This window comes from Dromiciops gliroides, chromosome 4, assembly GCF_019393635.1.
Source record: "Dromiciops gliroides isolate mDroGli1 chromosome 4, mDroGli1.pri, whole genome shotgun sequence".
Taxonomy (NCBI): Eukaryota; Metazoa; Chordata; class Mammalia; order Microbiotheria; family Microbiotheriidae; genus Dromiciops; species Dromiciops gliroides.
Genome location: NC_057864.1, coordinates 438,556,879 through 438,701,057, shown reverse-complemented (window position 1 = coordinate 438,701,057; position 144,179 = coordinate 438,556,879). Strand labels below are relative to the sequence as shown.

Here is a 144,179-nt window from a genome sequence, read left to right as displayed (position 1 = left end):
ACTAATTCAGTCATATGATTCAGTTCAATAAGTATGCGAACAACACACTATGGGATCACATATGAGAAACTGTAAGTTTCATGAGGACAGGGATCATATAGTACACAGTGCCTAGCATTGTATTGGTTGTGTATTACATGCTCAAGATACACAGTGCCCCCAAAGCCTTAGCGCCATTAATACCCTAGACACTTATTTATTTATTTGTTTATTTATTCATTCATTCATTTGTTTATTCATTCATTCATTCATTTATTTTGGTGAGGCAATTGGGGTTAAGTGACTTGCCCAGGGTCACACAGCTAGTAAATTTCAAGTGTCTGATTCTGGAATTGAACTCAGGGTCCTCCTGGCTCAGGACCGGTGCTCTATCCACTGTGCCACCTAGCTGTCCCCTGAATACTTTTTTAATTGGCTTATTAGCAAGAATTAAGAAGATGCTGGAGCCATTGGAACTTGAAGTAGGAGAGCAGGAAAAGGAAATCTTCATGGAGTAGTTGAGCATTGAGTAGGCTTTTGAAGGAGGGGATAACTGAGGTTTGTTTGATGTAGACATGCAAAGGGGGCACTATATCGAGGGGAACACTGGTCTTTTAGTCAGAAGTGATGGGTTGTGTGTGTGTGGGGGGGGGAGTTTCCTTTCTCTCACACGTAAGTAGCCATGTGACCTTGGGCAAGTGGTAGAATCACAGAATCTAGAGTTCACAGGGTCCTCAGTAACCTTCTAGTCCAAGTCATAAAAAAAAGGAATCCCCCCTATAATATTCCTGACAAGTAGTTTTTTCATCAGCTGGTCTTCAAGAGACTTCCAATGAGCTCAGCTCTCCAGGCAGCTCATTCCACTTCTGGACAGCTCTAGTCATTACATTAGGAAGTCTTTCCTGAAACCAAGCCTAAATTTGAATCTGCCACTTCCCTCCATCCACTGCTCCTGGTGTTGTTTTCTGGAGCCAAATGGAACAAGTGTAATCCTTTCCCTATGAAGCTCTTCAATACTTTACTTTTCTGAAGCCCATTTTTCACAATCTGGAAAATGGGCATAATAATATTACAATACCTATTTAACTGAAGGAAATGGTTCTCAAAACCTTATAATGCAGTAGATATGTTGGAATCATTGTTTTTGTTATTGTTAAGGTGAGGGAGAGTGGCCTATGGAAGGCTCTGGGGGTAGAGTAATGAGATGAGTAGTGTGTATAAATCTGCAGCAGGGCTTGTGGGAAAGGAGCAGAAAGCTTGGTCCAGGACATGGGAGACAAAAGAGTTATCTGAAATGGGGTGGAAGGAGTTGGTGTTTGGACTGAAGGGGGAGGGGTGTGGAAATAACAGAGAACTGTGCTGTTAGGTGCTTTCGGCAGGAAACATAACCACTATCGGTAAGGCCTAGTGAGAAAAGCACTTCCTCTGGTTGGTGTTGTAGGTATAGTTTCATTCCTTTTTATACTAGCATAAGGTAGTAAACAACCCTTGCCCCATCTCCCATTTTCTCAAAGGCAATGTTGCTGGGGGCAAAATCAACCTTTCACTTCCTGATCTCAATAACCAGTGGTATCTCACATTTATAGATGGTAACAGATTTGTAATCAGTTCCATTCATGCAGAAGAAGAAGAAGAAAAAGAAAGTAGAGGAGGAGGAGGAAGAGGAGGAGGAAGAAGGGGTAGGAGGAAGAAGAAGAGGGGAAGAGGAGGAGGAGGAGAAGGAGAAGAAAATATGAAGATGGTGGTGATGCTGAATAACTAACTGCAAGGACTCAGTACCATTTGCCATTTACATTGGGCAGCCAGAATGAGTTTTCTCTTACACATCCATAGCTTCCTAATCTCTCTTGATTCTAGTGCCTTCTTTCTGTTAATTATCTTCAATTAATCTTATATGTAGCTTATAGATATAGATATAGATATAGTTTTTACATAGTTGTTTTCTTGTTATCTTCTCTATGCTGTCCCTTCCTGGAGGACAGGGACTGTATTTTGCTTTCTTTGTATCCCTGGTGTTTACTATAGTGCCCAGTACATGATAGTTGTTTAATAAATGCTTATTGACTGTGGATGAATTGATGGATGGATGGATGAAGATGGTGGATTGCTTGCGTTTGGAAATTCTGTGCTACAGTAGGGCTAAAACTAGTCCAGCTTTAAGACACATGGTAAGCCCCGATGAGGGGGGTGGGCATTAGGCTTCCTAAGAAGGAGTAAATCAGCTCAGCTTAGAGATAGAGCAGGTCAAAACTTCTGTATCCATAAATAGTGGGACTGGATCCAAGAGTGCTGTTCCTTCCAGAAGACACTTAATCTCCTGACTGAGCATGGTTTGTTCCCTTTGCTTTATACTAGTGAGAATTCTCAACTTCCTTATCTCCAACTACTGACTCCTCAGATTTGCTTCAAGTAATAGTTTAAAGTGCCACCTTCTATAAGAAAACTTTCCCAGTCTTCTATAATTTTCATACCTTCCCTCTGAGATTATTTCCAATTTATCCTGTATATGTCTTGTTTGTACAGGCATACCTCATTCTATTGTAGGTCATGGATACTGTACTTTTCACACATTGAAAGTTTGTGGCAATCCTGTGCTGAGCACATCTATTAGCACCATTTTCTCAGCAGCATATGCTCACATAGTGTCTCTGTGTCACATTTTGGTAATCCTCACAACATTTCAAACTTTTTCATTGTTATTATATCTGTTATGGTGATCTGTGATCAGTGATCTTTGATGCCACTACTGTAATTGCAATTATTATTGATCTTACTGTTGTTTTGAGGTGCCACGAACTGTATCCATATAAGATAGTGAACTTAATCAATAAATGTTGCGTGTGTTCTGACTGCTCTACTGACCAGCTATTCCCCCATCTCTCTCCTCCTCAGGCCTCCCTATTCCGTGAGACACAACAATATTACACAATGTTGCATAAGCTTAGTTGATAAAGCAGCAGGAGGTTTTGAGAGGATTGACTCCGGTTTTTTTGTTTTGTTTTGTTTTGTTTTGGAGGTTTTTTTGTGGGGCAATGAGGGTTAAGTGACTTGCCCAGGGTCACACAGTTAGTAAGTGTCAAGTGTCTGAGGTCGGATTTGAACTCAGGTCCTCCTGAATCCAGGACCGATGCTCTATCTACCGTGCCACCTAGCTGCCCCTTGACTCCAATTTTGAAAGAAATTTTACTGTGGATGAAATGCTATAAAACAGCATCACATGCTACAGAGAAATCTTTGTGAAATGAAGAGTCAATCGATGCAGTAAACTTCATTGTTGTCTTATTTTAAGAAATTGCCAACAGACACCCCAATGTTCAGCAACCACCATCCTGATAAGTAGACAGCCATCAACACTGAGTCAAGACCCTTCACCAGCAAAAAGATTACAACTCACTGAAGACTCAGATGATGGTCAACATTTTTAGTAACTAAGTATTTTTAATTAAGATATCTACATTGCTTTTATGCACTTTTTTAGTTTTAGTTTTTGCTTTTGTTTTTTGGGGGTATTTTTGGTGGAGCAATGAGGATTAAGTGACTTGCCCAGGGTCACACAGTTAGTAAGTGTCAAGTGTCTGAGGCCAATTTTTAACTCAGGTCCTCCTGAATCTGGGGCTGGTGCTTTATCCACTTAGCCATCTAGCTGCCCCCATACATTGTTTTTTAGACAGGATACTATTGCACATTTAATAGACTACAGTATGGTGTAAACATAACTTTTATACACACTGGGCAACCAAAAAATTCATGTGACTTGCTTTATTGTGATATTTGCTTTATTGAAGTGGTCTGGAATTGAGGCCACAATATCCCAGAGGCATGCCTATACATGATTGTTTGCCTATTGTCCCTTATTAGACTCTGGGCTCCTAGAGAAAAGAGGCTACTTTTTGCCTTTCTTTAAATTCCCAGCACTTAGCATGATGTTTGGCATATAGTTTGGTGCTTAATAAATGCTTGTTGACTTGATCTGATGAGTGGTTGGTGCACTTCCAGTCTGAGAGAGTTATAGAGACCTACTCCCAAACAAAACAAAACAAAAAACTAATGCATGATCTTTCTATTTTTTAATGAACATTTTATGTTAGGAAATACAAGAGGAGATGGGATGGGACTATAAACTGGAAGCTCATCAGGATTCAGTGGACATCAAAAAAGCAATGCCAAACCAGCAGGAATTGGGTTGAGGTACCTAAGAGATGAGCCTAAACAAGCATAGTAGAAAAACATGGGCTCCCTTCTGGGGAACTTGAGCATAAGGGAGTTGTGACCTCCCCCAGAAATTGTTTTGTTTGTTTGTTTGTTGTTGTTTTCGCAGGGTAATGAGGGTTAAGTGATTTGCCCAGGGTCACACAGCTTGTTAAGTGTCAAATGTCTGAGGCTGAATTTGAACTCAGGTCCTCCTGAATCCAAGGCCAGTGCTTTATCTACTGTGCCACCTAGCTGCCTCCTCTCCCTAGAAATTGGATTGAGCCTCTAAAGGACTATGCTACCAATATTGTAATGAGGGTGAACAAACATAGAGATAGGACATCCAGGACCGACATGTGAGTTTGAGGAGTGGTGACAGAGGAACAACACTTCTAAGCGCCATAGTAGTGGCAAAAAAAAGAGACCTCTTCCATTCTGATACGGCTTAACGAATATACTACTGACTTCACAAGTAGGAAATAAAGAAGACACCGATAACAGCTGAGAGGAGGACTTTAATAGACCTCAAAATCGATGGTGTGATATTGCAGCCAGAAATGCAATCTTGGGCTGTAACTGAGAGGCACAGTTTCTAGGAATAAGGAGATAATTATACTGTGTTCCACCCACTCTGCCCTGGTTAGATCATATCTGGATCATTGTGCTCAGTTCTGGTGCCATGTCTTAGAAAGGATGTTGACAAACTGGAGAAGATTCAGAGGAGAAGAATCAGAATGGTAGAAGGCTGCCAGTTTATCTTATAGGATGCTCAATTAAAGGAACGGAGGATGTTCACCCTGAAAAAGAGAAGGCCAATGAGGAACACAATTCCTGTCTTCAGGTATTGGAAAGACTAATTGCAGAAGAAGGATTTCTTTTATTCTACTTGTCCCCAGAAGTAGACTAGGAATAATGAAATAAGTGGATGTTGCAAAGAGGGAAATTTGGGTGTGATGTAAGAAAAGATTTCCTAATGATTAAAGTGGGCTGGGCTACTTCCTGAGGTGGTGTAGTCCTCATGACTAAAAGTTTTCAAGCAGAGGCTGGATGACCACTGGTTGGCATGGGGATTCTTTTTGCAGCTATGGGTTGACCAGATGGTCTTTACAACTGAAATTCTGTAGCTCTTTCATTCTCTCCAGAGAGAAAGTAAAACTGGAATTATAAGGGCTCAGAACACCCATTCCCTGTAACTTTTAGCTGGTCTTACAAAGTACTTGAATGAATCTAGGTTTCATTAATATTGCTCCATGAACTCAGAAGGCCTGGATGGAAGGAGAAGCTTCAGAAAGCAACATTGGAGAAGAGATGAAAAAAAAACCACATAAAATTTGTTTTTTTTAGGAGATTTTTGTGTGTGTGTCCCCGCCCCCACCTCTGCCCACGTGGACTGTGATATCATTGACTGAAATAGTGAAGGCAGAAGGAGGAGTATGTTCAAAGAAAAATGGTAGTAACTTGGGTTAGGGCATGTTGAGTCTGAGGTGCCAGTGGAGAAAAAGTCTGGGTGTAGTAGAAAGAACTGTGTGGTACAGAGGGAGAAAGGACCAGTTTTTAATTCTTGGCTCTTCTGTTTACTACTTGTATGATGTTGACCAAAATGGGAATGATAAAGGAAGGGGAGACAAGCTGCACTTTGTGCCAGGCACTGCCTTAAGCCCTTTGCAAACATGTCTCATTTGACCTTCACAACCACTTGCAAGATGGATGCCGTCATTATCTCCATTTTACAGTTGAGGAAACTGAGGCAAACGGAGGTTAAGTGATTTGTTCAGGTCATGAAGCTGGTGTCTATGGCCAGATTTGAACTCCAAGTCCTAGCCATTGTGCCACCTTGTTGCCTCTATTAAGTCACCTGATCTTTCTGCAACCCAGTGTCCTTGTCTGTAAGATGAAGGGATTGGACTAAGGGAATGCTAAGGTTCCTTAGAATTGAAATCAGCCACCCTATTGGCATCATATGATTTAGAGCTGAAGAGGTCTATAAGGATCATCTTCTAGCCCAATTCCATGACCTCAGAGGTGAGATGACTTATCTAAGGTTGTGTGGGTAGCATAGCCAATAGAAAATACAGGATCTGAACCTGGAAATCTTTCTTTTTTTGAGGCAGTGAGGGTTAAATGACTTGCCCAGAATCACACAGCTAGTAAGTGTCCAAGTGTCTGAGACTGGATTCGAACTCAGGTCCTCCTGAATCCAGGGCCGGTGCTTTATCCACTGAGCCACCCTGAACCTGAAAATCTTGATTGTAAATTTTTAAATTTTAAATTTACATTGTAAATCTACTGCTGTATTTACCACAACCAATTTAGAGCTTGAGGGAACTCAGGGCTGGAGATAGAGATTTGAGAGTCAACTGTATAAAAGTTAGTCTCCATCACACACTCTAAGTTCCAGCCACATTAGACTTTTCAATGCCGGCCCCCCCCCCCCCCAATTTAACATTCTGTCTCCCTTTTCCATGTATTTGTATTTTCCAAGTCCTCTTATGCTTTGAGTGCTCTCTTTTCTCATCTCTACTTTTCAGAAGCCTCATCTTGCTTCAAGGCTCTTCAGACAGGCAGGTGGATCAGTGGATAGAGCACTGGGCCTATAGTCAGGAAGACCTGAGGTCAAATCTGGACCCAGAGACTTAATAGGTGTTTGACTCTGGGAAAATTATTTAATCTTCAGCTGACTCAGTTTTCTCAACTATAAAATGGACATTTACCTTACAGGGCTGCTGTAAAGACCAAGTGAAATAATATTTGTAAAGTACTTGGTATATGGTAGGTGCTTAATAAATGTTTATTCCCCCTCCTTTCAAGCACTGTCTCAGTTCATTGATATGTTCTCTCTCTTTTGTGAAGACTTTGACCCCTTTTGTTGCTTTCTTCACTCTCTATCTGGTGTTATACTTATCTATGTACTTGATGAATCCCTCTTAGTAGCATTGGCAGTTCCTTGAGGGTAGAAACTACATATTTTCATATTCCAGAACTCAGGACAATATTTTATACATAGTAAGTATTTAACAAATACTATTGAAGAAATATTAATTGTGGAATAGAATAGTGCAGCCAGGAGCAAATAATATTATCAAGGAAGAAAGGATATAAAGAGGAGAGTGCTGAGGACAGATTCTTTGGAGAGCACTGATCTTAGGGTGATGAATTACAGGAAGGGAAGAATTTAGAAGCAGGAGTTGAAAAGGTGCGAGTGCCAGGAGTCTGATGTCTTTGAAGACAAAGAAGGAAACAGAAATAAAGACTGCCATTGGAGAGGCACAACCATTGGATTTGACAATGGGAGTATATGTCATTTGGGGGGAAACAATATCACTAGTGTGAGAAGAAAGAAAGCTGGATTGCAAGGTGAGGAAGTGGAAGCATTTAGTATAGCTTTTTTTTTTTAAGTTCTTTGAGGAGTACTTTATATATATATATATATATATATATATATATATATATATATATATATTATATATATATATATATATATATATATATTGCATGGGGCAATGAGGGTTAAATGGACTTGCCCAGGGTCACACAGCTAGTAAGTGTCAAGTGTCTGAGATCGGATTTGAACTCAGGTCCTTCTGAATCCAGGGCTGGTGCTTTATCCACTGGCCACCTAGCTGCCCCCTATAGATAGCTTTTTAAAAAGATGCTTGGCAGTGAAGAAGAGAAAGGAATGGGACAGTAGTTGGGTGGGGTTAGAAGGATCAAGGGAAGGCCTTTTTTAGGATTGAGGGAGGAATAAATAAATGAATGAATGAAAAGCATTTAGTAAGTCTTAATGTACTGTGCTAAGCACTAAAGATACAGATACAACAGGGTGTCACTGTCCTTACATAGACTATATTATAATGGGGGAGAAAACACATAGGGCTACAAAGCTGTGTTTTGGTTTGGACCATCATAGGGACTGGAGCCATGGCCAATTTGATTGTCATACCCTTTCCAGGTGGAATTGATTTGATTACACTTCTCAGAAGGTGTTGAAAGTATGTGTGTGGGAAAGGATGCTGATGGGAAGATTGCCAGGGATGTCACTTCTGGATTATGTCCCAAGGAGGTACAAAAAGAGGAAAGGGACCCAGAGAACTAGAAGCTAAGGGGGCTGCCCATCAACTGGGGAATGGCTGAACAAATTATAATGATTGAATGTAAAATTGATATTACTGTACCATAAGTAATGATGAAAAGGAGAGTTCAGATAAATCTGGGAAGATCTGTGTGAACTGATACAGATTAAAGTGAGAACCAGAACAATTTATACAATCACAACGATGCTATAAAAGGCAAAAATCTTTGAAAGACTTAAGAATTTTAATCAATGAAATGACCATTTGAGTTATGAGAGGACTGATGATGAAGCATGCTATCAACTCTCCACCTGACACCTACCCTCAGTAGAGTAGTGATAGAATCAAGATGCAGAACGAGGGAGAGATTTTAGACATGCCAGTGTAGTTTTGGTTGGGGTTTTTTTGCTTGACTATTAAATTTTGTTACAAGTTTTTTTCTTTTTCTTAAAAAGAACAAAAGGCAGGCCAAAACTGAAGCATAGTCAAACAAGACAGCTTTGAAAGTTATATGCTGAATTTATTATATGCTTCAAAAGAAAAGCAAGCTCTATAAAATAGAGGCTCACAATTCCATGTACAATCCTCTTCTGCTTTACAACGTAAATGGAAATGTTAATTTTATTTGGCACTTGTTTAGTTCAGATTTTAAAAATTAAAATAAACCCCCCAAAGGGAATGAAACGCCTTCTTGAGATTTAACTAGTCCAGGGAATACAGCTTCCTGGTCACCTAAAGTTTAAAAAAGAAAAAAAAAAGGCCAGCATTCTGACTAAACAACTGCCAAAATAAATTATATTTCCATTGAGCTTACACGGTCACCAAACAGGACAGCATGGGCCCTTAAAGTTCCAGAGCTAGTGGGTTAAATCCCCCATGTTGTGACTATAGATTTCTAGTGATACAGAAGAGGCTTTTGCTGATAAAACAGGACAAGAAGATAGCTATGGGGGATGGTTGAGGAAGAAAGAATATTAAAAAGGAACATGTAGTCAGCTGAGTCAAATGTTGTTAAGGATGATAAAAAATGGAAAAAGGTCTTTAGATTGGGTGATAAGGAACTTTTTAGCAATCTTTGAAAGAACACTTACTTTAGTATAGTGTAGGGAAGGAAGCCAGTTGCAATGGGTTGAGGAAAGAGTGGGTGGAGAGGAAATAGAAGAACTTAGTGTAGAAGACTTTTTTTCAAGAAGTTTGCAATGGAAGGGAAGCAAAGAAAGAGATGAGTCAATAAAGGAATATTCCAGAGGTTCACAGATACCAGTGGGTCCTTAAATAGATTTCAGGGAGGTTGTGAACTTGGAGTGTAAAAATACATCTTTTATTTCAAAATAATTGGTTTCTTTGTAATCCTATGTATTTTGTTTTATGCATTTAAAAACATTTATTCTGAAAAGGGGTCTAGAGGTTTTACCAGACCAACAAAGGAGTCCATGACACACACAAAAAGGATAATAATCCCTGGTATAGAAGAACTGGGGACAAGGCCTTTAAGTTGGAGAGACTTGAGTGTTTCTTTTTTCAGGCAGAAGGGGAAAAGTCAATGGAAGTAGAGATATTGAAGATTCATGATAGAGAGAAGGGATGAATACTGGAGTAAAAATCCTAGAAATGATGAGAGGACAGGAGGGGAGATCAGTGGTCAAGATAGAGGAAATAGACTTAGCAACGACTTGGCTTTTTGCCTCTGAGAATTTGAGTATTGGAGTAAAGAAATCTTTTCAGTGTAATAGAAAACTGAGCTAATTATTGTAATGTTGGGTGGAATTAAATTTCCTTAACGAGAAAGGAAAGGGTTTGGAATGATCGCTGTGGGGAATGAGGGTAGAGGAAATTGGGCAGAAGCACTGCTGAGGACCATATGTGCCCCACTGCAGGGAAGAGACCGCTGGTACTCAGAATGATAAAAATGTAAATTGGGTATCTTGCCTTCGTGAGATGACAATCTAGTGAGGGCAAGAAAGCATGGCCAGAAATCTATTTAATGTTTCATGTAAACAAACCAGAAAAGGCCTGATCTAAAACCCTTTCTCAGATATCTATATACTATGCATGTATGCATGTCTGTTACACTATGCATGTTACATATATGTATATTTGTATGTGTATAACATTTGTATATAAATATGATGTATGTATAATACACTATGTATATTATACTATGTGCACTATATATCTATACTGGGCATAACACTTCACTATTCCTCAGTTTCCCCATCTGTTTAAATGAAAGAGTTGTACTCACTAACCTCTAAGGTCCCTTTTAGTTTGAAATGTGTATTGCTATTATTTATTACATATTGAGGGTAGGCAGAGCATTTTGCTAAGCACTGGATGGAGCAGATAAAAACTTTAGGAAAGACATGGTCTATACCCTCGTAGAGCTTACTGTCTAGTACGAGAATAAGAAATGAGCACAACATCTCAAGGATTTGTGATTTTATAAGGGTCCACTACCAATGCAAATCACAACCCAACAAGTCTTAGTAGATGGTCTTGGGGGAGCTGTTGTAGTTGAATCATTCAATCATCCTTAGGACACGATGGTGACGTGCCTCTATTTGGATAGCTGTAGGATACAACGTTACACAAGAGCATTATAAAGGAATGTGGTGTGCTAAGATGGCATGAGGGGGAGAGCTTTATTATATGGTACCCACAGAAAGTAGGCTAGGTCCTTGGGGAACAAATCCAAGAATGGTAAATATTCCAGTTCTCAAGAGCTTGCATGTTTTTATAGAATAGAACAGATACACATGTAGTCAATGTTTTAAAAAAAAATGATGGTTAAAGGTCATTCACTGAAGTGTTACTCTAATATCTCAGGCTGTGTGGGGTGTCTGGGGACAAGTAGCACGTCTGGTGCGAGGCTGGCTGAGCCCTTTTCAAGGCTGCTGTAATGCTGAAAAAGTTCAAGAGACATAATTTCTTGGTGATGAACTATTTTATTAATAATGCTGGCATGTTACCAATTAAAATGGGCCAGTGGCACTCTTGAATCCAAAGCAGTGGGCTGACGGTTTATATACCCTTGGAAGAGTGGGTGGTCTTGAGGGTGGCAATCCACTCGGACTGGTTGACAATTAATGACAGAGAATGAGTATTATATTTAGAGGTGAACTATTCTAATGAACTTTGATTATGTCATGTAATTCTCAATTGCCGCATTCTTAGACAACTCTAATCAAATAACTTATCCATTCCTGTGTAGAGCATGATGGACTTCCCCACCTGAGATGATATTCCTTGTGGAGGATGGGTGGAGGTCTAAACAAGATCAAGAGAAAGTTAATTCAATCTCATTATCAGCAAATGTGCTTCAGAAACTGAACAACCTACAGGCTTCTGAAAAATCCTGGTACTAATTCAATAATTGGGCATTAATAATATTAATATAAAAGACAAATAATCATTTCTGTCAACATTCATCCACTTTTGGTGTCTGCCTGTCACCCAACACTCACCTCAGGCTCTAAGAAGCCATGCTGCATGTACAGTGGGCCACACAGTGGAAATGGGCTACCCAAGTCGAATGTAATCAATAGGCTTCAAACCTGCTGGTGAATTAGGGGGATGTTTACCCCGAGCAAGTGAAGACTTCCCCTGGCAGAATGGGGTGGATGAGAACAATTTGTTCCCATGGTCATGAAGGTGGCTGAAGTAGGCACTGTGGATGTGCTTAGAGCTTGGTCAGGATAAAAGGAGCCAAGGTCATTTGATGCATCCTGGGCTGTCACCAGTCATCCTGACTTTGTCCTGCCACTGGAAGAGAGAGTGAGGCTAGTTACCTTTGTGCAACTCTGCCTCACTTAAATCCAATTCACACAGAAGTCAACCCATGATGTCATTAGTCCTCTTTGAAAATGAAGGATGAAAACAATTACAAAACAACATTAACGTCTTTTCATTGTGGAGAGAGGACTCTTGAAAGCTATGCCAAGCAGAATATGAGGCTCTGGCAGCTTATATGCTGAAAAAGTTTTGAATACATGCTGTGGCTGTTTTCTGATGCACCATCTATTTAAGTCTCCAAAAGCTCCTCACCAGTTTGGTCAAAGGGTTGATGACATTTTTGGCCACAGCAATTCTCAAAGACTATTTATGAAGTCAACCAATGCACAGACATTTTTTATTAAGAACTATATATAGAGGGCATCTAGATGGCGCAGTGGTAAAGCGCCGGCCCTGGATTCAGGAGTACCTGATTCCAAATACGGCCTCAGATGCTTGACACTTGCTAGCTGTGTGACCCTGGGCAAGTCACTTGGCCCTCATTGCCCTGCAAAAACAAAACAGAACAGAACAAAAAACTATATATATACAGTGAGTCCTTATTTATACACACAACACATAACATATATATGTTCATGCCTGCTCTCTCTTGTATATACACATGCACATAAATCACACGTGCAGCATATATGTATGTATATGCACATATACGTACATGCATGCATGCATGTTGTGGAGTAATCTTTGTAGAAATTATAATGAAATTATGGTCACTGATGAGGTCCACTCAGAGAGTGTGGAGAGAGGAAGGTCCCAAATAGAACTTTAGTAAGAAGGTGGAATACTGATTATTGTTCTATCAGAGGAGATGAAGAAGGAATGGTTAATCAGGCTAGAAAATATTCAAGAAAGAAGAGGATCAAAAAAACCGAGACAGAAAGAATGGTTAGGAAGAGAAGGTGATCATTGGTATCAAATGCTGCAAAGAGCTCAAGATAAAAGGTCAGCAGATTTTAGGTTAAGAGATCATTGGTAGCACCCACCCTGGAGTCCAGGAGTACCTGAGTTCAAATCCGACCTCAGACACTTAACACTTACTAGCTGTGTGACCCTGGGCAAGTCACTTAACCCCAATTGCCTCACTAAAAAATAAAATAAAATAAAAAGAAAGATCATTGGTTAAATTTGAGTAAGAATTTGAGTTGAATGATGAAGTAATGGAGGGGTTATTTCTGCCTTCGATAGAAAGAGTACTTTTTTACCAATAAAAACAATGTATCCTTGGCATATTAAAATACAAATAGAGGTGGACTGATCAGTGAAGAGTAATTGAAGAAGAGTGATTGGAGAAAGGATCTTGAGTTGCGATTCAAAGGGAGAGGGATGTGACATGGGGGGTGGAAATTTGGGCAAAATTGAGTCTCCTCCTCACCTGCTCATTTTCTCTCACTCCTGTCCACACCCACTGGTGGGCAAGCCTTGCAATTCTAACTCAACAAAATTTCATTCATCTATTCCCTTTAAGATACTCATACAGCCATTTTCATTACATTTCATCTGGTCTATTGGAAAAGATAAGTATAATCAAGTAATCAATAATTTTTGACTATCTAGGATGTACCCTGAATTATATGAGGGGCACAAAAATGATATGGTAAAGTCCTTTCCCTTTAGAAGCTTATGAGTTAGTTGGGGGTGGGTGGATATGGAGGGAGACGTGCATGAACCAGAAAACAATACAAGACAGTATGTAATTAAACCTAATTGCATAGTACAGACTAAAAGGGCTGTCAGATTCTTTGAGCTGAGACCAGACTATTTAATGCTAGGGTTGGACTCCCTACCCCCAACCTCCCATCTCTCCACCCAAAGTTGGATTATCTGTACTCAAAATGTTGCTTGGATGAGGGGCGTCAGGGTAGGATAGAGGGGATTGCATTATGTTTGTCTTTTTTTTTTTTTTTTTGCAGGGCAATGAGGGTTAATTGACTTGCCCAGGGTCATATAGCTAGCGTCAAGTGTCTGAGGCTGGATTTGAACTCAAGTCCTCCTGAATCCAGAACTGGTGCTTTATCCACTGCACCACCTAGCTGCCCCCTGAGGGGATTGCATTATGAAGGCAATTTCTGTGGAGTCTGATCAATTCACTTGAGGGTCCTTCTTCCTGGTTAACCAAAATGGGAGTGGGTGTTATAACCTCCAGGTACTAGAAGATCTATGGGCAGAGGCAGGGCAGAGGAGCTATGAACAGAAGGCCCTGGAGTTTGGAGTGAACCATTCTAGGGCATGGAAGGTTGATTTGTCAAAAGGGTGGAATTCTGGGGGTGGCTAGGTGGCACAGTGGATAAAGCACCGGCCCTGGATTCAGGAGTACCTGAGTTCAATCTGACCTCAGATACCTGACACTTACTAGCTGTGTGACCCTGGGCAAGTCACTTAACCTCCATTGCCCTGCCAAAAAAAAAAAAAAAAAAGGGTGGAATTCTGGTAAATGTTTGACGTTTGTCTCGAGCAAGTGAGGTTGTAAGGGTCTGAGCATATCTGGAGGTGAGGGAAAGGAGTCCAGGGATGGAGTGAGCTGAAAAAGAGAGAACAGGGAGCCAGGGAAAGGGAAGAGTAAGGCTTTGTGGGAAGTGGGGCTGCCGAAAGGATTACATAGGTTACCCTGGATTCAGGAGGACCTGAGTTCAAATCCGACCTCAGGTACTTGACACTAGCTATGTGACCCTGGGCAAGTCACTTAACCCTCATTGCCCCGCCCCTCCCCCCAAAAAACAACAAACCCAAACCCACAAAAGGATTACTGAGATAGGTTCTGGAAAGGGGCCTCCATAGCCATTTTACCCAATGTCTTCATTTGCAGATGAGGTCCATGTAACTAAGGTGGTGGTCACTTGCCCAGGGCCACAATGTAGTAAATACCAGAGGGAGAAATTCAAGTCCTCTGATTGAGAGCCCTTTCTACTCTACCACGTGACCTCATTCCAGGAGTTCAAGTGGGAGCCAGGTGGAAAGAAGGGGAAAATGTTTTTTTAAAAAATGGGAGTAGGAATTGGGAAATGAACAAGAGCTAAGACAGTGTCAGGGAAAGAGGGGCATGATCCTTTGGTTCTGATCTAGACATCAATGACTTTGGCATACCACGGCAAACCTCTGGATCTCTGGAGGAGAGGGTGCTTGAAAGAATCACAAAGGGGCAGCTAGGTGGTGCAGCGGATAAGCACCAGCCCTGGATTCAGGAGGACCTCAGTTCAAATCCACTCTCAGACACTTGACACATTAGCTGTGTGACTCTGGGCAAGTCACTTAACCCTCATTGCCCTGCAAAAAAAAAAAAAAAGAATGAATAAAATGGATTAAGGAAAAAAAAAGAATCACAAAGTTGGAAGCGGTACCTAAAAAGTCATTCTCTCAAGATCCCTGCAAATCTTCATCCAGGCTGCCCTGGAGCTGGTCCACTGGTCTGAAAATCAAAGGACCTCAGCTTATTTTTTGGAGGCAATCAGGGTTAAGTGACTTGCCCAGGATCACACAGCTAGTAAGTATCTGAGGTCGGAGTTGAACTCGGATCTTCCGGACTCTAGGACCGGTGTTCTATCCACTGAGCCGCCTAGGCTCAGTTTAGCTCCTTCCTTTTTCATGTCTCTGTGATTTTGTGAAAGTCACTGAACTTTTGGGGGCCCTCGTTTCTTCATCTATAAAATGAGAGAATTAGACTAGCTGGCCTCTAAGGTGAGCCACTCCCGCTCTGAATCTGTGACCCCATGAACATCTCCAGTGAAGGGAAGATTGCTACCCCTAGAGACAGACATCTCACTTCTGAACAGCTGCAATTTCTAGGAAGTTTCCCCATCTAGGGGACCCATTGCTCTTAGTTTGGCTCTCTGATGCAAATCATAATTCCTTATTCGTAGACTCTATCAGTGCGTTCTTGTCTTCCATTCCCCACCCCCAGTCTTCTTTCTACACAGGCTAAACACCCTCACTTTCTCTGCCCTGTCTATGTATGGAGTGGTATCCAGTCTACCCAACGTGCCGGTCATTCTCCCTTGGACGCTCTCCAACTGGACAATGTTTTTCCCAAAGTGAGACTCCCAGAGCGCAGCGCAGTTGTCCAACAATGGTATGACCAAGGCAGGGTAATTAGAACACTAACTGTCTCGACCTCCTCTCCCGCCTCTTCTGAGGGGGCGGAGAGAGGAGGAGATCTGAAAGTCAATATCTCCTTCTGAGGGTCGGGAGAGCAGCCCAGCCTCTGGGAATCAGCACCCGCCCCATTCCCGGATAGCTGGGCGCGGACGCGCTCTGGCGCTGGAGCCCGAAGCTGGAACTGGAGCCAAGTCCTCCAGCAGGTGAGGAGAGGGCGGCTCCAGGGCCCGGAAGGTGAGCTGCCCCGCCCCGGGACCGCCCTCCTCTCTCCTTCCCTCGCGTGAAAGTGAAAGTGCTGTGGCAGCAGTGGGGGGGGTGGGGTAGAGTAGGGGGGCGGGGACGCTTGGGAACCCGCAGCCGAGGAGTCCCGCACCCTGCGGGGCCATGGACGGGCTCGGCCGCCGCCTCCGAGCCAGCCTGAGACTGAAGCGCCGGAGCTGGGGTCAGTGCGGGGCACTGGGGCAGGGGCCCAGCTGGGGACTGGGATAGGAGTTAGGGGAAGGTAGGGGGGAGGTCAGCGTGAAGGTCATCGGGGCACCAGAACCAGAGGCTGAGCAGGGTGCGGGACATCCAGGACCAGGGGCTGAACGGGGTAGGGGTTTCGTGGAGTGACGGGATCCAGTAAGTTTCGGATCCAGGAGGGAGTAGCGGGATGGGATAGGAGGGCAGAGAAAGGAGGAGTGGGGAAAGTCTGGTAGAAGCTAGAGTAAGGCGGGGCCATCGAACCTCGGGAATCGCCGTGGTTAGCCGGGGTGGGGGTGGGGTCATAACCGAGACTTAGATCGGGGAGAAGGTGGGTGGTGAAACCCACCATCCTGAGGAAGCTGTTGTGGGGCCCAGGGCCACGTGTGCCTATGGGCAGGAAGCTGGTGGTGCAACCACTGACAACACATGGCAGTATTGCCTACCCTCGGGAGACGGGTTTGCTCCTGATCTTGGCTCGACCCTTGGCCTTAGTCCTGAATCTCCGGTTCCTCTTTCAGTCCCTGATCACCCTTACCTTTGACAACTCAGCTACGACTCCGAATCCTTTTGTGAAGCAAATGCGTGAGCCATTCTCAGTCCTGGGTGGCACCTGACTCTGTGACCCAGAGCAAGTCCCTTTTCGTTCTCTGTACCAGTACCAGAACCTGTGAGTGGTTCTGAAGGACTTATTTCCAGATTTATCGTTCAATGGATTTAATTAATTTACCGGTAGCACTCTTCCCCCCCCCCCCCAGGGGACTTGAGGTATTTGCCCGGTTGAATTAGGCTATAGTTTTAGAGACGGGGGAAAGTATAGTCGTGACCTGAGTGAGACTGGGTGTAATGCATAGCAGCTGGCATTCTGGGATAGGAAGTGGTCTGGCACCCTGTAGGGTTCGGCAGTTGTAGTAGGGAGATAGCGCAGCAAGATACGCTTGGTTATTTCTTGGGGGCAGAGAAACAGCCTCACTTTTCTCTTGTACCTATGGCAAGTCAAGGGTCTGAATGAATCGACTTCTTCCCAATCTAATTTTCCCCTCCCCGTCCCCCACAACCCGCCCCGCCCCCAAGAAGGAAGGTTGGTGTCCATTCCTAACGATCTGTTTCAGAATTGTATTGATTTTGTCTTTGATTCTCTGTTTCCCGCTTCTGCCCTCCAATATACTTCTTTTTGTCTTCCTTCCCCGATGATTTGTTCTTTCCCTATACTTTGTAGAGTCTCCTAGGCTGTCTGTATGAGGGGAAAGAGAAGGGTATTCCTTGGTTGAGTGTTCTTTTACTGGATAATAAACCCTCTTTTAAGGAAAAGAAAGCCAGTGGGTTGGCTGGGGGTGCTCTAGACAGATCTGAGTCAGGACCCTTACAGATATTTCCTAATTTTATGGGAAACTGTGTGAATGAGTCTCCAATTTCCCAAACCTGCTTGCCGGGTTTAGAAGAGTTGCCTCTGTTAACAACGTCCTTCCTCCCCCATGCCATGCCATGTTTGGTAGTAGTTGTAAGGAAGTCTAAGGGTTTGTTCTGGAGAACTAAGACATTTCTGGTCCTCAGCAGCTATTCCTAGTAGCAGGGAAAGGGAGCACTCAAGTTGGAAGTGGCAGAGTTGTTCATCTTACCTGTACTGGGGTTTGGCATCCTACCCAGCCAAGAGGGTGTGCCTGCTCCTTCCCACCCCCTTTTTCCCCTTCTCTCCTCTTTAGGGAACTCCTGGACTTAGGCTTCTTCTTTGTGCCTCTTGGGTTTTGTTTCAGTTGGGGGGGGGGAAGGGTAGTGGTTTCTTATTTCAGGGGGAGGAGGCACCCTGATAGTCCTCCCTCGGATTGAGAGCAGCTGAACCAGAAGGGAGGAGAGAGAGGCTGGTTCTCTGACCTTTTATGTTTCTAATAGTCACTTAATCACTGGCTTTAATGCTGGAAATGAATTTTAGTAGCCATCCAGTTTGACCCTCTGATTTTACAGATGAGGAAACTGACTTGTCCAAGTTAAGTGAATCAAGTTGGGAAGTGGCAGAATTGGGATTTGAACTCTATTTTCTGATCTCAGATCAATCCTTTGCTGTCTCCCTGTGATTTCTGAGGTTTTCAGTAAGGCCACTGGGCAGAAGCTCTTTGAGGAATGGGAAAGCATGCAACCATTGTAGGGCTTAGCTGTTTGTTGGTTGAATGGGCTCATCTTGTAGCCTGGCTTCTATGGGAAGATTATTTTGTCTAGTCCATTCCAATCTAGAGTGGTATTAAAGTGATGCACCAGGCACTGTGGCTAGGTGCTGAGGATTGAAAGCCCCAAACCAAACTACTGTTCTCAAGGAGGGACAGAAAGAAGTGTTTAGGACCTACTGTGTGCCTGGAACTGCACTAAAGCATGTGATGATGATAACTTCACTAAGCGTATGATGATGATAACTAACATGTATATATGGATTCCTATGTGCCAGGCACTGCACCAAGTACTTTACAATCATTTGTATCATTTGATTCTCACAACAACCCTAGTAGATTGTTTATTCAGGTCATTTCAGTCCTGTTCCAATTCTTCATGACCCCTTTTGGGGTTTTCTTGGCAAAAATACTGGAGTAATTTGCATTTCCTTCTCCAATGAAGAAACTGAAGGCAAATAGGGTTGTGACTTGCCCAGGGTCACATAGCTAGTAAGTGTATGAGGCCAGATTTGAATTCTTCTTGACTCAGGCTCAGCAATCTATCCACTGTACCATCTAGCTGCCTACCCTAGTAGGTAAATGTTGTTATTATCCCTATTCTATAGATAAGGAAACTGAGGCAAACAGAGGTTAAATGACTAGCCCACGGCCATATAGCTAGGAAGTATCAGAGGCTGGATATGAATTCAGGTCTTCCTGATTGCCGACCCAGTGCTCTAGCCAATATATAACCTGACTGCTTCTGGGAGTTTACAGTCCCCTGTACGCCCACCTATGCCATTGACCCTCAGCTCTCATCTCCCTTTAGGTACGTAGCTCAGTAGCTATCCTGTATTCTTCCTTGGTTTCCCCTGAAATAAAAAGGAAAGAAAGTGCACTCCTTCTGGGCTCAATGAACAATAACTACAACCAACCCTCCACCCCCACACCCTGACACTTTTGCCATGAGACTAACTGCCTTTCTGACTCCAATGAGAATAAAATAAGAGGAAATGGGTTAGAAATGCACCATAAGGTATTTATTAATGAGAAGGATTTCCTGAGGGTTGTTGAACACTGAAGAATGTTATCTGAAGTGATTTTAAAATCTTTAAAAACAGGAGATATTCTGACGTGTTTAGCTAAATTGTATTTCGATGTGACGTGACAGCTAAATCATATTTCAACCCAGAGACCAAGGGGACCTGGATTGCTCATTCTTATTTTCTCACTGGTTCTTGCCTCAGTTTCCCCATTTGTAGTTGTTGAATCGTTTCAGTCATGTCCAACTCTTCTTGACCCCATTTGGGGTTTTCTTGGCAAAGATGCTGGAATGGTTTGCCATTTCCTTCTCCTGCTCATTTTACAGATGAGGAAATGAAGGCAAACAGTTACGTGACTTGCCCAGGGTCACACAGCTACTAGTGTCTGAGACCTGATTTGAACTCAAGAAGATGAGTCTTCCGACTCCAAGGCTCAGCATTCTATCAACTGCAACACCTAGCTACCCCATTTGTAGTTGGAAGATGATATTTCTTCAGACAAGGAAGTGGTTTTGAAATGAGATATTAGTCATGAAACCCTTGGAAGAAAGGTGTGGTGAATATCCTAGTTGTCACGGTTATTAACTGTCCCCCTAATTACCAGCATTAGCATGGGTTGTTTTTGCTTAGAATTTGGGCCATCCTCCAGATTGGGAAACTTCCCAGAAATCTTGAACCCTTGGAGAGAAGCTGGGTTCTCATTTGCCCTGACCATTTCTTCTGCCTTTTCCCCTGGAGGGGAGCAAGGACCTGGCAAGCAAAAGCATGGGCATGAACTTCCTTCTGAATTGTCTCTCCATCCTGGATTCAGATAGCTTTCTCAACCAGGCCCCTACAAGCCTTAGGCCTCATTCATCATGTTTAGCAGGGATGTATGTGTGGGGGAGGGGGTTTACTATAAAGGCACTAGATTTGGGAGAAGAGCTGGGTTCAAATTCTGACCTTGCTACCTAACTAGCTATGTGACCATAGGCAAGTCAATTAATTTCTTAGGATTTTTACTTTCTCCTTTATAAGATGAGGGGTTTGGACTAGAATAGTAGTTTGCAAGCTGGGGTCTATCAACTTTAACAAAAATTATTTTGATGACTCTATTTTTATATATAATTGGTTTTTTTATAATCCTGTTTTAATTTTATGCATTTTGAAACTTTTTTTTTCTGAGAAGGGGCCCATAAGCTTCACCAGACTGCCTGAGGGGGCTGACACAAAAATGGTTAAGAAAACTCTGAACTAGATCATGTCCATAGTCTTTCCAGTTTGACATTATTTATCTTTGAGATTCCATTTCCTGGAAAATTCCAGTTCTTAGAACATGACTTTGTAACAAGTCTGGGGCTTTTACTTTCCACTACCTTCTAAATGAGCCCTAGCTCCTCACACCTCTTAATTTCAGAGAAGCTCAGTCCTTTCTGTTAGATATTGCAGGGCCCAGTCCCAAATTATATCTTCCCTTTCTGTTGCTGCCATCCTTGCAACTGGAGAGAGAATTCTGTCTTGTTCTGGTTGGCCTCAGAGGAGAGGGCTAAGAGCAATTAGAAGAAGTTACAAAGAAACAGACATGGGTTTCTTGTAAGGAAACTATCTAATAGAGCTATCCAAAAATAGAATGGGAGGGGCAGCTAGGTGGTGCAGTGGATAGAGCACCGGCCCTGGAGTCAGGAGGACCTGAGTTCAAATTCGGCCTCAGACACATAACACTTACTAGCTGTGTGACCCTGAGCAAGTCATTTAACCCCAATTGCCTCACTTAAAAAAAAAAATAGAATGGGGTGTCTTTGGTGGCATAGGTCCCAGATGTAACCGGTCTAAACTGATTCCCAACAATCTATGGTTAAATTTTCAGAGTGAGCATTTACTCCTCTAAATTGGCAAATATTACCAATCAGAGCTTAATTTGTTGTTTTGTTTATTGTTTAGACTTAAGAAAGTGATAGAGAAAATGAGAATAATGTAGTTTATAATGAAAATGTTGAAAATGTCTTTTTTTTTGGAGTTGGCTGTAAAACATTTACCATTACAACCCCTGATCTTCCCTCTACCTCATGATCTCCTCTCCCATGCTAGGCTGGCCCATTTTCAGCATATAATAGAAGGGATTCCTATCTAGGTATGGGTTAGATTAGATGCACTCTCGAAGGTCCTTCCAACTCTGACTTTCTGTGATTCTAATTTTTGTGATTCCTTCCAACTGAGTCATCTTGTGTTTGAACAAAGTCTTTTATTTAGAAGGAGGAAAAAAGCCAATTTTGGGGTAATGCTTGTTGAAGTGTCTCCGGGCACTGGACTCGTTCAGTTCTTAGTGATGCCAGGCAGGGCTCACCCTAGGGACACAGCACTGGGGCTGTTGCCAGCCCTGCTTGAGCAGGAAAATTTGGTTTGTCTTTTCATCAAAGCCCCCAGAAGAACATCAGGAACTCCCATTGAGAGTATTCCACTGAGGCTGAGAACTCACAGTTTCCTTAGATAGGGTCATGTAGCCACCTATCAAGTCTTTATAGCCCCAGCACTTGTCACAGTACCTGACACGCTTAATAAATGTTTGTTAAATGAATGAATGAACGAATAAACCAACGAATGAACGGACGGACAAACGAACGAATGAATGAATGAATCATTGCTTCCTGAATTGAGCTGCTAGATAGTTCGATGAAGTCTTGGAGCAAAGTACCACTATTCTGGCTGGTAATCCCCCTGTGTCATATAGAAAGTACTGGGGTGGATGTGAGAGGACTGCAAACAATTGGCTACTTCTCCAGCCAGCGTGGCAGGGGCTCCTGATGTCATTTCCTTGTTGGAACAGCAGAAGACTGGCGGGAACAGGGCCCAGAGTTGGACTCTGATCTGTGTTTCATCATCACAAGAGGCACACTTAAGTCTCTCGTTGGTTGATGGTAATTGCCAAAGCTTCTCTTCCTGGTCAGAACCTTTAATTGATTTAGATAATTATTGGACTATAATTGTTCTATTAGCCACAATTGGGGGCAACAGCCATCCCAGCTGCAGTAAATACCTAGCTCCTGTGTTCTTGGTTTGAACTTGAAATCCCGGAAGACCCAGAGAGCAATGTACTTTTAGGGGGTTTTGTTTGTTTTTTGTTGAAATAAATAAAAGGTCAAGAATGAAGACGTCCAGACTTGAGATCCCTATCCCTGAGCTGAACAGGTTCTCCTGCATGAAATTAGATGGATATCAGTATTTCTCAGTCATTCATCAACCCCATTTCAGGGTTGTAAATAAGCTCATTGCACAATCTGCAAACTGCATGGAGGCACTTAGCCTGGGAGCAGCTGGGTCTTGGAGGTGTTTGCTCATAACCTTTTCTCTCACCACACCCGGAGGCTCTTGGGAGGAGCTGATGTTTGAACTGCTCTGCCAAGATGCTCTCTTTGTCAGGACTGGGGCTCTGCTGCCTTCCTGGGTCCTGCCACATCCTTCTCACACAGCTCGTGGGTACACGGGGAGGGAAACGGATCTCTTCTCTCAGGGACATGGTGCGTAGGATTTCAGGGGGAGATTTAAGCTGTGGCCTCTCCCAGAGAGGCCTTGATGGGTACATCCTGCATTTGGGGAATGTAGGACCTCGCTGTTGATGCCTCAGGCGCTGGGAAGATGGATAGACCTCGGGTTGGCAGAGTATTCAAACTCTTCAGTCCTTGGCAGCCCCGAAGATCAAGATGGACAGGTCTGCTCTCTGTTGACAGGATGATGCCAGACATCTTTCCCTCTTCACTTGGCCTACTTCTCTATTTTTGTCCCCACTTCTTGGTTTCTCTTACCTGCTCCCCTGTATCTGGACCTCCCCATCTCCTGCATGAATAAGCTTCCCTCTCTCCATCCCCACCTGCACCGATGGTGCGACTAACTGGTTATGTGACCTTAAAGAAGTCACTCCATCCTCTCTCAGCTTCAGTCAAATGAAGGGAGGAGAAAGAATATTGACTCTGGAGTCACAGGACCTGGGTTCAAATTTCCTTTCTAATGTTTACTACCTATGTGACTCGGGCAAGCCATTCTTCCTCCTGGGCCTCAGTTTCTTTATCTGTAATGAGGAAGATGAGCTGAGTAGCCTCTGAGGTCCCTTCCAGCACTACATCTAGGAACCCTGAGACCCCTTCTCAAATAGAATTCGAATCTAGACAGTTTAAGTGGGGATTGTCGCCCGGTAAAATTCTTGATTTTCTTAGACCTCTTGGGACTGTTTCACATCTGGAGTGGGCAGGGGGATGGGGTGGGCAAAGGAACCCATGGGATTTCTTTGTTACTGTCTACTTTTCTTTTTTTAATTTTTTTTTTTTACTGTGTACTTTTCAAGTGGTTTATTTTCACTTTTCAGTTCCTTATACTGCCTCCCTTAACTGGCTGACTATCCCCATCCCAGAGTCCTAATAATATGGCTAACAGGCAGCCTCCCACTCTGTCCATCTTTCTTGGGTTTGGTGAGATGTCTGAGGGTACAGAAGGGGTAGGGGTGTCCTGACTGCCTAGGCCCCTACTGTGTGTGCCTCAGGGACCCTGTGTGAGTGAGTTCTGGTGCCTCTGTTTCAGTTCCTGCTGAGGAAGCCCAAGGAGAAGGCAAAAAAGAAACAGAAGAGAACATCCGAGAGGCCTCCCTGTCTAACTACTCAGGGGGACCACACTTTTTTGAATATCTCTTTGTGGTTTCTCTCAAAAGAAACCATTCAGGGCATGATTATGAGCCCACTATAACCTACCAGTTCCCAAAGGTAAGGAGCATCTCAGTTTATTGGAGGATTCCTTGGGGAATGGGAGGAGGAGTGTGCGTGTGTGTGTGGGGGGGGTAGTTCTCTGCCTTTCCTTACTGACCTTGTTCACTTCCTAAACCCACACCTAATTTCTGCTATCATCAGCAACCCATGTGTGTGCACTCCCATTCACTATCTGAACCGAGGGGCCTTGGACTTTCCCTAGCAGACATCCCTAGGCCCTATGCCCCACTACTCTCCTCCCCTGGTACACTGAGTGTTCCCTAGACCCCACAGAATACCCTTCAGATAACCTCCAACCTAGCCATCCTTCTTGCCTGTTGCCATTGGGAGCTGATGCTTTCCTGTGCGTGTGTGTGTGTATGTATGTATATCATCTGTCTGCTAGAACTGCCCTTCCTGTTACCCCTTCTTCTTAAGAGGCACTCCTTGGGCTTCTTGTCTTTCTTTGCTGTGGTTGTCAACTGTGTGATGGGGGGAGTTCGAGAAACAGAGACAGAGATTATGTATGTATGTGTATTTTGGGGTTGAGAATGCAAACATTGGGGAAACACGAACTCCAGGGCATTCCTGAGGAAACTGGCCACCTTAAGAATGTTTTTCCCCTCTGTGGCACTCAAGATTCAGCAGAAAGACCTTGACTTTATAGTCAGAGGAAGTGGGTTCAAATCCCACCCCTGTGTGATTAGGGATTTAAGTCACTATATCTGACTGGGTCTCAGGTTCCTCACTTCTAAAAAGGGGGTTCAATATAAGACCTCTGGGGTTCCTTTTGGGTTTATATCTCTTTTTTTGGTGGGGCATTGAGGGTTAAGTGACTTGCCCAGGGTCACACAGCTAGTAAGTGTCAAGTATCTGAGGCCAGATTTGAACTCAGATCCTCCTGAATCCAGGATCAGTGCTTTATCCACTGCGCCACCTAGCTGCCCCCCATATCTATTATCTTTAAAGTCCCACCCTATGTAGATATTTCTGACACTCAGGGTGGCCCTGGTCTCCATCATCACTGTGTAGACAACAGGGACATCAGTGGAGTATCAGGGAAACTTTAACCCACACCCTCCTGCCCTGGGAAGACTAGGCCAGAGGGGGAGATCTATCTTGGAAAATCCATAGCTAGTGCAGGTGTTTATGAGCAAAGAAGGCTTTGGAACTGTGGGTCAGTAAGATCCCTGAAGCCGGCCAACTCACCAGCCTTCCTGACCATCCACTAGTGACCACCCTCTTTCCCTTACAGCGAGAGAACCTGCTCCGGGGCCAGCAGGAGGAAGAGGACCGACTGCATGGGGCCATTCCCTTGTTCTGTTTCCCTGATGGCAACGAGTGGGCGCCTCTCACTGAATATCCCAGGTATGGGGCCCGCCTGGGGGCAAGGGAAAAAGGGCAGGCTGAGAAAGGGTCCCAGGGTCTCAAGGAACTTAGGGGATCTGTAAGAAGTAACCTCCCTGGGGGCGGCTAGGTGGCACAGTGGATAGAGCACCAGCCCTGGATTCAGGAGGACACGAGTTCAAATCCGGCCTCAAACACTTGACACTTACTAGTTGAGTGACCCTGGGCAAATCACTTAACCCCCATTGCCTCACCAAAAAAAATTTAAAAAGAAGAAGTAGTAACCTTCCCTCTCAATTCCTTGTGGGAGGCTAATTGTGGGTGTTTTATATTTATTGTTAACTTAAAGCTGTTAAAGTTTAGAGTCACACTAAGACTTTTGGGACACACTGTATATGAATCAACAGATTATATATATATATATATATATACATATATATATATAAATACACATAAATACACATGAATACTTACACACATGTAAGCATTTATATACACATATAAACAGGTTTTACACCTATATATTATTCATATATAGTCATATTAAAAAACAACAACTGAATCTATGGTTTCATTGATATAGGGAGACCCTGATGAAGAATGTGCTCTTCCTTTTTTTTTTTTTTTAGTGAGGCAATTGGGGTTAAGTGACTTGCCCAGGGTCACACAGCTAGTAAGTGTTAAGTGTCTGAGGCCGGATTTGAACTCAGGTACTCCTGACTCCAGGGCCGGTGCTCTATCCACTGCGCCACCTAGCTGCCCCAGAATGTGCTCTTCCAACACAGAAGGCCACCTTCTCTGAACTCATAATCTCAGAGAGTTGCCTGGGGCCACGGAGAGGTTGGGTCTGCATTGGGTTCCACAGCTACTTTGCATCCAATGTAACAAGCTGCCTTGTCTTCTCTCTCTCGATCTCTCTCTTTCACTCTTCCTCCTTTTCTCTCTCTCTGTCTCCTCATGTCTCTCTCTTTCTCCTCATGTCTCTGTCTCTATATTCTCTCTCTCTCACACACATACATATACACACACATGTAATTACATATATGCATAAATTAATATACCTTTGACATATGTTCATGTGTATGTTTATGTGCCATGTAACATACACTATCATCATCTTCTTTTTGTAATTATTTACCCAGTACGGATGAGTTTGCCCTAAGCTATTCACAATTCTCTTACACGGGATCCCTACTGATGATGGCACACATTACTGAATCATCCAACCTCAGAGGTGGAAGGGAATTCACACGCCATTGAGTTAGAGTCCCACATCTAATGAAGCCAAGTTCACAGCCTCCCCCAAAGGGAAGAAACTAAAGTCTGCCAACTATAGTCCAACAAGTTTGACTTTGTTTCCTGACAAAATTCTAGAACATATTATTAGTGGGATTATTAGAGTGATTAGTGAACATCTAGAAAAGGAAGCAAGGATCACAAGGATCACAAGGAGCCGACATTACTTCATTGAGAACAGGCTGTGCTCTATGAAGTTCATTTTTATTGAAAGGGTTACTAGACCAGTATATCAGGCGAAAAGCTATGGTACATTTTACTTAGATTTTAAGAAAGCATTTGACAAAGTCTCTCATACTATAGAGATGTGGGGTAGATACCTGAATAAGGAACCCCTCTACCACACATCCAGTAAGTGAACAGCCTCTGCTAAGCTTGTTGTGAATGAGAAGCCACTAACTACCTCTTGGGATATCCCGTTCCACTTTTGGAGAACTCTGATTGTTAGACAGTTTCCCCTTACATCAAGATGAAATTTGCCTCTCCAACTTTTACTCTTTGTTCTTAGTTCTGCCCTCTGGGGATAATGCAGAACTATTTTCTATGACAAATATTTATACATGAAGATAGCTATCATGTTCTCACTGAGTTAAACATGTCCAGTGTCTTCAATGAACCCTCATATGGCATGTTCTCAAGGTCCTTACTAATCCTGGTCGGCCTCCTTTGGACCATCTCCAGCTTATCAATGTCCTTTCCAAAATGTGGCACCCAGAACTGAAAATAAAATGACAGATGTGGAATGCCCTGTAAGCTCTCTTCCTGCTTTGAGATTGGAATTCACTACCTCGATAGCCTTGGACACTAACCCTCTCTCTCTCTTTTTTTTTTTTTTTAGTGAGGCAATTGGGGTTAAGTGACTTGCCCAGGGTCACACAGCTAGTAAGTGTTAAGTGTCTGAGGCCGGATTTGAACTCAGGTCCTCCTGACTCCAGGGCCGGTGCTCTATCCACTGCGCCACCTAGCTGCCCCCGGACACTAACCCTCTCTTAATGGTGCGCAGGATGACAGCCATTTTATCTGCCATGTCTCCTTGTCGACATTTTAAATTTTGCAAGCCGTGAAAACCCATAGCTCTTGTTCAGCTGAACCATACCTTCCTGATTTTTTTTTTCTTGTAAAGATTTTTGGACCCAAATATTTATCCACATTAAATTTCATCTTTTTAGGTTTGGCCCAGCATCCTAGCCTGTCTAGCTTTTTTGTGATGCCAACTCTTTTAATTCTATTATCTGAAAAGTTGATCAACATGCTATCTGTGCTTTTTTGCTGAGTCACTTATAAAAAACGTTAAGCAGCACAAAGGGCAGCCCAAATCTCTGGGCATTCCATTGGAAACCTCTTTCCAAGTTGACATGGATCTATTAATGATTACTTTTGGGGCCTGGCTGTTCAAACAGTCCTGCCTCTACCTGAATGTACTGCCAGCTATTACACGAGAGACTTTGTCATTTGCTTTCTTAAAACCTAGGTAAATTATGCTTATAACATTGCTCCTGATGCACCAGTTTAGTAACATTTTTAATAAAGGAAATGAACTTCATATGGCATGACCTGTTCTTAATGAAATCACGTTGGCTCTTTATGATTCCTGTTTCTTTTTCTAGATGTTCACTAATCCTCTCTCTAATCATATGTTCTAGAATTCTGCCAGGAAAACAGAGTCAAGCTTTTTGGATTGTGGATGGCAGACTCTAGTCTCTTTCCTTTGGGGGAGCCTATGAACTTTTCTTCTATGGGGATGGAACTCTAAGCAGTTGAATTAGCCAGCTGCACCCAAGTGATAGAGAGGGTGTCCCATTCCCTTCCATAAACTACCCCACAAACCATAATCATTCCCTTATCTCATCCTGGAGTTTGCTGACTGTTAGCAACTGCCCCAGAATTTGCTTCTGGGTAAACTTTGGGACACTAGTCTAGGTTGGCAGGAAGCCTAGAAACTTGGCCATTAACTGTTCTCCCATTTTAGAATCTAGTCTGAAAATGTCACTCTCTTTTTCAACTTCAGGGAAACATTTTCTTTTGTTCTGACCAACATGGATGGGACCAGGAAGATTGGCTACTGCAGACGACTCTTGGTACTTACTGCTCAACCATTCTGCCCCCAGATTTCCCTAGGGTACCCCTCACAAATTCCCTTAAACCTAGACATTGGAAGGCAGGGTCTACCCCACCTGTGGCACCTTGACTGAGGTCTTCGGAGGAAGTTAGGGCTAGACATCCTTCCTCCCCCTCCCCCCACTATACCACATCCCTTGCTAGAACTGGAGCTGCTGATCCTGTTATGGGCAGTCTGGTTATCTTAGCTATAGGGAATCCCTTGCTGTTTTGATTTCCTCCTTTGGGGCGGCTAGGTGGCGCAGTGGATAAAGCACTGGCCCTGGATTCAGGAGGACCTGAGTTCAAATCTGACCTCAGACACTTGACACTCACTAGCTGTGTGACCCTGGGCAAGTCACTTAACCCCCATTGCCCCGCAAAAAAAAAAAAAAAAAAAAAAAGATTTCCTCCTTCTCAGTATGGCAACATCATCTATGTCATTCCATACACTGGAATTTGGTTCCTGGGTTCTAGAATTACCTTTAGTCCTTTCTTCCCACTTACCAAGCCAATCCTTTCCTCCTGTCCCCTTTCCCCATCAGTAAATAACCTTCCCTGTTTCTCTATCTTACTTCCATGAACAAGTCAATAACCACTGAGCCTTTGTCTGTTTTGTGAGCCAAGACCTCTGACTCCATTGCCCTCAGTTAGGAAGATTCATAGCAGAAGCTACCAAGCTGAAAAATAGCCTCCCTCTCTTTGTCTGCAGCCCGCTGGCGGTGGCCCCCGGCTCCCGAGAGTGTACTGCATCATCAGCTGCATCGGCTGCTTCAGCTTGTTCTCCAAGGTAGGGGTGGGGCCGGGATTCCCCACCTGCCCAGCACTGGCTCTGGGCCTGTTAGTCCTGTTTGACAGCTTCTCTCTGTTGTGCTGCTGTGCTCCCAGTCTGACCTCAAGCCCCTCAGAGCTGTCTCTCTGGAGTCTGAGGTCAGAAATGCAATGAAGGGGGGCAGCTAAGTGGCACAGTGGATAAAACACTGGCTCTGGATTCAGGAGGACCTGAGTTCAAATCCGCTTCACACACTTGACACTTACTAGCTGTGTGACCTTGGGCAAGTCACTTAACCCTCATTGCCCTGCCCAAAACCAAACCAAACCAAACCAAACCAAAAACAGAAATGCAATTAAGGTGCCAAGAGGAAATGGCTTTCACCTTGACCACTTGCAAATAAAATAGAAAAAGAAAAAAGAAACAGAGGGGGCGGGGTGGAAGTTAGTGAAGAAGAGAGGAGCAATGTGGTCAAAATAGCCAGACCTGGAAATAGAAAACATGGATTCTTGTCCTGGTTCTCCCAACTAATTGTCTGCCTTAGAGCAAGTCTCTTAATCTCCCCTTAAAATGTTATCAAATAAGAGGCACCAAGCAGACTCACTGGACTTGGAGTCAAAAAAACCCGCGTTCAAATCTAGCCTCAGACACTTACAAGCTGTGTGACCCTGGGTAAGTTATTTAACCTCTATCTGTCTCAGTTTCCTCATCTGTCAAATGGGGATGATAACAGCACCTACCTCATAGGGTTATTGTGAGGATCAAATGAGATCAAATTTGTCAGGTGTTTCAAAAATGTTTTTGTGCTATGTAAATGCTCACTATTATTATTGATGATGATGATTATAGCTAGAAAGAACCTCAGAGGTCATCTGGTCCAATGTACTCTTTGGATTCATCAGGTAGCAAGTACCATATCTCTATAGTGAATATCAGATCCAAGATTCAGACTTGAAATCCTCTATACCACACGATCTCATTCTTTATATCTTTATATTATATCATATTTCTATATTATTATCTCCGTTTATTATATTACATTACATTATAACATATCATATCATATTACTATATCTTATCCACACATCAAATAGATATCTCTATCTATAAACATATTTTTTGTACACAATACATATATAGCCATATCTATTAAATTCAAATTTTGTAGACAACTTTATAAATATTCTTCTTTGATTCCCATGACCCTGTGGGGTAGGTGCTGTTTATCATCCCCATTTTGCAGATGAAAAGGCTGAGGCACAGGGAGGGCTAAATGAATTTACCTACAGTGGCACAGCTAATACCCATCTGGGACTGGAGCCAAATTCCTATCAAACTCACTTCAAATTCAGTGCTCCATCTCTGACACTAGGCTTCATTTCTGTGCAAAAGAAATAATGATTCTGCCTGTCCTTTGTGTGTCATAGGGATAGCAAGAAGGTCCAACAAGACCATAGGAAAATAGATGTAGGGTTCAAAGGATCTTCTAGTCCAACCTCTTCCCTTTCTCCTTACAGAGGAGAAAAGTGAGGCCCAGAAAAGCTAAGTGACCTTGCCCCAGTCACATAGATTTTAAAGAGGAGACCCAGGATTTCAATCCAGGTACTCTAATTCCAAGCTCTTTCCTATGCTACAATGTATGTGAAAAAGGCTTTTCAAGGTATTGCTCGATAATTGTTTAAAGAATTGTTATTCTCAGCAGTGGAAATAGTTAAGGAAAGGGAATTTTTTTCCCTTGAGGAATATTCCACCCACTGAGTGTTACTGACCACTGATGGTACTGAGCCTTTGTCATGAAGAAGAAGGTTGACTTGACTCCCTGCAGAATAACTACATGGCAGGGAGGGGATTACTTTCTGGCATGAGAAAAAAAAAAGTGCATTTATAGAAAAAGCAATGTTCAAAAGGATATGAACCCAATCCTTTAGACTGCAAATCTTTATTATCTCACACAGAAATCCAATTAATTTAGCTCAAGGGTTCTTAACCATGAGAATAATATTTAAAATAATTGAAGGAAGCAGAGGGCGGAGCCAAGATGGCGGAGGAAAGGTTGTGACTGTCCAAGCTCCCAACAAATCCATCCACATACCTCCAAAAAATGCCATAAAATACTTGAAGGAAATACTCAATTTTAGTTAGAGGCTAGTGAAAAGAAAGATGTGATCCCCCCCCCCCCCAGTCCAGGTACACAGACCATTTGAAATCTATTCATGGATCCTTTGAGGGTGACCCATGGATCCCATGTTAAGAACCCTTGGTTTGGTTGGAGTAGAGAGCCGAGAGAGGGGAGTGAGGACCAGTGTGGGGGGCCTGAAGACATCAGAGCATTGGTTAAATCAGATAATGCCTGGGGGTGGAGACTTTGCCTTCTTTCTTTGGGTTTTCCAGTCATACCTGACTTGAATCTTCTTTACAGATCCTGGACGAGGTAGAAAAGCGGCATCAGATTTCTATGGCTGTGATCTATCCATTCATGCAGGGTCTTCGGGAGGCTGCCTTTCCTGCCCCTGGGAAGACAGTCACCCTCAAGAGCTTCATCCCTGAATCTGGGACAGAGGTAAGTGGTGTGTACTCTGTGGGACTCCACCCTGATTGAAGAAAGAGTTCCACATCCCTTGCTAGCATCACTTAGGCTGATGTGTCCCCCTTTATCCTGTCTCTGTTCATTCTTTCTCCAATCATTTACAGTTCTCTATTCAGTAGATGGGAAAATTGAGGAAGAGCCAGGAATTTCCTAGAGCCGGTAGCAGAAGTTTGTTGTTCAGTTGTGTCCAATTCTTCATGACTCCATTTGGGATTTTCTTGGCAAAGATACTGGAGTGGTTTGCTATTTCCTTCTGCAGCTCATTTTACAGATGAGGAAACTGAGGCAAACAGGGTGAAGTGACTTGGCCCAGGTCACACAGCTTGGTCAGATTTGAATTCAGCCCAAGAAGATGAGTCTTCCTGACTCCGGGCCAGGTATTCTATCTGCTGCACCACCAAACATGAAATAGAGTCGGGTATCTTGAACTCCAAGCCCACAAAGATTTCAGCTTTCAGAAGTATAACATGCAATATACTCCCTGACTAAAGTTAATTTTCTTTCTTTTTTTTTTTTTTGTGGGGCAAAGAGGGTGAAGTGACTTGCCCAAGGTCACACAGCTAGTAAGTGTCATGTGTTTGAGGCTGAATTTGAACTCCGGTCCTCCTGAATCCAGGGTTGGTGCTTTATCCACTGTGCTACCTAGCTGCCCTAAAGTTAATTTTCTTAGCATTGTATAGGCCACAAAATGAGATGTCACTTTTCCTCGTTGCTACTCCTGTCCTTCTGTCCCATGTCCTCCTCTCTGGTCTCCTGTCTTCCACATATCACACATTTTCCTTACCAGGCCTCCTGACTCTCTCTTCTAGTCTATATCCCATAAAGGTGCCATGACTAGGAGGGAGCTAACCGTCTTGTGTCCCTAAAGGCTAGCTCCATGGTGACCTATCATGCTCCGGTGTCCCTTTGCAGTTCATCTCCCTGACACGACCCCTGGACTCCCGCTTGGAACATGTGGATCTTCGCTCTCTGGTGAGATGCCTGAGTCATGAGCACATCCTACAAATCTTTGCCTCTGCAGTCCTGGAAAGAAGAATCATCTTCCTGGCAGAGGACCTCAGGTAGGCCCAGTTGTTTCTAGAGCTCATATGAGGTGACCATCTTCCTTGGGATTCAGGGGTTTTCCCAAAAGGAAACACAGAGAAACACCGTCTTCTAGGATCCTGCTCCCCAATTCTCCATTTCTCTAAGCTCTCACTTTAGTTCTGGGAAAGGAAAAAGTCATCCGACTCACATGTCCTAATCAGGCCTCCCATTTCTTTTAAAATTTTTTTTAAATTTAAATTTAAAATTTTTTATTTAAAAATTTTTTTAGGCTTTTTTTTTTTTTTTTGCAGGGCAATGAGGGTTAAGTGACTTACCCAGAGTCACACAACTAGTGTCAAGTGTCTGAGGCTGGATTTGAACTCAGATCCTCCTGAATCCAGGGCTGGTGCTTTATTCACTGCACCACCTAGCTTCCCCCCAGGCTTCCCATTTCTAAGCTTACAATCCACTGATCCTTGGTAAAAGGTTACCTACTTCCCTCCCACCCTGGTGTTGAGAAGGCATACATTCATTCTCTCTCTCTCTCTCTCTCTCTCTCTCTGGCAATGAGGGTTAAGTGACTTGCCCAGGGTCACACAGCTAGTAAGTGTCAAGTGTCTGAGGCTGGATTTGAACTTAGGTTCTCCTGAATCCAGGGCTAGTGCTTTACCCACTGTGCCACTTGGCTGCCCCAGAGAAGGCATCCAGTCTTAAGGAGGTATCATGAATCACTGTGGGGGCAGATGGATATAATTGTATTCTGGGGGCACTTGGAACTAAGCAGTTAAGAGAGGTCATGGCTAGGAAAGAAGACCATGGAGCCCTGAATTCCCTAGATGTCCCCATAGTGATACGGACTTTAAAAAACACAGATAAAGCCTCTGCCTTTTGGAGGGTGGCAAGCCAAGAGACCTTAAATTCATGTCAGAGAAAAGAGAAAAAAGGCCGGGGCACTGACAGACAGGTTAGGTCAAGAGCCCTGGTTCTAGTGTTGGGGAAAGTGGAGGGAAAGATTTGGGGACAAAATTAATTCAGTTAAACATTTTGCTAAGTGCCTATCACATAGAAAACAGTGTGCTAGGTGCAAACATAACCTCAAAGACACACACACACACACACACACACATACACGTCAGTATAAAAGCAGGTTAATTGAGGAGAGAGAGTACCACCAGCTGGAGGTACCAAAGAAAAGAGAATGGAGCAGGTCGGGGGGCTGGGAGCAGGAGAGCCATCTGAAGACCTATGGGTGATTGTCGGAAAAGGGGTGGAGCAATGCCTTGCTGATCCTTAAGGGACCCAGCAGCAGCGTCTTCTTTGGAAGAGACCTCTCCAGCCCCAATCCCCCATGTACCGGAACGGGTAGGGAGAATTCCTGGCAGTGTCTGGAGCCAGGACCTTCTGCCTTTTCCATGTTCAGGAAGTGAAAGTAACTGTAGGCACGTGTCCGGCAGCTCCTCTGTGTGGCCCCCACCTCTGCTCTTGGGATTCGAACAGAACGCAGAAGGTGGGGGGGGTGGTGGTGGCTAAGCAACATTTCCCCATATCCTGTGTTTCCTTTCTTCCCTCCCCCTCAGTCCCCCATTAGCTTCCTGGAAGCCTCCTCTTGGCTCTAAGATCTTCTGTGGAAAGAACCCACTATTTCCATCTTCCTTCCAATCCCAGGCTTCGGGATCTTCCGAGCTGAATCAGGGAGGGGACTTCCCAGACAGTCTGGGCTTTGGCCAGATGCTGAGTATTTCATCGCTTCTCTCTCAGGAAGGTTCAGGGCAGTGCCAAGAAATGAAACTCACTTTGTGACCTGCGTGTCTATTGGCTTTCACCTTGGGGGCACCTGGTGGTTGTGACCTGGAGATCAGTGAGGGCCAGTGAGGAGCAAGGATAGGGGGAGAGAGGGTGCTGTGGCTTTGGGAGTGGGTGAGGAGGCTTCAGTGGGAAGCGGGGAGGAGGCACCTCTGTGGGGCTTTCCATCTAGGAAGGGGGAGGTGGAGTATTCCTGGAGCCCAGGAGTTTCCCAAGGCCCTCTGGGTGCCAGCCTGAGCTTACTGAACCTAGGCCTGGGCTTAAGGAGCAGGAGCTCCGGCTGGTGGTTTCCACAGGTTATAGGACTGGGTGTAAAGAGAATGGGAAGGGGGGCAGCTAGGTGGCACAGTGGATAAAGCACCGTCCCTGGATTCAGGAGGATCTGAGTTCAAATCTGACCTCAGACACTTGACACTTACTAGCTGTGTGACCTTGGGCAAGTCACTTAACCCTCATTGCCCTGCCCCCCCCCCAAAAAAAAAGCGAGAAAGGGAATGGGTACATGTTGGGAGGGGGAGAGGGAGCAGAGAGAACTCAGGCAGAGAGCCAGGCTGCCCTGGTAAGGAGATGGAGTGAATGAACACACCTTCTTCTTCTTCTTCTTCTTCTTCTTCTTCTTCTTCTTCTTCTTCTTCTTCTTCTTCTTCTTCTTTTTTAATTTTTCTATTTTTTAAAAAACCAAGGTTAATTTAGCATAACCTCTTTTTAATAAATTGTTTTATATTTTTGTGGGGCAATGAGGGTTAAGTGACTTGCCCAAGGTCACACAGCTAGTAAGTGTCAAGTGTCTGAGGTTAGATTTAAACTCAGGTCCTCCTGAATTCAGGGCCAGTGCTTTATCCACTGCACCACCTAGCTTCCCCTGACACACCCTACTTCTGACTTTGGTTGATGATGCACTGGATGGGGGAAGGGAAGGTTAGGCAGAGGCCCTTCTATCCAGTCCTCCACCTAGCTCTGGTGAGCAGCTGCTCACACTTATGGCCATATAGAGGCATTCCATACATCTACCATCTTGCCTTCTCCCAACCCCACTCAACTTTGACACCTACCAGTCATGAAAGCAATGACATGGGGACTTGGGAACATGGGATTGAGAACTAGAAGGGACCTTAAGAGATTGCCTAGTTCAGGGTCCACAAACTTTTCTTTTCTTTTTTTTTGGTGAGGCGATTGGGGTTAAGTGACTTGCCCAGGGTCACACAGCTAGTGTCAAGTGTCTCTGATCAGATTTGAACTCAGGTCCTCCTGAATCCAGGGCCAGTGCTCTATCCACTGCGCCACCTAGCTGCTCCCACAAACTTTTCTTGTAGATACTTGGATACCTGTATTTCAATGCAATGGTTTCTTTTGTAATGCTATGGATTTGATTTTATGTGTTTAAGAACATTACTCTGATTAGGGGCCCATAGGCTTCACCAGACCAACTCCAGAGGGGTCTGTGACATAAGGAAAAGTTAAGAACTTTGATGTAGTCTAACTCTCTCACTTTACAGATAAGGAGACTGAGGTCAAACTAGATAGGTGAGACTTGCATAAGGTGACAGAGAGAGAGAGAGAGTAACTGAGCCAGGATCTGCAAAAGCAAGTCGTCTGGCCCAAAAGCCAATGCCCTTTCCACTCTATTAGGGAAGGCAAAGAAAGCGGCAGACTGAGGCTGCTTCTGACTGTGGTTGGGGAGGTTGCTTATATCCCCTGGCCAGCCAGGCTGGACTCTGGCTGGGGCAGACAGGGCCTACCCTAGACTGCAGCAATATCCCGTGTTATCTTCCTCAGCACGCTGTCCCAGTGTATCCATGCTGCTGCCGCACTGCTCTACCCCTTCAGCTGGGCTCACACCTACATCCCCGTGGTCCCTGAGAGCCTTCTGGCCACCGTCTGCTCCCCTACTCCCTTCATGGTTGGAGTCCAAAAGCGGTTTATTCAGGAAGTTCTGGACAGCCCCATGGAAGAGGTATGGTTTCTTACTTTCAGAACTTCCCTGCTTTATGTTGAAGGGACACCACCAAGCACATCCAGGGGCATCACACCTTTGCCCTGGGGAAAGGGTTTGTACTCACAGTTTATAGTCTCTCCCCTGAAACTGACTCCTGATCCCTAATGGGCAAGTCTACACAGTAGAAACACTATCAGAATTTTTTCAAGTACCTTAGAAGTGTGTCAACTGCCCTTATGGCCCACGTTAAAAATCTAGGGTTGGTTTCTAGCCTGAGAACTTGAGGGACTATCACCTTAGCCACTGGGTGGGCTAAGTGAATTAGTTTAGAATATAAGCTAATGAGGACATGACTTGGTGTCTCTCATGAGCTAGCTGGTTACACTCTTATTCATAGTTGCAAAGGGAAACCCCACAGTAGCCAAGCTGTCTTACAAATGCCCCTTCCTTAACCATCCCCACCGCTAGAAAAAAAGATTTTTACTACTGAGGGTGGGTCAGAATGCACCTCTACAGAGGACATTATTAGAACTTAAACCAGTGCTGTTCTTTGCTTGTGTGTACACTGGCTAACAATGGACACACGCTATGTAGACAGATGTTTAATAAAGGAACTCCAGTTTCCTACAAGTAAGTTATTGGGATAGGTATGGATCCAGCCCTGCAGAGGGGATCCCCCATTTTACAGATGAGGAAACTGAGACAGATTTCATAGCTAAAGAAATTTACTCAGCCAGTGGTTGAGCCAAAGGAAGCACCCAAGCCCCTCTGACACTTGGTTTACCCTTGGGTTATTTACTAGAGAGCATAAAACTGGAAAGCTGGTCTTATGCTCACTTATTTCTCTTCCTTCTCTCTCCCCATACAAATGTCTGTTCTGCTTATTTTGGAAGTCAGTGCTCTTATTTGGAGAACAGTCTCAACCTCGTGACCTGGGGGTGGGAGTGAGGGAGAATTCCTTATGTGTTGGGCAATGAGTTAAAATGTCTTAATTTCTGAGGTTTTGAAATTTCCTGCCTTCAACTCCAAGGTGTCCAGGAACTGTGGCTCTTCTGGATGCCAGAGAGGAAGCTACACCCCTCCCTCCCCTAATTCTCCTCTCCCTCTTCCCTCCTCACCCTCCCCACTCCTATACATACACTCAGATTCTCACCCGCCCTATCAAGAAGCTTGGCAGCTTTGCAGAACCTGTCGGTGAAGCAAGCCAAAGAAAGGGGAGGAATCCCTCCATCCTCATAGATTTTAATTTTCAGGGAGTCACAGGTAAAAAAGAACACATCAGAATATCAGAAAGTGAAGTCAACCAGCATCTACTAAATGCCTACTGTGGATTAGGCATTGTGCTAAGCTCTGGGGATGCAAAGAAAGACAAAAGACAGACAACATGCAGACAAAATTATGTACAAGTACAGTCCATAGCCTTGGGGGGTGGGGTGGGGTCACAAAAGACTTTCCCCACCCCCCCAAAACTAGGTCAACCTCCCCTGCAGAAAGACATTCAAGACCATTAAAATGTTTTTGAACCCCCAAACCTGGTCTAGTGGTTATTAAAAAAACAAAACACAAAACCTGTGATAATGGTTGGGTTAGGGAATACAACTGTGATTTCATTGATGTAGGGAACTCCTGGCCACTGCAGGCCCCTCCAACTAAGAGCTGCCTGGAGCAATGACTGGGCTGGGGTCATGGAGTCTGGACTAGGACCCATGTCTTCCTGGATGTTGGGCTTTATCCTCCTTGTCATTCTGCCTCTCTACAAAGCATTCTATCAAGAGTAATTGGTTTATTTTTGGTCTGGACATGATTTTATTGGTGTGCAGCACTACACCGATGCAGATGGCAACTCTAGCTTAAGAGTGTGGGATAGTTACCTGAGGCACTGAAAAGTTCAGGCACACAGCAGTATGTGTCAAGGGTGGATTTGAACTCCTGTCTTTCTCTAAGGCCAGACCTCCTCTATTTACCACATCACTTTGCCATTCATCAGGTATTGTCACTGTCACCCCAAGCCAGTCAACATTTGATTTTCTTTTCCTGGAACATGTCTCCTCCTTTCTCCCTGGCCCCCTCCCCAGCTTCTGTGTTGTGGGGTGGGTCAGGCTTCACAGAAGTTAATGAGGAAGCAGGACAGAACAGATTTCATCTATCTAGGCTTTTGTCTTCAAAAATTTAGGGGAGGGGCAGCTAGGTGGCTCAGTGGATAAAGCACTGGCCTTGGATTCAGTAGGACCTGAGTTCAAATCTAGCCTCAGACCCTTAACACTAGCTGTGTGACCTTGGGCAAGTCACTTAACCCTCATTGCTCCACAAAAAAAAAAATTTTAAATTAAAAAAAAAAAGTTTAGGGGAAGAGGGCAGCTAGGTGACATCGTGGATAAAGCACTGGCCCTGGATTCAGGAGTACCTGAGTTAAAATCTGGCCTCAGACACTTGACGCTTACTAGCTGTGTGACCCTGGGCAAGTCACTTAACCCTCATTGCCCCACAAAAAAAAAAGTTTAGGGGAAATCTGCTTCTTCTATGTCCATGGACACTGGGAGAGTACTGTGAAGCAGGACTGTTTCTAGGAGAGGGAATTAAGAAGTTTCTCCCAGGGCAAAAATTTACAGGCCTTTCAGTTATTCACTGGCACAGAATGAGATTAGCCTGGTTAGCAGGAGCAGGTAAACTAGGAAGCTACCAGATAGCAGCTTTCTGCTTCTCTGCCCATCCATCATCACCGGTGGGTATACCTCAGGTGATCTCTTTGTGCACCCATTCCTCCCTCTCCCTCTTCTATCTAAGTCTCCCACAACTGTATTTCTCATCGTGACTGATTCAGAATAAATGGATTGAGGAGGTGATGAATTGGCTCTGGTTTTGCAAGGGCCTTGAGGAATGCTCAATTACTCAATTAAACCAGCATTTGTTAAGCACCCATTGTATACAAAGCCCTGGAAATAGAGACAAAAGTGAAACTTCTCTATCTGTAAAGTGCTAAAATTCTAGCTTTTCTGCCTAAAATATCTAATGAGTGGTCGCCAATAAATTGTAAGCTTTAGCAAGAATTTAGACTTTTAAAGCATTTATTAAGGAGAATAAGAATTTGGTGAAGAGAGAGAAAGAGGCCTAGATTCAGCTGTCTATCTCAGGGAGCCAATGTCTCCAGCTCCTCTCCCCGCTGAGGTCCTCCTGACTCCAGGGCCCATGCTCTATCCACTGCGACACCTAGCTGCCCCTAGTCCTCTGCTCTCAAGTTTGCCCTAATTTGCTTGGTTTAAGCCAGGACTGCTGAGGTTTCTCTGGGGTTGGAGGTGTGGGCATAGCCATGGGGGTAAGAGGGGAAGGGGAAGGGGAGAAGCATTTCTATAGTGTCTGCTATGTGCCAGCAGCCTCAGTGCTAACTAAGCACTTAACAAATATGATCTCATGTGAGAATTTGAAAGTGGTTAAGTCCATTTGAGAACAATTCCCTGTTTCTTTCAGGTTCTGCTGGTGGATCTGTGTGAGGGCACCTTCTTAAAATCAGTAAGTCAGATACCCCTGGCCCCCTGGCCCTCCCTCTTTATGGCTCCTGTGCCCTTCATTTGACCACTCAACACACCTAGGTTGGGCCCTAACTGTACGTAAGGCGCTCTGCTAGATGCAGAGAACGGGAAGACGTCTTCAAGACACAATTCTTGCTCTCCAGGAACTATACAGCCTAGTTGGGCTATGAGATGTGTACCCAGATAACTTCTAAAACAATAAAGGCAATATAAAATAATTGCCATCTGAGTAGTATAAACAAAAGAATTATAGGAGGGAGAGAACTTTGTTGGTCTTTGGAACAAACTGGAGACTAAAGGAAAGCTGATGGGAACTTTCCCAGGTTGGGGTGATAGAGGGACGTCTGTATTCCCTTCTTCATCTTCCCCTTCCTCCCTTCTTCCCTCCCCCTCTCCTTCTCTCTTCCTTTCCTTCCTCCTTCCCTCCCTCTTGTTTCTTTTTTCCTTCCTCCCTCCCTCCCTCCCTCCTTTTGTTCCTTCGTTCGTTCGTTCGTTCGTTCGTTCGTTCGTTCGTTCGTTCCTTCCTTCCTTCCTTCCTTCCTTCCTTCCTTCCTTCCTTCCTTCCTTCCTTCCTTCCTTCCTTCCTTCCTTCCTTCCCTTCTTTCTTTTCCACTCTTTGGAGAGATTTCTTTTTTAGGGGGAGTGGCAATGGGTCTGGATTTGTGATTTCATCAGTGTGGGGAACTTTTCTGTATGGGATGGAGACTTTTTTCACTAATGCCTATTGGAAATTTATCTTTCACCTGTAGTTACAGAGTTGTCTGGGGCAAATAAGAGGTTGTGGTTTGCCAGTAGTCACAGAAGGAGTATGTTTTTAGAGGCTCAATTTGATCTCCCACTCTTGCCAATCTTCTCCCCGACCGCTTTCCCCCCACTTCCCTCCTCTCCACCCCCCATTTGACCTATGAGCTAATTCTTAATCCTCTCCTAGGTTGGAGATGAAGGGGATGTCTTACCCCAGAAGCTGCAGAATGACATTTTGTCTTCTCTTGCCCAGGGGAATAATGACTTGCAGAGTAAGTCCAGGAATCCCACCTCCCTCCAATTTACTTTTCTGCTTTCTCCATTCAGCACACTGAGACTGAGGGTATCCATGAGAACTTGGCTCCCAACTGTGAGGCAGGCTCTCCTAGGGGGAAATATCCTTCCATTTTACACAACTCTCATCAGGCACTGTGGGCCAGATGTCCTTGCTTCCCCATTGTCAAATGGCCAAAGAGGGAGCCCGTGACCAGGCTCCACCCCTCCCACTTAAATGTGCCATCCTGAGACACACAAGAACTTGATCTTCAGTGAAGGCCGCACTGGCCTTCCCTTCTGTACAGCCCAGCTTCTTCCTTCTGGGTAACAGGGATGGGAAACGACCCTATCTTGAAAGGGTCTCTGTGTCCTTACAGCTTTGGAGCAGGTCAACGAGCACGTCTCAGGCCCCTTCGTGCAGTTCTTCATCAGGACTGTGGGCCACTATTCCTCCCACATCAAGCGGGGACCAGATGGGCAAGGCAATTTCCAGGAGAGAGCTTTCTGTAAGGCCCTGAGCTCCAAAGCAAGCCGCCGGTTTTTGAAGAAATTTGTAAAGACGCAGCTGTTCTCCCTTTTCATCCAGGAAGCAGAGAAGAGCAGGACACCCCATGCAGGTGAGCACTTCCAGGTTCACACCAATGTAGGTTTAGAATGACCAAAGCCTAGGAGGCAACCTAAACTTTTCTTTTTTACATTCTTTTTTTTTTTTTTTTTGGTGAGGCAATTGGGTTTAAGTGACTTGCTTAGGGTCACACAGCTAACTCCAGGGCCAGTGCTCTATCCACTGCGCCACCTAGCTGCCCCAACCTAAACTTTTCTAAGAGAACAGAGTAAACATCTGGAAAGTGCTCTGTGGTCTGGCCTTGTGAACAGGTTCTACCATCCTGTCAGTAGGCAGAGGGTCTCCTTTCTCCCCACAATTTAGGGCTAGGGGATGGATCCTTATCTCTCCCATTGGTTGGCTCTTTCCATTTTGGATAGTGGCCCAGGTCAGCCACGGCTACATCGGCTCTGCTTCTAACTTCCAGGATTTCAACACCATGGCTCATCTTGGGTACCTTCTCTTCTTACTTTTCAGCTCTTTTTATAGGTTGACTTTTCCATTCGAATGTAAGCTCCTTGAGGGTGGGAACTGTCTTTCTTTTTTCTTGTGTTTGTATCCACAAGTGCCCAACACATAGTAAGCCCTTAATAAATGCTTGTTGATTAATTGGTCCTTGGGTAGACTCTTTAGGCTATAACAGGACTAAGGCTCAGAGCCACTATCTATATCACACACCCTGGAGATCTGAGTGTTCCATAGATCCAGCCTTTGGGCCTTGGGCAAAAAGACAAGTGAGGGAATGAAAAACACCTTGGGAAGGATTTAAGAGACACGTGCCCGGGGTGGGTGAATATTTTCTGCTTGTGTGGCTTAACTGCGCTATGTCTGGATTCACAGGGTACTTTCGACAGAAAATCACTGAATACGAGGAACAGAAGAAACAGAAGAAACCGAAGGAACCGAAGGAGCCGAAGGAAAAGACAGTGAAATAAGTCATGTGGGTGGCAAGGAGTGACTCAGCCTGCAGCCCAGCTCTGCCTGCAGTGGACTTGGACTCTGTCCTGAGCCAGAGTTGGTTTCGTCTCGGGACCCCAGGATGGTCAAGGACCTTTGGCAGCCAAACCCTGTTTCCAGCTGGTACTTGGAACTAGTGCCTCAGTCTTTTCCTGGGAGCTCTGACCCCTTGTTTTCTGCAAGGGGTGCCAAACTGGGCAGTGATTAGGCAATAGCCGCTGTGACCTCCCCCGCACTGGGTATTCTCTGTCCTAGAAATTCTGAACCTGGTGCTTTGCTCCTTGCTTAGGGATGACGATTCTCAGTGCTCAGTACTAGAAGCAGAGATCAGCTCTCACCCAGAGGTCCAAACCTTTAACAAAACCAAACCTGTGAGAATGTGAATAAAGGTAGAAAATGTTTGTGTTATTGAGCATGCCTCTTGAGTATTCCAGCATAGGGGGCAGAGTTGGTGAGTGTGGCCTTCCAGGATTATTTCTTCCAGAAAGAATTATCTGATGTTCAGCACTCTCCTTTACACTCACAGTTAGAGACTATTGGTTGTCTGGGTTGATGGACAATGTTGGTTCTGATGAATCCTCCATTATGCCCCCAGCATTGTTTGCCTTCTTTTCCACCCAGTTGCGTTATCTGAGTTATAGGATTAGAGAGTGGGACCCGGTGAACGCCTAAATGATGGCCGGCTCCTTCCTTGGGGGACGGCACTACCATGACTGTGATTTTGGCCAAATAGGATTAAGGGAACTCCAAGGGAGATTTTGTTCCTGGGCAAAGGTCTCAAATGGTTAGTGATGAAGGGAAAGGAGGCTTTGGAATCTGAGGACATAGCTTCAAACCTTTCCTCAGTTACTTTGTGTGACCCTGAGCAAGTCACAAGCAAGCTTTAAATCTATGATCCTATGAACAGAGCTGGTTCAAGTTTTCAGAACCCAGACTTTTAGGCTGGTGTTCCCCAACAATGGTGGGATTGGCTCCAGCATGGGCCCATGGGAGGGGTCTAGTTAGGGTACTCTCCCTGCCATTGAAGGTAGCCTAAAGTCCATGAGAATGCCAAATGCGGAACACTGCTTTGCCCCTGTGCTCACTTACCAGTTTAATGAGACAGGTGAATGAAGCTGGAGAAAGCTGAGGGTAAGTACCTTCAGGTATTACAGGAACGATTAACTTTCAGGGAAAACAAGAAAATGTAGGTAAGGGAGAAGAGATAAGGCTAAGAACACTCATTTTCACTTGTGTGTGTGTGTGTGTGTGTGTGTGTGTGTGTGAGAGAGATCGAGCATGCTAATATCTCATTGCCCCAACAATGCAGCTAGTCTCTATTTTTGGAGACTATCTTCTGATTGACCTGAAACAACCCCAGTTCAATTATTAAGTGTTTCCTGTGATGACTTTTCTTATCACTAAGAAAACAGGATCACAGAAAGTTAAGAGCTGTAAATGATTTTGGAGGACAGTCTGTGCAACTTCCCTCTGTAACAACCGACAGGACATTCATCCTCTGCCCTGATGCTTCCTGTGTATGGAGAACTGACTCTGCAGATTACCACCCCAGACTTTCATAATACATGTCACTGACATGAAGGCAGTGAGGAAGCAGTTTATGGGGCCTGGAAGATCTAAGTTAGACCTTTGTCTCAAACATTAGCTGTGTGACCCTGGGCAAGTCCCTTAACACCTGCCTCAATATCTTCATCTGTTAAAATGGGACAAATAACAGCACCTCCCTCCCAGGGTTGTTGTCCGGCTCAGATGAGCCAACACTTTGCATACTTTAAATGCACTACAAAAATGCTAACCATTAGCTAATCAGCAGTCCACAGTGCTCACGAATGCTTAATGAAGGACAAGAATATGGTGGGAACCTTAGCCCTTAAAACCTTAGCATCAGGGCAGCTAGGTAGCGCAGTGGATAGAGCACCGGCCCTGGAGTCAGGAGTACCTGAGTTCAAATCCGGCTTCAGACACTTAACACTTACTAGCTGTGTGACCCTGGGCAAGTCACTTAACCCCAACTGCCTCACTAAAAACCAAAACACAACAAAAAACCAAAAAAACCCCAAAAAAACCCCTTAGCATCAAACATGTTAGGCCTCTAAAGCCGAGGAAACACCTGCTGGTGTTCTAAAACTAGTGCTAAATTAACTTTCAAACCTAGTCTGCCCTTTGGAATACGTGACAGAACATGAAACACCACAGCTACTGAGCCACGTTAACCTAAAGACCCATGGAGGCAATGTTTCAAATGAGATCCTGTCTGAATGAGTCTGGGATGGAGAGACATCCTATATCAGATGACTGGTGACTTGCCAGTTCTCCCCAGGAATGCATATCATAGCTGGTCTTAAATCTCTCTCTGTTATGTCAGTCAGTAAATGAATACTTGTTAAGGGCCTACTGTATTATCAGGCACTGTACTAAGCACTAGGGATACAAAGAAAGGCAAAAGACAATTGCCTTTCTCAAGGAGCTCACAGTCTAATGGAGGAGACAACACACAACTAGGTAAATAAGCTTTATACAGGAGAAATTAGAGATCACAAACAGAGGGAAGGCACCAGAATGAAGGGGAACTGGGAAATGCTTCCTACGGAAGGTAGGATTTTAGGCAGGAATTAGAGAGGAAGGAGACGAGGACATGAGAAATGGGAGCTTCTTGTCTGAGGAACAGCGAGGAGGCCAGCGTCAAGAGATGGAAGAGTAAGGTATAAAAAGACCAGAAAGGTGAGAGTGGGAGAGGATTTTGTATTTGATCCCGGAGGTGTTAGGGAGTTTATTGAGTAGGGTGAGTGACATAAGTACACCTGCACTTTGGGATGATGAGCGGAGGATGCACCGGAATAAGGAGAAAATTGTGATAGGGAGACCAACCAGCCAACTATTGTTATCAGTTCAGGCACCAGGTTAGGAGGGCCTGCACTAGGGTGGTGGCAAGTGGCAGAGGGGTGAGCTACCTGTATATGAGATGTTATGGGGGGCAGCTAGGTGGCGCAGTGGATAATAAAAGCACTGATCCTGGATTCAGGAGGACCTAAGTTCAAATCCAGCCTCAGACACTTGACACTTACTAGCTATGTGACCCTGGGCAAGTCACAACCCTCATTGCCCTGAAAAAAAGAAAAAAAAAAAGAAAAGAGATGTTATGATGGGAAATTGATGGGCCTTGGCAACAGAACGGATGAGGGTTGTGAGCCTGGGAGACTGACAGGAAGGGGGTACCTTAACAGGAATAGGGAAATTAGGAACAGCAGAGTTTTTCTGGGGGAAAGATACTGGGATAAGTTGGTTGTTTTTAATTTTTGCAGGGCAATGAGGGTTAAGTGACTTGCCCAGGGTCACAGCTAGTAAGTGTCAAGTGTCTTGAGACTGGATTTGAACTCAAGTCCTCCTGAATCCAGGGCCAGAGCTTTATCTACTGCACCACCTAGCTGCCCCTGGGGTAAGTTTTGAATGTGTTGAGTTTAAGCTATCTATAGGATATTCAGTTCAAGATCTCTAATAAGCAGTTGAAATTGCAAAACTGGAAGTCAGCTGATTAAGATCACCAAGTGAAAGAGTATAGAGGGAGAAGAGGGCTGAGGACAAAATTCTTTGGGACACTGGGCATGACATGGATGAAGATCCAGCAAAGGACACAAAGGAGGAGCAGTCAGCTAGAACTGGAAGAGGGTAGTATTGCAAAAACCTACAGGGTGTCAAAGGCTGCAGAGATGTCAAAGACCAGGACTGCCACTGGATTTGGCAACTGAGAGATCATCAATAACTTGGCAACAGCAGTTTGGTTTGAATGACATCAGAAGCCACCCTGTAGAGTTAAGAGAGGAGAGGACATGGAGGCACCTACTATAGCAAGTTGTCTGTGTTGAGTTAACGGGGATGGATGGACCAAGTGAAAGGTGTGTGTGTGTGTGTGTGTGTGTGTGTGTGTGATCACTTGTGTATGTAGATGGGGTTGCCTTTGGCAAAGAGAAGGTCCGTTTCTTCATGTGAAACATGAGTGGAGGTGGCCACAGTGACAGAAGACACCTGGGAGAAGCGAGTTGAGAAGAGGAAGCTTTCAGTGAATGACCTCAATTTTGTCTGTGAAAGAAGCCAGGTTCTCAGCTGGGAGGGATGAAAAGATTTGGAAGAGCTGCTGCGGTGAGCGGATAGTGAGTCAAACTACGGAAGTGTAACTGAAGACTCTCCTGATGCGATGAGGTTCCAGTTGAGATCACATGACAAAATTGTTGTGAATCCAATTAGTGCAGTTTTGTGATTTTTTTCACTAGCTTTGTTTAGAAGCATGTGAGAAGCAAAGGTGGGAGTAGTGGGAGTAATCCAAGGCAGAGGCTTGGCGGGGCAAGATCAGCAACAGGATAAGGGAAAGGGATTCAGAAGAAGAAGAGGGAAGAGTTGGACTGGTTCACTAAGCGGAGAGTGGCTTGGAAAAGTTCTGATGGGTTTGATGGACTGGAGGAGGTTGTTAGGCAAAGGGAGAAGTGGAATGACAGTGGATTATGATTGGGTAAGAGGACTGGGGGGTTCATGAACATGGAAGTGGAGTGATGGCAAGATCCAGGGTATGACCATCTCGGTGTGCCTGGGGGGGGGGGCGGGAAGAGAAGGATCATGGGAAATGGGCAAGTTAAGGACTTAGGGGTAAAAGTGTTTCAGGAAGTATCACTGTGTTGAAGTGCCCTTGCCCTAGTAGGAGGGCAGCAGTTGGAGAGGAAAGACAGTTAGCCAGTCATTGACTATAGCCTCTCTCTGGGCTATTGGTATGAATGCTTGTTGTCTCAGAAAGATCCTGCACTAGGACTCGGGAAACCTGCTATCATTCTGGCTCTACAATTTAAATAGGTGCTGAACCTTGGGCTGTAACCTTTCTGATCCTGTTTTCTCACCTGTGAAAGATAAATATAATAGCACCTCACATTTATATACCATTTTATATATAATTACTAAAGCACCTTAAACTACTCTGAGTATTATCACCCCCATTTTACAGATGAACTAACTGCTTATCTTGCAGGGGCTTTGAAAAGCACATGCAGCTGTAGACAATCCAGGGTAATGGATAACAACTGAAATTCACAGATAAGGCAAAAATTGCAAACATTAGTCAATGGTTTAAACCTCTGTTAAGGGGCCCTGGACTAGTCTCTCATTCTGTCGGCCATCCCCCATCCCCCTCTTCCCTCCAAAGCAGTGAAAACTCTTCTTGTTAAACCACTGGAACAGGAGTACAAAAGGCATCACATTTCTAACTGTATCATAGGTATTCTAAGTAAACAGCAAAGAAAACAACCCCACTGATTACTTTATTTGTGGAGAACTTTGGTATCTCTACCTCACCAGTTCTTGAAAGGATAAGAAGGATGTTCTTAAAAACCCACACTAAAAGCTTCAATTTTTCCTCCCACAAGTCAGCAAAATGTTTACACAATGCAGAAGGGTCACAGTACAGATGAAGACAACACAACTCATAGAATTTCCTTATTTATTAAAGAGCAGAAATAAATTTTGCTTAAATTTCATACAAAAAAACAAACATTAAAACTTAGTTTTTAAAGTCGTTCCACTGGAATAAAATTGAGAAATAAGTTGGCTTTTAGATAATATATTTATTTAAAAAAATAAAAGTAATTGCCAAAAGATACCACATTATACTTCATGCTGAGAGGCTCTTCCCCAGGCCCAGAAGGCCACCATTCGTTCCTCAGTAACACTTGGCCTTCTCTACTAATGTAAACACAAGAACCCCTTCAGCCCAGTCTCATAGTCACCAGCACTAGTTCAGCCACAGGAGCTGGTGGGATGTCTCTGTGCCATGAGCTGAGCTTCTTAGTAAAGAAAATTTGAGTGAACACTAAACAAGTATTTCACTAAAAGAGGATGATTTATTAAAATGATAAAGTAGCAGTCTTATGGTCTGTAAATAGTTTACATTAGACATTTTCCATTGCTGCCGCTCTGCTCCCCAGGACAAGTTTATTCAGTATTCAAAGGTAATGACAAAGACAAGGCATTATTTCCTGCATGCTTTCTTGGGCCAAAACCAGTAGGACTACATGTATGTTTTACAGGATAGGACTTGGAATTCCCCCTTCTCACAGAGGCTAGTTAAGGAGTGTTACCAAGAACGAAGAATAGCAGTTATACAACATTGATTATTATAAATTAGATTTGTTCTTATCCACCCCCATTCTCCTCAATTTCCTGCAGAAAAATCTGCTTCCTATTTCTCATAATAACAATTAAGTCACTAATGATGATTAGAATGTGCTGTGGAGGCCTTGATTCTGAAGACATTTATACGCAGGTGGGAAGCGATCTGATTGCAGACACTGACACAGTAGCGAATTAAATCAAATAAGGAGAAGACCTGCAAGGAAAAGAGCTTTTTTTTAGTCTTGCCAAAAAAAAAAAAAATCAAGGCATCTGTCTCTTTTCCAGAACCATACTTAGTCTCTGAAAACCCAAATGAATACAATTTCTACATGTTCCATTCCTTTAGCTAACTAGGCATAGTTAGCATTTGCAAGCCATGTTACTAGTCATAGTTTGTAGCTACTAAACACAGGGATCAAATATGACTATTAGACACACATGACCATTAAACCCAGAAACAATATTTCACCAAGCCCTAGAGGCATTATCCTGTTCTGATGGTCCCCAATTAGTTAACATCACAAATTCAATCAACAACAAGCCTATGTGCATCATTATGAGATAAACCAAAGAAAACTTAGGTTTCAGATAGAAATTATGGACTGGCCCCTCAAGTTACTTTTACTTAATGATGTAAACAAAGCGTACCACTCACCAAAGCAATCCAAAGTACGATATATTCATCAATAAAGCTGTTAAAGTACTGGTCCAGAAACAAAAGGGCAGGACCTATGAAGGCTGTGTCGTGTAGACTCATTTCACTCTTGGTCATGTGCGCAACCTGTGAGTAAAAGAGAATTCAGCAGAGTACCTTCACACTGGCTAACAGTGTGGTGCTCAGATTTGGTTTCAGAGAATATTTGGCTGCACAAACAAAACCAAAAACTTATTACAGAGGAAATAAGTCCCACTATTTCAAAAATCTGTTATTTTCCACAACTCCTCTATGACCCAGTAAGTCTTTGAGATTTGCTGTGCACTCAAAACCTATGGCATGTGGGAACAGCCTCTCCAAGGCTAGGCTATTTCTCAGACCACAGACCCTCAGCAGGCCCAGCCGCAAAACCTTTCTAGTCTGGTAGAATCTCCCATAGCTTGGTCTTGGCTATCGTTTCTAAAAGTTGAGTCACATCCAAGTTGTGATGAGGCATCAGCAGGGCTTTGGGGGTAGAGAACCCCTAATAGTTAGAGCTGTGCAAGAGTAGGAATCGGCTAGCTCAGGAGATAATGGATTCCCCCTCCTGAGTCTTCAAACAAAGACCAGATAACCACTTAGGAGGCATTTTGTACAAAAGATTCTTCTTTCAGGCACTGGGTTGGATCAGGCCTCCAAGGTGCTTTCCAACTCTGAAGTGCTTTAATTATATGTAAAGGTCTAACCGTATCACTCTCTGTCAATGAATTCCTATGGCTCCCTGTTACTTATAGGATCAAATACAAAGTTGTCTGGTTGGCATTTAAAGCTCTTCAGAATCCTGCCCCTTTTAACCTTACCTCACCTCACTCTCCTCCACTAACTTCACAATCTAATGACCATCCTTGAAGATTACATACCAAGCCTTTTCCTCGCCTGGGTCCAAGCCTATGATGTGCTGTTCCCTCATGCTGGCCACTCCAATTTTCTCAGCTCCTTCCAAAGCTCAGCTGACCTCCCACTTTCTGCAGGAGGCCTTTCCTGCCCCTCAACAACCCTGAGGTAGGTAATCCAAGTATTACTGTCCCCATTAGACAGGGAAGTCAGCTGTTATTCACAGAGATGAAATGACTTGCCTGAAATCACAAATCAAATGGCTTAACTGAAAATAGAGGGAAGGTGCCTCAAGCTTACAACTGGAGAGAAAAAGCGGCCTCTGTACAAGTGAATCGTAGGGGTGGCTGCCCAGATGAGCAGAACCTCCCCTGCCACCAAATGAAGCTTTGATTGTGTGCCCCCTTTCCTTCCACCTTGGCCTGTGGCTCCTTAGCCTTGTGCTGCTCTGGACAGGGAGAGTCAAAGGCATGTCACGCAAAGACAAAGAATTAGAATGAAAGCCAGCATTGGGAACGGCAGGACAGAAACAATGGAACATGTAGGTCACTATGGTCAGAGAACACTTACCTGGCTTGGGAAAAAGAAGAAGCATGTGAAAAGGCAAAGGGGCAAGCGCAGGTCTCTTACTCTTTTGTATGGAAAATGTGGGACAGCCAGGTGGCACAGTGGATAGAGCACTGGCCCTGGATTCAGGAGGACCTGAGTTCAAATCCAGCCTCAGACACTTGACACTAGCTGTGTGACCCTGGGCAAGTCACTTAACCCTCATTGCCCCGCAAAAACAAAAAAAGGCATTTATGAAAATGTGGAAAGGGAAACAGGTTCTTTGCCCAAGAACTCAGCTGTCAGCAGATGGCACCAAGACAGAGAGGGATGGCAACTCTAACTCAGGCCCCAGGCCCAGTACAGCTCTGAGCCTGATTTAAGGGTGGTGCTTCCTCTTAGCAAAGAGGTATTATCTAAATCCATGTTCTTAAATGGAGTGACATTCCAGGAACTGCAATGTAGAGGTGTAGCTGCATGTATAATAGTAGAACATCACTGTTCTCCTCCTGGTCTCTCCTCATCAATCAGCATTTACTATATTCCAGTCATTACTCTAGGTGCTGGGGATACAAAGAATGGCAAAAGACAGTCCCTGCCCTCAAGGAGCTCACAGGCCAAAGGGTATGGACAAACCTTTAATACTGTTGTTGTAGTTGTTTGTCATCAGGAGGTGATATCATGACTTGCAGTGAATTGGATTTAGGTGAGGGAGGACTATGCAAAGTTACCAGCCTCAATCTCTCCTTTGGAGCTGTCTGGGTCCAGAGGCAAGATATACGTCAGGACAACTGGGCATGGCCCCAGATGTTCGAGGTAATTGGGGTTAAGTGATTTGCCCAGTGTCACAGAGTTAGTAAGTGTCAAGTGATTGAGGCTGGATTTGAACTCAGGTCCTCCTGACTCCAAGGCCAATGTTCTATCTACTTCACCACCTAGCTGTTCCACCTTTAAGATAAGCCTATCTTTAAAAGATATACTTTGAGAACTGAAAGGGGAAATGAACTTGAAGGTGTCTCCAGGGAACTGCAGGGTAAAAAAGCTCAAGAATGACTAAGTATACTGGCAAACTGAAACAAACAAAAACAAGGTGTCTTATTTTAATGCTTACCACAAGTTTGTTAGTGATTTTAGCAGCTACAAAACCAAATGTCAGTATATAAAGACAGGGATGTTTTTCAAAGAGTTGAACGGCTGACTTCTTGTAGATCATTGCAGCTAATGTAATCACTGATCCAATATGGAGAAAAGGAGAAAGGACACTTGTTCCCTATATAGAATCAAGAGAAGAAAAGAGTTAACACAGTGCACCCCAATGATTCCAAATGGTTTTGCTGAGAATTCTGAGCAGATTAGGTTCTCCTCAAATTCCAAATTTGTGTAATTTGCAGAAGCTGTGCCTGACAGCTGTTTCTTCAGCTGAACAAAGGAACAGCTGGCCAAAGCAGTGGCAGCAAAGATTAAATAAGAAAAAAACAAAAACAGAGGAATACTCCTGTGAGTTCAAATTTACTAAGCCACAAACTCCTAAAGTTATTGTTTTCTTGTTATTAAGGCTAAGGGGGAAGATGGTAAATTAATATAACTATGACTTTTTTTAAAGAAAAAGTTTCAAATGAAAAAAATCAAAGTGCAACTCTTCTAAATCTTAGCTCAAACTTGAAATAGAAATAGTAAGTGAAAGTACACTTACTGCTATGGTTGATCCATTTTTGCCAACACCACCTGTGAAGATTACACGGAAGTAATTTGTACAGGAGAATATGGTCCCTGCAACAGTACAAAGTGCTGGAAAAATTTTCATTTGAATATTCAGCACTGGAATCTTTAGTGGGAGAGAGAGAACAAAATTAAAACATGTATATAACATGAAATAAGCACATATATTTATTCAGAAAATTTTAATACTTTAAAACCATGTTGCTAAATTTAAAGGCATCATCATCTTCCATATCTCTATGGCCTCGTTTCAGGGAGAAGAGGTCTCATTTAAAACAACAATGACCAAGTATGTTTTCCTGTTCTTTCCTATCAGAGACAATGCTGCCACACTTCAGAGACTGAACAGCATTAAGTCTCCTTTGTCTTGACATCCTTTTTTGGCAAAATAAGACAATGGTACAAGCTCTTTCATGAGTAACACAACTAGGTTCCAGTGTAGGGTAAAACTAGCCTGGAGTGAATCACACAATGAACTCTCTTCAGGCCTTTATGATACATACCCTGTTCCTTTTGACCTCTATTCTCCAATCACTTATTGTTATTTAAGAGCAGTGGAAGAAAACATTTCAAACATGTGAGAACAAAATCTTGGGCTGGATTTAAAATAGTAAGGGCTCCCGGAGAAGATTCCTAACCCTACAGAACTGAAGTTGTTAGTGCAAGCCAAAGTCCACTGAGGAGGAAACGAAAGGAAAAACAGGCAAGAAGGCTCCCACCAAACTCATCCAAGTGTACCTCACTTTAATGTAAGCCTAAAAACAAAAATGCTAACATGATGTGCTTCAGGAAACAGGGGACTGGGGCAGCAGTGGGGTGCCACTTATTGGGATCGTTCATGACAGAATTCCTTTAACCAGCAAGTTATCTCCAATTACAATACAGTTGCTTATTGTTTTTTAATTCATTACTAACTACAGGAAAGATGCTGACAAACCTCTAGAGGAAGCCACCTAGGATGATTCACAGAACTGGGGATTATACCACACAAGGAGCAGTTGAAGAAGGGGGGGGGGCATTTAGCTTGGATAAGACTTAGGGGAGCACCTGTAGTAGTCTTAAAATAGGAAAGGCTGTTATGTGGAAGAGGGACCAGGCTTGTTCTCCTGGGCTTCAGAAGGCAGAACTAGAGGAAATGGAGAGAAGTTAAGGAGGCACACTTTAGTTAACTATAAAGGAATTCCTAATGAGGGCTAAATTAGGGTAGAATGGGCTGCCTTGGAAGGCATGACTTTAATCAGAAACTGGACAGATAACCATTTGTCACAGATGTTAGAGCAGAGTCTCCTGCTAAGGAGATGGGGATTGGACTAGACAAACTTTGAGGTCCCTTTCAACCCTGAGATTTTGTCAGACATGCAACTATCATATAAAGTGAGGTATACTTGCAGTGAGTTTTTTTTTAAAGTTTGTATTTCATTAAAAAGTCCTCTCCACAAATTTCTATCCCCTTGCCCCCAATATTTAGTTTTTTTTTTCTTGGTGTTATGACCAATTTTAAAACACGGTGGTGGTAAAATAGAAATAAAGACGTTCTAGTAGTTAATTGCATTCACAGAAGAATATAGATGCCAATTTAAAAGATCACCAGTGACAAACTACATTTTACCATTTTCTTACAATGGAAAGCAAGAGTGTGAGGGAGGATATGAAATGTAGCCCTTAAGAACCGATTTAATTATAAATCCCAATTCAAAAGGGAATAGAATGTAGACAAAAGCTAAATAAAGCCTAGGGTATTGTCCTTGTTTCACAAATGTCTCATGTTACTCCATTCCTTCAAAAATCAAAACACTGAAGAACTTAGTTTATTTACAGAACTCTATGACCTCTTGCAAAACTGTACTGCTAAGTTGTTTTTTCAAAGCATCTGTTGATGTTTCGTGTTGCATGGTGGAAGATTTTAATTTCATGAATCCCACATGCTGGTCCAGTTTAAAAAATGAGAAGATTTTCTCAAATTCTATCTGGCACATGCTAGAACATACTGAATTGCTCCCCTTACCTTTCCCTCTCCCAATTCAAAACGCATTTTCAATTTAGGAGGAACAGTATTGGTGCTTTGGGCTCCAAAAAGTAACTCTGTTCCACCTCAGAAAACCATAAGATCATCTCTAGTCAGCTAAACCTGGATGAAGTTCAATTCACCTCTCACCATTTCTTTATCACTGTGTTTTCTTACACAGAGACAAAGAACACATTTGGCAAAGATAAAAATGCCATCTTCCCCCATTTTGAAATGAGCACTAAATACAGGGAAACCCCTACACCACACTGGTGCTAACACCCATGGTATAGGCTAACCTTGATATAACAGGCTTTTACTGTACGTAGTTTTTATGTTTGGGGGGACACGATTTGACCCATGGTATACATCCAAATCTGTGTAATAAAGTTCTGTGCCATAACAGAGTTCTACTGTATTTAAAATTTGATGAAATCACTTTAGGGTCATGGAAGCTCATATTGGTGCCCTATGAAAGAAGAAAAAAGAATATAGAGCATTAGTACAGCCAGGCAAATTAGTACATGGCCTGGGCCACAAAGCAGAGAAAAGGGCATCAGGCCTAGAGGGAAAATCTAAGCTGTCCTCCTCCTTTCTCTTACCTTCTCTGTAGAAGAACCACTATACAGGAGCCCACGCACTTTCCCTTGCATGAGGGAGGCAAGAAGTCAGCTTCAGAGTTGCAGGGGAGGAAGGCCTAGGGTCAGGTGAACTTTCAGTCTCAGGCTATCACCCCTAGGGCCTACACTGGGATACAATACTTAGGCACCACTATTTAATCCACCTTCTCTTTTCCCCTTAAGACTGGGGGTGCTCCAGTGGGGGGCACAATGACAGTAGTAGCCACCGGCAACTTTCCTTTGCTCTTCATTTCTCTAGCAATGTCCTTTGGCAGTTCAAAAGCAGTAAGAGCCACTGGTTTGTCATTTCTGAAAAGTCGCTGATGGTGAGAGCTGCACTGACCACATATTACCTCTAGCCTAGATGACCTGAGTCTTTTTCATGTGGAAAGAGATGTCCTTTAAGGCAGTTTGGATAGCGCAGGTTAGGGCCCCTACATCAAAAGAGAATTCCTTTGGGCACAATGAAATTGTAATGTAGTTGAATTTATGCATCAAAACAATATCTACTGAATTTCTGTCAATGGAAATGGGTCTGGGTTGTGAAAAATCCTAAAATCTCACTGGCTTTTTGTAGATTCCAATAGGAAAACTGATTTACTAAATTTTACCAAAAGTGTACTGTAGTAGTACTTCTCGAGTAGATTCAAGCATAAATAGCTACATCATCATCATACTGGGCCCAGCCGCCCTCTACCAAAGAATTTTGAAATTACGTATTCTAAGGTAGTACCAGGCCTTGTTATAAGTTGACTGATAACCAGCATTATATTCAAATTGTTTAAATACTAAAGAGCATTTCCAAAACTAGTTTAATCTGTGCTCATTATTTCATCTATATAATCAATGGAATGGAAGCACACTAGGCTCTACAACTTGAGCCCAATCTTTACTGTTAATGGAATCTGACCCGTAGAAATATTCATTGGAACACCAGGATTTCTACGACAGGTTAAAGAACTGAAGAGTTTAATGTGCAGAAAGCACTTGGGAAACCTTAAAATGCTACATAAATATTATGATAAATTAAAGCAGCAATTGACTTAAAAAAGGGAAATGGATAGGAAATCTGACTGCCATTCTATATAGACTTATCCCAATGTTAGGAAAGCCCTGAATTTGTTTTTCATCTAACTAGAGTTTTTGAAGATAGTTCTGAGGAGTGCTAATTAAATGGTTTTTTTCAGTAAAAATAAACAAAAGTCTTTCTTCCATACTATAAGGATCACAATTTCCTCAGTTCTAGAGATTCCCTCCACCAAGGTATAGATATGGCAACTCCTTTACAACTCTTGTCAATGGTTTCCAAAAGTTGTGGTGACTGAAAAATTCACTGTCCCAGGCCAACCTGCAGAAGAACATCTCTACCAATGGCTAAGCGAATCCTCAGGTAAAACAGTAATAATCAATCCCCAGACCCATATTCAAATGCTTTCTAGCTTGGTTGGGCCTATTAGAGCTCCACTGGTATAGCCTTCAAGAATTCTCAGGATCACCAGCATGTCTTGAGGTGGCACTGGAGTAGAACTTTGGTGAAAGATAACAAAATACAAACCTTTTTTTTTTTTTTTGGGGGGGGGTGTCTTCTTTTGGTCTCTAACTTTGTAACCGATACAAACACATCCTTGAAAGAAAAATAATTTCTTACATTTGAAAAATGAAACTTCACAATATAAGGGCATTGTGGCCATCTTATTAATCTTGGTGAAAATCCATCTCTAACAACAACAACAGAAAAAAAGGGAGCCAGAAATTGAGTCTTCTCAAATTCAAAAGGGCAGATTTAATTTTTTTTGAAAAAACAAAACAAAACAAAAAACCCCAGCTAATCCTCTGAAAGCAGTTCATTATGCAATCACTACCTGTCTGGGCAAATATCTTAAATATAGATTTTCTGTGTTTAAAGTATTAGTCTCTGCTCTTTTTACTATAAATCTACTGTTTTCAATGCGACAGTAAAAGGAGCCATTTCAAATTAACTTAAATTTCACATAGATTTAGAAAATAGCACAAATTTTTGTACTCCCTAAGTATTCCTTTGATTCTGAAGTGGCAAAGCCATTTATCAGCTGTACTCAACTACCAAAACCTACCAATAAGAAAATTATTATATTTCTGAGTTCTACCGCATCATCCTCAACTTTCAGTATATATAAAATGTCTACATTGCCATCACATCTTTTTCCTTAATTAGCACAGTGTCAAGCTCTGAAGCAACAACTTTGCTATTATATAGTAATAAAATCACAGTCAAAAAAAGCTCCAAATGCGGCAGCTTTATGTTCATTACAGGATCCTGTGCTACACTGATCTACAGAGGTGTCACAGATGGCCACAATGGCCCGGGAACACTCCTAAGTCCCCCAGAAGCAGATTAAAATGTAACTGGGAAATATTTAATAACAACAAACACCCCTTATATAAATAATGTTACTACATGATTTTCTAAGTCAACACATTGCCAGCAGGGATCCTTATTAAAGTTTAGTGGCCCATTTCTATTGGAGTTTGCTGTCTCTGATCCATATCCTTCACGTATCTCACTTTAAAATCTCAGCTCAGAAATCCAGGCCAATATATTAATAGCATAAGGATACTGACTGCAATTATTTCCTGAAACTCAGTTTCCACTTTTAAATTAAAAACAAAGTGGCAGAACCTACTTGAAGGCTTCAAGTAATAAAAATCATGTTCTAACAGACATCGTTTGGGGCACCATGTACACCATGTGATGGAATAGCTTTAAATAAAATCTACTCAGATAATAGATTTTGTTGTAGTCTTATTAATTTTTCCCTACTTTTCCCTGGCCTTTAACTAATCCCTGGTAGTAAATGCTTAGGGCAATGTATTAAGGTCATACCTCTTCATTAAATGAACTGATTTTTTCCCTATATTTTGCTTTTTAATTAATCGGAATTTAAAAAAAAGATTATTTCTGGCTTAAGAACTTGCTCTTAAGATAACCATCAAATTATGTATAACTTTGTTAAGGGGGAGAAAAAAGCAACAATAGTTACAGATCTGGTGATCAGGAGGCAGAAATTACTTTGCCCAGACCTCTGTGGAATACAGTGCCAGCAATTTGCTGAGAAGAGGCATGTTATGCTAGAGGCTACCTAGATTTCAGGTAAGGTGGAAAAACCAAAGACCTAACAACTGCTTCAAAAAAAAAAAAAATATATATATATATCCTTTGGCCTTGCTTTCAAGGGAAATGTTAATTCTACTCTGGGAAAAAAGCATACTCTATCCACTATTGACTGTAGTTTTAGGTGATTAAAGGGAGAGTTGAATGGATTGCATTTGTTTGTAAAAAGAAAGAAAAATCTGACTCAAACCTCACTTTTGAGGCATCTTGATGTACCTCCTGCAGTCCACTTCCTCATTTGTAAAAAACGAGATAGCCACAAGTTCTGAGAAAGGTCAGAGATTCTCAAAGGCCTTCACGGGCGACATCTCTGCACTGAACCAAATGCTTTGATTGTCAAAAAGGTGACATTCACCATTTCCTAAAGAAAAATACCTGTGTCCTATTGTTACTGAGGTTTTTTGTAACAAAGAGGATGAAATAACGTTATATGTTACTGTTTAATTGGATTATACTGCATTTGAAAACACAAGCAGGATACATAACATGCATTACATGGGATATACAATGTGAACAAAATTACCATAGATTGCCAAAAAGGTGGTCCTCCAATCACTGCCAGCAAATGCATGATTATTATGAAGATTTGCACTTCAGTCACATCAATTCTAATTAGGTACAAAAAGCCAAAAAAGCAGAATTACTCAAAACAATTTCAAGTTAATCATCTGCAAGCTTAGCAGCTCTCCTCTATCATGCACAACCGAAAAACCTCCAAAATATTGGGGAAGGAGTGGAAAAAAAATAGAGACGGTATCAATAATTTGTTGAGGAAAATTCAGCAAAACCCCACAAAAACGCTTTAATCTAATTTGATAAATTTCACAGAGCAATAAAAACCTCACCTTTTGTGAAAGGGATTTTTGGATTCATTTTAGTTCATATAAAACAGGAACAAAACAAACCCAACCAACCAAAAAAGTCCTATCAAAGTTTAACCTTTCTCACCAAAAAAGGGAACATTTTTGAGTGTTAATTGCCAAAAAAGGGGCATTTATGTCATAAATAAAATTATGAAATACTTTGCAGTACCAGAAAGCAAAGTAGTTAGAAAAATGATGAGTTTCAATTAAAATACAATAAATAAGACAAAATACTATGTACGACCTTGCACAAACTTGCTTTCTTTTAAAGAATGAAATTATCTGCCACAGTAGAAGTGGAGAAAAAAACAATCTATGACATGTCATTACTGTATTTCTTGTTCTCACTAATCGTCTATTTAAGTAAGACTTCATGAAAGTTTTCTTTCAAAGCAGCTAAAATTTAACTTTGGGGATACTGCAAATGGTCTCACAGCTAAGAAATTATCTTATCAGAAAAATGAGGGCAGAAAAGTTCTAAGACTCTACAGGAAAAGAATAAGGGTTAAAAACATTTCAGTCATTTCTTCCTAAAAACGTGTTAGAGTAATCCACAGCTCTTAAGAGGTAACTGTGAAAGAAGTAACAGGTGTGAGACAGGCAGACATCAAGAACAGCAAAGGACCTCAAAGTTATAAAAGTTTATAATGTGGAATTAACGATTTAAACTCTTCTCTTCCCTGTAACTGACACCAATTCTTTGGGCTCAAACAATCCTCCACCACAATTCTCAGCTTAAAACCATTCCTGCTTGGAGAAGAATGATTTTAGGCAGGGACCAGCCACGTAGTAACTTTGGTACACACACACATTTAGTTAAAAATGGGCTGAATTAGGCTAACTAGAATCTGTAAGAGCTGACCTGGCACATGCGGCTATTAATAGACTGAGTAGTAGACTGGAAACCAAGCAGGGGTCAAAGATGAACTGCTCAGTCTTGGATGGGGAGGGTACACATTTTACAGTTTTTTGCTGGACAGACAAATCCTTTTGGAAAGGGAAGGACCAAAATGTGTAGAATCACAAAATAAAAATGGACAGAATGCCATATAAAAATGCCTTGGTTGAATTAAAAATTCTGGAGTGTTCCATTTATAAATGTTCACAAACAAAACCTTTAAAAAAACACTCAGGCTGTTGTCCTTTCATTTATAACATCCATATCCTGATAACACGAGGGGGAAGCAGTGTCAACTTGTGCACCAGGTAGTTATGGACTGCTTTTCCTGATTTTTAACTCAAAATACCTTACTCAAGACTGACTGCTGTCAGAGAGCTGAATCTTTGGTACTGGCCATTTGACTCCTAAAGATGTGGCACTGATCTTGACTACCAGTGAAAAGACTTTCTGAGTTAATTCCCAAGGATATGACCTAAAGCAGGTTAAGAGGGACTCAAAAGTGTAAGAGAACAAAACTATTTAGAGTGGTAGACATAGTTATTAAACAGTCACTATCTACCACCTTTTTCTTTTTTCCATGAATAAAAATCTCTGAGCAGATTCATTATAGCTGTTATTAGGAAGTAGGTCACCTTAATCTCCTTTGAGTCACAAAGGAAAAGGAATTGTGCTCTATAAGGAAGAAAACAGCCAGTTTAGCATGCTGGATTTGATTTCAGCTTTGGCAATCACTCAATGGGAAGCTTTAAAACAAGTTCTGACATTGCTCTTTTTTTTATTATTAAAATGGGAATTTGTAGGTTGAAATGTGCCAACATTTTAGGGCACTGAAACTTGTTCTCACAAACTACACCTTGTCAAAAAGGAGGTTGCAAAACACTGAAAAACTTTTGTTCTTTCCTAAAAGAAAAAAAACAGTACTTATCTCTTCAGTGTTAAGATATTCACAATTTCAATTTCTGGATGAAAACTTTCTGGGTGAAATTAGGTATAACGTTTTAGTTTGACTGTGGCTATGAACAAGTTAGGAAAAGTTCTGAAATTAGAAGGAAGCCAATCATTTATAACCACTGGCATTTTAAAAAAATATATATAATCTGAATTCCATACAGGTTGCAAAGGAATAAAGGAGAGCTTTGTTTAAAAATTCTGAATGTCCTACTCAGGATGTAGGTACAATCATGTTTACATTAAAAAGGGAATACCAGCCAAACTTTCTATTGGTTGCCAGTGGAAAAAAAAAAGGAAAGAAAAAATGAGTCAAGGAAATCTCAACTTCTGTTCAAGGATATCCACACAGCACCTTTTTGTCTCAAGTCAATAAATCTTTGAATGTGACTGGTAGGTGTAAGGCACTGTGTTAAAGATGGAGTGAGAAGTTTACATTCTTAGTGCAGGGAAGAGGATACAACATATTTACAGATAAAAAAATACCAAGTGTTAGGTAAAGATGGAGTGCCAGCTGGTAGATCAGCAAAGTCTCTTGAAGGTGGCACTCTTGCACTCAACTCTGAAGTGAAGTAGTGGTTCCAAGAGGTAGATATGAAGAGAAAAAGCACTTTGGGGCTTGGGTCCAGAGCCAGACGAGGGGATGTCATGTACAGGGCACAGCAAGGAGGCTGCTTGGCTGCAATCAGCTTAGTGAGACAAGCTGGAGTCAATGAGTCAGACTGTGAAGGACTTTAAGCAGAGAAGAGCACACCACTACAGCTTCCTCAGCAAGGTAGTGAGCAGTGACAGAGACTTGTGCTTTGGGAATATCAATTTGACAGTCATGTGGAGTTCTTCTGTAATGATTGGAATGACGCCACCTGCTGGAGACTTACTGTATAAAAGCTCTGCCATGAAGTGAAGGTCTTTGAGGGCAAGACCATGCGTCTTTTCTTTGGCACCAGGAAGTGACATTTGCTTGTGGGAGGAAGAAGGGGGAGCCTGGCGCTCTGATTGGGGTTTTTTCCTGAGGACTCAGGTGGAGAAGGGAGCTAGAAATGCGCTCTCCTTTTAATAGATAGATGAATGTAGGCCTTTCTTTCTCTCTTTACCAAATTCTTATTCTCCTTAATAAATGCTTAAAAGTCTAACTCTTGCTAAAGCTTATAATTTATTGGCGACCACTCATTAGATATTTTAGACAGATTAGCTAGAGTTTTAGCCCTTAACACTTCCAACCAAAGGTTGAAATAACATCTTACTGTCAATGTCAAATAAACTACCTAAAGCCTTGATAGGAGGGAAAAAAAGGAAGCCTCCTAAACGACCAGAGTACTTTTCATCCTAAGAAGTGAAATGGGTCTCTTAGACTGGGGAGGCTGAGCTGTGCCCTTTTATCAATCACAGGAAGGAAGTGTGGGTAAAACCACCAAAGGTGAGGGGGCTACCAAACTAGAAGGACAATGAATAATGACTTTAAACAGGGATGAAGGAAGGTAACAATTTAGCAAGACTGCAACAGAGGAATGGCTTCATCAGGACTCCATCCATAGGCAAATTACAGTCTTAAGAGAACTGCCTGGAGCATTGAGAGCTAAAATGACCAGCCAGGAAATGTCAGGGGTAGAATTTGAAGTCATGTTTTCAGACTCCAAGGACAGCCCTCTATCTAGTACGGCCAGTTATCTCTCCTAACAATTTGAAAGGCATCAAAAGTGACTGAGGGAAGATTTCAGACCACTTTAAATGGGGATAAGAATAGTGAGAAAAATTAATTTTTAGTGACAGGGTAACTTTTGTAATTCAGAGTTAGGAAGTAGCAACTAACTAGTTGGGTATATTGGGTTTGAGTTCCCAAGAGAACTGGGTTGACAGGTTTGAGAGTTAAGAAGATTTATGGTAAGCAAGTTTGTCCATTTGAATATATTTTCTTGACTATTAAAGCACTAGCTAATCAAAGTGGTTTATCGATGTTGTTGCTGTGCAGTCATTTCAGTTGTGTTTAACTCCATGTGACCCCATTTGGGGTTTTCTTGGCAAAGACACTGGAGTGGTTTGCCATTTCCTTCTTCAGCTCATTTTATAGATGAGAAAACTGAGGCAAACAGGGCTAAGTGACTTGTCCAGGGTTACACAGGCTAGCAAGTGTCTGAGGCCGGATTCTGAACTCAGGAAGAGGAGTCTTCCTGACTCTAGGCCTGGTACACTATCCACTGTGCCACATAGTAAAAAGTTCTTTGCAGGAGTCTGCAGGCATACTCTGTTTCTTGCCCCATATTTTATGAAAAGTGTTTCTCAAAATAATCTAGAAACTGTGCCATTTAATTTTTCTACCACACAAGATACAAGGGTTTCAAAGATATTTTATAATAGCTTAGCATTTATATATTGTGTTAAGGTTTGCAATATTATACTCATTTTATTCTCATAAGAATCCTGTAGTGTAGGTGTCATCATTATCCCCATTTTACAGATAAGGAAACTGAGGCAGAGAGGCTAAGTGCTTGCCCAGAGTCAAACAGTAATAGGTATCTGAGACAGGTTTAGAACTCAGGTCTTCCAGATTCTAAGTCCTCAGCACTAGCCACGTATACCACCTATACATAAATGCAAGTATGGACAGGTATATACACATTATACGATTATTTAAAATCATTTAAAGTGACAAATGCAGATGTCCCATAATTTGGGCAAGTAATCATTCTTGTTAACAATGGACTTACATTACAGAAGACACTGATTAGACTGTAAGCTCCTTGAGAGTGGAGACTGCCCTTTGCCTTTCCTTATATCCTTGGCTCTTAGCAAAAGTGCCTGGCACATAATAGGTGCTTAATAAATGCATACTGAAAAGGGCAGCTAGGTGGCATAGTGGGTAAAGCACCAGCCCTGGATTCAGGAGGATCTGAGTTCAAATCTGGCCTCAGACACTTGACACTCACTAGCTGTGTGACCTTGGGCAAGTCACTTAACCCTCATTACCCCACTAAACAAACAAACAAACAAATGTTACACACGAAGCATTTATTTGGGGCAGCTAAGTGGCACAGTGGATAAAGCACCGGCCCTGGATTCAGGAGGACCTGAATTCAAATCCAGCCTCAAACACTCGACACTTACTAGCTGTGTGACCCTGGGCAAGTCACTTAACCTTCATTGCCCCACCCCCCAAAAATGCATATTGACAAAAAGAAAGATGCAAATCTGCAACCTGATTTCTGAAAGTAATCAAGTCTGTCCATGGGAAAAAGTTGTCTTGACTATTGATGCACTTGTTAATCAAATGTCTGGGTTATCAACAATTCCTAGTGAAAAGTTCTGAAGGACTAGGAAAGTAACAAAATAGCAGTGTTATCCTTATTAACAAATAGAAGATGAAACCTATAAATGAACTCTTCGTGTTATCTCCCCATCATTAATCTACTTTCTTTTTATGAAAGCTATGGAGTTGAACAAGGGCATGGTAAACTTCAGAACAGGGGTGGCTAAGTGGTGGATTAGGTAAAGTGCTGGGCCTGGGGACAGAAAGACTCATCTTCCTGAATTCAAATCTGGCTTCAGACACTTGCTAGTTATATGACCCATGGCAAGTCACCTAACCCTGTTTGCCTCGGTTTCCTCATCTGTAAAAATGATCTAGAGAAAGAAATGGCAAACCATTCCAGTATCTTTGCCAAGAAAACCCCAAATGGGGTCACAGAGGGTTGGACACAGCTGAAAAATGACTAAATAACAACAGAAACTTCAGAATAGTATAGGTAATCATGTGACTGACTGGATGATACATACATGAGTAAAGAATTTCAACTTGAATGTTGAAATAGAAAAGTCTTTAAAATACAGTGAATGATTTCCGATAGTATCAACTACACATGAATGGAAATAAGCACCTCTTTTGAGTATCTGAAGAAACAGACTTGAAAGACTTTGGTACTTCAAAGTGTCAAAGTAGTTCCCCAGAAGTTATTCCTCAATGCTGCTAAATATGGGAGTTTGAGGTAAACTTCAAAATTTCTCTTCACATGATGATGATGATATCAGCATAAGTTTAAAAAATAAGTTTTTGTAAGGATATATAGTAAACAATCATTGGAAAAACAAACTATTTAAAATGGTATTTTGTAATATTAAAATATATTAGCTGCTGGAAATGTTTCAATGGATAGCACTCCATAAATGCAAATTATGTACTGTCATTTTTGAAAAGGAAAAAGTACTCTAATAGAGTGCTTCTTCAATCATTTCTTCATTATCTACTTATTGAAAGTAGTGATATAGGAAACAAACTCAGGGGCTAAAAAATATGTCTATTTCTCTTCCCCATTACTCTCAGAAAGATGTGGAAGGTTTAAAATCAAGGTATGACACAAAACTACTAAGAGAAAGATAGGAACATTTTAGATTGGAATGATAATTTGCAACTTAAAGTAGATTTGTACTAGTACAACGCATGAATACCTCCATGTTCTTAAAATTGTCTGTAGTTAGCTGCTTTCCAAATAGTACTGACATTTCAAATGTAGATTAAGAAAGGATGACGACTTAGTTATAAAGTCCATGCTATTGCTATCTAATAACTGGACTTACAACTCTTCCAAATGATACGAGACATCATTGTTCCTACTGTGGAAACAATATTGAAAGCTTTACATTTCCAATTCCATGGTACTTACTGTAGGAAAACTAATGGAAACCCCTAGATAGTCAACGGACTCATCTAGCTATGGTAGACTCAGCTATCAGATTTCATTCAGAACATTTTTTCCACTGTTAAATTATGGAAATGAAGCACTGCTATCCCTGTGGCAAAAAAAGGGCACTATCATTGGGAAATGAATTTTCCTAATAAACATATATTTTTTAAGTCTCAGGCTACTGCTAATTCTGAGCTGTGGGGCAATGGGACATATGACTTCCTTACAATGCATTATCAGGGAGATGTGATCTCTTTAAAAAATTCCCGAAAAAGGAGGAGTGCTCGAAGGACAACTAAAATGATCTGAAGGGCTGGTAATACTCAGATTAGTTTAAAGTACTAGTTAAAACGAAAAAATGTCATCACAATTTCTTCAGAGATAAGACAGAGAAGAATTGTTTGCAATGGAATGCAGTGAACAATAAGTGGAAGAAAGCTGGAAAATGATGCCTTTCATTTTAAGAGTATTGAAAATCAGCTTCTTTGGCTAGGCTTTGGATAGGCAAGGTTAGAAGAGACTGGGGTGGAAAAGCAGAATCTTCCCTGAATTAATTATCTGAGGCATATCCTACTGGCAATTTTTAAGTCTTCCAAAACATAAACACCCAAATGATTCTATTTAATGGTGGAAAGGTTTTGTTTAAAATAGCTTTGGATACACCCAAAACAACTAACATTTAAATAAAGATTTTGTCTACCAGAGATGCATTTTACAAGTGAAAAATAATTTTATATTCAGGTAATCACCAAAAGGATGATTTAAAATATCTGTTTCCAATAGGATGGATTTTTATTGCCCTATTATGCATTAAGACCATTTTTTTTTCTCTTTTGAAGAGCCGATCTGTTTAAGATTTGCAGGGTCGTTCTGTGCATGACAAAGGGGCTGTCCTTTGCAGAGTCCATGCCATTTTCCATTGGGCGCATTAATACTAGCAGTTACCGTGAAGTTCCAGAACCAGGGCCCCAGGGTTCCTGTGAGAAGCTGGCATGTTATAATTAGGGTCTGGGACTCTGTAACATCGAATCTATGTGTGAGGGAAAAAACATTTTGAAATAACTTTATTCACCAAACAGCCCCACTAAAACAAGTGATACATAGATTTCATTTAAAGGAACATCCTGTAAACTGGCAGCTAGGGACTAGGCTATATATTCTTTATGTGGTAATGTTTTTATTGTTGTCCTAGTGTATAAAAGTGTATTTCTTAGTTAAACTGGAGGCAGAACAGTGAAACAAATAGAAATGCAATTTTAAAAACTGATTTGGAAAGAGGACTGTGGAAACATCCAGATTAGACATACTTTGTCAGCTCTCAATTACCTGTGGGTGAACCACCCAGTTAGCAAATAACCATAATCTGTCTGCTCTGTAGAGCCCTTTAGAGTCTACACTGAGATCTAACCAGGGATCTCTTTGGTGTTATTTCTAAGGTGGTACCAGGACAAAAATACCTGTATCATGCCTAAAGAGTCCTTTCTCATCTTTCCCAAGTTCTTAACACACTCCCACCATTTTCTCTTTGAGAGAAATTATAACAGGCACCCAAAAGGGAAAGGGCAGAAGTCAGAGCTATTAATTGTGGCAACCCCCAGAAACAGTGAGGGGAAGAAATTTTAACTGTCAAAAGTATATGCTGCTCTCTGGGTATGATCACAACAAAAGCTAAATTGGTTGTGCCATGGTCCTAAGACCTGTTTCCTTTTGAATTCTAGCTTATATTATTTTCTTTCTAACCTAACTAGCATTTAAATTCTTTTGCTGTCTTTGTTTCAGAGTGGTAAATCTATCTTAATGTCATAAAATATTATGGATGGAAAAGGGGAGGTGGTGTGGGTTAGGGTGTACAAGTCCTGGTTCTACCACTTAGAGTGACCTTGGTCAAGTCAGTTTGGTTCCATTTCCTCATCTGTAAAACGGCATAATAGCACTTCCACTACCTGCCTCATCAGGTTTGTTGTGAGGAAAACACTTTGCAAGCCTTAAACTTCTATGTTAATGTGAATGGATATTCTCTTTATCAGGGAAGATGCATGGGAGACAAAATAAGACACTGGACTTGAAGTCAAGAAAAACTGAGCTGGAATCCTGTCTGTGTGACCCTGGGCAAATCATTTAACCTCTTCTCAACTTCTTCATTATTATTCATAATAATGCTTAACTCTCCCAGTAGATCAAGGAGGTAAAACAGATACAAAGCATTTTGCAAACTTAAGAGCACAATATAAATGTTAACTAGATTATTATTATTAACGTTGCTATAACAGATGAGGAATGTGGGATTGAGAGGGCCTAATGGCTTTGCCAGAGTTCACAGAGTAGCTTGGTAGCACAGATGGACCTGGAACCCAGGTCTTCTAACTCTCAATCTAGTCACTATCTCCCTAATGTCTTTGGCCCAATAGTTTTGGAGGGCATAGGGTAATAGCTAGCTAGTCAAAAACGATCACATTAGCAGAGGCTGCCAACTACAAAGCACAATTCTAACAAGGTGAGGATGAGATTTTACTTAATGTTTTTAAGGGTATATTTTCTCTGCTATTATCCCAAATAACTGCAGTAGGCTGTTTGGGGATGTTACCCATAGCAAATCAAATGAATTTAAGAGGTATAAATTACAGTTAGGGTAACTGGGCAGTGTTAAGGTTTGTTGGAATTGTTGAAGAGGAAAATGCATAAATAAATTGAAAAACAAAATAATACCTTTAATGAGTTCAAATAAGGATTGTTAAACATTTTAATACACTTAAAAACTTTATATGCATTCAATAGCAACACTTTTTTTGTTTGTTTTTGGTCTAGACCTGTGATTTTATCAGGTAGAGGGAACTCTTGGTGAGGAATATTCAACTGTTCTGCAATTTACTTATGAAGTCATGACTAATTGTTGTTAATATAACTTTTAATTAATGTCAGTTAACAAAAACTGTACAAATCATATTAAATGTGAAAATTCTCTTTTGGTAATTTGCTTTTGTAAGAGGTATACATAGGAAACAGGCAATGCTATAACAACCTCAAATAGCTAATAACTTTGCAAATTAATTTTTAAAACATAATTACTTGACTTTTAGAGTCAGAAGGGACTTTTAAGGTCAACTAGTCTAACTGCTTCATTTTACAGCTGGGTAAACTGGTTTAGAGAGACAGAACAATTTGTTTCAGGTCACACGGCAAATATATAGTGAGTCATAATTATGGGCAATAAAGTTGAGAGACAAATCAATGCAATATTTGTGACAGGATATTGTTGGTCTGATTTCAACTCAAAAAAAAATTTTTTTTTTGGCTTTCTTTTTGCCAAACAGATTAACTTAATTAGCCAAGAGTTCTCTCCTAGCCATAAAAGAAATTTGTGGCTTGCTTTTTAAAAGCCTGGTTTTTGTATGAAACTATTGCTGAACAAATACTTTTTAACTACTAATGCACATGTTATCATTTACATGTTTTGTTTAAAAAATAAATTGTAAATCACATACAGAAAGGTTCAGTAGAGTGGAACTAAATATTTCTATTTAGCATGCTCCATTAATGCTCTTCCAAATTACTACCATGCTAACATAACAATTCTAGAATATATCCTAGTCTGTCATTCTATGTTGGTATCTTTTTTCTCCATTATTCTTATCTCTAGCCCCTTTGGCCTTTGGATGACATATCTAGGCTTCTTTTACTCCCCCACAGGTGTGGCAGCTGAAATGGGGTTGGAGCTACTGAAGTGGTGCCATAGAGGGTTTGTGTCTGCATCAAATGGTCTTTTATAAGTTCTTCCCCTTGGCGCAATGCTGGGTCTGTTTATGAAAAACCAGGTGCTAATGTTCTCTGCTTAAGGCAGCCTTTACTTTGAGAGTAGAATGCTAAAGTTCTAGCCCAAAACTTTAGGGAAGTTACACACATTTGAGGCAACATGGCAGAAGGGCAAGCAAGCTGGCTTTGGGTAAGAACAAGGGGCTAAAGAACTAGCTCTACTATTTACAAGTTTTGTGACCTTCAGCAAATCACCTAAACTTGAATATTAGTTTCCTTCTCTTAAAATACATGAAGGATTATCATTCAAAACCATTACTAACTTTCCCAGAATTCTAGGCTTAAGTTATAATGTAAGATTTACAGTCACTGATAAAGTTACCATTGCTGTATTCCTCTGAGTTTGTGGCAGGACTAACAAAATTTTTAAATCTAACTTTTTTTAAATTTAATTTTTAAATTTTTAATTTTTTGTGGGGCAATGAGGGTTAAGTGACTTGCCCAGGGCCACACAGCTAGTAAGTGTCAAGTGTCTGAGAATGGATTTGAACTCAGGTTCTCCTGATTCCAGGGCTGGTGTTTTATTCACTGTGCTACCTAGCTGCCCCCAAAATCTAACTTTTAAATGGTGGTGGCAAATCTTTTAAACTTCACAAACACTGTATTTTTCAAATTTTAAAATGACAAAAAATCCCCACAAATGAAAGCTATTCGTAGTATATATAAGGAAATTTGATTGTTAACAATGTATATGGAAGACCAGTTCACAAAACAAAACAAATGCAATTTTTTAAAAAATCAAGCTTGTAGAAGTACTTCCCCAAGAAGTACTTTTTCTGAGAAAGATAGAATTTGTAAATCCTTATTGTTTATTTTCTAAGCTACAGACCAACCCATGTTATTAAAATTCTAGTTCAGTGCTTACTTCTTTTCCTCTGGAAAATAGAAATTGAACTTTCTCCTCACCATAAACATATGTCTATGTCATCAATTAACCATTTATCTGCTCTGGCTGCTATCTCAATTAGCAGTATGTAAGATAAGAAAGGGCAGGTCCTTGGAAATTCTTTTATAGAAAAAGGTCCTTTAAATGGAATCTCTAAATATTATTTTTGAGTATTTGAATGAGGTATTAGTGTAAATGTCCCCCTTGCAATAAACAAAGTAAAATGAGAAAAGCTTTCAGCAAAGTCAAAATGCTAATTTCTGAATTTTCAGTGTCACTATGACCATGTAAATTTATGATTAAATGTATTCATGGTTGTACACAATATTGTCATGATTTAGGATACACCACAAATGCTACTAGACTCTATATTTATACTACTGTCCAAAATGGCAACTAAAACTTATTTTAATACCTCAGTCACTTCCTCACTGAACCTAAAAAACTTAAATCATCTTTAGTAAGAATATTATAGCTTTGTATTTTTGACATTTCAATATTAAAAGGCTATTTTTAAAAATTCTATATTTCATGGCAAAAATTTTCTGAAATGTGAATATTATGTTCTTTGTAATACCAAATTCAGTATTATTTCTAAGTTTTAAATTCATAATAATCTTTTGAGGCTATTATAGTTTATTTATTCTACTTAAAGTAAATTGATGATTGTTTTCTTCTGCCACATGGGTTGTCTTCCTTTTCACTTCTGATGCTGATTTATCTAACTTTTTTAGGGGGTAATCTTTACTTATGGAATCCTTTTCAGAATTTTTCCTTTTTTCCTACTTCATTCTCTTCTTCACCCCATTGCATAGCAGGGCCCTGTGGCCAAGGCCATTCCTTATTATGACAGCTTGCAGCCTTTTTTATCTTCATCCCCAATCGACTTTGTCTTTTTATTCCCAACAACTTTCCAATAGTCTATTTGCTGCTACCCAGCAAATACAGAAGGCCCAAGCCACGCAGTAGAAGTCCCTATCACCTATTTTCATTCATCTATGTCCCACACCAAAAAGGGCAGATATCCACAAGCAAAGTATGACATAAGACTAAAAAATGACCCGAGAAATTTAATTAAAAACTGATAAATAGGAAACTATGGCATTAAATTCTTCCTTCAAAATGTTGAGCATCTAATTTAATATTCTCTTTCTTTCCCATCTCCCACTTTTCTATGAGTAGTGCCCTTTTACTAAAGAGAGAGAAAATAAACAGCAAGTAGATGCTGAATAGTATTTTTGTCACCACACTGATTTCTTTTGGAAATGGGGGTGAAAAAGATCTGTAGGAATAAAATCATCCACAAAAATGAGTATAAATTGCTATGGATTTCAGATAATATACATCTAAATTGTGATAGTCATAACAATTAAGTCATAATCTCCAAATTAAATATGTAAATAATGAAAAATGGATTAAGAAAAGCATGTGGTCTCAGAGGGGCCTACTACTTTAAGAGTTTTGATTCCCACAGCTTTTTAGAAGAAACATTCAGTCTTTAACACTGTTGTTTTCAATAATGCTAAGGATGGTTATCACAACATATAGTATGGTATACAATTCTATGTTAGGTTTTTTTCCTAATTGCTAGAAATCTTGAATATTTTCTGGTTTAATAGATTTAGATTTTAAAACTACCCAGATAAATTATCAATTGCTTAATGAATATGTAACACAAATTAATATCACCTTGTATGCTGGCAACTTACTTCATCTGGAAAGTATCTCACATATGATCATTTAACAATTACTTTTTTATTTTTAATGTTCATTATTTTCTAATTGTTAGTAAATTTAGCAATAAAATTTCTGAATTAAAATTCAAGTTAATTTTTTTATATTATGTTTATCTAATGTGTAAAAATATGCTTATTTGGGATTCTAAATTAAAGACAATAATTTATTGAACATTATTTGACATTTTTCTCTGTCAAATGTCATTAGGCATCATTTTGAGATTTTTAGTTTCTTGAAGTTTGCAAAAACATACAAGGTTTTCTTTCTGAATCTCACAAAGAACATATAATGAGCATAAACACTAGGATCTATTATATAGTAACAAATATCAGGGTAATTGTCTAATTATTTTTAATACTTATTAAAGATGCTTTTAAATACTAGTAAAACCACATGATTTTCTTCTCCTATCTGTAAATTCTTTAATGTTTCCTTAGCAGTAATAATATGGTAGGTTCATTATCAACAGGAAACTCATGAACCTGGTTATTGTATATTGGTAAACGTGTAAGAAAAAAATATCTATAAACCCTGGTCTTTAGAGAGATATAAGCTGTCCTTTGTTGTTGGTAAACAACTTTCTCCCTTCTGGAGAACCATTCTTCATTATCAGAGCTATCCTTAGTTATCATTTATTGATACACCAGGTCCCAAACTGGAATGGATGAGAGAATTTTGCTTTGTTTATATGAAAGGAGCATGTTTTTTTTCTTGTAGTTGAAATGTTTTATGTTCATTTTAAAAAATAGAATGTTAAAAAAAGAGATGACAGAAATCATCAGGTAAAAGTTAAAAGATTGACAATCCGGAAATGTTTTTATTTAGTGAATTTAGTAATGTTACAGCTTGCTAAAAACACACAAATCCAAACCACATACAACACTCCGGAGAGTTTTAAAATGTCATTTTGGTACTTACATTCCAAATCGCAACGTTCCAGAAACATACGTTTGCCAGTGTGCACAGTAAAACATGAAAGTCCCGGCAAAACAACAGAAGAACATCCAATCAGGGTTGGTTCCCAGCTGCACTGCAATGCAGGTTCCAAGAACTACGAAGACTGCAGAGAAAACAGGTCACATTTAACTACACGTTTTAGAAGAACTATTAGTATCAAGAAGAAATCAGAGAAAGCTCTTGTGACTCTGTGGGGAGCTCTGTTAGTTATCCATGGTAAAGGAAAAGGGGATAACAGAGAAAATCCAGAGATAAACTCAACTTAGCTTATAGCTTTAATTTGTTAGTACAACAAAACTCTTCTCAGAACCAACTGAAGCTTCCTTTCCTATTATAATATTGATAGTGGTGCTAATAACCAATGGAAAGAAGGAAAGAAATAAGTATTTATTAGTTGCCTATTATGTGCCAGGCACTGTGCTAAGTGCTTTACGTATATTATCTTATTTGATTCTCACAACAACCTAATAGAGAAGTAGGTGCTTTATTATCACTATTTTATAGTTGAGCAAACCAAGGCAAACAGAAGTTACTTAACTTGCCCAGGATCACTTAGCTAGGTAGTGTCTAAAGCCAAATTCGAACTCAGGTCTTCATAACTCCAAATCTAGCCTTCTATTCACTATGCCAACTAACTGGCACAAAGGTAAACAGTGAGAAAGAAAAACTGAATAATTTACTCCTAGATAACAAAGAGCTGGTTGTTCATCTTTAACAGATATTACTTCAGTAACAGAGACATGCTAGGAGATTGCCAGGAACAGTCTCAAACTATGTAACTACAGCTCAAACATTTCATCTCCCTGGGGACAAAAATAGAATCACATACTAACACTCAGCAAGTTACAATGTGGCTATGTCCTAAGCTTTTAGAGACATGCACAGTCAGTATTTATCTACTCAGGTTTGTACCTTTTCTTGGTTTGCTTTACACTTATTATTTTTTTTTTTTGGTGAGGCAATTGGGGTTAAGTGACTTGCCCAGGGTCACACAGCTAGTAAGTGTCAAGTGTCTGAGGCCGGATTTGAACTTAGGTCCTCCTGACTTCAGGGCCGGTGCTCTATCCACTGTGCCACCTAGCTGCCCCTCACATTTATTTTTAAGAGTTTGGTCACTTCTAAGAATTTTGAATTCTTCTGTAGACAGTCACTTAACTGTGAACATACAGCTACCTAGTACATATAAATATGTGTACATGTTTTAAAGTGATGAGATCCGATTGACCCATTATTTTACAATAAGAGAGTAGAGTGTAACAAACAGAGCTGGACATGGAGCCAGATGACTGGGGGGTTCAAATACTGCTTCTTCTATGTACTAGCTATGTGACCAAGATTAAGTCATTCAATTGCTTAGTGTCCCACACTACTCTCTAACACCCTGAGTTACAGAGGAGTTGTTGATCTGCATGAGTAGAGGAAGTTTTAACAATGGTGGTGCCCCCCCCCCATGACACCACAGGTCTGGCTCTCCCAACTTTACCATCCAGACTTAGATGATGGGAAACATGTTTAAAACATGGTAGAATTACAAGAAAGAAGGGGAACCAATTATTTGTTAGGAGGCCTGATTTGATAGAGACTATGACTTTACGCCATCTACTTAACCTTAAAAAAATTTTAAAAACAGTAACTGAAAAACATTTTGAATGAAAACAGTTTTTAAAACAATTGAATTTAAAATTGTTTTATATTGCATTTGGGGTTTTTTGGCCGGGGTGGTGGTGGAAGAGGGGCAGTGAGGGTTAAGTGACTTGCCCAGGATCACTCAGCTAGTGTCAAGTGTCTGAGGCTGCATTTGAACTCTGGTCCTCCTGAATGCAGGGACGGTGCTTTATACACTGTGCCACCTAGCAGCCTCCTTTATATTGCATTTCTAAACTCATTAGAAGACCCAATAACAATTCACTTCATACTCTAAAGCACTAAAGTTGAATATAAAACTACTTGGTCTGGCCTGTATTAGAACACTTAAGTTGCAGTGTTATTTATTCTGAACTCTGCTCCTCACATGCCTTTTAACTTTTCATCCTTGCAATGTGACTAGTAATAAGAATGATTATGATGCAATACCTGTAGAAAGTGAATCACAGCCATGGTCAAAAAGTTCTCCCAAAGGAGAGCTACTGTTGGTTCTTCTTGCTTGTTTCCCATCTATAGCATCCAAAGACTGATAAATGAAAAGGCCACATGCACAGGCAATATATGCCCACAGAGGTGCCTAAGAGAAAAAATAGGAAAGGCAATAAAACATAGTTTATTAAAAACATGAATTAATAGTTAGATGGCAGGTAAAGACACCTTGTTTTCACTATCCTAACTATTAACAAATAACCTAGAAAGAATAGAACATTAATTTACAAATATTTAGTCACACTTTCAAGAGAGAGCAGAAATTATAGAAGTTGGTCATAACATTTATAAAAAATAGCATTGTGTCTTTTTTTTATGCAGCATGTATGTGCATGTGTTTAAAGGGATACTGGTAGATGCTTTATGGCTTTTTTTTTGGGGGGGGGAGGGCAATGGGGGTTAAGTGACTTGCCCACGGTCACACAGCTAGTAAGTGTCAAGTGTCTGAGGCCAGATTTGAACTCAGGTACTCCTGGATCCAGGGCCAGTGCTTTATCCATTGCACCACCTAGCCGCCCCGTTTTATGGCTTTTTGTGGAGCAAGTTTTCATGTCCTTCAGACTGATTTTTAAAAATAACCAACCTAGTTCCATAAACATTTAAGTGGCAAGACACCAATACTTGCTGTTTTTCTCAGATATTACCAAATGTAACTATGAAGGTGGATTTTGCTATTCATAGTTACAAATAAAACCCAAGCTACTAGAAATAGCACTTTACTTGCCTAGATTATAAACCATGACAGACCTTCGTAAGGGGTAACTGCAATCATATATGAAGATATCAGTATTGTCAAATGAACAAGTTGTATAATTGTGCTCCTAGTCAAATAACTTATGAAAACTTTATCAATCAGGATAGAAATGATGTAAGCTTCCTTCTCTTTACCACATCTCTTATTTCTACAGCAATTCCCCAAGAGGGTAGGAAGCTTAGAATCTCAAAATTCAAAAGAACCTAAGATTTTTCATGTTTCTCCCTTCCTTCCCTACCAAACCCTCAGAGGTACCTCATGAAGAATCTGTTGGATGTGAAGACAAGTATGAGTCACTGTGGGATAAGATCTTGAAAAGGCCCTGTGTATGAATAAACTCATACTGGGTATTGGGAATGTTGATATGTTCATAGAATTGCTAAATCCTGAAACATTCATTATCTTAACTAACCTGAAAATTCTTGCACAGACAGGTTCCTATGTAGTTCAAATACAATGATAATTTTAAGTGACACTTGGTTTCATTAAGTCTCTGAAAAAAGGAGTAGGGGAATATAACATTTTTTGGAAAAAAAATCTATAATTTTAGTGAAAATTCCACAGATGTGGTACCTCATAACTTTTAATATTTTGTCAAGCATAAAACTGTGACTATCAATCTAGGCATCTGCAAGATATGAGCCTCCACTTATGACTAAGAAAAAATAAATTGATGAAATAGATTTCCCTCAAAGTTTTTTTTTTTATCAATCTTCACTGTGCCAATATGTTTGGATATATCTTCTTTTCTATTACTGCCTGACATCACTCTCTCTGGTCGTCTAGTTAATATTGTTCTCTCAAACCATCTACCATCAAGTTGCATTTTCTAGATCTACTATTAAAAAAAAAACCCTAATAAGAACTGACATCAAGAACAATTTCTTATTGTTTTATTAATTGATGATCTCTAAATTTCCCTTATAAGAAAGGATGTTTGGTATTAGTTTTAAGGTAGGTATACATTACAAAATAATGGTAGAATTAACAAAATCACTGATGCTAATTAACATTCCTTCATGCACCTAAGAACATATTGTTTCAATAGCCCTTAGTAAATATTTTTCATACATTTCTCAAAATATTCATTAATGAGGACTGCATTGTTAAAGGTCAGGGATTTGGGGAAAGATTTGGCCCTAGTTTTATATGTTTATCGGATTGATTCTTTTTGTTGATGGACATTAAATTTATAATATTTAAATATTTAATGTTAATTAACAAGTATAACTACAAAGTTATATTCTGGGGGTATTATTTTAGCATTATTCACATTTAATAATAAGCGATGTCTATTGACTATTCATAGTAGAATCAAACAATTAGAAGAGAATAATATAAACCATGGCACTTTAAATGGTTAGGATTATAAGAGGGATTACTAACCTAAATTACTACTTCTGAATTCTGAAGACAAAATATTTGGTTATCCTTGATCTTGCAAAATTTAGCTTTCAAAAAAAATATTCAATAACACTATCTTCTTACGGTCATATGCTGCTATATTAACAACAAATTGATATGCTATTTTGACATGCAAAGAAAACCTCACCCCAGCTTTATATACAATTAAACCAGAGCTTGTAATAAGAGCATCTAGCTGACTTTAAGTTATTACCTCCTTAGGAAGGACAGAACTGGCTGATAGGCATGCTGAGAGCCACTGCCAGTTATCTTAATAAGACCTTTAAAAATGAAGGACCAGGGGCAGCTAGGTGGCACAGAGGATAAAGCACCGGCCCTGGAGTCAGGAGGACCTGAGTTCAAATCCGGCCTCAGACACTTAACACTTACTAGCTGTGTGACCCTGGGCAAGTCACTTAACCCCAATTGCCTCACCAAACCCCCCCCCCCCCAAAAAAAAACAACAACAAAAAAAAAGAAGGACCATTGGAGAAGGACAAATATGGTCCGGATTTTCAAAAAAGGAAAGAGAGTGGATGAAGTCTGTAAACTATAGCACAATGAGCCTAATACTGCTTTCTTGCGAAATTCTACAACTTTAATGAGTACCTAGAAAAGCAAGCAGTAATCCCAGAGCCAGGAAGGCCTCAGCAGGAGGACTCTCTATGTCCAAGGACTCTCATTCTTGCCCTTTTTGACAGTGTTAATCAATTGGTAGATCTGAGAATTCACTTTACCTCGATTTTCACAAAACAGATGATAAAAGTCTATAGAATGAGATCTTTCTTACTGGAGGTGGCGAAGTGGACCTTATAGTCTAACTCTTGGTGGGCCTGTGCACCTTCCCAACTGCCCTGTCCCTGTCAAGGGCACCCACCCTAGCATGCTTGGAATCATCCAGGTTCATTCTCAGAGTTCTCCCAGATGCTTCACTCTTCCTTACCTTCCATATCTAAGCAGTTGCTGAGTCTCACTAACTCTACCACAACCTCTCCCAAATTCATCCTGTTTCCTTCACTCTGACAAGTCATTCTAGTCCAGGACCTCATAACCTACCTCCTGCCTGAGCTATTGCACATCTCCTAATTAGTCTCTCTACCTTCAGTCTCTGCCCTGTCCAATTTGCCTTCCAGTTACAAAATCAGTAAGCCCACAATACATAGCTTGAGTGGCCCCTTACTGTCTCTAGGCTCAACTACAAATACTTGTGTTTGGCCTTTCAAGCCCTTTGACTCTGGCTCTACTCCCTTCACAAACCGTTCTCCCACTAAAGTGGCCGAGTTTCCCCCTGTACCTGAAATTCCATCTCCACTGCTAGCTGTGAAATGCTCTTTCTTCACTTCCCTCTTGGAATTCCAAGCTCTCTTCAAGACCCAGTCTGAGTGCCACCTTCCAGAAGAGGCCCTTCATGACACTTCAAGTTGTCAGGGCTCTGCCTGTGTCCCTCGCTGTACTCTGTTTGCACTTGGCAAATAGGTTGCAATGACTCTTCTGTGCACAGGTTTTTTTCTCAGTAGAATACAAGCACCTCAAGGCAAGGGATTCTTTCCTTTTTGTCTTTGTATACCCAGTACATCACATGGTAAGTATTGAATGTTTGCTGAACTGAACTGGAATTTGGCTCTGGGCAGGTCAATTTTATTCAAAAGTAATAAGATAGTCAAAAAGGTAAGGTGCAGTAGCACTGTATATCAGGAAGCTATATTCATATATAAGGAAATCCAGAAACTAGAGGAGAAGAAACAGTAGACAGCCTTTAGGTAAAGACTGAGGAAGGCAGGTGACACAGTGGATAGACTGCTGGCCTCAGACACTAAATAACTGTGTGACCCTGGGCAAGTCACTTAATTCTGTTTCTTTCAGTTTCCTTATCTGTAAAATGGACTGAACAAAAATGGCAAACCACTCCAATATCTTTGCCAAGAAAACCCCAGATGGAGTCACAAAGAGTTTGAAACCATGGAAAAACAAGAAAGGCAGAAAAAGAAGTGATATTGTCAAGTTGTTGAGACCACCACAGAAAGAAGGAATAAGACAATCCAGGTACCAGATCACAAACCTACCACAGAAAAATGATATAGTGAAAGTGGAAGACGTCGATGACATGGCCAACTGCCAGAAGAAAAGCAGCTGACACGTTCCTGATTTCTCATAATAACTTTTTTCTTCAAACGATACAAGAACGATTAAGATAAAATTCTCTTGAAGACCTGATTCTCATGAACACGCTATTACTAGCTAATGGGGTAGAACTCATGAGAACCTTGCTAGGAAGTAGCCATTGATGGAGTTTCTGGTAGAGAGGTGGAGGAAAATCAGAAATATGCTAACATGTGCCCTAGATTTTGGGAGAAAAAATTTCAAAGGTGTAGAGGAAGGATTCCATGGCTTAAAATTCTGCAGGGAAAGTCAGGCTGGAAGGTATAGGAAGTTCAAGAATAAAATTCTAAAGACACAAAGAGAAACAATTCTGACAAAGGAAAAAGGAAAGCTGTATAAAGAGACAGATGCATAGAGAACTTGACCATCCACTTAAGATTAAAAAGAGAATATACAAAGAAGACGAAAGCAAGGTCACTAACAGACTGAATATCTGTGTGACTTTAGGCAAGTCACTAAACCCCCCCTTAAAATTTTACTCTAGTTCTATGATCTTCAATGACCATTGTCTTGTAAGAAATATCAGTTGTGTCACCCCTGACTCCTCGATTTTTCTCACACCAGACAGTCTTGATATTTCTACCTACAAAACACCTCTTGAATTAGGCTCCTTTCTACTTACACAGCCAACCTCTTAGTTCAGGCCTATATCACCGCTCATCTAGACAACTTCAGTAGCTTCCTAATTGTCCTCCTTGTCTCAGGTCTTTTCTCCACATCCATCTACTCTCCAAAAGGCTGCCAAAATTAATTTCCTACAATGCACCTCACTACTCAATAAATTCTAGTGGTTGCCAATTTCTCTGAGTGATGGGAAGGGGGGAAGAAAAGGAATAAACATTTGTATCAGGCACTGTGCTAAGTTTTTGTTTTTTTAAAACAAATAGTAACTTATTTGATCCTCACAACAGCCCTACAAGGTTAAGTTCTGTTATTAACCCCTATTTAACAGTTAAGGATAATGAGAGAAACGGAGGTTGATTTGCCCAGGGTCACACAGCTAATAAGTGTCTCAGACTGGAGTTCAACTCAGGTCTTGTGACTCAAAGTTCTGTACACTATGGTGCCCTCTAGCTTCCTTGTAGGATCAAATAAAAGTTCATCTGGAATATAGTTCTTCAACACACGGGTCCATCCACTTTTATCTTCTAGCCATATCATATCACTCCTATTCAAGGACTTTATGGTCCAGCCAAAATGGGCTTCCTGCTGCTGCTCATACATGTCCCTTCATCTCGTGTCTCTGGGCCTCTGGCCTGACTCTTCTCCATGTTAGAGTGACTTTCTCTTCCTTTCTACTATTTGGAATCTCTGGCTTCCTTCAGGATTCAGTTCAAATGCCACAAAGACACTCCTGGGTCCCAGCAGCTACTAATCTTCCCCTGAAGGTGACCTTGTATTCATCTATGCATAGTGCTCATCACAATAGAACACACATCCCATGAAGAAAGAGACTGTCTCACTGTGGTCCATGCATCCTCAGCACCTAAGCATAGTCCCTAGCATAGGTGCTTAATTAATGTTGGCAAGTAATGTTTAGGTAAGCAAAGGCTGGCAAGGAAATCCAGGACAATAAAGAAGATTTGGGAATTGGTTTGTCTGTTTTTAAAAAGCTCCCCTGTTGCTCTGGGGGGAATGGGACAAAAGTTGACCACAAAGAATAGGAATTGCTCAATTCCCATTTTGTTTCTGGGTATGACTTTTGGACTGAAAGGACAATTATATAGTTGATACTCAAGATAAGTAATGAGACAGAAAAAGATCTTGAGAGCTGAGCTTGATCAGTATAAGTTGCCAATGGTCCAGATGAACTCTAACCTTGGTTACCTCAAGAACTGGTTGAGATGATTGCTGAGCCTCTCAGTGATTTTTAAGTAAGTGTAGATAACAGGAAGGGCAGCTAGATGGGGCAGTGGATAGAATGCCAGGCCTGCAGTCAGGAAAACCTGAGTTCAAATCCAGCCTGAGACACCGAATAACCATGTGACTCTGGGCAAGTCATTTAGCCCTGTTTGTCTCAGTTTCCTCATCTGTAAAATGAGCTGGAGAACGAAATGGCCAACTAATATCTTTACCAGGAAAAACCCAAATGGGGTGACAAAGAGTAGGACACAACTGAAAAATGACTGAACAACAACAAAAGATAACAGGAAAAGTACCAGAACACTGGGGAAAGCTAAATGCTACCCTAATTATCACAAAAGGGAGGTGTACAATATAATAGGCCAATGAGCTTGACTTTGATTTGTCACAAAATTCCAGAACACTTTAAACAAGTAGTTAGAGAAAATCTAGACAAGGAAATAGTGAATACAGAGGTAGATGGTTTTATCAAGAACAGGTCATCTCGGCCAAACCTTATTTCCTTTTTAAGAAACATGGATATTTACTAAATTTCTATAATTGAATTTTCTTTTACTGTAAAATAAAGTATCTCATTCTGTTCTTATGGAAAAGATGGAAAGATGTTGGAGAGCAGGTAACATTTGGAACTGGTAAATTGCCAGAACCCCAAAGTTGACATTGTGATTCAATAATTACATGTGCCAATTGTAGGCAAATGCTACACCATATTGAGCAAGGGCTGTGCTCAGAACAATCTGCTCATGACAAGCACAATATTTTCAATCCTTTCTTCATGTAAAGCAACTCTGGTTCACACCAGCTAGGGGAAACTTCATATAAACTTACTACTATTAATGAAGCTACAAACTTATCGGTTTATTTGCTCAGGTTAGAGTCTGCCCTTTGCTTTTCCCCACTAAAGGGATGACTGGTAACAGAGGAACCAGTCAGGGCAGCATTGTTAGTACCTGGACCTAGGTGAGGCTATGGAAATTACTCGTGTGGAGGCTATCACATCCCCCTTCAGAGAGGGACTACACTTCACTGGCTTGTTTTTCCCCAATTCCTTTAGTCTGCCAGAATCACAGCAGCAGACCAAGGGAGAATCACCTCTAAGTACACTAGGAAGAAGCTGATCAAAGGCACTCTCACCTTCAGATTAAAATCAAGACTAGTTAATAGCCATGCCTCTCCTTTTCTCAATCAACTCCAACAGCTTCCAGTTGCCTCCAGGATAAAATACAAACTTTTCTGTTTAGCTCTTAAAGATCCTCACCACCTTGGCCCAAGCCATCTTTCTTGCATGAATGAACCCTCTTTCTATGCCCTGTGATCTAACCAACTTGGCTTTTTCTCTGTTCCTTATACATGACATTCCATCCCCTGTGTTCTTGCCTTTGCACATGGGTCATCCCCCCATGCCTGGAATTTAAACTCTTCTATAACTTCACAACAGAGAATCACTCCTTTCCTTCAAGACCCAGCTTAAGCACCACCTGCTATATGTAGCCTTTTCTGACTCCCCCACCTGCTAGGGCGCTCTCTCCCAAACTGCTTTGTATTTATTCCCTTTATATTTATTCCACATACATATACATACAGACACACACATGCACATTCTCTACCCTATTAGAACATACATTATTTGTGAATAGGGGTTATTTCATCATCCCCATACTTAACAGTGCCTGTCACAGAGTAGGCACTTAATAAATGCTTTCGAGTGATGCCATCACAAATAGAGCCAAATCATCCACCTCAAGACTCAACTATTCTATTCGATTTCTTATATAATTCTAGCAAAGTTTAATTATCTTAGTACTTTATTTAGAAAAATGTCTTTTTAGATTCCCTGACACAAAAATGAATGTAGTTTTTGGCGCTTTAGTTCTCCAACAAAAACAAATGTTAAGCCACAACTCTAGTGTTTCTTTTTTCATCTGTAACAAATGTTACATCTGATGCCATTAAGATACCCCTCTTACCTGTTCTGTAGCTGTGGGACAATAGTATATTAACAAAACAGTCGTACAGATGTTTATTGATAGTCCAATGATGGTGATGAGATTTGGGGCAATCCAGGATGGAACTCTTCCAACTAGCCATTCCCAGTAACCTTGCATTAAGGGTTCAAGCAAGGATCGTCCAGCACTTTGATATCTGTGTTCTTCTAGGCGCTTTAGTTGGTGTTTTGACAATGGTGGGGTAGGCAACTGAAGCAACTTACTTAATACACATCCTGTGGCATTCACATGCCCGAAGCCCACAGGGGCCTCCGGGTGAGGATCCCCACATCGTTTTCTTGTTGATCGATGTCCACTCATGGATCTTTAGCTCGTCTTCTGCTAGTTGCTTGGTTTTAATCTGATGGAAAAAAACCCAATACTTTTATATTATCATTCTGTATTTTAGAAGAAACTCCAAGTTTATGTAAAAAAAAAATCAACATTGACATGAAAGTCCCATAGACAAGAAAACATTCATAGCAAAACTCTATAGTTGAAAAGAATGTGGAAACAAAATGAATGCCCATCACTTGTGGCACATGAATGTAATGGGATGACTGCTTTAAGAAATGATGAGTAAGTAGGCAGCTGGTGGATAGAGCACCAGCCCTGGATTCAGGAGGACCTGAGCTCAAATCCAGCCTCAGACACTTGACACTTACTAGCTGTGTGACCCTGGGCAAGTCACTTAACCCCAACTGCCTCACAAAAAAAAAAGAAAGAAAGGATGAGTATGATTTGGACCAACACAGGAAGACTTGTAGGAAGAAATGTAACATTAAGCAAGCAGGCTCAAGGTAATACCTGTAACAATATTAATAAAATCTGAAGACAAATGGCCCTAGATTAAGAGTACCAAGCTTGGATCTAGAGTACTTGGCTCACAGTCCACAACCAGCACCTCTCCTCTCAAGAGTTAAGAGCTTTTGGGTAAGGTCAACCAATGCCATGTCATTCTTTTCATTTAACTTCTTTGTAACATCAAGGGGTCAATGACAGAGATGGTGGTGCAGAAGGTATATGAGGAAATGATGTAAAATAACAAAAAGCATAAATTAAAAAATTATGATAAATTAATCAGACTGGGAATGGAAAAACCTAAGTCCTATACCTGTTTCCACCACTACTTTGAGGTGTTATTTGAGAGAACCAATTTAACCCTATTTTTCAGGCAGAAAGACCAAAGGATAAAATGATTAGTTTGGAGGAAAGCTTCCAGTTACAATTCCTCTGCCCCTTAATTTTTGTTGTTTTAAATTCTTCCCTTGGGCTTCCTTCTCTCTCACTCATTAAGCATTTAATAAACATCAATAATACCTACAACATGCCCAGAACTACATTAGGTGCTAAGAAGGATACAGAATTAGTCAATAACAGTAGATGGGGGCAGCTAGGTGGCACAGAGAATAGAGCACCAGCCCGGGATTCAGGAGGACCTGAGTTCCAATCCAGCCTCAAGACACTTGACACTTACTAGCTGTGTGGCCCTGAGCAAGTCACTTAACCCCCATTGCCCTGCAAAACAAAACAAAACAGTAGATGGTATGGCCTTGCCCCTTGCTGGAGAAAGAATATAGAAAACAACTAGAGAATACAAGGCATCCACAAAATCAAACTTGAAGTTCTATTGTAGACTGCAAGTTCTATAGCAATAGAAAGGAAAAGAGTTGTGGGTTGGAGTTATTTAGGGAAAGACTTCATGGATGAGGTAGGGCTTAAAACAAGGCTTGCAGGAAAGACAAGATTTACAATAGTGGAGAGGAGGGGAGTAAACATTCTGGATGGGGATGAGAAAGGACAAAAAGTTTATCAGGAAGGTCCATAGTATGTAAGGACTGACTTGAAAAGGAAATGGGAGAGAGAGGGGAGAGAGAAAGCTAAATAGATGGGATCTATGAGTGAAAGCCTCAATACCAAGAAGAAACAGTAAAAAAAAAAATAGCAAATTATTCTATCTACATGGTGAAAGAGATGGAAAAAGAAAAAAAAACAACTTTCAAGATTCTCTACATGAGAGATAGATGGTAGGTACTACTGAAAGAAATAGGAATACCCTGAAAAGAAAAAATGTTAAATAACACCCTGGTTTCTCAACTGGGGTACAAAATCAGAGCCAATTCCTTACTTTCAGCTTAGTCAGGCTCACAGTCCTGCATACACAGTTAGCATATAGTAGATTAAATTGCAACTCGCTTTAGGCTATGTCTGCAAACGGTTGCAGTTGGTCACTTTAGATCAAATTGCTGATTCACTAATTCTGAGTTGACACATTCTTCAATTTAACAAAGAATTCTTAAGCACGTATTTTGCAAGGCACCCAGTAAACTACACCCCACCCCTTTCCCAATACAAAACAAAACATCACCCACAAGAAGCTTACATTCTACTGGGATAAGGGAGAATATAGATGGTAATCTAAGGAGGCAGAGAGCACTTAAAATTAGAAGGATCAAGGAGTGGAAGATTCATAATAAACGTCTCTAGGTTAGACTAATAAATTTACATAATAGGTAGGGATGAGATAGCAAGTTTTAAAGAAATTAATTTAAAATTAGAATGAAAACCTGGCTTGATAAACTGATTTCATATTTTATTATTATTCCGTTTCTCTTATTGTGGAAAGAGGTAAAACGGGAAGCAGCTGGCCTGCTTTTTGGACCTGAGACAGATACAAGAGCAAATGATCCGAATGGCTTTAAGTTTGTGCATTTGGCAGGACAATCTGATAAACTGATACTTTCCTTCTGAGTTTTTTTTCTCTGACCTAGATTTTTATCTGTTAGAAGTTGTGTTTTGACAAACTTTTCTAGGAAAATAAATGCAACCTGGGATCACATAATTTATAATAAATTAGGTCCAATTATTACTCAAGGCTTTCATTACCAACGTGCTTGGCAAAACTATTTTCTTGAGCAATTAATAAAAACAAAACTATCCATTTAAATCCAGGATTCACAAGTGATCATATTAAAGGATTGAATACTTTAAAATTCAGTTCCCAATTTCATGTCCCCTACAAATTTAGGTGAAGACAATAAATGGCAGTTGGGAATAATGATATCTTGGATACTTACAAGTAAACATCAAGATTAAAGAACACTTGAAATATCTCAAATTATCATAACTAGAAAAAAGTTTTAAGTGTTATTATACCATAAAGCAGGTTAGCACAGTATCCAACCTGTGGCATGTCATTCCAGCATCCCCATCCCCCTATGCCTAGATGCCAGGGATCTGGACTCCTCCTCCTGAAAATGGGCAGACCTCCAGCAACTTTTTTTATGAGCTGCACTGACTTAGCGGTATATTGTACAGGATTTACAAAGAGGGTTGGCTAATTAGTAGATCTCTTCAGCTTTTGGGAGATTGCTGAAATTAGCCATTAATCACCACAGGCAGAGACATGATAAAAATGACAAATGGTTAAAAAACAAATAGAAAAATGGAATTTTAGTATTACTTGGAAATCTTCACACACAAAATGAAGAGATTTTTCAGTAGGCTTGCATTAAAAGTAATACAAAATTTTCCTTGAGTTTTTAAGTATCTATCTAGTGTTTGGCACATAGTGCTTAATAAATGTTTACTGACTAAAAGTACTTAATGTATGCAAGGAAGCATATGGAAACAGAACTACCTTTAGTGTGATAAATAAAAAAAAAATTAGCAAAATGTCTGATCTAGATTAAGAAAAGTCAGAGAATCTTTAAAGCTTTAAGGTATTTTAATGCTTAGAGAATCTAATGCCTTCATTTTTATACATGAAGGAATCGAAGCCCAGAGAGTTATGCAATTTGCCTCAACTAGTTTGTGGGAGAGCCTCATCTGATGTTCAGCGCTCGTTTTACTTCACTGCTACATAAAATACTTAGAAATATCTAACACAGACAATTCATAAAAATCAGCTACATTGTATAATTGTTTTATTGGGAGGGCAATGGAGGTAAATATATTATTAATTAAAAAGTATTTCATAAAACATTGGCGCTGGCAAGAAACTTACAACTACTACATTTCCTCACTTCTGGATCAGTATTCTTTACATCAACCCATCCTCTCACCCTCTTTAAATGAGGAGAGAGTCATACATTTGGAAGAGTGTGAGGGCATTTGATATAGAACTAAACACAAGATTGATGCACAAGCATTTTATTTTATGTGTAAAGTTTTAAAAAAAAAGCTCTTCCACTTTTGGAATGTAAGGTGGAACAAATTCACAACAAAGAAAGAAAATGTGGCAAAATCATTTTTGAACTTCTGCAACTTTTAGGGGATCTCTCCCAACTACTACTCTTAAAGTTCTTGTTACAAATCATCTGGTATTGTAACTTGTGTGCTGCCTGTGTAGTAGTATTTCTTGTAACCCCCCTACAGCACTTAGCACAGGCTCTACAATGATAGAGTAATAACAATAGCTAACATTTGTATAGTGCTTCTATGTATCACTTTATTTAATCTGTAGAACAAACCTGAGAGGTAGGAGCTATATTATCTCCCCATTTTTCAGAGGAGGAAACTGAGGTTGAAGGAGAAGTTAAAGTGATTTGCCCAGGATCACAAAGCTAATGTTAAGTCTGACTGGGATCTCAGTACTTCTGATACCCACTCTGCCTAAGAACGTTATAAACTTTAAAGCTTCCATAAATATGAGCCATCATTATTACAGCAAATGTCTGTTGAATGAAAGGTTATGAAATTGCCACCACAAAGGTGAATGCAATGTGGATTTATTTCTGAGCAATAGTTTTCAAGTAGAGTCCCAGGAGATCTTGAAGTTATTAGTTAGTGGCAGGATCCGCAGAGATTCAGTTGGAGAGGATCTGTCTACACCCCGATGCCAAAGCCAAGCCAAGCCGAGGCAGGAGGCAAGCGCAAAGCCCCGCTTGTCCAGGGATCCCAGGAACGTTGGCCAACTCTGGCAGTTCCCTGATCCCTTCTTTCCAAGAATACCGCTTAGGCCGAACCCAAGTGGCATGCAATCGAGCGCAATTCTCTCAAAACCGGCTGAATTTCTTTAAAAAAGGAAAAGGGGGGTGGGGAGAGAAGGGGGAAGAAAGGAGGGAAAGACAGAGAAGGAGAGAGAAAGGAGGGAGAGAGGCAGAGAAAGGAAACTGAAGAGAGGGAGGAAGAACAGCCAGAGAGGGAGGTGAGAGATAGCGAGAGATTGAGAGCGAAGGACCCACGCCCCGGCCCCAGGGGAGGAGGACACAGGTACAGGATGCACCCGGGCTGGTGGGGCCGCTTTTCCGCAGACGTGCAAAGACAAGGTCGCCTCCCCACGAGCGAGAGGGCGGCTGACACGGAAGCGGGGCCCGGCAGGCCCCCGCGGGGTCCCTACTCTCCCCCGCGCGGCGGCGGCGCCTGCCCCCTCGGGCCGGGCCTGGAGCCCCTGCCCCGCGCCCCCGGGCTGCTCCCCTCGCGGCGGGGGCTCCCCTGGCGCTCCCTCCCCTCCCCCGGAGCTCGCCGCTCGGAGGAATCGCCCCCCACCCCACAGCACCTACCCCTGCCCCTGCGGGCCTTCCCGCTCGAGGACCTGCGACCCCCATTCCCCGCCACCCCTCCACTTCGTGGCGAGCGCTTCCCGCCCTGCCCCACCCTACCCCGCGCGGGACCCGGAGCCCCTCACAGGTCTGCACCTTCCACTCGGGCCGTCCGGGTGACTCTGCTCGGCGGCAGCGGCGCGTTCGCGACACTTTCGCAGTTGCCGTAAAGGCAGACGCGGCCGGAGTGGGCGGTGGCGGCGGGGGCGCGGACGCACTCGCCGCCGTGGGGGCGGTGGAGGGGGCGGGGCGGCCCCTCAGGGCGCGCTCCCGGAGGAGGACCAGGCCTGGCTCTCGGGCGCGTGTCCCGAGCCCCGCCCCGAGCCCCATCTTGCGGGCAGGAGGAGGTGAGCAGGCCCGAGCGCGGGCCGCGGCGGCCGGGGCTGCTGGCACGGTAGGCCGGGACTGGGGACGGGGACTGGCCAGGAGGAGAGGAGGAGGAGGGGACCAGTCCAAGGGGCACTCGGGTCTCCGGGGTCGTCAGGGGCGCTGCTGCCCCGCCGCACTCCTGCGGCTGGGGAGCGAGGTGGGGGGCCCGGGAGCTGCTCGAACCCGAGCCCCCCACTCCGGCCTCGACCTTGTCCGCTTCGCGGATTGCTTCCCACCCCCCGCCCGTCAGTCGATCGCTGTCGCGGTAAACGCGGGCGCTCTTGGAACGCTGACCTTGCCCTGGCCCCGGGCTGACCGGCGGCACTGATACGGACAGTTTTGGGTTTTTTTTGGAGGGGGGGTGGGAGCTGCCCCGAGCCCCGCGGTCCATCCACCACGATCCCAGGGCCGGGAGGCTTTGCATTAGCAGAAGCTGGAAACTGGCCGCTCATCCCAGAGATAACGTTGGGATACACCGGCTCTCACAGCCCGTTGGGAAAGAAATCCCCAGGTTCAGGTATCGACTTGGCATCCAGACCCCCCCACACACACACACACACCCGGCCCCATCTCTCTTAAAACCTGCATCCGACCCTACTTTCTTTAATGTTATTTAACCGTCTGAGCACATTGACTTTAGTGAGAACGAGACAGATAAGGACATCTAGACCGCCGGTGTGTTAAGTAAGCGAGCACTTTAGCAAGCTCGTGGCTAATGTGCCTTCCCAAAGCTTTCCTTGTTTGCTGGAGCATGCATGTATCGCACAGCCTTCTCTCACATGAACCTTGTCCCTTCTTCTTACTAAAGCACCCACGCACACACACTTACCACCCCCGATCCTTTACCGTACTCTGTTCCTGCAGAGATTTCTCATCTGTCTGTCATCTTCACTCTCCCTAATTAATGTTCATTCTCTTCCGGTTGGCTGTGGTTGCTTCCCTGCTGCCTACAGAAATGCCCGTTCCTCTTTCATCCTTAAAAACCCTCACTTGATCTGACCATCGCAGCTAGCTATCTCCTGCATTTCTTCCCTCTTTGATGGCTAAGCTCCTTGAGAAAAGCCATCTACAGTCAGTGTCTCTTACTTTCTTCTAAATTCTGCAGTGTGGTTTTGGACTTCATCCTCCTACTGAAATTGCCTTCTTTCAAGTAAATTATCTCTTACCTGCTAAAAAAACCCACAATGGCTTCTTCTTAATACTCATCCTTTTTAACCTCTCTTTAACACTGTCGGTCAGTCTCTTCTCGTGGATACTTGTTCTCTCGCTTTTCATGACACTTCTTTCTCCTGGTTCTCCTATCTGTCTAAGAAGAGAGAATCTGCTCCTCATTCTCCTTTGCTGGATCTTAAGCTAGTTAATGTCCATTAACCATGGATGTTCCCAGAGGGTCCATCTTTGGACCTTTTCTCTTCTTCTATGCAATCTCACTTGGGGAAATCTTATCACCTCCCTTAGTTCCAACGATCATTTTTAGGCAGATGATTCTCAGATCTTTTTATCCAACCAGAATCACTCTCCTTACCTCCAATCTTATATCACATGCACTTATTGGAATCTTGAAATGGAAATACTATAGACATTCCTAAATGCAGCTTGTTCAAAATAGAACTCTCCCCCACCCCCATCCTTTCTTCTTCTGAGCATCCTCCTTTCTGTGGAGGGCATGCCCCATCTTCTTCCCAGTCACCAAGGCTACTGTCTTTTTTCCCTAAACTCATTCACATTCACCCCACATATCCAAACTACTGTCAGATCTTATTATTTCTACCTTTAGGATTTCTTTAGTATATGTCCCCTTCTCTTCACTCACAGAACTACCACCCAGATGCAGGCCCTTGTCATCTCATGGCCAGACCAGTGAAACAGCCTTCCCATTTGGTGTCCTTGCCTTAAGTCTCTTCCCACTCCAGTCCATCTTCCACTCAACTGCCAAAATAGTCTTCCTAAAGTGCTAATCTTCATTTCTCGCCCCAAGAACTGTAGTTGCTCCCTATTACACCCAGGCTCAGCTATAAAATCTTCTCTTTGGCTTATACCTTCCCCTCCTCCACTTACTCCATGTGTCAGTATCACTAAATGAATCAGAGGGAAGAATCAACTTCTACTACATGGAAAGAGATACTCATAAAGATGACCAAAAAAGGAGGTAGCAGTCTGTGTTTTCTCACATACCCAGAGGCAACAAGAAACATTATTTCATGGGGTTCCTTAAGCATTTTATATGGTACTACCAGTGATAAGTATTTGCAAAAAGACTACTATGAAAGAAATTAAAAATCATATACCAAGATCAGCTACTGAGGATGAGGAGATAGAAGAATTCTACTGAGAGCATGATATAAGACTCTCCAAAGTAAACCAGTATTTATTCTGATACTTGGTGACAATGCAAAGGCAGAAAAAGGTGAGCACAAGGAGACATATACATGGTAAAGTATGATTGAGGAAGCAGGAATGAGAGAGGCAGAAGAATGGTCAATTAGACAGAAGCTTTGTGCCTTTTTATTGTGAATGCTTGCTTTGAGAAAAGAATTTGGTAGATGCTAAACATCATGGTTGCCAAATCATATAGCAAAAAATAAAAGAGGTTATATTTTAGCATCCAGGAAAAAAGACTTGTTTGATGAGATTTATTCCTGAATCAGCTGTCTGTGTACAGACCACCAATGTGTCAGAGTGATGATCAGAATTAATAAAACATAAGGATACAGTGAGAAAAAAGTATAGTATATATTGAAACAACTCAGTTCTGAACTATTTAAACAAGTAATTAATTGACAATTTAAAATGAGAAATGGCCATGGATCACTTATAATGATTTTATAAAGAAGTTTAACTAATCTCAAATTAATTACCACAGCAAAGATCCCAGAGAATCCTCAAAGATTCCTTTGGAATCAACCAGAGAAAGATGGCTGCCTAAGGCAACACTGAGTTAGAAAATGAACTTATTCCTAAATTCTTATGAAGAAGAATAATGTAAAGTTTTGAGTAGTACCATCTCATAAAGCAGAGAGATGCAGTGGAAGGCAGAGTTGGTTTAAAGAAATCTTGGCAAGATAACCAATTAAACAAAATCATCCGAAGTGCAAAAGTAAAAGGACAAGAAACAGAAGGAAAAAAAATTAAATCAATATGGCATTGTTTTCTTCATCTAGAACAGTGGAACTACCATGGTTGGAGTCTTAACACAATGGACTTGAATGTGCTTATTAGGGGAAACAATAGCACAAAAGAGAACAAAGATGGGGAGCATCCAGATTGGACCAAGAGGAGATCTGTGCTGGAGGTGGCATAATTGTGAGGGCCTTGGGGGAATCGAAATGCAAGATGTCTGAATAACAAAAGTTTGGAATGAAATCTCAATTAAGATAATAAATAATCAACAACCTACCTTACTCTCCCACTTATACAAAATATGAAAATTATTCATTAGCAAGTGGAGGCCATCTTTGATGAGTGTATACATAGGAAACAAGGTTTCACAAACAGTATTCACCAATGGATCACATCTTTACCATTTCACAATTGAATGAAAAATGTAGAGAATGGAGGATGTCGGGTGTACTTATTGCTGGTTGATTATGAAAACAATTGATTTGGTAGAGCAAAACAGTGGTTACAGGCTGTTTTTCAACAAGGTGTCTCTCCGTGAGCTATCAAAACCAACCAAGGATCTCTGAATAATATAACAATAAAAATAATCCTTCTCAATAACCCTATAATCCTGCAGTGATGGAGGAGATCAAGAGCCAAGCCCAAGTGGAGCACTTGCCTGTGGATTGTGAAGTGCTCCATGTGCTCCTGTTGACAGAGGATATTGTGTTCCTTGTATCCGATCCTGCAGAGCTCTGCAGAGTTCATCCTGGAAAAGAACTTAAATCCCTGTGAGTTTGGCCTGCCCTTAGAGTATCTATTGACCAGATTACAACTTGCATCTGAATGGACAACCTATAGAGCATGTCTATGAGGATATTTTATCTGGGATAGGATATGTAGATTAACAGTGAATTGGGGCCTAGACCTGAAGAGGAGGAACAGAGCAGGTTGGAAATGACCACAAGCTTTCCATGAAAGCCAAGGCCTACCTTCTTTATAACAACATTCTCCTGGGATTACTATAGAACAATGAAACATGGAATACAAGTTTCCAAAGAATTAAAAATGAATGTCACACAGAGGGCAATGTGAGAAAGCACATGGTGGATGTTTGTAACATTTAATCATTGAGGACTTCAAAGAAGAAGAGGAGTCAAAGATGTCTGTGATAAGAGCAGATTATCTGGTCAGCTGGAGAGGGTGAGGGGTGAAGCAAGGATGCATAGAGGGTTCCATTGGTATCTTCCTAATGTGAGGAGAAAGTGAAGAGGCCTTCAGTATGTTGGATGGACCTCTTGTGGTGAACATATGGAAGGACATGGATAAGAGTTGGATCTGATGGTCATGTATTGATGAGTTGTGATTTGTATGTTGGAGACAATAGCAATGAGATCATATTTTAGTATTGGAGAGTTGCGGGAGTCTTACTGCATGAATTCGAATGGGATTTATTCATGTAGTTTATCTGACTCCTGGGTTCATATCAAGATTAAATGCCTACCTTGGGCTGAATATAGCTATACCAATTTATTCTTTCTAGCTCAGGGCCTAAATCTACATCTCTAACTTCCACATGTTGATTCTAATTTTTCTTTATGGAGTAACATAGAATAAGCCTATTTCCTCTTCTACATGACAGTCCTCCAGAAGATGGCTATTAAAAACTTATCTTTTTTCAGGCTAAATATCCCTATTGCCCTCAATTATTCATATGATATTTCTTAAAAGTATTATACTCACAATTGAATAAAAAAGCAAATATATTTTCTAAGCCAGATAAGCTAAACATATTTTAATTAACCATATCTCTACTTCTGGAAAATTGACAGTTAATTGAATTGTATGCGTGTGCTTTTTTTTATTTTTTATTTTTACAGATCATCTATCGCTGCTACTCGGACACTTAGGCAAGTATCTTATTTCATTGCCCTTATTTTGTAGAAGAAACTAAGGCTTGGAAGGTTGTGGCTTTCAAGAATTGTAAATTAGTAACAACATCATGCTACAAGTTCACAGTCCTTGCATATTAGTTTAGTTGTTCAGCCAGTAGGCAATGGAGACATATATATTGCTAATGAGTATTGTAATATTTTTCCACTTTTGTATTGCTAGATGGAAAACTTAAGTAGCACAATTAATAAAGCCTTGGGCCTGGAGTTAGGAAAGCCTCAGTTGAATTCTGGCATTAGACACTAGCTGTGTCACCCTGGGCAAGTCACTTAACTTCCATTTTCCTCAGTTTCCTCAACTGCAAAGTGAGGATAATAACAATGCTTATGTCAGGCTTATTGTGAGGATCAAATTAAATAATATTTGTGAAGTACTTAGCACAGTGTCTGGCACATAACAGACAGTATATAAATGCTTCCTCCCTTCAATTCATTGAAAACATTTTTAGTGTCATCAGTAGGATTATGTAGTGTTCTGTGCCTAGTGTGCTAAACATTTGGGAAAATGAGGGTTTTTCTCTTTTTGGGGGGGGAGGGTGAGGCAATTGGGGTTAAGTGACTTGCCCAGGGTCACACAACTAGTAAGTGTCAAGTGTCTGAGCCGGATTTGAACTCAGGTCCTCCTGAATCCAAGGTCGGTGCTCTATCCACTGCGCCACCTAGCTGCCCCTAAAATGAGTTTTAAAGTTAGACTTTTTGGTAGCTAAAAGCTCAAGGTAGAGAGTAATAGTTTACACATTCAAATTCTGGATATGCTTTTAGAAAATAGACAAATTAAAGCATGTAATACATGCAAACAAACAGTAAATGCACTTATTTAGGTGGTTAGTAAAGAGGGAGTAATATAAATTATAATTGATGCCTTTCCAATTAACCTTAGAGAAACTTACTTGGAGAAATAAGATTTCAAAATTCATTTGAGACAAAGAGAGTTTAGTGAGCTATGACACTTGAGGATACTCTAGATATGGACTGAAGCTTGAGAGAAAGAAGGAGTAGATGATGAATAGTAGATTAAGGGTATGGTGAATAGATTGGTCTGGAGAGAGTGGTAGAGGTGGTCCTAAAGGAAGAGTGAGAGGAACCCTGTAGTAGTTTGTAATGATTTGGAAAGGTCTCTCTTGCTCCAACTCTAGAGTTCCTCACCTCCTGATTTATACTGCTCCCAATCATTGAATCTTCATCCCTGGGCACCATCCAATTTTTTCTGTATTGAAAAAATCGATATTTGAATCAGATATTAAAAATTTGTAATATAGATACATGAACATTAGTATGTATTGAAATCCCAAGAACCTGTTGGTTCCTTATTGTCTACCACAAATCTGAGTTTATCATTTAAAACCCTTACTAGCTGGTATCCTCATCTCTTCAAGAGATCATTTTAAGATAATGGTGATTTTGTGCATGAATTTCTGTATTTTTTTCTTATGAGACAATATGTGTCAGACAGTGAAGAGAGAGAGATGTTCTCTCTCATAATTACTTAAACCCACTTCTTACATGTATGTTGGATATTTTTTCTCCCACCTTTTCCCCTTTTGCTTCAGAAGTCCTTTTGAGATGTGGTGGTTTCAGCAAGGACTCAGCTTTCTCCCTTCAGCCCTTGTTATTTGGACAGCTGCTGCCTTCATCTTTTCATACATTACTGCCATAACTCTTCATCATGTGGACCCTGCATTGCCCTATATCAGGTCAGTAAAGTGTATGCAGTTATTGTGGTAACAGACAATGGACATGACTGTTTTTTATCTGTTGCTCTTTTCCATGATCACTTTTAAATTGAAAACCCAAAGTGAAAGATTTGTAAATGGAAATGTCATACTGGCAACACCAAAAAGAAAAAGGGAAGAAGAAAGCCATTCAGTTTACCAAGAATTTCTCAAGTTTCTCTTTTGTGCAAGGCCCTTTGCCAGGTACTGGGATTGCATTGACAAACTCCAGAGAGTTCCTGCCATCACAGAACTGAGATTCTTCTGATAGATACAACATATACACAGGCAAGGGAAGGCAAGATAATTTGAGAGAAAGAGAACAGTAAATAGGGATTCCATAAATGTCCTTAACTGAGTTTGCTAACAATCAGTAGACTATCTATTAAATGTAGATGCTTCTTCTGTCCAAAGCCTTTCCTGGGATATTTGAGGTCCAGCAAAGGGTGAGGGAGTTTCTTGGAGGTGATGAGCTATAAAGGAATCTCTATAAAATTTCGCTTGGAAAACCAGAATTTATTACTTATGTCATATTTTCCAGAAGCCCCAGAGCCTAGCATTTTAAGTTATTTTGTTCTATTCTCATTCCTAATTGTGTGGCCATATTAATCCTAAATGATAATTTCTCCTCTTTCTCCCACCAAGTCCATAAAAAGAATTCTGACACATAGTATTAAAATAAACTATTCTCTCAGATTGATGCTAACTTTCATTAGCTCAAATCAAGAAGCTTCTAAAACTTAATTTCAAAAGATGAACTATAGTGGGTATAGAGCATACAAAGTTATTTTATTTGGTATCTATGGCCAATAACTAGAGGGTACAGGATTGAAGATCAGTGTTCTATAGTTTTTGAACCACACTTCCAACAAGATCTCAAACTAAAGTTGGTAAAACCAAATAGTTTGTCCACATAGAAGTTGTATAATCTTCTAATTTCTGTAAGAAATTGAAAAAAGGTTATACATTTGGAAAACAAAATGAAGGACTGAAAGATTATATAAAATTCAAGCCAGTCTTAGAAATTAATCAACAAAAAGAAAAGGAAATATTCAAGACAAGCAAATGAAAGTCTGTGGTTTTGAATATAGTTAATCCTATTTTTGCATTAAAATGGAAAAGACTGTGGATCTTTACCTAGAGTATGTAATTACATTCTTTGTTTTGTTTTTTGTTTTTTTTTTGTTTTTTGCAGGGAAATGAGGGTTAAGTGACTTGCCCAGGGTCACACAGCTAGTAAGTGTCAGATGTCTGAGATCGGATTTGAACTCAGGTCCTCCTGAATCCAGGGCCAGTGCTTTATCCACTGTACCACCTAGCTGCCCCCTGTAATTACATTCTTGCTTAAAAAATGCTAAAAGAGATGCGCAGACCTCAAATTATTCTTCTCAAGGAGGAAGTTTTACACGCAAATAAGAGGAAGTGTGTGGGAGAGGAATTCTTTTTTTCTCCATCAGATTTGACTTCATGAAAATGATAGAAAACATAGGTTAAGGTTAAGGGTCAGCCAGTTTTCACTAAGAATCAGTTCTTTTCTTTTAACTTCAGTTCTCCGAAGACCCTAAATTTTCTGGCAGCAACTGTAAATTAGTCACATATATAGAAGGCCCATAACTCATTCTTTGGTATGATCATGCTGATCTTGAAGCCAGTATGGAGAATGGGATCCATTCTCACCTCTGATGCACACCCTCATTCTTAAGCTGATCGAACTTGCCCAAGAGACATTGGACAAGTCACTTGGCCCTCCCTGGCCTCAAGTTTCCTCATTTATAAAATGAGGTTAGACTAAATAGTCATTGAGGGTCCCTTTGGCTCTATATCCATAAACCTAGGAGTTTCCTCACCTGGAATAAATAAATGTGTTTTTGTTTGCTTGTTTTGACAATTTTGTTTGTGTGGTAAAGGATCTGGTTCTTCAGTTTGCCCTATCTCATCTGCCACATTGGTGGGCACAATCAAGGCTACCAGTAGCTTCCTTTTCTGCACCTTCAGCAATTGGAGAGAAGAAAAGTAGTAGTAGTAGTAGTAGTAGTAGTAGTAGTAGTAGTAGTAGTAGTATCACTTCCAGCTTCCAGTATAATTTCCAGGTGCCATTAACTCCATAATTCAGTCCAGTGTTGTGTGCAACATTGTGTGGGGTGCTGGATGAGATGCCCAGCTTAGCCAGTAGTCCTTCCCTGCTGGAGCTTACAGACTAGAAGGGGGACATAGCACACATATCCAGATAATATTATTACATGATAAGTGCATTAAAGAAGTGCATGAGTGCTGTGTGAAGTCTGAGGGGAAAGGGCATCATTTTTCCAATCAGATGGCATGATGTGGGAGGCATTTGGTCTTTGGTAATAAAGAGGAAGCAATGATAGCGTCAGCAGTGTAGTTAATTTGCAAGTGGTATTTGGGAACTAGACTACAGGACTAGTAAATGCTGATGCAAGTGCTATAATAAATAAGATTGGAAAGAGAAGAAAGCAGCCATGCAAACACCCAAACATGGGTGGAGTTTGACAAGAAAAGAAACTTATCAGAATCTTTCAAAGTTCTATTCTTTATGGAACAATGTCATCAGCATGTCACAAGGTTCATACAGCAGAATTCTGTTCATGTTCCTTTTTCTCTACAATAATTACTTTACAGTAATCATTAAGTCATTAAGATTTGCTCAAAATTAAAAATATAGGAAGGAAGAAAGCTTTTTCATTAAAGTTCCATTAGTGGATATGGTTACTTCCTCCAGGTTCAATTTGATGCAGCCTTTTCTTACCCAACAGAGCCATCTTTCATTGGCATAGTTGGATAGGAAAGAAGAGAAACAGGCTCACCTTGGTGTTTTAGTGTAAATGTAGCTTAAAAAATACAGTCTCCTCAAGGTGTCCATGAATCCCACTTCTCTCACAATGTCCTTTTTATTTGGAAAAAATAAACCTTGATGTATTGGAAAGTTGAACACTTTTAACCTGGTTTAACTTACATATCTCTTTAAAAGGTCAATGAAAGAGCTGAGCTAGACTTAGAGTTTTATTTTTTAAAAAACTTGTGACACTGGTATGGCCTGATACCAGATACAGAAATAGAGTGAGTACAGCAGACTGCAAGCAGGGTGAACTGAAACTTACTGAGCCCCTGAGGGTTTAGGAGTTCAGTGTCCCAAGTGCAAAATTTTAATTAACTAAAATCACTATTTTTGTAAGCTCTGACTAAGCAAGATGTAATTAAACCACTTGGTCACTTTTTCTCAGTGCTTACAGTGGGAAGATTGATAAGTAGAATCTATGACATTCCTTCAGTGGTTTCACTTCCTTGTCTGAGGACTCTGCTGGATCTGTTTTAAATCATTCATCACTTAAACTCCCAGCCTCCATTTCTTACAGCTGCCTTTTCTTACATTCATTCCCATTTCTGATACGTTTTCCTGATACCTAGCACTGACTTACTTCAACCATCATCTTTTTGTGATCTCTCTGTCTCTGTCTGTCTATCTCTCTGTTTTTGTATTTTGGCAAATAAAGCAGTTCTGCTTGGACAAGGAAGGTCCATCTGGAACCCTGTCTGTGGGAGTGTAGGTACTGACATAAGAAAGGGATTTTATTATTTGCCACTTCACTTTTACAACAGGTAGCCCACCTAAGTGGACAATTATTTTAGTTAGAGCATTATGTTAGCAAACCTAAGTTCTTCTACCTTCACTCCATTTAATTTCAGTTCATTACTTTGCCAAAGACTACCCCAAACCCCAGTCAGCCATTATGCAGATTTCTGCTATTGGTAACCAGGAGTATGGGTGATAAATTGTGGCTGATAACACAAATCCATGACCACCACTGGAAAAATAACCCAAAATACATACATTTACTATTAGGTGAATTTGGAAGTTTTCCTCTTAACTGTCCTCCCACTCCTTCCAATCTTGTTCATTTTTCTCTCTACTTAGTCTTCTTTTTTTTTTTTTGAGGCAATTGGGGTTTAAGTGACTTGCCCAGGGTCACACAGCTAGTAAGTGTCAAGTGTCTGAGGTCAGATTTGAACTCAGGTCCTCCTGACTCCAGGGTCGGTGCTCTATCCACTGCGCCACCTAGCTGCCCCTCTACTTAGTCTTAACCACTTCAGTTATGTCCTTTGCCTTTTGTAATATACCCTCCTTTACATGTGAATCTTTATTCCCTTTGACCTGCTATTTCCATCCTGCTAACTTTCAACCTTGATTAATTGCTATCATCTATCTCTTCCACTCTTACTGCTGAGCTGCTGAGTGCTGTCAGAGGAAGTCATGGAATCATGCTAAGTAGGTTTCCCTACAGATTATGCTTTCCAGCCTCAACTGAGCCCTCACTGCTGCACCATGATCCTTCCTTTACTCACTTCGTGTTGATAATTTCATCCCTTCCACAGCAGCCTTTTTAAACCTTTTCTCTTCTCCAGACTTTCCCATTTGATTCTTACCAATTGACTTTGCCTAATACTTTGCGGACAATATTGAGTCCATCCGTGGTGAATTCCCTCATCTCCTGTATTCTACTCCCTTTTTCTCACTGCAAGGCATCCTTTCCTTTATTTTTCTAGGATGAAGGAATGAGAGAAAAAGCATTTATTAAGCATTTATGCATTGGGGATTCAGATACAAAAGAGACAGTTTTCACCCTCTTGGAGAAACAATACAATACATGATGATATTCCTATAATTTATAAAATAGTTACCATTTACATGATGCTGTAAAGTTTGCAAAGGTGCTTTACAAAAATCTCATTTTATCCTGAGATAAACAACCCTGGGAGGCAGACACTATCATTATCTTCATTTTACAGATGAAGAAACCGAGGCAGACAGAGAGTAGTTGATGTGCCTCGGGTTTAATAAGTGTCTGTTTGGATTTGAATTCAGGTCTTCCTCACTCTTGTGTGAGTATTGATCTTCCTCATTCCATTGTGCCATCTAGTAAGGAATTAGGGGATGGGGAAAGATAGTTGGTCCTGTCAGTGTTAATAAACATGTGCCATGCACTGTCCTAAGTGTTAGTGATACGCAAAAAGACCTAAGCTATCCCTTCCATCAAGAAGCTCCCAGTCTTCGGGGGAGACAACACATCAAAAGAGGCTGGAAAGTACGGAGGGGGAGGGAGGTTACTCACCTCAGCCATGATGAGGTCATATAGCCAGGGTGGGAAGTGGTCTGAGTTGATGTGAGTATCTGAATTGTTTCATCTTACAGAATGATGAATTTTTGGAGATGATAACAATCCATGAAAGTAGCCAGGTAAGAAATGATGAGAATTCCCTGGCTGCCATCCTTAAATAGAGGAGGATCAGAAGAGCTCCCAGCTGTTCACTGGGAAATCCCAGTGGACCCATCAAGCAGTCAGATGACAAGACCTTTCCAGAATCCATGACAGTGTTGCTTTGATTACTGTTCTCAGAGTTAGAGAGAGAAGAACAAAGGCACCTACACAGTGGTATTGTTGGGGATCTGGGACTGGGTAGAGATAATGGTCTCATGAATCAGTAAGTCATTACCCTAGAGTTGAGGTGGGGGTGTGTGGTGGTTTAGCTTTTCCAAGGCATGATCTCTGGAAGTCCCCTTCATAGGAAGGTTTAGCATGGAAGGAAGAGAGCTGGGATGAAGTATCAGAGTGATCTTCCTGTGGAAGCTAATGCATTGAACTGTATACTCTTCTCAGTCGATATTTATTCTTTTCCTTGGCTAGGTTTCTTACTTCAGTCTACAGACATGTTCCCATTTCCCCATCCTGAAAAAAAGCCTTTTATTTTACCCTGCCCATCTTCCAAGCTGCTTCTCTCTTTCTGCTTCCCCTCACTGCCAAATTCTTATCCAACACTCCCTGCCTCCTCTTCCTCACCACCTGTCTACCCCGTGTCCTCTGCAGTCTGGCTTCTGGGACTACCTCTTGTCTCCAAGGTCCCTCATGACCATCTTATTACTAAATCCAATATCATTTTATGTGTTTCCTCACCCATGACCCCCTCTGCTATTTAACATTGTGGATTCTCTCTCTCAATGCCCTCTTCTTCCTTGTTTTCTGTGATATTACACTTAGAGTTCTCTCTCCTCTCCAGTGGCTTCTGCTGCTTCCTGATGTTCCTCCCAACCCTTAAATGTAAGGGTTCCTTAAGGTTCTGGCATAAACCCTCCTCTATCTGCAGTCTCCCTTAAGTGATTATATCTACTTCCATGACTTAAAAAATGACCTTTATACAGATGATTTCTAAATCTATATCTCATCTTCCCTAAGAGGAGTTGGAAAGCAATGTGGAGAACAGAGAGACAGGAGGCAGGAACGTCGTCAAGAAGGCTACTGCAATAGTGTGAGAAGAGATGGGGCTTTGAACTAGGGTGATGGCAGTGGGGCTACAGAAAAGGAACTTCCAGTCCCATATTTTTTAACTGCTGATACATACTTCCTCTGAATGACTTGCTGATCCTTCAGACTCGGCATTTCTAAAACAGACCTCCTCATCCTCCCTGCCCAAATCTGCCCCTCCCCCAGTTCCTTTATTTTGGCTAAAAGCACCATGATCTCCCATTCACTAAGGCTTTAATCTTGTAGCTATTTTCATTTCTTCCCCTTCCTGCCAAATCTCATTCCTTGGGCCTCTTTTGTAGCCCCACTGCCATCACCCTGGTTCAAAGCCTCATCTCTTCTCACACTATTGCAATAGCCTTCTGGACAGTATTCCTGCCTCCTGTCTCTCTCTTCTCCACATTGCTTTCCAACTCTTCACAGTATCACTCCGGTCATGTTGTTCTTCTCAGAAATCTCCAGGGACACCTTATAAGCTCCAGATTCTGGTATGTGAGGTGTTCCACAATCTGATTCTATCTTAGCTGTCAATCTTTGCCTCATACAATTCTCCTTCATAGAGTCCACATTAAATTTAAACTGGATACCTCTCTCTCTGTCTTTTCATTTTTGTCCTGTCCTCACCTCACACTTGTGCTTGTGCTTTTACATGCATGCTTATCTTCATCTGGTGAAATTCTCTTTTCTTCAGTATCTAATTCAGATGATTCTTCTTCCTTGAAAGACCCTTCTGCCCAAATTTACTATGCTGGAACATCTCCTTTGCAACTTACTTCATTGTCCCTCACATCACTGTGATTTGTGTACTTTTCATTCCTCTGTCATGTTCTTTGAGAACAGGGCTTACATTCTAGCTATCTCAGTCACCTACTGTGCCAGACCCTGCTAGCTACTGGGCATACAGATGTACCAATGAAATCGTCCTTGACTACAAGCACCTGATTGTGACTTGCCCACACTAGGTGTTTGTCAAATATTTGTAGAGTGAATACTTTTTGTTGTAAAGACATACATCACTTGTTCACATCATTTTTGTTAGTTTCTCATTGAAGATAATTACTGGGATATCTTTATGGGAATGTTTAATCTTGGCTGGCTTTGAGTACCCTCAACTTGTCCTTGTGAAGTTCAATGTTTCAGATATAGATTATTTAGAGGCCTTTTTTTTCAGAGATGGAATGTTTCTGTTTCACTCAGGCTGAAAGTATGGCAGCCACTTAGAGTCCCTGTCCCAATATTGATAGGCATGGAAGCTTTGGCCTGGTCAGTTTGTCTGACCTAGATTGGTCTGGCCCCCCTTAGATAGTCTGGTGACTGTCTCTGTTCCCAGGGGCTCACCGTATTTCTCCCAGGCTTAGTGTAGATAACCTGACCACTTGTAGCCCTACTGCAGCTTCAGAATCCCGAGACTCATGTGATCCACTAACTTCAGCCTTCCCCTGGCAGAAGGGATTATAAGCTTGTGCTACTACCCAGCTCCATGCCTGACTTAGGATAATAGAACATCAGGTTTATCATAGTGACTGAACCTGAAAAAAAAACCCTGGAAATTTAAGTGGATTTTTTTTTTCCTTAAAAGGGAGAGAATTGTAGAGATCTAGTGAATGATAGTATATGTGAGTTGAGTGTCAGTAGTCTTTCTGCATTAGAGATAGAGAGACCACTGGGTAGAATCTAGTGTTAAATGAGGCTGTTTTTTAATTTGTTACTCAACTAGTTACCATCATATAGAGTAAAGATCTGTTTTCTGGCGTAGAAAGCTCTCCTAATCCTGGTTAGTCAGTGTATATGTTCATACTACCTGACATGGGGGCATGATGACTTAGTGTAATATGTTACTACTGGGTAATGATGATGGGTTAATAATACAACCTTACTTACCAGAAAGAATATTTTTAAATTATTTGTGTTTGTTTGTGTGTATGATTTAATAGAACTGGGGCTACTAAACCATAAATAAGGATGATAATGCATAATATTAATAATAATAGCCAACATTTATATAGCACTTACTATGTGCCAGGTACTGTGTGCTAAACACTACAATTATTATCTCATTTGATCCTCACAACCACCATGGGTGGTAGTTGATATAGTCCCCATTTTACAGATAAGGAAACTGAGGCAAACAGGTTAAGTGACTTGTCTAGGGTGATATAGCCAGTAAGTGCCAGAGGCTAGATATGAACTCGGGTCTTCCTGACTAAAGGCCTAGAGCTCTATCCACTGCTGCATATTGACTTAGAGAAAACCATACATTAATATTATCTATGTTATATTATATTTTTATTTATTATATTAAATATTTCCCAATTACATTTTTTTTGAGGCAACTGGGGTTAAGTGACTTGCCCAGGGTCACACAGCTAGTAAGTGTTAAGTGTCTGAGGCTGGATTTGAACTCAGGTCCTCCTGACTCCAGGGCCGGTGCTTTATCAACTGCGCCACCTAGCTGCCCCTCGCAATTAGATTTTAATCAGGTTCTCAGGCATGGGCTCTATGTTTGACACCTCTGCTTTCCACAGTAGGTGCTTAATAAATGCTGAATTAAGTGTACTTTGTAAGCCAGGGATAATGATGATATCAATAATTCTTCTCTCCATAAAGGTTTTCTATTTGGCATTTGGATAACAAATGATCATATGTGAAGTCACATGGTTAAAGTAAAAAAGAAATATAAACCTGATCATACTATTATATTCTCTTTATGAAAAGTTATGAGAAAAATTAAGCCAAAATGTATTTCTCTGTAAAATAAAAGGTTCTGACATACCTCTCTTCTCCCTCTGTGAATAGTGGGCAGTGTGTTTGGTGCAAGTATCCACATATTGATATTTTTCTTTCAGTGACACTGGAACAGTGGCTCCAGAAAAATGCTTGTTTGGGGTCATGTTAAATATCGCTGCAGTCTTGTGTAAGTAACATCAATGGTCTTCACATCTTCTCTATTATTAATTAGTAACCTAACTGCATAGAGTATTTTGACAGTAGATGAATGAAATATACAATTAAAAACAGTAGCAGCTGAACCTACTCTTTGTTTTAAAATGTTGCTTATCTTTCACAACTTCAAGAGTACATGATTTTGTCAACTCCCACATCAACCTGGATCTCTGAGCCCCCTCAGCAGCTTTTTAAAACATCAGAAGTTGCATTGGCTAAAAAATTTACTTAAAGCCCAGCTGGTGATGAGTCTGTCTCAACTTATCTGGTCTAGGCCTTGGCCCACAGACATATAGACTGTCAGTCACCAGGCCTGTTTTTGCTATAGTGGGGGGAAATTACCCTAAGTTTCATCCAGATTGTTTTTCAATTGAATTATTGAAGCTTTTGTAACTAAATACATGTTGACTTTTTTCCATCTGCATTTGCAAAATGTTACAGTAGTTGAATCGTGGAGGCTTAGATCAGTAGTAGATATGGCTCCCAGGGTTGCAGAATAACATAATTTCATTTAGTAACTAAGAAATTTTTTTTTCTCCTGCTCAGCCCTTTGAGACTCGGGGAGAAATTGTGTCAGCCAGAACATTTCAGCTGAATACTAGTCTTACTCAGTACCGGCCTTTGGCATTCCTTCTTGTCTTACCCCACCAATAAAGTACAAACAGAGGGAAACGAGAAATCCCATCCAATAATATAATGGGATATGCTCTAGTTGTAGTAAATTGGGTTAGAAGGAGAAACCAGTTGTCCTCATGATTTAGGGTTAACCACAAACTGGAGAAACCTCCCTGTGCTTGTGCCTGCCTGCTACCCCTGTCTCTATGCCTATATTTATGTGTGTGTGTGTGTGTGTGTGTGTGTGTGTGTGTGTATAATACATACACATCTGAAAATGCATGTGTATATGTATTAACCCACCTAATCTCTTAAACTCCAATAAATATCGAGGTTACTGGCTGTATTCTTTACAACAAAACAAAGCTGTACATAGTTATGTGCAGTGTATCACTTGTGAATATGAGTACAGCCAAAGTCACCTTTAACTATCATTGTGACCACTAACTTATCCTCATTTTTGGAGTTTTCAACATTCAGTTCACTCAGGATACCAATCAAATTCTCTTTCCTTTTTTTTTTTTTTAAACAACATAGAGTTAAGTTTAATGCAAATAGTAGTTTATTTAACTCCCAGTTCTCCTTACAGGTTTCTCATAAAACGACAGTTAGGGTTACTCCCAGATTCTTGTACCTTTTAAAGATTTAGCAATTGTGTCTATTGGGGCAGCTAGGTGGCACCATAGAGGATAATAGAGTACTGGGCCTGGAGTCAGGAAGATTCATCTTCCTGAATTCAAATCTGGCTTCAGGTACTTAGTAGCTGTGTGACCCTGGGCAAGTCACTTAACCCTGATTGCCTCAGTTTCTCATTTGTAAAATGAGCTGAAGAAGGAAATGGCAAACCATTTCAGTAAGTTTGCCAAGAAAACCCCAGATGGGATCACAAAGAGTTGGACATGACTAAAATGACTGAACAACAAAAAATTATGTCTATAGTGTCTGTGAAAGAGGCTATTGAAGTTGGTATTATACCCATTTCACCAGTGTTTTTATCTTCTGGTCTGCTCCCATCACCTCTGTATTGGCGATAGTCTTTTACCCAATTAACCTCAGTGAACCAACTCAACTTTTCATTTTTCTTTGTTCTTGAATCTCTTGCCCCTCCTTGACTTATCACTGGATCATGCCTTGCCAAACCCCAATGTTAATTCTACTATCTGGGGCAGCTAGGTGGCTCAGTGAATAAAGCACCGGCCCTGGATTCAGGAGGACCTGAGTTCAAATCAGGCCTCAGACACTTGACACTTACTAGCTGTGTGACCCTGGGCAAGTCATTTAACCCTCATTGCCCTGCAAAAAAAAAAAAAAATTAAAAAATCCTATCATCCAATTCCTTCATTCCTATTCATGTACTCCTGAACAGAAAATTATGAAATTGTATTGACTAGCTCCACTACAAATTCACATGACATAATCTCAACTGAACCATCACAGTAATAATGCAGAGTTTCTATTTCTCTCCAGTCAGTTTGCTATACTACTCTCCAGGATGGCTATTCCATACCTTCTATCTCTTCTCAGTTTCATACTTCATCAAGAAATATTGGGGCCATTCAGAGACTTCCCCTTCTCCCGTTTTCCTTAACTCTTCTCATTCAGACATCTTTCTCCACTCTTTTCTCTTTCCTTGTGATCTTGAATAAAGAGTAGCTTTTCTCCTTCCAAAGCCAACCTTTCAACGTGAAATTTTGATTCCATCCCCTCTTGACTTCTCTAGCAGATTGGCCCACCCTATCATCTCTGCTTTCTCTTCAGAAATCTTCAGGATCTCTAGCTACTGGCACTTTCCTCACTGCCTGTCTCTCTTATCCTTTAAAAACCCTCACTTAATCCTACCATCTTTTCTAATTATCATCCTGGCTCCCTCCTACTTTGTGGCTAAATTCCTGTAGGAAGCCTTTTGTACATTAATTGGGTGCCTCCACTTCTTCTCTTACCACCCTTCAAAACCTTCTGCAACCTATCTTCTAACTCCCATCATTCAATTGAAAGTACCTTCTCCAGAGTTCCCAGTGATCTCTTAATTGCCCAGTATGATGATATTTTTTCAATCCTGATCCTTCTTGACTTCTCTGTAGCATGTGATACTGTTAATCACCTTCTCCTTCTGAATACTCTCCCCTCACTAAGCCCTGAGTGCTCTTTCCTGGCCCACCTTCCATCTACCAACCCCACTCCTCAATCCCTTTGTGCTGGCTCTTTATCCATCTCATGCTCACTAATTGTGGATATCCCCCCTCCCTCCCAAGGCTCACTTCTTTTTTTTTTTTCAAAATAAATTCATTTCAAACTACAAATACTGGAGGACAAAATACCTTAGATTCAAAGGAACATGAAAAATGTCAGTGATATTTCACACTCCAAGAAAACAAAAATGAAAAGCATTTTTTCCACAGTTACTGTGTTCAAACAAATACATCTTATATGAGATTTCTCCAACACACTGAAGAAACAAGTTATCTTTGCAACATTTAGAAAGGCATCTTTGTGGAAGCTGGCAGCATGTGCTTTTCGTGCAGCAGGCCAGGGACATTCATTTAGCCTTGTGCAGGTAGTACCTGCTATGCCAAGAAGCTTAGTCCAGGCACCCTTTCCCAGGAAGCATGGTGGAAGGTGACCTAATGAGCATGCCAGGAGGTCCAGAGAGAAGGCACAGTAATCTCTATAATGCCAAGGCTCATTTCTTACATCTTCTTCTCTCCTATCTTGCTTGATGATCCTGTTAGCTCCCATGGATTCAGTTATCAGCTCTACACAGATGGTCCCCAGATATCTATATCTGTCCCTAGTCTCTTTCCCGAGCATAATCCTATATCACCAATTGCCTTATGGGAAACTCAAAGTGGCTGTTCTTTAGGCATCTCAAATTCAGTGTGCCAAAACAAAACTCAGGGCAGCTAGGTGGCGCAGTGGATAGAGCACTGGCCCTGGAGTCAGGAGTACCTGAGTTCAAATCCGGCCTCAGACGCTTAACACTTACTAGCTGTGTGACCCTGGGCAAGTCACTTAACCCCAATTGCCTCACTAAAAACAACAACAACAACAACAGAAACCGAAAACAAACAAACAAAAAACCAAAACAAAACTCATTTTTTACCCCAAACCTTTTTTTCTCAAGTCCTTTTTACTGTCAAGGGTACTGCTATCTTCCTAGTCATTCAGAAGTGCATTGCCTTTGATTCCTCACTCTCTCTCACTTCACATATATGTGGAGTACATATATATAGTCTATTATCAAGTCCTTTTTCTAGCTTCACAACACTTGTTGAATATGTCCCTTCTCTCCATTCACACAAACATTACTTTAGACCCTCTTCACCTCTCCCCTGCACTATTGCAATAGATTTCTAACTGGTCTCCTTACTTCAGGTCTCTCCCCCATTCCAGTCTGTCCTCTACTTAGATGCCAGCGTGATCTTTCTCAAGTGTAAGTTGGACCATGTGATCCCCTTTCTCTTTGAGCTCCAGTGGTGACCTGTGATCTCCAGGATCAAAAATAAACTCTTTTAGCTTCTAAAGGAAGCTAAGGATTACCCAGGGTGAAGGAGGGGAAGCATTCCAGGCAAGGGGGGACAACCTGTACAAAGGCACCAGGAATGAGTAGGCCTATTTGACTACACCACAGAGCATGTTAACAGTAGTAATATTTAGTCTCTTTGAAAAGATAGATTGGAGCCAGATTGTGAAACACTTGAAATGCCAAGCAGAATACTTTGTGTTTGATCTTGGAGGCAGCAGGAAATCCCCGAAGTTTCTTGAGCATAGGAATGATCTTGTCAGACCTGTGCTACAGGACTGTCACTGATGGGAAAGACTGGTGGCCATGAGGCCACTTAGGAGGCCATTGTAATGGACCAGGCAAGAGGTGATGAGGTTCTGAAATAGGCTGGTGATGCTGACAGCATTCACAGAAAGGAGGGGCCAGGTGTGAAAGATAGTGGATCAGGTCTTGGTTATTGATTCAGTATAGGCAGGCAGGGTGGAAGCAAGGGCTGGAGTTAAATGAAGGACTGAAGGTTAGCCAATGATCTGGAGGTTACTAGAAGGGTGGTGGTGTGCCTGTAGCAGAAATAAGGAAATTAGGAACAAGTGTAGATTGGATGGGAGGGGGAGATAATGAGTTGTATTTAGTTTTAGGCATTCTGGTAGGGATTTCCAGCAGCCCAAGAGGGAGATGGGGGCTTGGGATGTAAATTTCAGAGTGATCTTTATAGAGATGACATTTGGGGCTATGAGAGCTAATGAAGTCACCGAGAGAGAATGTAGAGTGAGAAGAGGGCCCGTGACAGACCTCTTGGGTAACCTAAATACTCTGGTAGTTCAGGCCCTTCATAACCTAACTCCCCAGCCTTCCTATTCTTTTTACACATTGACCCCCCTCCCCCAAAACTTTTCAGTCCAGTAACACTGGCCTGCTGCTGTTCCTTAAACAAGACCCCCCCATTTCCAGACTGGACATTTTCTCTGGCTTCTATCAAGTTCCAGTTAAAATTCCACTTTTTACTGGAAGGCTTTCCCAATCTCTCTTAGTTATACTGCCTTTTCTCTGTTGATTTTTTCCTGTTTATCCTGTATATCGCTTGTTTGTATGTTATTGTTGGCATGTTGTCTCCCACATTAAATTGTGAGCTCCTTGAGGGCAGGAACTGCTTTGCTTTTCTTTGTGTTTCCATTGCCTTGCACATAATAGGCCCTTCATCAGTGCTTATTGACTGCCTGACTTATATCAAGAAGTCAGAGCATAAATGATGACCCACCTAAGGAAACTGGAAAAAAAAAAAAAAAAAGGTGAGACAGGTCAGAGAAGAAGCAGGAGAGGATCTGACAGTGAGAGGGAAGAGAGAGACAGGATGATAACTTGAAGGATTGGCAGGGTCCCCTGAAGAGGAGTTTTTTGTTTTGTTTTTTAAGAAATGAATTTTTCATCTGCCATCTCTTAGAATCTGCAGCTTCCTCAGAACACCTTCAATCACCAGCTGCCTTGCTAACTGCTGTTCTGTACAGCAAAAGCACCTGGTCCTGTGGAGTCTCATCCTGATGCTGGTGGTTCATATTCCATGAGCAGAAGCATCGAGAAGTGCTGAGATCTCTGCGGGTCTCAGGGAGTCAGCAGCTCCATTGCCATCTTTGTGGCAGTGTGAATTTGATATCCAGAAGTGTATAGAGGTATTTTTACCCAGTCAGAACAATTTTGGAACCCCCATCCTGCTGGCAATCCCCACCTCCCCCTTAATCTTGCTCTATTTCCTCTTTCTATATACATTTAATATTTAATATGCTTTTAGCGGGATAGGCCCTTCCTTAGACCAGAGATGTCCTCTCACCAGCCATAATAATTAGCATTTGTTGGACTAAATAATTCATTGCAGAAGTATTCCTTAAAAGAAACCCACTATGTACATCTTAGAAAAACTTGTGAAGATGTTTTTTTTTGAATGATACTAAACTTCCCTTTAAATCCTCATTACCTTCACTAGCATTACTGAACAGGTAACCTGTTAAGAACAAGCACTATTAATTAAAGTAACTCTTGCTAAGGCTCATTTCCCTACACATGTACCCGGTCCCATCCCCTCTGGTCTTCTCTAACATCTTCAGTCATGGCATCCCCACTCATCCCCCCTCTCCAATCTTTAGCCTTTCTCTATCAACTGCTTCCTTCTCACCTACCTTCAAACATGCCCAAATCCCCCTCATCATTGGAGATATTCACTAGGATCTGTCTTGTCCTCAAGCTATCATCCTATATCTCTCCTCCTTTCTCTGGCAAATTCCTTGAAAGATTGTCTATACTCACTGCAGCCACTTCCTCTCTCTCATTCCTCAACTCTTTACCTTCTGACTTTTGACCTCAGCAGTCAACGAAGCTACTCTCTCCAAAGCTACCATTGATCTTTTAATTGCCAGATCTGATGGTCTTTTCTCAGTCCTAATTCTTCTTGACCTGTCTGCTGCATTTGACAATATTGACCATGCTCTCGTCCTTGATATTTTTTTCTTTCTTCTGGCTTGCCTTCTACCTCCGACTGTTCTTTCTCAGTCTGCTTTGCTGGCATCATTCCTATTATACCACCTGACTGGGTATTCCCTAAGGTTCTTTGCTAAGGCCCTCCTTTCAATACCCTCTTTCTTGTTAACCTCATGAGTTCCTATGGATTTAACTATCATCTCTATGTAGATGACTCTCAGATCTAGTATCCAGTCTCATTCTCTTCTCTGAGTCCTACCTGACCTGCCTGTTTGACATTTTTAAATGTCCCAGAGACATTGTAAACAATATGTCTCAAACCAAACCCTTTATTTTCAACCTTACACCTTCTCTTCTAAACTTTCTAGTTTCTGTTGAAGGTACGACTATCCTTCTAGTCACCCAGGCCTGGAATATTGGTATCACCCTGAATTCCTCACTCTTCTCCAACCCCACATAGCTAGTCAGTTGCCAGATATTGCTGCATTTACCTTCACAACATCTCTTGTATCTGACTTTTCTCATACAGCTACCACCATAATTCCCACCATTGCCACTTCTTCCTCCATTATTGTCACAGCTTCCTAACTGATCTCCTTGTATCAAATCTTTAACATAATTTTCCTTGAACACAGATTGACCATGTGGTTCCCTGACTCAACCAACTCCAGTGGCTTCCTGTTGCTTCTAGGATAAAATATCAATTCCTTAGTTTAACTTGTAAAACCCTACTAAGCCTGGTTATAGCCTCTATTTTGAACCTCATTGGGTATTCATGCATGCCCATGCTCTGATCTGTGTAAATTGCTTCTCTCTCCGCTCCATCTCCCATCACTGTGCATTGGTTGCCTGCATGTGTTGAATGCATCTTTACCTGTACTTCCCCTTTCTTCCTGTAAGGTATAGCTTGCGTGCCATCTTCTGTATAAATCCTTTTCTGATTTTCCCTGACCACCAGTGATCTCCCTCCTTCACTTCCTTGTACTTACTATTTTGTAAATATATGCATTCATTATCTACTTAATGCATATATTCACAAAATAGTAAATACAAGGAAGCGAAGCAGGGAGTGTGTGCATGTATATGTATACACACACACACACACACACACACACACACACATATATGTACTTGTTATCTCCCTCATTAGAATGTAAGTTCTTTGACAGTAGGAATTGTCTTATTCTTTGTACTTGAATCTGTAGTACCTAGCACAAATGCCTGGCATATAATAAACACTTAATAAATACTATTGATTGATTCGGAAAAATGGAGAAATGTAGGCTAGACAATCAGGTATTGTGGTGGATTCAGAATTGGATCAATGTTGAGACTCTCAGTTTGGAAGAATCTGTGCTTGGCCCTGTACTCTGAAACATTTTTAAAGGTGACTTAGATAAAGATATAGATGGTATATTTATCTATTATATAGAGGACATATAATCAGGAGGCATAGATAATTGTGTGGGAGAATCAGCAACCAAAAAGATCTTGACAAGTTAGAACTGAATCCAGTAAGATGAATTAAGAGAAACAATTGTAAGCACTTTTGTTCAAAAATATCAACTTTGTTGGTGTAGGATAGAAGAGGCATGGCTACACAGCAATCCATAATAAAAAGAGTTAATGATATGATATTATGACCAGCTCAGTTTAATTAATTATTTACTTTATGTCGGGAAGTGCACTAAATTCCAGGGATACAAAGCTAAATCAGTACCTGCTTTCAAAGAGCATAGATTCTAATGAGCTGGACAACATAAATAACAAGGCATGTTTAAGATATATAAAGAGTGGATAGAAGAGAATCTATGACAGTAGCTGGCACTACTGGGAAAGGAAGGGTCACTAAGATGCAAAGGTGAGGAGAGAGCGTGGCAGGTGTGAGGGACAACCAAAGCAGAGGCATGGAGGTAGGATGTGGAGCATCACGTTTGAGAAATAGCAAGTGCTGCTGGATCATAGCATGTGTGAAGGAGAGCCAAGTAGAAGTAGACCAGACAGGTGGGAAGGAGCCAGGTCATGAAGATCTTTTGATGCAAACAGGAGGTTATATTTGATCCTGGGAGTAATAAAAAGCCATTGGAATTCATTGAGCTGGGGGTGAGGGGGTCATGTGGGTTGGAGGTTAAACCGATGCTTTAGAAAAAAGTCACCTTGGGGCAGCTGGGTGGTGCAGTGAATGGGGCAGCTGAGTGGTACGGTGGATAGAGCACCAGCCCTCGAGTTAGGAGGACCTGAATTCAAATGCAGCCTTAGACACTTACTAGCTGTGTGACCATGGGCAAATGACTTAACCCCAATTGCTTCCAAAAGAAAAAAGTCACCTTTGCAGCTGAGTAGGGGCTAGATTTTAGGGTGAGGAGTTGAGGAAGAGGGATCATGAGGAAAGATTCCCAAGAGGTATTTCATCATATTTGGCCACAGCTCAGAAGACAGACTAGGATAGGATGTATAGGTCTGGGAATCGCCTGCACAAGAGCTGATGTGATTTGGGGCTTCATTAAGAGAAGCACTATGTTCAGATAAAAGAGGTGATAGTGTAGTTGTGGTGCGATGTCCTGTTTGTGTCATACCTACTGTATTGTCTTCAGTCCTCTGTACCACAGTTTGAACAATGCTGATGAGCTGAAGGAAGGAAACTAGGATGTTGAAGGGCCTCAAGATTGTGCCACAGGAGAACTCTCTGAAGGAACCGAGGACATTGAGCCTAAAGACTTGGGGGTGACAGGTGGAGGGAGAGCAAGACAGGACTCCTGCCTTCAAATATTCAAACGGTTATTCTGGGGAAGGCGTGTTTAATTTGTTCTGTCTCGACTCCAAAGTGTTATGGGATATCTTGGGAGTTAGGAAAACGTCTAGCCAGAGGTCTTCACATCAGTTAACCAGTCAGTAAGCATTAAGCACCTACTCTATGTCAGGTATTTTACTAGGTGCTGAGGATACGGATTCAACACTGAAACAATTTCTGCCCACAAAGAGCTTACATTTTCTCAGGAGGCATGCACCTGTGTGTATCTACTTACATGCATGCACACCTGTGTAGTAGGCTTCCACCAGTCGCAGACGACCATGGATCAGCGCCTTGAAGAGCCATAGGCCACAGTGTGGCTGTGCAGTCCGATACGGGAGCCGTAGCTCCTGAGTGACTTATAACCGGTAACTGCCGCATCCCGTGTTGTATCTACCCCATGAGGAGTAGCTGGAGTGTCCTCTCCAGGGCGCTGGCCTGGGCAGATCAATATGGAAAACAAGCTGTTGCCCATGCAGCAGGTTTTCCCTCTCCACGACACCTGTGTAAACAGATACAAAACCCATACCAAGTAGACACAAAGTAACCTAGGATCGATGGTCTTTGAAGCATGAGTTTTGTTGTTTTTTTTTTTTTTAAAGGAAGCTGAGAAGCAAAGGTGAAGTGAGAAAGCCTTTAGATGTGGGAAACTTCCAGTTGAGACAGGCAAGGGAGCTGGTGCAGTTATCAAGTGAGTATACAGAGAGAACAGAAAGGGCAGCCAAGGGTGGCCCAGGACAGCCGAGGCAAGAACCACACATAGTAGCATGGCATGGAGGATGGGACAACAAAGGGAAGAGTCTCAGTGAGGAAGAAGAAGGCTCCCTTGATCTAAGAATGACACCAGTTGAGATTACTTAAATTCCTAGTGGACCGTGCCGGTACAGTTGTGGATGCCTCTACCTTTATTCAGTGGTACTTAGGCAGGTGAAGAGGAAATAGATGGTAATCCAGGTTGGAGTTTGGTGAGACAGGAACAGTGATAGGACATGGATACAAGGAATTCAAAAGAATTGATTGCCAAGAGGTCAAGATGGGTGTGGCCAGAGTTGCCGTGGTAGAGAAGATGGCAGCTGGACTAGGGGGACACAAAGGCCCCTTCCAGCTCTGATAATCTTTGACTTTTGTCTCCTCTTCTTTGAGATTTTCTTTAAAAGGATCATTTGTGTTGCCAGAGAGTAATGAACTTTGTGATTTTTTTTCCTTTGTCATTCAAAGCTTTATTACTTCTGAATTCTCTTTCTAGGTGTTGCCACCATATATGTTCGTTATAAGCAAGTTCATGCTCTCAGTCCCGAGGAGCCTCGGATCATCAAATTAAACAAGGCTGGCCTTGCACTTGGATTACTTAGTTGCTTAGGACTTTCTATCGTGGCAAACTTCCAGGTTTGTGTGGCAGTTCACAATTTTCTAGGAATCCTAATGGAATTCACTACTGGAAGCCCAGCATGGATGTTTCCCTACAGACTGTATGGTAGAGAAAGCCTGAGATTAACCCTATTACAGCCTAACTTTTATTTTTCTTTGGTCAAAAAAGAATCTAGCTTGACATAGGGAATAGAGTACTGAACTTGAGGACAGGAAAAATTGGCCTCAAATCCTGATTTTGAAAATGGCTTGAGCCTCATGACCAGGGCAAGTCACTTAGCCTTGGAGATTCAGTTTCCTTGTCTGCAAAACAAAGGTCAATAATACTTGTTGTATTTACTTCACAGTTATTGTGAGGAGCAAATGAAAGACTATCAAAGGCACTTCACCTTTAAAGCACTATACTACATAAATTCCATCTATTATTATTCTTCTAAACTATTTAGCCCACCTAGAAATAAAGTTCTGTTCATATTTCTAACCTCCTTTCCCCCAAGAATCTATGTCTCATAAATTGTGCTTCAGCATACTTAGTGAATTGGGTTTGTCTTCATTGTTATGGCTACTCATTATGGCTATTTAATGTGGTACAGAGATTGGAGCCTAGCTAGTCCTATCCTGGGCAGTTATTTTTCTTATCTTTCTACAAATCCTACATGGAGAATATATCCAACATGTTAAAGGCCTTCCTCTGGTTACTTGAATATTCAATAGATACCAGTACCTCTACTAAAGTCCTTCTTTCATCCTTCATCATGGCATGGAGGTGACTCTGGGTTCTTGAAGTTTATGCTTATACTCTAAGTTATGAGTGGCTTGGTCTGGCAGATCCTACCAAGGTGGGAAAAATTTGAGGATGAGCCAAATGACGGACTACTATATAAGGATCAACCCAGCTAAGTTTGTAAAATATCACCAAGTTGACCCCAAAGGATAAATTTTTCATCCATAGCTTATGAAGACTGTTTACTAAGAGGTAGAAGGCGTTGCATCCCCCATCAATGATGGACATAAGCACCCCAATAGAAAAAGGATGTACAAACATTTAGGCTAGCTAGCCCTTATTCTTATTACATAAATGGCCTACCTCCATCTTAGGCATTTATGTCCTTGAAGATGTGTCTTATGCCATTTCCTACTTGTGAGTCATCTTTGGGGAAGTATTGCACCCTGTTTGCATGTGCCCATGTACCTTTTCATTCCCCTTCAGGTACCTGTGAAGACTGAGCAATCCATTTCATTAACAAAAACTAAGTATACTATTTTCTTTCAGGACCAAAAGGGTTGGTTTATTGTAGTGGTCTCTTACCTTTCTGAGTATTATGAGTATTACTCAAGAAGGGGTTTACATTATGCAAATCCCAATTTGATCAATGTTAATATGATAAGAATCAGGTATGTTCAAATCATTCTTAAAACTTGCCTATCAATAACAGAAGGCTTTTGGAGCGTGGGGGAAAAGAAGCTAAGGGACCAAGCAGGTTGGAATCCTTTCTCTGTGATGACATTCAGAGCTAGAAATGATTTTGGAGAACATCTAGTTTCAACCCTCATTTTACAGATGGGGAATCTGAGGCCCAGGGCAGTAAAGAGACTTTGGTAAGGCCCTTACAAATTGAGAGAACATCACTGTCATCTAAAAATCTTATGACTTAGGAAAGTTGAAATTGAATTTACATGAATGCAAGTGAATATGGGATTTCTAGAAAAATAGTATAATACTCAGTGGGAGACAGGACTATATTTTTGCCTTCCTAGGAAATTCATAATCAAATAGACACTTAAAAGGAAAAGAATAGGTTTTTATATTAAATGGAAGATAAATTCCTATATCTTATCATCATCATCCATTAATGTTTGTTAAATACATACATATAATTAATTTGGTTTTATATCATACATACGTGCTTTTAAATTTCTGTTGTTTTGTGTCATCTAAAGTGGCAACATGAAATGGAATGTTTGGAAGCATCACTTGTTAAAGCTGCTGTTTTGTGCTTGTGTGTTTCTGTTAAATGGAGAATTACAGTGGTCCTCACTTTGTGTTATCTATGGCAGGGCTCTTTAAACTTTTTTCCATTTATGACCCCATTTTACCTGAGAAATTTTTTTGCAACCCTAGGTATATAGGTATATAAAAGAGGTATACATAACCTTTTACTGTTGCCAAATTTTTTGCGACCTCCACATTCAGTCACATGATCCCTTAAAGAAGAAAAGATGTCATTGTACATGCTTTCTATTATAAGCTAAGGTATATGTGGATACTGATAAGTAAAATGAGATGGATATTTTGAAAATGATAATTTATACTAAAATCTTCATTATGTAAAATATACCAAAAGTCTCTGACATGCAATAATTAGTTATGGGACCAGGGTCTAGGACTGGGTCTACCACTATGTAATCTTACACTTTCACTGATATAGATCCTTTTCCTGAAAAATGAGAGGGGATTAGACTAGATAATTCTCAGGGTCCTTTCTAGCTCCCAAATTCTGAAAGTGATTTCAAAATGAAGGTGCAAAATAGGGATCTTAATTTTTTGAGCCCCATAGAATCTATTGATTTTTAAGGTGGATTTTTTTTCTGTGTGAGTTAAGCCTTGAACATCATAGGGGAAGAAATTATTTCACACTTTTTACCTAGTTAAGAGTAACGTTTCCTATATTTGGGACTATGACAAATTCCAAATATTTAACAAGGCTTGACTTTAATCATCAAGTATATTCATGATAAGTCTTTGAGAACGGTTATGTATGGAGTTTCCAAAGCTTTTTGAAACAGTGAATGCGTAATTCAAAATCTATGATCAGTACCTTCAAAAATGTTTTGAAAATGTTAAGCTGTCTTCCTTTTTCATCCCTCAGAAAACAACAATCTTTGCTGCACACATATGTGGAGCTGTGCTTACTTTTGGCCTGGGTTCCTTTTATATGTTTGTTCAGACAATCCTCTCCTACAAAATGCAGCCTAAAATTCATAGCAAACAAGTCTTCTGGATCCGGCTGATGGTGGTAATCTGGTGTGGAGTGAGTGCATTTAGCAGTATCCTTTGCAGCAAACTATGACTACAAGCAGAAATAAACCGGGCAGTAAAATTGAAGTGAATACTACAGTTGGTTCATGAGAGAAGCTGTGCTCCCCTAAGGAGAAGGATAAAAGCTAGGTGACAGAAGGATCATCCTTGGGTTGGCATACCTGCACATACAGGGTTTAAAATTTTAAATGTGAGCTTCATAACTGGAACAGAGACAAAGACAATCGCCTCCTGTTTGAGAGAACCAGGTATCAGGAGCGGACAGGGAAAGAAGAGTGGCTAGAGGAGGAGGAAACAGCCACCCATGTTCCATTCAAAAAAAGTAGAGGAAGGAGTGGTGTTTGTATCCACAAGATGTCTTGCAGAAGCTTATAGTAAGTGGGGTTATTTACCTCCTCTCAGTAGACTGAGGATCAGTGTGGTCTTGTTTGGTTCTGGTAGGTGCAGGTATAATGTGAGCTAAGGTTTGTTTTTTTTTTTTTGTTTTTTTTGCAGGGCAATGAGGGTTAAGTGATTTGCCAAGGGTCACATAGCTAGTAAGTGTCAAGTGTCTGAGGCCAGATTTGAACTCAGGTACTGCTGAATCCAGGGCCGGTGCTTTATCCACTACGCCACCTAGCTGCCCCTGCTAAGTTTTTATTTATTGGCTGGTGCCATGCATCATAAGCCATAACCTAACCCCCTGGTTTATCTAAGGAAAACATTTAATCTTCACTTTGTAACACTTGATCAAACCTAGTCTTTGGAATTTGCACAGAGACCTACTTTGAACCTAATTCATTTGTATGTGATTCTTCCTTGACTTGTTTCTTTATAGTGCTGACTTGCTCCTCACTTTTGTACAGTGGCCATTTTGGTTCTGACATAGTACAAAAGCTCCACTGGAACCCTGAGGACAAAGTAAGTGATCAAAGTGACCAAAGATGCTAGGGATGAATGGGACCCTCACTGTCACTTTGGATGCACATTATGGAAATCCAAACAGTTGCAAGAACGATTGGTTTGTCTGTAATGGGCCAAGGTGTTGCTACCAGGCTATCACAGTGGACACAGAATTGTTTTTTCTGGAATGGTGATGGTCTTTGTTGAGCTGTCCCTCTTGCATGGCCTCCCTCACATTTATATGGTACATTTTCTTCTTTCCTTTGAGGCAGTTTCTCTTTTATCATCCCCATTTAATAGATGAAGACTGAGAGCGAAATCTCAGAGAAGTGAGATAACTTGCCCATAGTTACACTGCTAATTCATTTTAGTGGCAGGATTTGAATTGGGTCTCTATGATCTCCAAGTCCAGCCCCGTTTCCAGTATACCGTGCTGTTCAGTGCCTCATATTTACAAAACAGCTGACTACATTTGAAGTTTCATTCTGTGATCACAGGAGGTTTTTTCTGGTATTTCCAAGCCTGAATATGAATCAAATCCATGACCTTGGCCTTGGTGGCACTATGTGCTAAAAAACCAAATCCTCTTATTTGTAGAAGGTTCATTTTTATCCTTGAAGTGAGGTTAATTTCTGCTGTTAGCAACCTGGAAGAATGAATAATTTTGCAATTTGGTCCCTAAAAAATAGCTCTGGTTTTTTTTTTTTTGAGGAGAAAGCACAGGGTATTTGGAGGAAGAAGGATCCTTCGCTTTGTTGGATCCTACTGAAAGAGGGTATACATAAAAGCTAAAAATTATTCTTCTTCATAGAGCACTGAATGGAATTGATTCTATTTTCAATCATCTTAGAATAAAGCTCAGAACATCTATCTTTACATTTGAACTGGGCATGCTTATAGCGATGCATGAAATGGTATAACTGATGCTTTCGTTATTTCCATGGCTATTTTGTAAAACTCAGTGAATTTTATAGAACAAAATCCTAGCCATGTTGATCATGCAGTAATTTTCCAGATAATTAAATTACATCCTAATTGCCCAACTGGAAAGTTCTCTTGTTTCCTTATCATCATAAGAATGAGTCTTTCCTCACTCTGCCCTCCCCCTCCTCCCCATTTAATAGTGTTAATTATGGCTAATATGTGAAGATTTTCTGTTCAGATGGAAGAAATGGTAATTAAGAATTTTAGGTCATCTTTAAAAGATAAAGTATGGGCCATTTGAAATCTAAACATCTCAATCCACTTTTTTTCCCTTTAATTCAAGGGATATGTACTTCATATGATCACCACTGCAGCAGAATGGTCCATGTCTTTTTCTTTTTTTGGTTTTTTCCTGACTTATATTCGTGATTTTCAGGTAAGTATTCCTCTGACATAAAACATAATAGAATTAGATTTTTAAAGAAGTATGTCTTTCAGTTTGAAGTGTAGATAACTTATATTATTGATTTAATCCATTCAAAATTTGTACAGCAAATAGCATTTCCAAAAAGTAGTATCTTCAGATGGTTTAGATTCTATTTTCATGGAAGTACCATCTTAGTTAGTAATAAAACTGTTAAGGCTAAAATTCTAGCTAGTCTGTCTAAAATCTAATGAGTGGTCACCAATAAATTATAAGCTTTAGCAAGAGTTAGACTTTTAAGCATTTATTAACGAGAATAAGAATTTTGTAAAGAGAGAGAGAAAGGCCTAGATTCCTCTGTCTATTAAAGGGAAAGAGCATTCCTAGCTCCGCCCTCTGCCAGAGTCCACAGGAAAGAGAGCAAGTCAGAGCTCCAGGCTCCCCCCTTCTTCCTCCCACACGCGAATGTCACTTCCTGACGCCAAAGAAAAGAACATGGTCTTGCCCTCAGAGACCTTCACCTCATGGCGGAGCTTTTCTACAGTAAGTCTCCAGCAGGTGGCATCATTCCAATTGTTACAAAGACCAACCATCAGAAATAGTTTTCTAAGATGATTACCCTTGCCTTGTTCCACAACATTTGCATCCGCCCCATCAAAACTTAAAAATTGCATATCAGCATTTCTTTTTACTGGCTATTAGTTGGGAAAAAAAGCAACTTCCAATATCTGAGAAGTTCATAGTTCCTATTTGGTGCTTAGAGATATCTTTAGAAGTAGAACAATTATTTAATTCACATTGTCTATTTGTATTCCTTGTTAATCCATGATGTTCAAGACTATATCAAAGATATAATCCATCCTCAAAGACCTAATAGCTGTTTCTAATTCTCTTTTGTGTTACAGAAAATTTCCTTACGTGTAGAAGCTAATTTACAAGGACTGACTCTTTATGACACTGCCCCTTCCCTTATTAACAGTGAAAGAACCCATCTTCTTTCAAAGGACTCATGACAAAGGAAGAAGCTGTATCTGTGATGATTATGATGCTCAGGGATTGGCAGATTGTTCCTGAAAAGTACTTACTATGCTCTCAAATTTCTAAGCACTTAATCAAGGCTAACAAAGACACTGCTTAATAATGTTACTCAAATGATATGTAATAAGCCATTTGACAAGTGATTTTAAGTGATATTATCCAGAGAGGCATTTAAAGCATATTCACTTTCTTTTTTTTTTTTAATTTTGGAAAATAAAACCAAAGGACTGTATATATGTATATATATATATATGTATGTATATACGCAATCTATATAGCATTGCAATTTTTCTTCCTTCTTAATTGGAAGCACCTGGAAGTACACAGAAAATTCTGCAGAAACCAATTTTTCACAGGACATTCTGCAGAAAAAAGGTTTTTCACAGCTTGCAAATCATTACAGTGCATGTTTTGTTTGGAGCGCCATATATCTGGTACAGGTGAGAGTGTTGTATTCTAGGACTCCTAATACTCAAGGAACTTCTAGAGTTTGGTCAATATCTCCTCTAGAATCAGAGTTAGACTGTGCATGCCATGTTTTTTGTTTGTTTTTTTTTGTTTTTGTTTTGGGGGGGGAGGCAGGGCAATGAGGATTAAGTGACTTGCCCAGGGTCACACAACTAGTTAAGTGTCCAGTGTCTGAGGCTGGATTTGAACTCAGGTCCTCCTGAATCCAAGGCCAGTGCTTTATCCACTGCACCTCCTAGCTGCCCCCATGCCATGTTAATTAAGATTTTTTTTTTTACTCACAAACTGTAATTGTACATGACCTCAGGAAGGTCTTTAACATAAAGTTAAAGAAGCCAGATTCCTTAAGCCTCTGATGCCCCAACAGAAACTTGTTTCACAGTGTAATCAGCCTGGATCCAGACAAAAGACAACAGGTCACAGGTCCTAAGTTCCCAGTGTCAGATCATTTCAAGAAGATGAGTACTGCCTTGGTTGTGCCATAAAATATTAGACATTTCCCAGGGTCAACACTGCCTCCTCTGCACATATACAGCAGCTTCCGAGAATTTTGTCTCATTCCTGAGGTACATCGTCTAACAAAGCTAAGTGATAGGTTTACTACAAGTAAAGAGTTTTACTACGTTTTTTTCACTGGAATATGCCGCATCTACCACAAAAGAGCTCTTGAAGCTAGGAAGTTTAAGTAATCAGTAATTAACCTTGTAAAAGGATCTTTAAACAACCATGACTCGAATCTGTTAAAGAACTATGTATGACTTCCAGAGAGTGAAACCCAACAGAAAAGAAAACTAGATAGAGGGTAGTTGTGATACACCAAGTTTCATGAACAATTTCCTCTCCTACCTTCTCATTTCATAGCTGAATCTAAACAGTCTTCAATTTTCAAGGCATCTACTTGAGGCCTTATCTGGACAAATACATTGTATACTATTAAGGTTCATAGTCATTCAAAAGAGATAAAAGTTCCTAAGAGTATTGAGAGAAGAGCATCAGCTCCTCTGAGAGTTGCCTTTGGTAGACCTTTGCAAGAAAAATGACCAAATCCTCAGGCATAAAAGCAGAAACTGTTGTGCAAAGCCAGGGAAACTATGGAGTTAAATTTGCCTTTTACTTTATGAATATATATTGCAGGTCGTCAAATGCAACTACCATTCATAACAAGAAGTAATCCAAAGTTATAAACATTCTAGGCCTATTTATCCTTCTACTCTCAAAAGGCAGTCATCTCTTTAAAGTGATAGGTTCTGCTCAAAGCAAGACCATTGGTCACCATCAATGTAAAATCATAGATTTTTCAAGTTGTAAGGGACTTTAGAAGTTTACCTGGTGGGGCAGCTAGGTGGCGCAGTGGATAGAGTACCAGCCCTGGATTCAGGAGGACCCGAGTTAAAATCTGGCCTTAGACACTTAACACTTGCTAGCTGTGTGACCCTGGGCAAGTCACTTAACCCCAATTGCCTCACAAAAAAAGAAAAGAAAAAAAAAGTTTACCTGGTATCAGAATCCCCTCTGAAGCTACACATCATATAGCTGTTCAATTTGTGCTTAAATGATACCACTGACAAGCTGTCTTGTGAAGTAATGATCACTTCCATTTTTTGAACAGCGGTAATTGTTAGAAAGTTCCTCTTTATGTTGAACCAGAATCTGTTCCCCACAGGACTTTAAGTAAATAATGATGTGTTTAAATTTCACATCAGGTACCCAGATCCAGCCACCATTTTCTTGTAGAAACCTAGACTCAAAAAGCCTTTACCCAGGTTCCATTTTAAAAAATCACTTAAGACAGATATAGATTTATTTATTTACTTAAAAGGTTTACTAGGGAGTTAGTGAGAATTTATTGCTGAAAAGAAACTAGTTTAAAAAGCATAAAACAAAAGATACAAAATCTTTTTATCAATGAATTTTTCATGGTAGAGTTCTTCAGTAATCACTTCATCTCTTATTTAAGATTTCAGTGAATTTTCTAGAAATTCACTGGAAAATCTCCAAGTCTTAGATGGCCCCAAGGTTTTCTGAGCACTAAAATACCAAATGGATCAGAAAAAATGACAAGATTATCTCACAAGCCAGCATGAGTGATCAAGAAAGTGGCATTTGAGTCCTTAGCATGGACAAGAGGGTAAAATAAAGCATTTGAAAAAGATATTTTATGCATTGCTCCTAAGATTTGAGCTGTTGATTATGACCCAGGGAAAGGACCTAGGAGTCACTAGAGGCTGTTGCTTAAAAACATTCCTTGTATTATGTTGCATCAAAGAAAATCAAAGCCTTTATGTCATAAGGAAAACACACTGGAAACAAAGCAGTAATACCACATTAAATAAAAAACGGAGTCTACATCTGGAATACATGATGTGGTTCTGAATGCTACCTTCTCAAGAAAACCGCAAGTAAGCTAGAGAAGGCCCAGAGAAAAGCAGCTGGAATGATCCATGAATAGAAGTCATCTATAAGAAGAAAATCTAGAAAACAACTTAGGACTCTCGTCTGGAAAAGAAAATGAAGGCAGGTGAGATCAGTTTATAAAATCCTGTGAATGCTCTAGATAGGAGACATCTGAATGTGTTCTCATGAAGTATTGAAACTCTGCTTCTTAATGTCTGAAAGAAGTAGCTCCCGGATCAATAAAAAGACGGGATACTTTAAGAATGTGCAATAAATTTATGGGACTTGTTATTCCTAAGAATGATAAAGACTAAAAATAAGATTATGTTCAAGAAGAAATTTTAAATCAATGACATGGTATATTAAGAGTTATTGAAGAATGTTTGTAAAGTTTGGGAATATGTCCATAATCTTTTCAGATGAGCATTGCAAAGCAAAATCCTGCCTTTCCTGAAAGCATCTCTTAGTGCACATTTGAGAAAAACAAAGTAATCTGCAATGAACAATGGACTAGTCCACTGAAGCTTCACTTGCCACACCAACTCCCACACGATGTTTTCATGTACTACATTCAGAGCAAGGTCTTTAAGTTAGTGAAGATAGCAGCAAATTTATAGTCCTAATGAATTTTCTAACTTTCCCCTTATAGACATCAACCATATTTGCATTTTAACACTTGCTTCAAGGCCAAAGATAAAAGTGGAAGAAATGAAAAAAAGTTACTGGGTTAAGTTTGAGGAAAGAAAGAAAGAATGTAATTTCATAGCTGTCTCATCAACTCAGCAGTAGAAGAACCAAAGGACAGGGACAACACCTGCGTGTAGAAGTAGCTCATGGACCATAAGGGATCAAACATAAATGTTGATGACCAGCTATAGCTACTCCAAACCTCTTTACTGTGTGATTCATCTTCAGATCCCATCCCTTGGTTTCATTTCTCCAGTATCACTTCCTAAATAACTCTTGTTGGAAGGGCATTGCTTTTTCCTGGGTAGATCTCTTGACATGATTTAACCTTCAGTGAGATACTGCCCTCAATGATGTAAACTGTCTACCCGAGATTTGCAAAACATTTCCAATCCAAGAGTAGTTAACAAGTTTCCAAGAAATGTTTGCTGTTTGATGAAAGGTTGTTGTCTCTAAACACATTGATCATGATGTACTTTTTCCTGGATTTTACTAGAGAAATGTCTTAAAAGGTGTCAGGAACAGGAAGGGAAGAAGAATTAGACCCCAGTACCATGTAGGCAAGAGCAATCTGTATAAGAATGAGAATCTGATGATCCTGGATAATTAACCATGTGCTTTTTTTTTTTTTTTTTGGATAAGCTTCATCAGGAAACCTCTTATGTGAATGCACTAGCGTGTTAGTCTATAAACTGATCTGAGTCTTGAAAGAAGTTAGGGATATTAAGGCAGAGGTGATGGATACTGAGCATTACACCCAGAGCCCATATGAGGTAGAGGAAGAACCAGCATAGGAAACTTAAGGAGTAGTTGGACAGTTAAGAGGAGAGCCTGGAAAGCAGGGTCGCAAGAGCTCGGTGAGGAGTGTCCAGAAGGAAAGGAAAGCACTTGGAGGCTGCAAAAGATGATGAGGACTGAGAAGAGACCATTCGATGTGGCAACTGATATATCTATAGAGAGGGTGGCTTCAATCAAATGATGAAATTGGGAGCCAGATTGTGGAGGGGGTTAGAAGAGTGTGAAACAAGCGGAGGCACTGAGTAGAGAAAGCTTCCTCAAGGAGTTAGCTACAAAATGGAGAAGAGATAGAGGTCAGTAGCTAGCAGGCATGGCAAGATCGAGTGAGGATTTTTTTAAGGATGAAGGAAGTTTAGATTATAAAAAACTAAGAAAAATTGGTTGATGGGTCAGCACTAGTAATGAAAGTCCCAGCTGGGGCCTGCCACTAGAATTGTGCTGTGTGGAAGAAGGAGGTATTTCAGTGAGGTTTGTGTTGCATCTGGTACTGAGGCAGACCAGACTGGTCCTTTTTTAAAAGTAGGTTCCCCGTGTAGGAGTGCAAAGCCAATACCCTGGGAAGTTTGTACCAGTTTAGCTGTTTTTATTTTGACACTTTCTTCCTAATCCCCTGTTTGCTATGACTAGAATGTGGAATGTCACCTAGAGTTAAGGGGTGGCTAGGTGGTAGAGTGTTAGGCTTCAAGTCAAGAAGACCCAATTTCAAATCCTACCTTAGAAACCTAATAGTTATAGTACTTGACCACAGGGCAAATTATTGAACCTTTCTTGGGCTAAGTTTTCTTAGCTATAAAATGAGGGTGTTGGATTCCATAGTCTTTAAGAAAAAAAGAGAATATGTGGTCATTGAGTAAAAATGGGTTTATTGAGAACAGTCTAACCTCATTTTCTTTTCTGACAGGATTGCTAGATTAATATGTTGGGAAAACCATGGACATAGTTTACTTTTCAGTAAAATTAAAATATTTTAATGTTTTATTGAGGTCTTTTATTTTTACATCACAGTAGTGTCTAGATATGCTTTCTGTCTTAGAATAAAACAGTTAAGTAACACCATCAGAGACAGTGATCATATCTAAATAATAAAACATTCTCCACATATAGACCCCCCCCCAATACTCTACTGAAAGATGGGACATGTTCAGCAAAGCATTTTCTAAAGTTGCTTGTGCAATCCTTGTGGATAAGATGTCAAGTAGACAATAGTACAGCTGTGTTCGTATCTGGTTGAACAAGAATGTCATTAATAAAATAACATTCAGCTTGAAAAAAGGTCTCTAGTTGAAGGCCTCAGGGATTTTAACTTGACCTTGTGCTGTGCATTAACTTAAAGACTTGTGTTACATGTATGAAGTTTACAGAAGACATACATTTGGGAGTGATAGCCAACATTGCATAAGAGAGTCAGGATTCCTAAAGATCTGTATATCCTTGAACAGTGGGCCAAACCAAATTAAGTGAAATTTAATAGCAATGTAAAGTCCTAGTTGGAGATTTAAAAACCGAAATTCACTCAAGTACAAGATAAGTGAGACTTGACTAAGTAACAGTAAATGTGTAGAAATATCTATGGGTTTTAGTGGGTTATAAACTGAATGTGAATCAGTAGTAAAAAATGGCATTGAGAAGAACTGTTGTGATACATTAAGCTGGATAATGGTGTCCTGAATGAGAGAGGTAGTAATAGGATCAGGATAGGGACTACAATTTACTTGGTATGGGGAACTCCCAGGTAAGGAAACTATTTAAGCAGGCCTGACCCAACTCCAAGTCTTAAGAGAGCCACCCAGGATCACAGAGAAAGTCTGTATCAGAGGGAGTACTTGGACCTGGGTCTTGCTTGTTCTGAGGCCACATCTCTATCTAGGCAATGCTGCCTCCATCTAGGAAAAATCACAGGATCATGGATTCAGAGCTGGAAGCTTAGAGACCACTGAATCCAACCGCTTTATCTTACAGTAGAAGAAATAAACAGAGAGGTTGTGTAACATGTGTCCAGGAACATGCAGCTAGTAAGTATCTGAAGAGAAATTTGAAAACAGGTCTTACCTCTAAGGTGAGTGCCATAACTACTACAGCGTAGCTGCTCTATATTGTGCCCTTCTCATTTATACTTATTGTGCTCTGTTGTGGAAAGGACATTGGTAAGTAGAAAGAGGGCCAGGATGGTGAAATGCCTTGAGGCCAGGCCATTTGAAATTCTGCTGAAGGATCTGGATATGTTTATCCTGGAGAAGACCTAAGGAACATGATAGTTGTTTTCATATATTTAAAGAGCTGTCATATTGAGGGATTTGACTTGATCTGTTTAGGCCCAGAGAGAAGAACCTGGAGCAATAGGTAGAAGTTACCTCTCCAGGCAGATTTGGGCCAGAGATAAGAAAATCTTTCAAACAATTAGTTATCCAAGTTGAATAGGCTGTTTTAGGAAGTAGTGTGTTCCCCTTTCCAGGAATTCTTCAATGAAAGGCCAAATGATCAGTGATTGGGGCTGTTGTAGAGGAGATTCAGTACAGGTGTGGATTGAACTAGCTGTCAAAGGTCCTTTTAAACACGGTGAAGATTCTTTGGCTCTTTTGCAAAGCCAACTATCCTTTGACAGATAAAGAAAGCTTCCTTTTGAAATGAAAGTAATAAAAGGTTAAATCCCTCCCATTTGTAGACATATAATTCTATGAAAATCAGATTCTCTATGACTTTGAGGGATCACAGAGTCTAGCCATATCAACCTCACCACCTTAATTTTTTTTTTTTATCTTCACCTCTCTCTCCATAGTCTCCTTTCTTAGAGGAAGAAGTGTTCTTCCTCGTTTCCAAGGATAATTCCCCCTGCCCCACCCCCATTTAGGTTCTTCATTCTATCTCTTCATTCCCTAGGGTTTTCATCTATTTTCTTTTCTTCACACTGGCTGGATTGGAACCACTTAAAGTAAATAAGATGACCCATTAATGGATCTTGCTCATAGGCCTTAGATTAAGTGTGAAGTCTTTGAAAGACATTTAATGAAGTGAAATGAAAACTGACAAAAAGTCTAGACAGAATTTTTTTCAATGCCCTCTGAATCATGTATTAAAAGCATTGAGTTAGCTGGAATTTGAAAGTTTGAACAATAGCAAGCACACTCCTGAAGAGCAAAGGTAGGAATGAGCTGTGTCATAGAAGAGAGACACTGGATAAGGTAATTGGCTCTACAGACATTTCATAATAGAAGACCTAGGCCAAGAGGACTCCCAGAAAACCCCCTCCAAGTTGCTGTCTATCTACAAATAAAATAATATAATCTGCTATTTCATTACCTAAGGTTACAGTAAACTGAATTTTTCTGCAACCATGAAGAGGTCAGAGATTATTGAGACATAGACTTAGGTGTAAATTTAGGCAGTGTCCAATCTTTGCCTAACTGAGGAATCTTTCTTACTAGGAGCAATTGTGATTAAACTCATAGTTGTTCATCTAAAATAATTCCCTAAAGCCAAAGAGAACTTCATGGATATTGTCCCTAATTCTAAAGTGAGCTAATTGTTGTAACAGTGTTACACCATTATCTACACATCTGGTCTTTCTTAAAGCTTTTCTTAATCACCAAACTTTTAGTTTATACTGTCTCCAATTTATCTCTGGAGCACTACAGAATCTGGCTTCTGTCTCCCACACTGTACTAAAACTTCTGTTAAAAGTCATCTCATCATCTCTTGAACACCAGCTTCTATGGTCTTTTCTTAGTTATTCTCCTTCAACACGACTTACTTTGCTTCAATTGACACTAAATGATTCTTCTTACTGCTCAGGATACTCTATCTTCCCCCTACTAAAAGATGTACTCTGTTCCACCATATCTCGTTTCTATGCTTTTCTCTATCTTTGCTTTACAAATTTCATTCCTAGCATCATGTAAATCAGGGTCTCCTTAAATGAATCAATAAACCATGCCTTTGCCTAAGAGATCCTGCCCTCAAATGGCCTCTTCTAAGTTTCAGCTTCACATCTTCAAGTTCATGCTATATATTTCTATTCTGATAGTGTGTCATTTCAAATTTAACTTGTCTAAAACGGAACTTTTCATCTTCCTAGACTATGTTCTTTGAGTTTACTATTTGCTTATACACATCCCATTTTCTTATACTGAACCCCTTAGATGCATATGTACAAAGCCTGTTCCCCAACCCTAGCTCCGAGACCTCTTATTCTCATCTACTTCAACCTTAACTTCCCTTGCCCAAAGTTCCACTACAGTGTACCTACTCACCTCTTTTACTTTGTTCTCTGGGATGCCTACTCTATAATTAGTGTATATTCTTTCTTCCCAAACATTTCTTCATCTTTTGGCATTCATTGAGAAAACCCTTTTCTCTTCCTAACTTCCCTACTATTGTCAAGGGTGCCACCATCCTTCCAGTCACTGAAGCTTATAACCTAAGTGTAATCCTCAACTCTCTACTCTCCTGCCTCTATCCAATCTGTTGCCAAATTCTGTTAATTCTGTCTTTGCAACATTTCTAATCTGTGTGCTCTTCTCATCAATGACACTGTCACCTTGGAGTAGGCTCTCATCACTCCAGTCCATCCTCCACTCAGCTATCAAATTGGTCTTCCTAAAGCACAAGTCTGACAATGTCACCCCCCATCACCTTGTATTCAGTAAGCTCCAGGGGCTCCCTATAACTTCCAGGATCAAATATAAAACCCTCACTTTTGTTGTTGAGGTCCGTTATATTCCCCTACTTTTCCAGTTTTCTTACATCTTACTCCTCATCCCACCCCTATATACTTTTTGATCCCACGACATTGGCTTCCTGCTTTTTCTTGCCCAAAACACAAATTCACTGGCTGTATCCCATGTCTGGAATTCTCTCTTTTCCAATCTCTGCCTTTTGGTTTCTCTGGTTTCTTCAGCTCAAATCTCACTATCTGCAAGCAACCTTTCCTGGTTCCTCTGAAAACTAGTGCTTTCCCTATTAAAATTTTCTCCAATTTATCATATCTATATCTTGTTTGAATATAGTCTCCCATTAGAATGTGAGCTTCTTGAGGGAAGGGACTCTTCCCACACCTTTCTATCTCCAGCACTTAGCAAAGTTACCCAGTACATAGTAGATGCTTAATAAGTGCTTGTTGACTTTAGCTCATGTCTCATATGAGTCACAATTCTCATAGTAGGGAAAGCAGATTACTCCTTGCTCCCCATTGCCACATCCAGATTCCCTCTATTACTATCTCTTGGCATCATTTCCTACCTCTACATTGGTGCTATACAAATGTATCACCCAATTCTCTTTCTTTTATTAAGTTCACTTCCTGGCACAGTCATTTCATAACTCCTACCCTCATGTTTGAGGAATTTGACATACTTTATTTTTACTTAAAAGTATTTTTTCCAATTACATGTAAATAGAGTTTTCAAAATTCATTTTAATAAGATTTTGAGTTCTGAATTTTTTCCCCTCCCTCCGCTCTCCTCCCCCTAAAATAGCAAGCAGTCTGATATAGGTTATATATGTACAATCATTCATCATACATATTAATGTATTCTCAAGAACCCTAACTTCCCAATTTTTTGATCAACAGTTTCTATGTCCTACTCTCCCAGTCCATCTCAGTTACGTGCAGAGATGGGTATACACTTGATCTTGCCATCAACAACTGCTATTCTACTTCCATGTTTATGACCTCTGACATTATTTAATCATAATCTTAATCTTTTATTTATCATTCTAACTGCCTTATGATCGCAAACCCTATTCTTTGTCCTTACCATTACATTCATTCCCTCACCCCTCAATTCTTTCCCAGGTCATCACCATTGTAGTTGCTACACTCATCCCTTTTCTATCTTGGTGAACCAGTTCAACTCTGTACTTGAAAATGCTTTGTTTCCTTGTCCTACTGCTAATCATGACTTGACAAATTCCAACTATGCATTACTCCTACCACCCACCTCCTGTGCTAATGAATACAGCTGGAAAATCATAAAACCAGACTGATTGGGTCCACTACAAATTTATACTGCATAATCTCAACTGGGGCTCCATTGTAGCAAAGCAATCTTTTTCTACCTCCCTAGTTTCCTAACCCATTGGCCACAAGGGCTACTATCAGTCTTTTGGCTCTCCTTAAGCCTTTTATCAAACATCTTTCCATTATCTTCTCAGGTGAGGTCCTTCACTTCATATTTCACTAAAAATAAAAGTTGAGACTATTTGTTAAGAGTATCCACTTTCCCTATAAACTTTTATCTTTCAGTCATCTCCCTCTATCCTCACTTTCTGCCCTTCCCCATTTCTGAACCATCTTTCCATGACAAACTTAAGCTAAATTCTACATGAACACTTGATCCCAGGCCCTCCCATCCTCTCTGCAGATTTTCTGCATAATCATCTCCCTGTCCCTATTAACATCTTCCTTTCTACAGGTTCCTTCACTGGTATGTACAAACACTCCTATGTCTCCTTAATCCTTAAAACACACACACACAAAACCAAACACAAACCCTTGCCTAATCCAACCATTTGCACTATTATCTAATGTCTTCAGAAAGCCATCCACATCAGCTGCTTCCACTTCCTTCTATGCCTCTCTGTTTTTTGTTTTGTTTTTTGGTGAGGCAGTTGGGGTTAAGTGACTTGCCCAGGGTCACACAGCTAGTAAGTGTCAAATGTCTGAGGCCGGATTTGAACTTAGGTACTCCTGACTCCAGGGCCAGTTCTCTATCCACTGCGCCACCTAGCTGCCCCCCTATGCCTCTCTTCTAAACCCCCTGCAATCTGGTTTCCAAGGTCACCATTCAACTAGGACGACTGCCTCCAAAGCCAATAATGTATTAATTTTCATATCTAATGGTGTTTTTCTTAGTCCTCATCCTTCTTGACCTTTCTTCAGTCACTATTAAGCACTATCTCTTCTTGGATGCCTTCCCCTCTCTAGGTTTTTCTGACATTGATCTCTTCTGATTTCCCTTTCTATGTGATCACTTCCTCTCAGTCTCTTTTGCTTGATGTTCATCCAAGCCAGGACTACTACCTGTAGATGTCCCTCAGAGGATCTATTCTAGACTTTTTTTTTCACTCTATGCTGTTTCACTAGGTGATCTCATCAGGTCCCACAGGTTCAATTATTATCTCTAAGCAGATGGTTTCCAGATTTGCATCTCCATTTCTGGTGTCTTTCCTGAGCAACAATCTCATAATACTAATTGCCATATGAACTTCTCTAACTTGATCCCTTGTAGGCCTCTCAAACTCTCAAAAATGTCCAAAATAGAACATCCCATATTCTCAACTCAGCCATTGTCCTGACTTGTATCATCTTTTTGCCTATATGACTATAATAGCATTCTAGTTGGTCTCTCTAATTTGTCTCTCCTCAATCTAATCCATGCTCCACTCAGTTTCCAAATGCTTTTTCCTAAAGCATGGAACTGACCATATCATTCTCTGCTCAACAAACTTCAGTGGCTCATTATCCAAGATCATATATAAATCCCTGTTTGGCATTTTCTTCCTATTTATTGGACCACTTCTCTGTCTCTTTTGTTGGATCCTCCTCTAGATTATGTCCTCTAACCAGAGGTGTCCTTCAGGGTTATTTCCTGAGCTCTCATCTTTTCTCCCTCTAAGCTACTTTACCAGTTCTGGAGGCAGAGTCAAGATGGTGGAATGAAACCAGGAAGCTGCCCAAGCTCTCCCAAATTTTCCTCAGAAACATTAAGCCTCTCAACAGATTCTGGCACTGCAAAACCTGCCAAAAAAAAATGGAGCAAAACAATCTTCCAATTTAAGATAACCTAGAAGATCTTCAGGAAGGGTTTGTTTCATTTGGGTAGAAGGGGAGCATAGCTCAGGACAGAGGGTGTCTGGGCAAGCCAGCAAAAGGCTCTTAGTCACAGCAAAGATCAGCAGTTGAAGACCCAAGGTCCTAGCTCAGGCCAAGCTGTTGGCCCAGAATGCCAGTTGTGAGGCCTCTAGCCCCAACACTGAAGGCAATCTGCAGGCTGGAGTATTGGCTACCCAACAGGCCAAATAAGCTGGGACACTCCATTGCAGTGAGAAGCTGCAAGCTGCTGACTCCTCAGAGCAGAAAACTGGTGACTCAGCCCCCATACCCCCTGCAAAAGAAGCTCCATACAGTGCACACTTACCCCTGGAGTAGAAGTCAACCTTGAAAGGCACAAAAGAGGCTAAAATAAAGATTAAAAAAATATGAAGAAGGAACAAAAAAGAACCCTCACCATTGACAATTACTATGGTGACAGGAAGAATCGAAATATAAACTCAGAGGAAGACAACAATGATAAAACACCTACATCTGAAGCCTTAAAGGGGAAGAAGAATTGGTCTTGAGATCAGAAAGCCCTCCTGGCAGAACTCAAAAGGGATTTTATAAACCAAATAAGAGAAGTAGAAGAAAAATTGGGAGAAGAAATGAGAGTTACACAAGAGAAAGTCAATAGCTTTGAAAAGAAAATAGGTTCTTAAAAATACAGTTGGAAAATTGGAAAAAGAGGTGTAAAAGCTGATGGGGAAAATAATTGTTTAAGAATTAGAATTGGGGGGGGGGTGGAGCCAAGATGGCAGAGAGAGACTGTGACTCCCACAAGCTCCAGATAAACCCATCCATTCACACCCAAATAATGCGGTAAAAATCAAAACCCAGAACAGCCTAATGCACATAAGAACAGAGTGAGACTGTTTCTCCACAAAAGAGGGCAATTATGATCACCTATTGATCAGGCTGAACAGCTCAGCACGCGGTCCGGACCCAGCCAGGGACACTGCTTCCAGCACATGTCAGAGTCTTCAGCACCAGCAGCTTCTGAGGCTGGGATTACAGACTGGTGAGGGGGTTCAGCGGTAGGCTGGGTTGAAGGGGAGGCAGTATCTACTGGAGTTGGGGCAAAGCGCCCTGGGTCTGAACCAGTGGGCTAAATCGAGTGGTGGTGGCCCAGTGGGGGAGGGGTAAAAGCACGCCAAGCTTCCGACCATAGAGAATCAGAGTTCAATCAGACTTCTGTTTCCAGGTCATAGAGAAAGCGGCTGTGATTATTCACAAGCCAGGCAGCCTGAGAAGAAGCCCAATCACCCCCTGGGCCACACTGTAGCATGAACAGTGTGTCTTGGAAGCAGCGCTACACTTTAAGGAGTAAAAAGCCAAGAAATAGTAAGCCAGGATGAGTAGGCAGAGAAAGCAGAAGACCATCGAAAACTTCTTTGGGGGAAAGGTAGACCACAATACATCCTCAGAAGAAGAAGATAATAATAGGGTCAAAGCTCCAACATCCAAAGCTTCCAAGAAAAATATGAACTGGTCTCAGGCCATGGAAGCTCTCTAAAGGGACTTTGAAGAGAAAGTAGGAGAGATAGAACAAAGATGTAGAGAAAGAGAGGAAGGAATGGAAAGAGAAATGAGAGCAATGCAGGAGAGTCATGAGAAAAAAGTCAACAGTTTGAAAAGCCAAATGGAAAAGGAGATTAAAAAACTGTCTGCTGAAAATAATTGCGTAAGAATTAGGACTGAACAAATGGAAGCTAGTGACCTTATGAGAAACCAAGACACAGTAAAACAAATCCAATTGAATGAAAAAATAGAGGGCAATGTGAAATATCTCCTTGGAAAAACAGCTGACCTAGAAAATAAATCTAGGAGATATAATTTGAAAATCATTGGACTACTTGAAAACCATGACCAAAACAAGAGCTTAGACAACATCCTCCGAGAGATTGTGAGGGAAAATTGCCCAGATATTCTAGAAGCAGAAGCTAAAATAGAAATTGAAAGAATCCACTGACCACCTCCTGAAAGAGATCCCAAAAGGAAAACCTCCAGGAATATTATAGCCAAATTCCAGAACTCCCAGGTCAAGGAGAAAATATTGCAAGCAGCTAGAAAAAAGGAATTTAAATACTGTGGATACATGAGGGATATTAAAAGATCAAACTATATTCCTACATGGGAAGATAATACTTCAAACTCATAAGAACTATCTCAGTAAGGATTTAACAGAGGACACAGGTCTGAACTGAATACGAAGGGATGTTATGTTTTGTTCTTTGTGGGGTGTCTTATGTCTGGGGCCGGATTTGGGCTTGGGGCCTCCTGGGTCCAGGGCTGGTGCATTGTCCACTCTGCCACCTAACTAACCCATAATGACATCCTTAAAATAGGGTTGAGGTGTAGGAGAAATAGATTGGGGAAGGGGGAAGGGGAGAGATGGTCTGGGGAGAGGTTGTTCACATGAAGGAAACAAGAAAAAAGCTTATGGAGGGGAGGGGAAGAGCGGGAAGGAATTGGGGAGTGAGTGAATCTTAATATCATCAGAATTGACTCAAAGAAGGACTAACATACATACTCAAGTGGGTATAGTAATATATTTTTGCCCTGAGGGAGGGGAGGGAGATAAGTGGGGGGAGAGAGTAGTAAAAAGCAAAATACTTTCAAGGAAGGTAAAGATGTTCTGCATAACAGCACAAGTATGACATATTGATTTCATAGGGAGGGTTGAGGAGAGAGGGAGGAAGAAAATTTGGAACATAGAATTAGCTCAATGACCTTAAACTCATCAGAGTTGGCTCATGGAGGGAATAACATTCACACCCAGTTGGGAGGAGTAATCTATTTAACCCTACAGGAAAGTATGAGGGGAAGAGGATAAGGAAGGAAGGGTGAAAAAAAGGGAGTGCAGAGTAGGGGAGGGGACAGTCAGAAGTAAAACACTTTTGAGGAGGAATAGTTTAAAAGAAGATAGAAAATAGAGTAAATATCATGGGAAGGGAATAGGATGGAGGGAAAGAGTTATGATGATTGAATATAATGGCAAAACATATGGTACCTACTTTTCTGGGCTAATATGAAGAAAATTCTTTGTCAAGTTTAAGGTGCTTTATTTAGTTTATGATGAACAGGATACTATCAGAAAAACCTGGAAAGACCTGCATGAACTGAAGCAGAGTGAAATGTACTGTATACAAAATAACAGCAATAGTGTAAGATGATCTGCTGGGAAGCATGTGGTTATTTTCAGCAAGGCAATGGTCCAATATAACCCTGAAGGACTTATGAAAATGGCAACCCATCTACAGAGAAAGAAGTGATAGTATCTGAAAATAGATGGAAACACATTTTTTTCTTTCTTTTCTTTTCTTTTTTTTTGATGAGGCAATTGAGGTTGGGTGGCTTGCATGGGGTCACGTGGCTGGTGGGTGTTGGCTGTCTGGGGCTAGATTTGGGCTCGGGTGCTCCTGGTTCCAGGGCCGGTGCTCTGTCCACTGTGCCACCTAGCTTCCCCTGGAAACACATTTAAAAAAAAATTTTTTTTTCTCTTTGACAGTTCCTCAGTCTGAAGTTTTGGGAGTTTTTTGACTGTTTTCTCTCACAACCTAGCTAATGTGGGAATGTTTTCCATGACTACTCATGTATAACTTATTTTGAAATGCCTGAGTTCTGGTGGGTGGGGGGTGGGAATGGAGGAGGAAGAGAAGTTGGAAGACATTTTTTTAAAAAAATTGATGTTAAAATTTGTTTTTACATATATTTTGGAAAATAAAATTCTATTCAATAAAAAAAAAGAATTAGAATTGGGCAGATGGAAGCTAATGACTCAGTGAGACAACAGGAAGAAGTAAAGCAAAATCAAAAGAATATAAAAATAGAAAAAACATAAAATAGCTCTTCAGAAAAAAAAACAGACCTGGAAAATAGATCCAGGAGGGACAATATAAGAATAATTGGACTACCTGAGGACCATGATCAAAAGAAAAGAGCCTAGACAGCATATTGCAGGTCATTATCAAAGAGAACTATGCCAAGTGTCTTAAAACCAGAGGAAAAATTAGTATTGAAAGAATCCACCAAACATCTCCTGAAAGAGAACTCAAAAAGGAAACTAAATTCCAAAACTATCAAGTAAGGGAGAAAATACTGTAAACAGTCAGAAAGAAACAATTTAAATATCAAGGAACAACAATCTGAATTACACAGGACCTGGCAACTTCAACATTAAAGAATCTGAGGGCTTGGAATATGATACTCCAAGAGGGCAAAGGAACTTGGATTACAACCAAGAGTGTACTACCCAGCAAAACTAAGCATAATCTTCCAGGGGAAAAGATGGGCATTCAATGAAATAGGGGACTTTAAAACTTTCCTAATGAAAAGCCAAGAACTGAACAGAAAATTCAAACTATAAATACAAGACATTTTGAGACACAGGAAAAGGTAAAAAGGGAGAAAAACATGTTACTCAATAAAGTTAAACTATCTTTATTAAGGCAACTAGGAAGAGTACACATAGACAGAAGGTGTGGGTATAAATTGATTTTGATATGATGATATTAAAAAAACTTAAGGGGTAACAAAAAGGATTATACAGGGAGAAGAGGAACAGGAAGTCAGAATGGGGTAAATTACATCACATTAAGAGGCATTCTATTACAATAGAGTGAAAGAAGAGATTGGGGGGAGCATTGTTTTGACCTTACTCTCATCTGATTTGGGTGAAAGAGGGAATAACATGCACACTCAGTTGGGTATAGAATTTTATCTCACTCTATAGGGAAGTAAAAGGTGGGGTGTTGATAGAAGGAAGGGCAAAACTAGGAAGTGAAAGGGGAAAGGACAAAAGGGAGGTGGGGCTGATAGAAGGGAGGATACACTGAGGTGACCAGAAACAAAACATTAGTGAGTGAGAAGGGATGGGGGGAAGGAAAAGAGAAGAATACAAACAAGGGGGGGAAATAGGATGCAGGGAAATACACAATTAGTAATCATAACTGTGTGTGTGAATGGGATGAACTCTTCTATAAAATGGAAGCAGATAGAGTGGATTAAAAACCAGAATCCTACAATATGTTGTTTACAAGAAACACATTTGAAGCAGAGAGATACACACAGTAAAGGTAAAAGGCTGGAGCAGAATATATTCTGCTTCAGCTGAAGTATAAAAGCAGGGGTAGCAATCCATATCTCAGACAAAGCAAAAGTTAAAATTGACCTAATTAAAAGAGATAAGGAAGGAAACTACATCTTGCTAAAAGGTACCATAGACAATGAAGTAATAGCAATACTGAACATGTATGCATCAAGTGGTACAGCATCCAAATTCTTAGAGAAGTTGAGTCAGTTACAGGAAGAAATAAACAACAAAGCTATGTTAGTGGGAGACCTCAACCCCACCCTCTCACAACTAGATAAATCTAAGCACAAAATTAATAAGAAAAAAGTTAAGGAGGTGAATAGAATTTTAGAAAAATTAAATATGATAGACTTCTGGAGAAAACTGAATGAGGATAGAAAAGAATATACCTTTTCCTCATTGGTACATGACACATACACAAAAATTGGCCATGTATTAGGGCATAAAAACCTCACAGTCAAATGTAGAAAAGCAGAAATAGTAAATGCAAACTTTTCAGATCATGATGCAATAAAACTTATGTGTAATAAAGGGACATGGAAAGATAGACCAAAAATTAATTGGAAACTAAATAATCTTATCCTAAAGAATGAGTGGGTCAAACAACAAATCATAGAAACAATAATTTCATCCAAGAGAATGACAGTAATGAGACAACATACCAAAATTTATTGGATGTAGCCAAAGCAGTTCTTAGGGGAAATTTTCTCTCTCTAAATGCCTATGTGAACAAAATGGAGAAAGAGGAGATCAATGAATTGGGCAGGCAATTTTAAAAAAGAGAACAAATTAAAAATCCCCAATTAAACACCAAATTGGAAATTCTGAAAATTAAAGGAAAGATTAATAAAAGTAAGAAAACTAGAAAATTAATAAATAAAAACAAAGAGCTGGTTCTATGAAAAATCAATAAAATAGACCTTTGGTTAATATGATTAAAAAAAAAAAGAACCAAATTACCAGCATCAAAAATGAAAAGGGTGAACTCACCACCAATGAAGAGGAAATATACTTTTTAGGTTTTTTAAAGGGTTGTTAAAGTATTTAAACTACTAGGATTTGGAGTATGCCACATGAATTTCCATTGGGGGGGCAGGGCAGTGAGGGTTAAGTGACTTGCCCATGGTCACACAGCTAGTAAGTGTCAAGTGTCTAAAGCCAGAATTGAACTCAGGTCCTCCTGAATCCAGGGCCAGTGCTTTATCCACTGCACCACCTAGCTGCCCCCAAATTTCTATTATGAGACAAATATAGTGCTGATACCAAAACCAGGAAGAGCAAAACTAGAGAAAGAAAATTATGGACCAATCTCCCTAATGAATATAGATGCAAAAATTCTAAATATAATATTAGCAAAGAGATTACAGCAATTTATCACCAGGATAATACACTGTGACCAGGTGGTATTTATACCAGAAATGCAGGGCTGGTTCAATATTAGGAAAGCTATCAACATAGTCAACCACATCAATAACACAACTAACCAAAATCATATGATTATCTCAATAGATGCTGAGAAGGCTTTTGACAAAATACTGCACTCATTACTATTAAAAACAAACACAAGAGAACATAGTAACAAATGGAGATGATAAACTCTATCTTAAACCATCAGCAAGCATTATATGAAATGGGGACAAGTTAGAGGCATTCCCAATAAGATCAGGGGTGAAACAAGGATGTCCATTATCACCACTATTATTCAATATTGTACTAGAAATATTAGCCTTAGCAGTAAGAGAAGAAAAAGAAGTTTAAGGAATTAGAATAGGCAAGGAAGAAACAAAACTATCACTCTTTTCAGATGATATGATGATATACTTAGAGAATTCTAAAGAATCAACTAAAAAACTACTTGAAACAATTAACAACTTTAGCAAGGTAGCAGGATATAGAATAAACCCACATAAATCATTAGCATTTCTATATATGACCAACAAAGTCCAGCAGCAAGAGATAGAGAAATTCCAATTTAAATAACTGTAGACAATATAAAATACTTGGGAGTCTATCTGCTGAGGCAAACCCAGGGACCATATGAACACAATTACAAAACACTTTTCATACAAATAAAATCAGAGTTTAACAACTGGCAAAATATAAATTGCTTATGGGTAGGCCATGCTAATATAAAAAATGACAATTCTACCTAAATTAATTTACTTATTCAGTGCCATACCAATCAAACTACCAAAAATTTATTTCATAGAGCTAGAAAAATAACAAAAAAAAACTCATCTGGAAGAACAAAAGGTCAATAATATCAAAGGAATTAATGCGAAAAAATGTGAAGGAAGGTGGCCTGGTGTACCAGATCTAAAACTATACTATAAAGCATCAATCATCAAAACTATTTGGTACTGGCTAAGAAATAGAGTAGTGGATCAGTGGAATGGGTTAGGCACACAAAACACAACAGTTAATGAATATAGAAATCTCTTATTTGATAAACCCAAAGACTCTAGCTTCTGGGATAAGAACTCACTATTTGACCAAAATTGCTGGGAAAACTGGAAAATAGTATGCCAGAAACTAGACATAGACCAACATCTTACACCATACACCAAAATAAAGTCAAAATGGGTACAAGGGTGATACCATAGGCAAAGTAAAAAAGGAAGGAATAATTTACTTGTCAGATCTATGGAGAGGGAAAGAATTTATGACCAAAGATGAGATAGAAAACATTACAAAATTCAGCATGGATCATTTTGACTACATTAAATTTAAAGGTTTTTGCAGAAACAAAACCAATGCAAATAAGATGAGAAGGAAAGCAGAAAAATAGGAAACAATTTTTACAGACAGCGTTTCTGATAAAGGCGTCATATCTAAAATATATAGAGAACTGAATCAAATATATGAGTGCCAATTATTCCCCAGTTGAGAAATGGTCAAAGGATATGAACAGACAGTTTTCAGATGATGAATTTAAAGCTATCTACAGCCACATGAAAAAAATGTTCTCAATCACTACTGACTAAAGAAATGCAAATTAAAACTACTCTGAAGTACCACCTCACACCTATTCACCTATCCTCACACCTATTTGGCTAATATGACAAAAAAAAGGAAAATGATAAATATTGGAGAATATGTGGGCAAATTAGAACACTGTAGGTAAGATGTGAAATGATCCAACCATTCTGGAGAGCAATTTGGAACCATGCCAAAAAGGCTATAAAACTGTGCATACCCTTTGACCCAGCAATATCACTACTTGGTTTATAACCCAAAAAGATCATAAAAAGGGAAAAGGACCCACATGTGCAAAAATATTTATAGCTGTTCTTCTTGTGGTAGCAAAGAATTGGAAATTATGGGGAAGACCATCAACTGGGGAATGGCTAAATAATTTGTGGTATATGAATGTAATGGAATACTATTGTGCTGTAAGAAATGATATGGATTTTAGAAAAACCTGGAAAAGTTACATGAACTGATGCTGAGTTAAATGAACAGAACCAAGAGAACATTGAACACAGTATTGACAACATTGTGTGATGATGAACTGTGATAGACTTAACTCTTCTCAGCAATTCAATGATCCAAGACAATGCCAAAAGACTTATGGTGGAAAATGCTCTCCACATTCAGAAAAAGAGGGGTCTGAATGCAGATTAAAGCATATTATTTTCACTTATGTTTTTTATTATTGTTCTTATGTATTCTTGTGTTTTTTCTCTTTTGTTCTG

The 144,179-nt window shown here is 40.8% G+C and overlaps 3 protein-coding genes across 15 annotated transcripts; 2 read left to right on the top strand and 1 right to left on the bottom strand.

Annotated features, from left to right (window-relative positions):
* Positions 1-16,336: 16,336 nt before the first annotated feature.
* On the top strand, positions 16,337-43,858 carry DENND2D (DENN domain containing 2D). 4 transcript variants are annotated; one of them, XM_043963955.1, is made up of 13 exons: positions 16,474-16,563; positions 23,347-23,452; positions 24,316-24,494; positions 25,732-25,844; positions 29,128-29,197; positions 29,929-30,006; positions 32,408-32,548; positions 33,488-33,636; positions 37,181-37,358; positions 40,806-40,847; positions 41,799-41,883; positions 42,265-42,504; positions 43,332-43,858. In XM_043963955.1, exons 2-13 carry the CDS (start codon positions 23,380-23,382, stop codon positions 43,424-43,426), a joined length of 1,443 nt encoding a protein of 480 aa, XP_043819890.1. In that variant the 5' UTR covers positions 16,474-16,563; positions 23,347-23,379; the 3' UTR covers positions 43,427-43,858. The 4 variants fall into 4 exon arrangements, with proteins under 4 accessions (XP_043819892.1, XP_043819891.1, XP_043819890.1 ...); XM_043963956.1 differs by lacking the exon at positions 23,347-23,452 and having other exon boundaries at positions 16,458-16,563; XM_043963954.1 differs by lacking the exon at positions 16,474-16,563 and having other exon boundaries at positions 21,550-23,452.
* Positions 43,859-49,307: 5,449 nt separating this feature from the next.
* Positions 49,308-91,028, bottom strand: CEPT1 (choline/ethanolamine phosphotransferase 1). 5 transcript variants are annotated; one of them, XM_044003810.1, is made up of 9 exons: positions 91,008-91,028; positions 84,227-84,605; positions 76,019-76,166; positions 73,907-74,048; positions 67,501-67,585; positions 53,366-53,497; positions 52,784-52,942; positions 50,254-50,379; positions 49,308-49,812 (listed from the first exon to the last, which is right to left on the bottom strand). In XM_044003810.1, the coding sequence occupies exons 2-9, from the start codon at positions 84,563-84,565 to the stop codon at positions 49,693-49,695; spliced, it is 1,251 nt and encodes a 416-aa protein (XP_043859745.1). In that variant the 5' UTR covers positions 84,566-84,605; positions 91,008-91,028; the 3' UTR covers positions 49,308-49,692. The 5 variants fall into 5 exon arrangements, with proteins under 5 accessions (XP_043859745.1, XP_043859744.1, XP_043859747.1 ...); XM_044003809.1 differs by lacking the exon at positions 67,501-67,585 and adding an exon at positions 59,691-59,775; XM_044003812.1 differs by lacking the exons at positions 67,501-67,585; positions 91,008-91,028 and adding exons at positions 59,691-59,775; positions 89,884-89,970.
* On the top strand, positions 90,032-128,555 carry DRAM2 (DNA damage regulated autophagy modulator 2). 6 transcript variants are annotated; one of them, XM_044003817.1, is made up of 9 exons: positions 90,032-90,181; positions 95,136-95,165; positions 96,758-96,901; positions 106,083-106,150; positions 116,803-116,942; positions 119,873-119,972; positions 120,782-120,864; positions 122,114-122,206; positions 123,100-128,555. In XM_044003817.1, the coding sequence occupies exons 3-9, from the start codon at positions 96,771-96,773 to the stop codon at positions 123,205-123,207; spliced, it is 723 nt and encodes a 240-aa protein (XP_043859752.1). In that variant the 5' UTR covers positions 90,032-90,181; positions 95,136-95,165; positions 96,758-96,770; the 3' UTR covers positions 123,208-128,555. The 6 variants fall into 6 exon arrangements, with proteins under 6 accessions (XP_043859752.1, XP_043859755.1, XP_043859753.1 ...); XM_044003820.1 differs by having other exon boundaries at positions 90,034-90,181; positions 119,795-119,972; XM_044003821.1 differs by having other exon boundaries at positions 90,056-90,134; positions 119,795-119,972.
* Positions 128,556-144,179: the final 15,624 nt, after the last annotated feature.

What these genes read in the sequence shown, in the direction of transcription:
- DENND2D (XM_043963955.1), top strand. Translation starts at nt 23,380, where the DNA reads ATGGATAGACCTCGGGTTGGCAGAGTATTCAAACTCTTCAGTCCTTGG. An exon ending in GCTTCAGCTTGTTCTCCAAG is followed by an intron (nt 30,007 to 32,407) that starts GTAGGGGTGGGG and finishes TCTTCTTTACAG; the next exon opens with ATCCTGGACGAGGTAGAAAA. An exon ending in AGGGCACCTTCTTAAAATCA is followed by an intron (nt 40,848 to 41,798) that starts GTAAGTCAGATA and finishes ATCCTCTCCTAG; the next exon opens with GTTGGAGATGAAGGGGATGT.
- CEPT1 (XM_044003810.1), bottom strand. Translation starts at nt 84,565, where the DNA reads ATGAGTGGACATCGATCAACAAGAAAACGATGTGGGGATCCTCACCCG. An exon ending in CTGTGATTCACTTTCTACAG is followed by an intron (nt 74,049 to 76,018) that starts GTATTGCATCAT and finishes TTTTCTCTGCAG; the next exon opens with TCTTCGTAGTTCTTGGAACC. An exon ending in GGAACGTTGCGATTTGGAAT is followed by an intron (nt 67,586 to 73,906) that starts GTAAGTACCAAA and finishes CCTCACACATAG; the next exon opens with ATTCGATGTTACAGAGTCCC.
- DRAM2 (XM_044003820.1), top strand. Translation starts at nt 96,771, where the DNA reads ATGTGGTGGTTTCAGCAAGGACTCAGCTTTCTCCCTTCAGCCCTTGTT. An exon ending in CTATCGTGGCAAACTTCCAG is followed by an intron (nt 116,943 to 119,794) that starts GTTTGTGTGGCA and finishes TTCATCCCTCAG; the next exon opens with AAAACAACAATCTTTGCTGC. An exon ending in CTTATATTCGTGATTTTCAG is followed by an intron (nt 122,207 to 123,099) that starts GTAAGTATTCCT and finishes TTTGTGTTACAG; the next exon opens with AAAATTTCCTTACGTGTAGA.